The 144,179-nt window shown below is 35.0% G+C and overlaps 1 long non-coding RNA gene across 1 annotated transcript; it reads left to right on the top strand.

The window, feature by feature from the left end:
* Positions 1 to 76,427: 76,427 nt before the first annotated feature.
* LOC123282701 (uncharacterized) lies at positions 76,428 to 138,209 on the top strand. Its single transcript, XR_006522909.2, has 3 exons — positions 76,428 to 76,638; positions 137,106 to 137,251; positions 137,376 to 138,209. It is a non-coding gene; the product is annotated as an uncharacterized lncRNA (long non-coding RNA).
* Positions 138,210 to 144,179: the final 5,970 nt, after the last annotated feature.

The raw sequence follows: 144,179 nt of genomic DNA, 5'->3' as shown, positions 1-144,179 counted from the left end.
TAGAGGAAAAGTATTCAACATAATAAAGGCCATAGACGACAAACTCATAGCCAACATCATACTTAATGGTGAAAAACTGAAAGCCATCCCTCTGAGAACAGGAAAAAGACAAAGGTGCCCACTCTCACCACTCCTATTCAACATAGTACTGCAGATATTGGCCAGAGCAATTAGGCAAGCAGAATAAATAAAAGAAATACAAATTGGAAAGAATTAAGTGAAACTTTCACTATTTGCAGATGCCATGTATCTATATATAGAATATTCTCTCTATATAAAACTCTCTATATAGAAAACTCTATAGAATCCACCAGAAAAGTGTTAGAAATAATCAACAACTACAGGAAAGGTGCAGGGTACAAAATCAAATTACAAAAATCAGTTGCATTTCTTTACACTAACAGTGGACTAGCAGAAAGAGAAGTGAAGAATACAATCCCATTTACAATCACAACAAAAAGATTAAAATACCTAGGAATAAAGTTAACCAAAGAAGAGAAAGACATGTACACTGGAAACTATAAGACACTATTGAAAGAAATTGAAGATGTGAAGAAATGGAAAGATATTCCATGTTCATGGGTCAGAAGACTAAACATTGTTAAAATGTCCATACTACCTAAAGCAACCTACAGATTCAGTGCAATCCCAATCAGAATCCCAATGACATTCTTCACAGAAATAGAACAAAGAATCCAAAAATTTATATGGAACAAAAAAAGACCCTAAATAGCCAAAGAAATCCTGAGAAAAATGACCAAATCTGGAGGTATCACAATCCCTGACTTCAAAACATTCTACAAAGCTATATTAATCAAAACAGCATCGTACTGACACAAAAACAGAAAAACAGATCAATGGACCAGGATTGAAAGTCCAGACATAAAACCACACATCTATGGAGATTCAATCTTCAACATAGAGCCAAGAACAATGGAGAAGGGAAACTCTCTTCGATAAATTTGCTTGGCAAACTGGACAGCCACATGCAAGAGAATGAAAGTAGAACACTATCTTTTACCATATACAAAAATTAACTCAAAATGGATTAAAGTTTTGAATGTAAGACCTGAAACCATAAAACTCCTAGAAAAAAAATATAGGCAGTACAGTCATTGACATTACTCTTAGCAACATCTTTTCAAATACCATGTCTACTCAAGCATGAGAAACAAAAGAAAAAGTTAACAAATGGGACTACATCAGACTAAAAAGCTTCTACAAAGCAAAGGAAACCATGAATAAAATGAAAAGTCAATCCACCAACTGGGAGAAAATATTTGAAAATCATCTATCAGACAAGAGGTTGATCTCCAAAATACATAAAGAATCCATACAAGTCAACAAAAAAAGGAACAACCCGATTGAAAAATGGGCAGAGGATAAGAATAGATATTTTTCCAAGGAGGATATACAGATGGCCAACAGACACATGAAACAATGTTCAATATCACTAATTATTAGGGAAATGCCAACCAAAACTATGATGAGATATCGCCTTACTCTGGTCAGATTGGCTATAATTACCAAGACAAAAAACAACATATGTTGGAGAAGTTGTGGAGAAAAGGGAAAGCTCATACATTGCTGATCAGAATGCAAACTGGTGCAGCCACTATGGAAAACAGTATGGAGATTTCTCAAAAAATTAAAAATAGAAATGTCATACACTCCAGCTATCCCACTACTGGGTATTTATCCAAAGAACCTGAAATATTTGATCCATTGAGATTTATGCACGCCTATGTTCATTGCAGCATTATTCACAATAGTTAGAATGTGGAAGCAACCCAAGTGCCCTTCTACAAATCAATGAATAAAGAATACGTGTTATATATATATACAATGGAATACTACTCAGCCAAAAAAAGACAAAATAGTCCTATTTTCAACAACGTGGATGGACCTTGATGGTATTATGTTAAGCGAAACAAGCCAGACAGAGAAAGACAAATATTGCATGATTTCACTCATATGAGGAAGATAACGAATACATGGATACAGAGAACAGATTAGTCGTTACCAGAGGGGAAGGGGATTTGAGGGTGAGCAAAAAGGACAAAGGGGTACACATGTATGGTCATGGATAAAATTTACACTGTTGGGGGTGAGCATGGTGAAATTCATTCAGAAATTGACTAACAGTAATGTACACTCGAAATTACACAATGTTATAAACCATTATAATCCTGATAAAATTACTTGGAAAAAAAGAAATGCTTTTGCTAAAAAGACAAGAAATAAAAAGTGCTGATGAGGATGTAGAGAAAAAGGAATCTTTGTGTACTTTGGGAATGTAAATTGGTGCAGTCTCTAAGGAAAACAGTATGGAGTTTCCTCAAAAATTTAAAAATAGAAGTGCTATATTATCCAACACTCCCACTTCTGGGTATATATCTAAGAGAAATGAAATCTTTATGTTAAAGAGATATCTGCACCCTCATGTTCATTGTAGCACTATTCATAAGAGCCAAGAAATGGAAAAACCCTGTGTCTATTGAAGAATTAATTAAGATGTGATATCTATTTACAATGGAACATTATTCAACCACAAGATTAAAGGAAATCCTGACATTTGTGACAACATGGATAGACCTTGAGGAAATTATACTAAATGAAATAAGTCAGAAAGAGAGAGACAAATCTTGTATGAGCTCACTTATATGTGGAATCTAAAAGAGCCAATCTCATAGAAACAGAGAGTAAAATGGTGGTTGCTGGGGGCTGGTGGCAGGAGAAATAGGATATATTGGACAAGGGGTACTTACTTCAAGTTATAAGATAAATAAGTTCTGGGGATCTAATGTACAGCATGGTGACTATAGTTAGCAATGCTGTATTATATATTTGAAGATTGCTAAGAGAGTAAATCTTAAATGATCTCACCAGAAAAAATAGTAGGTAATTATATGAGATGACTTATATACTAACTATTCTTTTTTTTTTTTTTGAGGAAGATTAGCCCTGAGCTAACTGCTGCCAATCCTCCTCTTTTTCCTCAGGAAGACTGGCCCTGAGCTAACATCCATTCCCATCTTCCTCTACATTATATATGGGACGCCTACCACAGCATTGCATGACAAGTGGTGACTTGTCCGCACCTGGGATCTGCACCGACGAGCCCTGGGCTGCTGAAGTGGAACATGCCCACTTAACTGCCGTGCCACCGGGCCTGCCCTATATTACCTATTCTTATTGTGGTAATTATTTTGCAATATATGGATGCATCAAATCAACATGTTTTACATTGTAAACGTACACAATGTTATATGTCAATTAAATCTCAATAAACTGGAAAAAAGAAACTAGGTGAAGAACAAACTAAACTCAAAGTTTAAAGAAGGAAGAAAATAATAAAAATTATATCTGAAATAAATAAAATAGAGTATAGAATAAATTAACAAATCTGAGTCGAGTTTTGGAAAAAATCAATATTAAGAAATCTTCAGCTAGACTAACAAAGAGAGAAGATTCAAATAAATAAAATCAGAAACGGAAGAGGAGACATTACAACTGATGGCACAGAAATAAAACGGCTACAATGAACAATTGTGCACCAAGAAGTTGGATAAACTAGAATAAAAGGATAAACTCTTAGAAACATGTAATCTACCAGACTAAATCATGAAGAAATAAAAATTCCATTGAGACCGATAATCAGGAGGAAGTCGAATCCATAGTCAAAACCTCCCACTGACAAAAAGGCCAGGACCAGATGTTTTCACAGAAGTATACTATCATACATTTAAAAGAAGAATTAACACCAATCCTCTTCAAACTCTTCCAAAAAATTGAATAGGGGGAACACTCCCAAACATATTTTATGAGACCAACATTACCCTGATATCAAGGCCAGATAAAGATACAAGAAAATAAAACCACAAAGCAATATCCCTGATGATATTGATGAAAAAACTCTCAACAAAATACCAGCAAAACTAATTCAACAGCATATTAAAAGGATTACACACTAGGACCAATTGGGATTTATTCCTTGAATACAAGGGAAGTTCAATAGATGAAAATTTATCAACATAACACACCATATTAACAAAATAATTCAAAAACACACAACATATCAATTGATGCAGAAAAAGTATTTGAAAGAATTCAACACTCTCATGAAAAAACCATGACAAGGTCGTCATAGGAGACTACCTCAGTATCTTAAAGATCAAGTAGTAGTAACTCACAGTTAACGCCATACTCAGTGTTGAAAGACTGAAAACTTTTCCTCTAAGATCGGGAACAAGGCAAGATGCACACTTTTGCTACTCCTATTCATCATAGTACTGGAAGTACTTGCTATAGCAAATTGGAAAGAAAAATTAATGAAAAGCATCCAAATTAGAATGGAAGAGGTAAAATTATCTGTTTTTCAGTTGATACAGCCTTATGTGTAGAAAATTCTAAAGATTTCACAAAAAACTGTTAGAACTAATACATTAATTCAGCAATGTTACACATACAAAGTCAACATACAAAAATTAGGTTGTATACTCTAACAATAAACAATCTGAAAATGATATTAAGAAAAGTTTCATTTACAACAGTATCAAAAAGAATAAAACACTTGTTAATAAACTTAACCAAGGACACAATGACAGGTACACTGACAACTACAAACCAATGCTGAAAAAATTAAACAAATTACAAATAAATGGGAAGACATTCTATCTTCATGGATTGGAAAACATAATATTGTGCAAATATTCATAATACCCAAAGCAATCTGTAGATTTAATACAATCTCTATCAAACTTCTGATGGATTTTTTTTGCAGAAAAAGAAATATCCATCCCAAAGTTTATTTGGAACCACAAAAGACCCCGAATGGCCAAAGCAATACTAAGGAAAAAACCAAGACAAAGCCTGAGGAATCACACTCCCTGATTTCAAACTATACTACAAGGCTATAGTAACCAAACAGTATGGTATTGGCAGAAAAACAGACACACAGATCAATGGAACAGAATTGAGGGCCCAGAATTAAATCCACACATATATGGACAACTAATATACAAGTGCATAAGGATTCAAATTTCTCCACATAAGGATTGTTTGCTCTATTTCTGTGAAAAATGCTGTTGGGATTTTGATAGGGATTTCATTTGAGCTGTAGATTGCTTTAGGTCATGTGGACATTTTAGCAATGTTAATTCTTCCAATCCATGAGCTCAGAATATCCTATTTTTTTGTGTGTCTTCTTCAATTTCTTTCAATAATGCCTTATAGTTTTTGGTGTAGAGATCTTTTGCTTACTTGGGTAAATTTATTCCTAGGTATTTTATTCTTCTTGTTGCAGTTATAAATTGGATTTTCTTAATTTCTCTTTCTGATAGTTTTTTGTTAGTATATGGAAGCACAGTCAATTTTTGTCTATTGATGTTATACCCTGAAACTTTCCTGTATTTGTTTGTTATTTCTAATAGTGTCTTGGTGTAATCTGTAGGGTTTTCTATATATACAATCATGTCATTTGCAAATAGTGACAGCTTTACTTCTTCCTTTCTAATTTGGATGCCTTTTATCTATTTTTCTTATCTAATTGCGGTGGCTAGGATTGCCAGTAATGTATTGAATAAAAATGGCAAGAGTGAGTGTTCTTGTCTTTTTCCTGATCATAGAGAAAAAGCTTTCAGTTTTTCACTACTGAGTATGATGTTAGCTGTGGGTTTGTCATATGCGACTTTTACTATGTTGAAGTACTTTCCTTCTATCCATTTTATTGAGAGTGTTTACCATAAATGGATGTTGAATCTTGTCAAATGCTTTCTCTGCATCTATTGAAATGACCGTGTGATTTTTATTATTTAATTTTGTTATTGTGGTATGGCACATTGATCACTTATGAATGGTAAACCATCCTTGCATCCCTGGAATACATCCCACTTGATCATAGTATATGATCTTTTTAATGTATTGTTGTATTCAATTTGCTGATATTTTGTTGAGGATTTTTGCGTCTATATTCATGAGAGATATTGGACTGTAATGTTTTTGTATGTTGTCCTTGTCTGATTTTGGTATCAGGGTAATGTTGGCCTTGTAATATAAGTTAGGAAATATTCCCTCCTCTCTCATTTTTGGGAATATGTTGAGAAAAATAAGTATTAAATCTTTTTTTAGTGTTTGGTAAAGTCCACCAGTGAATCCGTCTAATCCTAGACTTTTGTTTGGGGGGAGGTTTTTCATTACTGTATCAATCTTCATACTAGTGATTGCTCTATTCAGATTTTCTATGTCTTCATGGTTCAGTGTTGTAAAGTTGTATGATTCTAAAAATGCATCCCTTCCGTTTAGATTTTCAATAATTTCTATAGCTATTTTTAGTAGTATCATGATATTTTGCAACTTCTCTTTCACTTCCGATTTGATTCTTTGAGACTTCACTCTATTTTTCTCCTTTGTTCATCAATTTTATTTATTTTTTCAAAGAACCAGCTGTTTCATTGTTCTTTTCTATTGTCATTTTAATCTCTATTTTATTTACTTCTGCTCTGATTTTTATTGTTTCCTTCCTTCTGCTGACTTTGGGCTTTATTTGTTCTTTTTCTCTATTTCCTTTTGGTGGAAGGTTAAATTGTTTGTTTGAGATTTTTCTTGTTTCTTGAGGTAGGCTGGTATTGCTTTAGACTTTCATCTTAGTATCACTTTTGCTGCATCTCGTAGATTTTGGTATGTCATATTTTAATTTCCATTAGTCTCCATTACTTTTGGATTTATTCTTTGACTTATTCATTGACTCAACTATTGTTCAGTAGCATGTTGTTTAATCTCCACATATTTGTGATTTTTCCAGTGTTCTTGTAGTTGATTTCTGGTTTCATACCATTGTGGTCAGAAAAGATGTTTGATATGATTTCAATCTTCCTAAATTTTCTGGGACTTGTTTTGTGTCCCAAAATATGGTCTTTCCTTGACAATGTTCTATACGTACTTGAGAAGGCTGTGTATTCTGCTGATTTTATATGGAATGTTCCACATATATCTATTAAGTCCATCTCATCTAATGTGTTGTTTAGGGGAATATTTCCTTGTTGATTTTCTATATGGATGACCTATCCATTTAGGTAACTGGGGCTTTAAAGTCACCTATTATTATTGTACGGCTCTCAATTTCTCCTTTTAGCTCTCTTAATAGTTGCTTTATATATTTTAGTCCTCTTATGTTTGGTACATATACATTAGTAAATAGTATGTCTTCTTGATAGAGTATCCTCATTATCATTATATAATTTTCAGCTTTGTCTCTTGTTATCTTTTATAGCTTGAAGTCAAATTTGGCTAATATATGTATGGCTACACCTCCTTTTATTTGGTTGCCATTTGCTTTGAGTGTCACCTTCCACCCCTTCACTTTGAGATTATGTTTGTCTTTGGAATTTATATGAGTCTCCTGAAAGCAGCATATAGTTGGGTCTGGTTTTTTAACCCATTTAGTCACTCTGTGTGTTTTTATTGGTAAATTAAAGTCATTTATATTTAGGATAACTATTGATATACGAGGACTTGATATTGCCATTTTACGTTTTGTTTTCTGGTTGCTCTATATTTCCATTGTTTCTTTTCCCTTGTGGTTCTGCCTGCCACTTCAGTTTGGTGGTTTTCTATGATGATTTTCTCTGGTATCTCTTTTTTTATGTTTCATGTCTCAGTTCTAGCTTTTTGCTTTGTGGTTACCATGAGGTTTGTATATGATGCCTCATAGATAAAATAACCGTTTTTCTTCTGATAGCATCTTATGTTCATTTGCCTATACAGGTTCTATCCTTTTCTTCCTCCTCTTTTATGTTTCTGTTGTCACAAACTATTCCTTTTCATGCTGTGAATTAATTACTATACCGGAGTAGCTTTATTTATTTTAATTAATTAATTATTTATTTATTTATTGCAGAGGAAGATTCACCCTGAACTAACATCTGCTGCCAATTTTTTTTTTTTTGCTTGAGGAAGATTAATGCTGAGCTGACATCTGTGCAAATCTTCCTCTATTTTATATGTGGGTCACCACCAAAGAATGGCTGATGAGTGGTGTAGGTCTGCACCTGGGATCTGAACCCATGGGCCCAGGCTGCTGAAGTGGAGCATTCCAAACATAGCCCCTATGCCATGGGGGCAGCCCCCAGCTTTAGTTATTTTTAATTTTTTTTCTGCTTTTAACCTTTACGCTATAATTAAGTGCTTTATACTCTATTCTATAATAGTTTTGTCATTTTCTGGCTCTGTCTCTTTATCATCTTACTCAAAGTTTTGTGTACTTTTTCCTTTTTCTTTTTGGTAGAAGGGCACCTTTCAAAATTTCTTGTGAGGCAAGTCTAGTTGTGGTGAACTCCTTCAGATTTTGTTTGTATAGGGAAGCCTTTATTATTCCTTCATATTTGAAGTATAACTTTGCTGGACAGGGTATTCTTGGCTGGCAGTTTTTATCTTTCAATATTTTGAATATATCATTCCACTATCTTCTGGCCTATAGAGTTTCTGCTGAAAAATCTGCTGAGCACCTACTGGGGGTTCGTTTTATGTCTGGCTGGTTTTAAAATTATTTATTTGTTGTTCACTTTTGACAGTTTTAATAGAATGTGTGTTGGAGAGTCTTTTTTCATTGAGATACTTAGGTGTTCTATTAGCTTCACAAACTTGTGTATCCAGTTCCTTCCCAAGAGTTGGAAAGTTTTCATCGATTATTTCTTTAAGTTCTCTGTTCCCTTCTCTCTCTCTTCTATTTCTGGGATACCCATTATCCTTATGTTGCTTTTTCTACTGAAGTCAGATATTTCTCATAGAATTTCTTTATTTTTTAAAAACCTTTGTTCTCTCTCCTCTTCCACCTGAATCATTTCTGTATTTCCATCTTTGAGCTCACTAATGCTCTCTTTCATACATTCTGCTCTATTTCCAATGCATTTTACTGTATTCTTTATCTCATTTATTGAGTTCTTGAACTCAAGAATTTCTCTTTGGTTCTTTTTTAGAGTTTCAATCTTTATGGTGAAGTCCTCTTTTTGTTGATTAATTTTATTCCTGAGATCACTGAACTGTCTTTCTGAGTTTTTTTGTGGTTCGTTAATTTTTTTTCACAACAGCTATTTTCAATTCTCTATCAGTTAGATTGTAATCTTCCATGACTTCAAGTTTGGTTTCTGGAGATTTCTCACTTCCTTTTGTGATATCATGTTAATGTAATTTTTAATGATGCTTGATGTGTTGTTCCTCTGCTGGTGCATTTTTTGTAGTCAACATCTTTCTTGTTTAGGTAAGGCTTTCTTTACTTTGGCATTGAGCTTCTTCTGATTGTATTTAAGACCCAGCACTTCCCCCTCCCCACTGCCTGTCCCAGAGATGTCACCAGTTTCCTCATTATGCTACTTGTGCCTCTGAGGTTGCTGGTGCCTTGCTGCTGCCAGTGTTTCTGTGATCATGGTTGTTCTCACTGGGGTCATTGAGGTGGTGAGTGCTTCTGCTGTTTCTGGGGTGGTCTGGGGCATGAGTTCTCCCACTGCAGTGGGCTGAGGAAGAGAATGGGGTGGAAGCCAAGGTCACAAGTGCCTATGCTACATCTGGGGTTGTTGGGTCCACAGGAACTGCTGCTGCAAATGTGAGGGACAGGGTTTCAAATGCCAGAGCAACTGGGGGTACTGGGTCATGGGCTCTGCTGCCACTGCAACCTGGGTCTCTGAAACCTCAGACACCACTACAGCTTGGGTGCTGGAGTCACACATGACACCTCTAATGCTGCTGTCAGATTTTCTGGGGGTACCAGCACTGCCACTGCTAGGAGCACTGGGTTCCCAGGCATTGACACTGCTGCTGGTGGGCCAGGGACAAGAGTGCCACGTTCGCTGCCATAAGGGAGATTCCTGGTTCACAGGAACTACTGTGATTCCTGGAGCCTCTGGTTTCAGGCACCACTGTGGTACCATGAGTCTCTAGTCTTGAGCATTGCCACAGTTCCTGGAGCCTGAGCTCAAGGTTGCTACCACCACTGCTGGTGGACGGCAAGGGACTGAGTCATTATCACTGCTGGGGATGCTAGACATCCGGTTGTGGGGATCGATGCAGTTACTGAAGCCTCTGGTCTGGGTTGCCACTGTGGTTCTTGGAACCTGAGGTCATGGGCACCACCACCACTGCTAGGATACTAGAGGTCTTGGATGCAGCCTTCAATGCAAGGAGATTCAGAGTCATGGATGCCATGAGTGCTGTCAGAGGAGGGGAAGGCAGCTGGCTTGTGGGCACCAACACAGATCCTGGAAAATCAAGTCATGAGTGCTGCCTCAATTCCTGGAGCTTCCATTTGCAGTTGTTGGCACAGTTCTTGTAGACTTCAGTCTTGGGACCCACCAACCCTGCTCCCCTGGTTCTGCTGCCTCCACAAGGTCCAGTCCACCCAGTTCTGGATGTATACATGTATTGATCTTTCGGGCATTCTGGTGTGCTGTGAAGAGAATCCTTTGTTGGTCTATGGATGTCCTATTGGTTGTAATTTAGAAGACAGACACAAAGGAAGCAACTTATACTGCCACGATAGTGATGTCACCTCCTCCTTGAAATTTCAAGTGGAATTGCTTTCTTAAATTTATTTTTGAATTGCTCATTGCTAGTGTACAGAAAAAAATGATTTTTCTAAGATCATCTTGTATTCTGCAGCATTGCTGAACTCATTTATTATCTCTAGTAGTTTTATTTGTGTGTTTGTGTGAGTATCTTAGGATTTTCTGTATACAAGAGCATGTCATCTGTGAATAGCAACAGTTTTACTTCTTTCTTTCTAATCTTGATGCCCTTTCTTTTTTATGCCTAAACACCCTGGAGGAACCTCCAGCAAAATGTTGAACACACACGGCAGGAATGAACATCTTTGTCTTCTTCCTGATCTTAAGGGGAAAGCTTTCAGTCTCTCACAATTAAGTAGTATATTAGCTGTTTTTTATATATATACTCTTTAAAATATTAAAGTGGTTCCTTTCTTTCCATGGTTCATTGAGTGTTTGTGTCATGGAAGAATATTAGATTTTTGTCAAATTTCATTTGTATATCTGTTGGGATTATGTATTTTTTGTCCTTTTTCTATTAATATTGTATAACACATTGTTTTTCATATGCTGAACCAATCTTGCATCCCCTTGATAAATTTTACTTGGTCTTTCTATATAATATTTTTAATGTATTGCTTAACTTAGTTTACTAAGATTTTCCTGAAGACCTTTTGTCACTGTTCATATGACATTATTCCTTAATTTTCTTATAGTGCCTTTGGTTTTGATATAAGGATAATACTGAACTTTTAGAATGAATTGGGAAGTGCTTTTTTGTCTTTTCATTTTTAGAAGAGTTTTGAAGAATTGGTGTTAACTTTTCTTTAAATGTGTGATAAAATTCACCAGTGAAGCTATCTGGGCCCAGGTTTTTTTGAAAAGTTTTAACAATACTAATTTGACCCCTTTACTTGTTATAAGGGTATTCAAATTTCTTGGGTCACTTTCAGCAGTTTGTTTCTTTATAGGAATTTGTCTAGATTATCTAGAGAAATTTAGGATCTTATCTAGGTTATCTAATTTGTCACAGAGTTTTTCATAGTTTTCATACTTCCTATTATTTCTGTAAAATTTATAGTGATGTCCCATCTTTCATCCTACGTTTTAGTAATTTGAATCTTCTCTCATTTTTTCTTGGTCCATCAAGCTAAATATTTATCAATTTGTTTATCTTGTCAAAGAACCAAAATTTGATTCATTGATTTCTCTGATTTATATTTTCTGTTTTATTTTTGTTCTGGTCTTTGTTCTTTTCTTATTTCTGCTTGCTTTGCATTCAGTTTGCTTTTTGATAATTTCTTTTTATTTTTGAGGAAGATTAGCCATGAGCTAACATCTGCTGCCAATCCTCCTCTTTTTTCTGAGGAAGACTGGCCCTGAGCTAACATCCGTGCCCATCTTCCTCTACTTTCTATGTGGGACACCTACCACAGCATAGCCTTGACAAGCAGTGCCATGTGGGCACCCTAGATCCAAATGGGTGAACCCCAGGCCGCCAAAGCGGAATGTGCACACTTAACCGCTGTGCCACAGGGCTGGCCCCTGATAGATTCTTAAACTGGAACATTACATCATTGTTTTAATGTAGGCATTTACAGCTATAAATTTCCCTCTGAACATTTCTTTAGCTTCATCCTATAAGTTTTCTATATTGTGTTTTTGGTTTAATTTAGCTCAAATTATTTTCCAACTGGTATTTCTAACTGGTTGCAAGTTGAACTTTAAAGTTCTGTGGAATCTTTGTGTCCTACAATTTGCTTGAAATTTAAAGTTGAAGAACCTCAGTGTATTTTCCATAGGGATATGGTGTACACATGTGGCATGCACATGCCATGTAATAACTTGAGAAGTATCCAACAGTTTATCTCCCTGAAAGAAGATACAATCGCTCTTATGGAACATGGTTTTTGTAGAATATATTTCTGAGGCTGAGTTGCTGGTAATTTTATCTGGTAGATGTGTGATATAACACATTGAAAAGTGTACATGGTGTATTGTGCTCAACAAGTAAAACTTCAGTATCAGTAAGTCTGTCTCACATATTGAATCAAAGTAAAGCCCTTCAGATTTCCTACTTCAAGAAATATGCTTGAGGAGCAAAGCCAATTCACTATCAACTGTACCTCTCATTGAGATGTAACATACTTCTCCATTGAGTATAATCTGTTTAAGGAGTAAAGGTGAGATATTGATAGTTGTTTCTTGCAAATAGAAAAGGAATTCAGCCCAAGGTAACGGGTGCTTTGTATAATTTGCTTCAAAATTAAAAGTGAGTAATGTGTTGCTCTTTGCATGAGAGTTATATTGTGTTATGGTTCAGTGTGCAGCCGCCGGTTGGAACCCTAGCTCCACAACTCAGTAGTTGTGTGCTATTGAGGAAGTTCCTTAATCTTTACTTGCCTCAAATTTTTTCATCTATTAAATGTATCATCCTCTCTTAAAGTTGTTACAAAGAATAAACGAATTAATATTTGTTATGAACTTAAAAGAATGCTTTAAGCATCCTAAGTGCTGTGGAAGTGTTTGTTAAATAAAAAATAAACAGAAGAACCACCATAAAAATGTATTGAGTATGTAGTTCATGTAAGATTCTTAAGGAATATTTTGTTTGGGGCATTTTCATTTTCCACAGAGAGGTAAGATATACCTTTGTTGAGTGTCTGCCAAGGAACAAATTCAATGAACCTGCAGTAGTATTTTTCAGAGAAAAAGTACACACTACACCATGGGATGTGTATTTCATGTAGCTTGCTTGAGGAATTTAGTTGAATTTTGAGTTTTGTTTCAATGAGGGAATGAATCCAAAACAATATGTTTATGATGTGGAATTGGCTTGAAGAGTAACAGTGAGTAACCAACATATTTGTCTCTCAAATAGAAAGAGCACACAGTTTCTTTTAGTATGGGCCTCACACATATTTTTAACTTGCACCACCTATCACACTATTGTTTAATAGTAGTTGTATCTCACAAAGGGAAGATGTTCTGTGCTCTGAAGAGCACTCACTATAATGACTCATTTTGAGACTAAAGTGAAGTAACAACTATATGTTAACATTTGTGTCTGTGATTTATAATCTTTGGATTATTAACTTGAGTAACTCTATACAGTGTCTACTTTATATTATCAGCTCCAGGAATTCTATTGAAATACCAAGTAGTTTTTGTTGCACAATAAATAAGAAGGACAACACAGAGGTATGTGTAGCGTGTACTTCTTGGCTTAATCTGCTTAAGTATCAAGTGGAATTGCAAGCAGTTCTAGACAGCAATGATAATTTCTAATCTGGTCTGCTGCAAGAACCTCCTTACTGGACTCCCTGTTTCCATGACTGCCCACTATAATCCCTGCTTTAACCATAGCCAGAGGGGCATTTTTTTTTTTAAGAAAACATAAATTGGACCTTGTTGCTCCCAGTTTAAAACTCTCCAATAACTTCCCAATGCACGCAGATAAAAATCTGAACTCATTAACCGAGGCTAGAAGATCCTAACTGGTCTGGCCCCTGCTACCCTCTCTGACTGATTCTTCCACACTATGTCTCATTCAATCCGCTTCAGCTACACTGATTTCTTAAATAAGCTGAACTTATTCTTGCCTTAGAGTCTGTGTCCTTTGCTTGGAATGCTTTTCTTCTAGTCTTTGCATGGATTCCTATCTGTCATTCAGGAATCCACTCAAAGTTCACCTACTCAGAGAGTTCTTCCATGAGGACCATCTCTAAAGAAGCCAGGAGTCCCAGCCCACCACCATTCTCCATCACAATGTCCTGTTATTTTGCCTTTTCAGTGCTTGTTAATATATGAAAATTATTTGTTAATTTGCATATTTTAACTTATTTACTTATTTTTTGTCTCTTCCTTATTACAGTGCAAATTAAAGGGGTTGACTTTTTCTTTCTTATTCATACTTATGTATTTCCAGAAGGTGGAACCTTGCCTGAAAAATAGTAGTGAATTAATAGAGTCATGCAGCGCATAACATTTCAATCAATGACAGACCACACATATGACGGTGGTTCCCTAAGATTAGTACAATGTAGCCTAAGTGTGTAGTAGGCTATATCATCTAGGTTTGTGTAAATACACTTTATGATGTTCACACAATGACAAAATCAACTAATGATGCATTTCGCAGAACATATCCCCATCCCTAAGCAATGCAAGACAATGCATATTTAAGTAAGCTAATGAACAACTGAATTAACAGGTAACATATATTTCAAATGATCTACTTTACAATAGAGAGTGCTTTACCTGAAATTTCATACTGTGCGTGGCTCTGTAGGGTGTGTACTTCATGTCATTCACTTCTTAAAGAAAGCATTAGGTATTAGCACACATTCCTTAAGAGTATTGTTTCAGAAAATCTGCTTGAAGAGTAAATATTTGTCACACTGTAGGTTTATATCATGTAGAGATGGAACACACAAGTCTTTAGAAAATGTATATTGTGTAATCAACTTTAACAGTCAGACTCAGTAACCCACAGTTATGTTTTGCATTGAGAATGAACATAGAGAACACTTGATGGAATTTGAACCTAAGGTAATGTGCTTGATGATGAAAGGTGTGGGGCACAAGCAATTTTATCTCACAAATAAACATAACACACAATTGTACCCTCCTTAGAGAAGCAACTTACCTTTCTGTGAGTGTGCAGCCATTAAATGTGATTTGTGAACAAAAGTTAATGGACATCTAGTATGTTTCATTTTCTAAAAGCAGCACAACTCCCTTTACTGTTTTATTGAGGGAACTCCAACATTGGAAGCTAGGCTGAGTTGCCAAGAGTTATATCTCACATAGAAAGGTAACATTCAATTCTGTGGAGTCTGTATTTCTTATAATCTGTTTTAGAAGTAAAACTGAGCTTTGGTCAATTGTTTCCTGTATAGAGAGGCAAAGTATAAGCCCACACATAGAGCAACTTCTGAAACTTGCTTATATTATATTGCCAACACCACCTGATTTTCCAGGTACTCTAGTTCCCATAGAGAAGCAAAATCCAGTCATTTGCAGTGCATAGCACACAACTGTATTGGCTGTACTTGCTTTCAATTTTTATTTTGCCTCTTGTATTTCTTTAAATGCTCCATAAGATGCATTTTATATTTTGCATTCAATACTTAAATACCTGAGTGTATACATCTATTTTTTTCTAAGTATTTTTCTTTATGAGTTAAGATGAATCTTTGATTGTGAGCTCAGTTCTTAATCTTATTTTGTGAGGATTTTAGTGACCTAAATATGAGGTGATTCAACCAGTAAGGATTTGTGACACATTTTTGCTGAATTCAAAGACATTACCATACAGTGGACAATTTAATTTCTTCCTAGGGTCACTAGCTATGAAGAACTCTCTAATTTATCTATCTAAATTTTGGCATGCTCAGGAATTACTGTCCAGATTGCATTAATGATATAAACATTTGTTCCCAGAGTAGCTCTATTCTCATATTTTCTTACTGTTATTCATCCCTCATTCCAAATAAAGCTCATAGTTTCATGTTTTGCTTGGGCTGGAGCATGTTTTACTTTTAAAATAGATGAAATAGAGTTATTAAGATATTATGAGGTAATAAGATAAAGAGAAGATATTGAAAAAATACATAGTTCAAATCATCAAACAAAGAAGGAGATGGTAAGTCATATTATGGAAAATTTTATTCCTCCCTTATAAAGGAGGTTTTAGAATTCCCTATTTACAATTAGGTAACTGAGAGAGAGCAAGAGGGTATTAATACTTAGTATCTGGAGATTCAAAGATTTGCACCAATTTTCATTAGACAACGGGCAATGTATGGATGAGCCTTAATAATTTACCTAACTACTATTTACATCAATTTCCACATCTGTACAATGGAGACAAGAAAGGTACATATCTCACCACACTGTTGTGAACTAAATGAGTTAATACAATTACAATAATTAGAAAGGTTCCAGAGAGTGGTGTCAGCCTCACAGTGGCACAAGACATTTTTCCTTTTTGTCTCCCTTTTCCAACAAAGAATTAGACATCCATCTGTAAACAAAAGAACCTTTATGCAACTGTGGGATCCAGCACCATATTCCAAGGGATCCAGGAGGAGGCTTTCCCACATGTGCACTTGATAATAGACAGACAGACCTCAGTACAGGCTGTGGAACCAGTCCAGCACTAATTATGCCCCAAACCCTCTCACTGCAGTTGAGAAAAAATCTGGAGAGTGCTCACAAGGGCAGATACCTACAGATAAGAGAGAAATTGCAAAAGTCCAACCTTCCCAAGTGGAGATTCTATCACATGATTGGATCAAAACAAAAAAATGAGTTTGGATGCAATGGGCACACTAATAACTTTCCCAGAGCTGCCACCCCTCAAAGGCAACACTGCATGGGGCTTATCTACCAGGCTATGGCAACCTCTGTCACAGGGAAAATGTAGAGCAGTCAGTGACTGCCTGGCTACACCAGTGGTGCAGGATTCAGTTGGTGAAAACTATTTCTTTCCAGAAACACCAGAGTACTGAGGTGGGACCTTTGTGACTGGGAGGAAGTAGTAGATCAGGGAAAGAATCAGATAAAAACATCAAAAGGCATTAAAGGACCATGTTCCCTGCTGACTGATCTCAGCAGGAAGTCCACTCATGACTCTCTGTGAGTATCACACATGGAGATCTCCCTACTGGGACTGCAAGCACCTCAACACCTTTAGTAACAAACACACACCTTCCTCCACTCTGTGGTCAGGTTTAGGTGTGCCCTCCTGAGTGCAGCACCAAGTGTGAGCTCCAGTAGACAGAGACTACACTCTGAAAACAGACCAGAATCTGTGGGCAAGGGAGAAACCAAAAACTTGAGGAATAGTGCCACTTTCTCAAAAGCAAAAGTGAGATTTCCAGTAGGCAGCTGATTTATTTCCAAGAATCAGAGAAGATTTAAAAGTTTAAGAATTCTGCCACAAGAGAGAGCAAGAAGAGTGGGACGGGTGTCTCCAAACAAAGATGGAGAAAACCCCAGATAATAATGGCACTACCAAACAGAATAACCCATCTGAAAGCAACTAGCAAAAACTGAAGGAGGTATCTATTACTTCCAATGTGAAAGCAGCAACACAAAACTACAATGAACATGAAAAATTAAGGAAATGTTTTATTAGCAAAAGAAAACATTATTCTCCAATAACTGAGCTCAGAATTTTATGATGTAGCTGATAAAGAATTCAAAATAGCTCTTTTAAAGAAACTCAATGAGCTACAAAACTCAGGAAGACAATGTAATTAAATCATGAAAAAATGCAGGTTCAAAATAAGATATTTGCCAAAGTGATAGAAATCACAGAAAATAACCAAGCAGAAATTCTTAAGTCAAATAACTCAAAAAATAAAATGAAAAGTACAACAGGGAGAATCTTCAGTAAAATGGAGCAATTGGAAGACAGAACAAGTGAGTTAAAAGATAGGAATTTTGAAATAACCCAGTTAGAGGAGAAAAAATAATGAAACAGAACACAGACAGCCTATATGACCTATGTAATCAATTTAAAAAATGCATTAGCATCATCGAGTGTCCAGAAGGAGAAGAGAAGTAGAAGAGGCCAGACAATTTATTTAAAGAAATAATAGCTGTGAACTTTCCAAACCTGGAGATATAGTTGGACATTCAAGTTCATGAAGCTAATAGATTATCCTACTATCACAATGGGAAAAGACCTTCCCCAAAAAACATTATGATAAAACTGTCAAATATCAAAAGTAGAGAAAGAATTCTAAAAGCAACCAGGATAAAAGTTTGTTAAATAAAAAGGAACCCTAATTAGGCTATTGGCTGATTTCTCAGCAGAAACTCTACAAGCCAAGATAGAGTTGAATGACAAATTAAAAAGTTGAAATAAAAAAAATTGTCAACCAAGAGTATTCTATTTGGCAAAGTTGTCCTTCACATATGAAGGACTAATAAGACTTTTCTATACAAACAAAGGCTGAGGGAAATCAACACCACAATACCTGTCTTGCAAGAAATGCTAAAAGGAGATCTTCAAGTTGACATAAAAAGAAGCTAAAAAGTGGCTTGAAAGCATAGAAAAATATACAACACATAGGTAAAGTAATTCTACAATCAGACTTCGAAAAACCTAATTCTGTAATAAGATCATGTTTTAGCCACTTAAGTAAAGTATAAACATTGCAGAAAAATGTATTAAACAAGTATTAAGTATAATCATAGATACTATAATTCCTTAACAAATACACAATATACAAAGAGGAAAATAATGGTATCAAAAATAAAAAAGGGGAAATAAGAGTGAAGCTTTTGTAGACAATCAAAGTTAGTTGATATCAGCTTAAAATGGACTGATTTACCTATGAGATATCTTATTTAAGTGTCATAGTGACCACAAAGTAAAGACCTAGGTCAGATGCACAAAAGATAAGGAAAGAGGAAACAGAGCATACCACCACAGAAAATAATCAATTTACAAAGGTAGGCAGAAACAGAGAGAAATAGATACAATAGAAATTCAAAACAATGAGAAAATATTAATGATATGGAATTAGTAAGTTCTCACATATCAATAATCACTCTAAATGTAAATAGATTGATCACCAATCAAAAGACTCAGCGTAGGAGGATGGAGAAAAAATGCTAGACCCAACTATATGCTGCCTACAAGAGACTCACTTCAGCTTTAATGACACACATAGGCTCAAAGTGAAGGGGTGGAAAAAGATATTCCACGCAAGGGAAAATCAAAAGAAAGCAAGGTTAGCTATCCTTATATCAGAGAAAACAGCCTTTAAGCAAAAAATAGTAATAAAAGAAGATCAATATATAACGTTAAAGGGGTCTATTTGTCAAGAAGATATAATAATCATAAATATATATGCATCAAAAATTGGAGAATCTAAATATATTAAGCAAATACTAACAGAACTGAAAGGAGAGATAGAGAAAAATACAATAACAGAAGTGGATTTCTATATCCCACTTTCAGCAATGGATAGATCATCCAGAAAGAAAATAAAGAAAACAATATAAGACCAGACAAATGCATTAAAACAAATGGGATTAGCATATATTTATAGAACATTCCATCCAAGAGAACCAGAATATACATTCTTCTCAAGTGCATATGGGGCATTCTCCATGTGAAAATCCTCAAAAAAGTCTTAGAAAATTTAAAATGATTGAAATAATACCAAGTATCTTTCCAATGTCAATGTTGTAAAACAAGAATCAACAAGAAGAAAGCTGAAAAATCTACAAAAATGGGGAATTAAACAACAAACTCCTGAACAACTAGTGAGTCAAAGAAAAAATCAAAAGGGAAATAAAAAAAATATATTGAAGCAAATTAAAGTGGAAAATAACAAAACATGGAATACCACAAAAGCAGTTCTGAGAGGGATGTTTATAATGATAAGTGCACATAATAAGAAAATAGAAGATCTCAAATAACTAACTTAACACCTCAAGAAATAGAGAAAGAACTAACTAAGCCATTGTTAGCAGAAAGAAGGAAATAACAGAGATCAGAGTCAATGGAACTAAGAACTGTTTTTTCAAAAAGATTTAAAAAATGGCAAAAATTGACTAAATAAGAAAAAAAGAGAAAAATAAAATCACGAATGAGAGAGTAGACATTACAACTAATATTGCAGAAATATAAAAGGATTATAAAATATTACTATGGAAAACTCTAAGCCAACAAACAGGATAACCTAGAAGAAATGGACATATTCCCAGAAACATACAACCTATAATTAATGAATTAGGAAAAATAGAAAATCTGAACAGACCAATGAAGTATAAAGAGATAGAATCAGTAATAAAAAAAACCTTCCCACACAGAAAACCCTAGGACTAGATGGCTTCACTGGCAAATTCTATCAAACATTTAAAAAAGAAATAACAGCAATCCTTCTCAAACTGTTAAAAAATTGAAGAAGAGGGAACACTTCCAAACTCATTTCATGAGGTCATCATAACCCTGTTAACAAAGCCAGAAAGGACACTACTGCAAAAAAAAACTATAGACCAATATCTCTGATGAATATAGATGCAGAAATTCATAACATAATATTAGCAAACCAAATTTAACAATACATTAAAATCATTACACTCCATGATCAAGTGTGATATACCTCTGGGATGCAAAGATGTTTCAACGTATGCAAGTGAATGAATGTGATATACCAGATAATAGAATTTCAAAAATCATGTAATTATCTCAGTAGATAAAGAAAAAGCATTTGACAAACTAAAATATCCGTTCATGATTCAAAAAAAACACCCTCAACATGTTGGGTATAGAACGAACATACCTCAACATAATAAAGTCCCTATACAACAAAACACAGCCAAAATTATTCTCGATCATGTAATGAAATACACCAAACACACCAATGGTGAATGAAAACTTTTCCTCTCAGATCAGGAACAAGACAAAAGTGTCAACTCTCAACACTCTTATTGATCATAATACTGGAAGTTCTAGCTAGAGCAGTTAGGCCAGATGAAGAAATAAATGGCATCCAAATTGAAAAGGAAAAAGTAGTATTGTCATTATTTGCAGAGGACATGATTTTATATATAGAAAATCCTATTTACTCAACCAAGACACTGTTGGAACATAGAAAATTCAGTAAAGTTACAGAATACAAAATCAACATACAGAAATCAGTGATGTTTCTATACACTAGTAATGACACAGATATAAAGAAAACCATTCCATTCACAATAGCATCAAACAAACAAACAGAAAGAAAGAAATTTAACCAAGGAAGCCAAGGAAGTGAAAAGTCTGTAGAACAAAAATTACAAGACTTTGTTGAAAGAAATCAACAAACGATTGATTGGAAACAATTGGAAAGACAATTGGAAACAGTTGGGAAGACAAACAATTGAAATGACATCCTGTATTCATTGATTGTAAAAAATAATATTGTTAAAATATCCATGCTCCCCAAAGCCATCTATAGATTCAATGCAATCCCAATAAGAATTGCAACGAAATTTTTCACAGAAATAGAAAACAGCTATCCTAAAATTTGTATGGAACCACCAAAGTCTCCAGATAGCCAAAGCAATCACTAGAACAAAGAAGAAAGCTGAAGGCATCACACTTCCTGATTTCAAACTATACTACAAAGCTATAGTAATCAAAACAGTATGGTAGTGACATAAAAATAAATACATAGATCAATGGAAAATAATACAGAACCCAGGAAAAAAAAACCACATTTATGGTCAATTAATATTTGACAAGGGATCCAAGAACACTTAATAGGGAAAGGATAGTCTCTTGAACAAATTGCTTTGGGAAAATTAGATATAATCTCATGCAGAAAATTAAAATTGGATCCCTATCTTACATTACTAACTAAAATTAACTTTAAATGGATTAAAGACTTAAACATAAGACCTGATACTGTAAAACTCCTCAAAGAAAACATACTAAAAAAGCTCCCTGAAATTAGTCTTGACAATGATTTCTCAAGATATAATACCAAAATCACAAGCAACAAAAGTAGAAATCAACAAGTGGAACTATATCAAACTAAGAAGCTTCTGCACAGCAAAAAAAAAAAAAAAAACAAGAAAGGAAAAGTGCAACATTTGAAATGGGAGAAAATATTTGCAAACCATCTATCTGATAAGGACTTAATATCCAAAATACAAGAAGAAGTTATAAAACTCAATTGCAAAAAACCAATTAGATTAAAAAATGGACAGAGGAACTGGAATAGACATTTTTCTAAAGATGATCTACACATGCCCAGCAGGTACATGAAAAGGTGCTCAACATCACTAATCATCAGTGAAATGCAAATCAAAACCACAATTTGATATCAACTCACACCTGTAAGAATGGTTTTCCTTAAGAAGACAGGAGATAACAAGCATTGGTGTGGATGTGGAGAAAAGGGAACCCTTTGGCACCACTGTGAGAATGCAGATTGGTTCAGCCACTATGGAAGACAATATAGAAGTTCCTAAAAAATTAAAAATAGAACAATGATATGATGCAGCATTTCCACTCCTGGGTATCTATTCAAAAGTATAAAAATAGGATATTGAAGAGCTATATACACTACCATATTTGTTGCAGAATTACTCACATTAGGTAAGATATTGAAACAACCTGTGTCTATCAATGGATGAATGGATAAATATGATTATGTATATATATATATGTGTGTGTGTTAGATATATATACACACACACAATGGCATGTTATTCAACAATGACAAAAAGGACATCCTGCCATTTGCTACAATATGGGTGGACCCTGTGCGTTATTATGCTAATTGAGATGTCAGACATAGAAAGCCATATACTGTATGATATCACTCATATAAGCAATCTAAAACAGCCAAACTCATAAAAATAGTAGAATGGTGGTTCCTAGGGGTTTGGAGATGGGGGAATTTGGGAGATGTTTAAGTATACAAACTTGCAACCTGTTGATAAATAAGTGCTGGAGATCTAATGCACAGCATAGTGATTACATATAGTGATATTGTATTATCAGCTTCAAAGCTGCTAGGAGATTAGATCTTAATTTTTCCCACCATGAAAAAGAAATGATTATGTGAAGTGATAGAGATATAGCTAACACTATGGTGGTAATCAAATTGCTATATATACATGTATCAAATCCATATTTTGTACACCTTAAACTAGCACAATGTTATATGTCAATTATACCTCAAAAAAAATAAACGTTAAAAAAACTCATGGAATAAAGACTGTTATGAGTTCTATGTGCATACTACTTTGAGAAGAGTGTTATTTATTTTTTTTGAGGAAGATTGTCCCTGAGCTAACATCTGCCACCAATCTTCCTCTTTTTGCTGAGGAATAGTGGTCCTGAGATAACATCTGTGCCCATTTTCCTTTATTTTTTATGTGATACACCTGCTACGACATGGCCTGATAAGCAGTGCATAGGTCTGCACCCAAGATCTTAATTGGTGAATCCCAGGCCACCAAAACAGACCACGTGAACTTAACTGCTACACCATGGAGCCAGCCCCAAGAAGAGTGTTATTTTAGGGAATAAATGTGATAGCTATTTTTCAAGAAGTGTTTAAAAACACATGAATAAAGATGGTAAAGACTGCTAAAAAAGAAGAAAAAAATGCTCCAGACACATTAAATATAACAAATGATTGCAATTAATGTTAAACTTTACCATAGAAGATTTATTTAAAATGACAGAGAATACTATGAAACATAGAGAATACTAAAGAAAACATTTCTGTAAGTTACAATTAAGTAATTTGAAATGTTAAAATATCACAATTCATGTCAACATAAAAACTAGATGTCACTCAATTTGGGATGCTATTAAAAAAAACATAGACTGAGTAGCTTAAACAAAAAATACATTTCTCAAAATTCTAGAGGCTAGGAAGCCAAGATCAAGGTGACAGCAAATTGTCTAGTGAGGTCCCACTTCCTGGTTCATAGACAGCTGTCTTCTCCCCATGTCCTCACATAGTAGAAGGATGACAGAGCTCTCTGTGGTTGCTTATATAGGTACAAATCTCATTAATGAGGGCTCCACCAAAGAATCACCTCCCAAAGGCCCCACCTCAAAATACAATCACATTAGGGATTCGGTTTCAATATACGAATTTTGGAGGAATACAAACATTCAGCCTGTAGCATGGGGGAATAGGCAAACCAAGGAAAATAGTGTGGGAGAAAATGGAATTGTATAAAAGATAATTGACTACCCTCTGAAAAGGGTGCAGAAAAATTGAACTGGGAAAAATATAGAATATATTAAAAATAAATTATTGAAAAATAAAGTTCAGAGCTTGCAGAATTTTCCAGGTCTCAACATTGATACATCTTGCTCAATGCCTTCAAGATTTAAAAGAATAAACAAAAAAACCATGATTCTCCATAGGAAGCATTACAAATTTCCCATCCACTTGGGTGGGATTAAAAGTGAGGTGTCAGGTATAGATAGAAAAAGAATGTCAAAGAAAGAAGAAATTACTTCAGAGAAGTGGGTTCACATAGTTGTGGTAGACAGAATAATGCCCCCTCCAAGATGTCCATGTCTTAATCCTCAGAATGCAAATATATTATGTTACTTGGTGTTTTAATATACTAGGGTTGCTGTAACATAATTCCACAGAGTGGGTGGATTAAATGGCAGAAATTTATTTCCTTACACTTTTGGAGGCTGGAAGTCCAATATACATGTGCTGGCAGGGTTGGTGTCTCTTGAGGCTTCTCTCCTTGGCTTGAAGACGGCCACTTTCTTGCTGTGTCCTCACATTGCCTTTTTTCTGTACATGGGCATCACTGTGTTCTTTACTCATCTTATAAGAATACTACCTGTATGGCTTCACTTAACCTTAATTGTCTCCTTAAAGGCCCTATCTCCAAATACAGTCATATTGGATATTAGGTCTTCAACATATAAATTTTGTGGGGAAACATATCAATGTATAACACAGAGCAAACTGAAATAAAGGATGCAAATGTAATTAGGGTTTCTAATAAACTGACCTTAAGACACAAAGACTACTCTGTATTATACAGGTTCACCCAATGTAATCACAAATTTACTTAAAATTGGAGAAGAAAGGCAGAAGTGGAAGAACCAGAAAGATGGTAGTATGAACATGACTTGGCTGATGTTGCTGACTTTGAAGATGGAGTCCATGATCCACAGAGTGTGGGCTGCCTCTAGAATCTGGAAAATACAAAGAAACAGATTCTCTTCTAAAGCCTCTAGAAGAAACGCCGCTCTTCCAAGCACCTTAATTTTAACCCTGTAAGATCTGTTTTTGACTTCTGACCTCCAGAACTATAAGATAATAAATTAGTGTGATTTTAACCCACAAATTTTGTGGCAATTTGTTAGAGCAGCAATAGGAAACTAATATAGGAGATATGAGAAAGACTAATCAGAAAAGGGTTCAGAGTCAAATGGCTATTGTAACCGAATCCTAAGAATTGGTAGATTTTAGATTATCAGAGGGTGAAGCCTGACAATCCAGGTAGAATATTTGTATAAGAAAAGGCTTAATGAATAACAATCATACCTCAATAAAGCAATTTAAAAAAAAGGAAAGGCTTGATGCAAAAGATCATGGTAAATGTATGGAAAATGATGAAATATGGGCTTGATAAGATCATATTAGGGCTCAACTAAAATTTACAACAGAGGTAAATTAACGCAGGGATTAATACACAGGTGATGAATATGCTCAGAAATCTACCAGGGGAGAGGTATGTAACCCATATATCAGTAACAACAGGAAATTACTTCCAACCTTCATCAGGAGAGCCAAAGGAGGAGATAACTCTTTACATAAGCCCATATTAAAATTGTTTGTTGACGGCTGGAGCTACCAAAGACACATAGCCACTACCAGAAAGTCAAACAAGGTTAGAGAAGGAGGGGTTAATCTACCCGGAATCCACATTTTCTCTCACTTTCCTATCTCCTTTTTTCTCCCATTGGTTGATCCCATTTGGAAGTAGACTGTAAGGGTCATTTGCCTGACATACAGACCAGATCAGAGGAAGGTCAGGTAATACAACTGCAAGAGAGAAAAAAAAAAAGATCAAAATATGTGAGTTCAAGGACAGTGGTTATGCAGGAAGATTTCCTACAAAAATATTATCTGTTACTCAGTGATGTCTGTGTTCTAATGTTCTCTGCAGCCCTGCGAGACCCGCCCTTCTCAGAATATGTTACTGCCTTAAACATTCAGCTTCACCAGATATTGTCTGGCATCCAGCAGTGATTATACTTTTGTGGGTATCTCTGATGTAGGTAAGTACTTTGAAACCACCCCTGCTGTATGTGTCTAAGGTTGGGGATATCAAAAAGGCACTTGTCTTGGAGTGAAAGAGATGAATCAAGGGCTAGCTAGGCCCTATGTCCTTAGAAGTTATATCTTTTAAGTCTAAATCTTGTTCACCATAGATTAAGCTCTGCCAGGATATTTTGAAAGAGAGAGGCAGTCCATGCTGCATATACATAGTGCCTATTTGGGGCACGGTTATTTGAGCTGTTGCCTTCTGTGAATGTACAAAGTGAGCTAGTAAAATTTGAGTTATTCTATTATGAGATTATTGTTATCCAGAACTTAGTGGACCTGATGAAATTGGGTTACTTTTCCTGCCACTATTTGCAAAAGTCATGGGCTTTTCTGTTCTCAGATCCATTTCCTAATTCTATTCTATTATATATCTTATAATAAGGCATTGACCAGGCTCTTTGGTAACCAATGCCAAATCTCAAAAATCCTAAATTACAAGTTGCCTATGCTCTTTTTTAATTCATTTTCTTGGTTGATTTTTGAAATTGTGTTAGAGACAAAACATGAAATCTACCTTCAACAATTTAAGTGCAGTTTAAGTACAGTAGTGTTAACAATATGCACATTGTTGCATAGCAGATCTCTAGAACTTATTCAACTTGTTTGATTGAAATATTATGCTTGATGAACAGCAAATCCCCATTTCTCTGTCTCTCCCGCTTTTGGCAACCACCATTCTACTCTCTGGTTCTGAGTTTCAATACTTTAGATATCTCATATGAGTGAAATAATGCAGTATTTGTCCTTCCATGACTGGCTTATTTCACTAAGGATAATGTCCTCAAGTTTCATTATATTGAAGAATATGACAGAATTTCTTTTTTTTTTTAAACTGAATACAGATTTCTGGGAAGATTGTGGCATAAGAGGACTCTGAACCCACCTCCTCCCATGGACGCAACAAATTTACAACTGCCTGTGGAACAATTACCTGAGAGAGAATTGGAAACTGGATGAAAAGAACCACTAGAACAAGATACAACACTGACAGAGATAGAAGAGGCAGAAATACCTCTCTGCTAAGGAAAAAATCATATTAAAGCCATGGTGCTTCACAGCCAGAAGCAATCTTAAGGTATGAAGATTTTCCTAGAGGAGAGGGGGATCTGAGCAGGAGAACTATGCCACAAGAAGCATCCCTTGAGTTCAGAACAACTGAGATGAGTGTCATAATACATGGACTTGCTGGCTATTAAAATCTATTGGGAATACCCCAGGAAAAGCTATCCAGCATAAGAGAGAGAAAATCCTGCTCTTTTGTTCTTGTTGTTCACTCAGGTTTTATTTGGTGCCTACTATGCACACATTCGGTTTCTTCTTGCCTCCATGCTTTTACACATGCTGGTCATTTTCTAGGTAATGTCCTTCACCCTTTTTGGAATATGGTGGATTCTTTCTCATCTTTGTCATGCAGATTATATGCCACCTCCTTAGCAAAGCCTCCCCCAATAACCTAGCATTTTCCCCCTTTCTTTTATTTTTTATTTTTAATATTTTTTAATTGAGATTCATAATAGTTTACATAATTGTGACATTTCAGTTGTACATTATTTCTTGTCTGTCACTACATAAGTGCTTTCCTTCACCCCTTGTGCCCACCCTCCACCCTGCTTCCCCTGGTAACTACTGGACTATTTTCTTTGTCCACGTGTGTTTTTATATTCTGCACATAAGTGAAATCATACCGTGTTTGTCTTTCTCAATCTGGCTTATTTTGCTTAGCATAATACCCTCCAGGTCCATACATGTTGCAAATGGGATGATTTTGTCTTTTTTATGGCTGAGTGGTATTCCATTGTACATATATACCACATCATCTTTATCCAATCATCAGTCCATGGGCACTTGGATTGTTTCCATGTCTTAGCTATTGTGAATAGTGCTGCAATGAACATAGGGTACATATATTACTTTGTATTGTTGGTTTCAAGTTGTCTGGGTAGATATCCAGTAGTCAGATAGCTGGGTCATATGGTATTTCTATTTTTAGTTTTTTGAGGAATCTCCATACTGTTTCCCATAGTGGCTGCACCAGTTTGCATTCCCACCAGCAGTGTATGAGTGTTCCCTTTTCTCCACATCCTCTCCAACATTTGTTGTTTTTGGTCTTTGTAATTACAGCCATTCTGACTGGTGTAAGGTGATATCTCATTGTAGTTTTGATTTGCATTTCCCTAATTATTAGTGATGTTGAGTATCTTTTCAGGTCCCTGTTGACCATCTGTATATCTTCCCTTAAAAAATGTCCGTTCATATCTGCTGCCAAGTTTTCGATTGGGTTGTTTGGGTTTTTTTGTGGAGTTGTGTGAGTTCTTTATATACTTTGGATATCAATGTCTTTTCTGATAAATGATTTGCAAATATTTTCTCCCAGTTGGTGGATTGTCTTTCCATTTTGTTGATGGTTTCCTTTGCTTTGGACTGAGACATGGGCACCAGCAATTACTGTGACCTAGTACAAGAGTGCTGGCACAGACACTGGCAGAAGCCATTTGATTTATTCCTCTGGCCTGTTACCACAGGAGTTTTTCCTGCCCAGTAGAACACCTATTTAATCCAGCTTAGCCAGGGAAGGCAGCCCACCCTAGAAATTGGCCCCATGCACCAGCAAGCCCACAGAGAACTTGTGGGCCCACATAGGCAAGGTATGTGAGACCTGTAAAGTGGGGCGAGAGGGCCCACTTTAGTAGGGCAAGACATGCATGTGAGGCAGGACTGCATCAGCAGGGTGTGTGGGTCCAGGGGTGGTGTGGCTTGTCAGCTGCAGCAGACTTATGCTATTGGCCTTCTCAAGAAAACCATGTAATGTATCTGCCACACCTTTTAACACGCAAAATGATTGTGTGCTTCCAGGCCGGGGGTCAGCCACACCCAGCTGCACTCCCTAGAAAGCTGAAAACAGCCTTGCAGTCCAGAGGTCTACAGCAATTGTGAACCCCTGAGCCTAGTAACAAGTCATATTGGGGACCCAACTCACTTAAAAGCAAAAGAGCAGCAGGTTTGTGTTACTAGACCTTGCAGCCAGCTATGATGGGGTTGTGCACAATGATAAAGTGACTAAAGTGACTGTAGCAGCCACAAGCAGTTGAGCCCTACAATCAGCTGGCCCCAATTGGAAAAATACAAAAAAGAACCAACCCGAACTGAAGAATACAATACTGAAAATGAAAATTTCACTAGAGGGAATCAATAGCAGAGTAGCTGACACAGAAGAATGGATCAGTGAGCTGAATGAAAGAGTAAATGAAATCAATCAAGCTGAACAGAAAAAAATGAAGAAGAATTAAAAAGGATGAGGGTAGTCTAAGAGACCTTTGGAACAACATTGATAATACTAACATCCATATCATAAGTGTCTGAGAAGGAGAAGAGGGAGACAAACGGGCATAGAAAATATTTGAAGAAATAATAGCTGAAAATTTTCATAACCTAAGGAAGGAAACAGACATCCAGGTAAAGGAAGCACAGAGAGCACCAAATAAGAAGAACCCAAAGAGACCCAGAGTAAGATACATTATAATTAGAGTGGCAAGGATTAAAGAGAAAGAGAGAATCCTAAAAGCTGTAAGAGAAAGGCAACTTATATACAAAAGAAACCTCATAAGTCTATCAACTGACTTCTCAGCAGAAACCTTACAGGATAGAAGGAAGTGATACAATATATTAAAACTGCTGAAAGGAAAAAACCTACAGCCAATAATACTCTACCTGGTATGGATACCGTTCAGAATAGAAGGAAAGATAAGAGTTTTCCAGACAAATAAAAACTAAAGAAGTTTATCACAAATAAACCAACCTTACAAAATGTTAAAGGAATTTCTTTAAGTGGAAAAGAAAAGAACACAAATACCGATAAGAAAATTATCAAAGAATAAATGGCTGGTAAAGGCAAATATACAGTAGAGGTAGCAGATCAACCACCTATAATGCAAATAAGAAGATGAAAAGACAAAAGTACTATAATTATCTATTTCCATTATAAAACGTTAAAGGATACACACACACACACACACACAGAGATCAAATACTATATCAAAAACATAAAATATGGAGGGGGTGAAGACAGTAAAAGTGTAGGGCTTTTAGTAGGAGAACAAACTTAAGAGACCATCAACAATATAGATGGCTATTTAAATAGGTTATTATATATGAACCTGATGGTAATCACAACCAGGAACATATAATAAATATAAAAATTACAAGAAAGGAACTCAAACATAACACTAAAGAAAGTCATGAAATCATAATGGAAAAGAGCAAGAGAAGAAGAAAAGAACAGGGAAGAACTACTAAAACCCCAAGAAAAATAGCAACAAAATGACAATAAGTAAATACTTATCAGTAACTAGTTTAAGAGTCAATGAATAAATGCTACAACCAAAACACATGAGGTAGTAGAATGGATTAAAAAACAAGACCCATATATATGTGGCAAACAAGAGACACATCTGACCTGAAGAAAATCATAAACTCAGACCTAAAGACACTCTCAAACTCAAAGAGATGGAAAAAGACACTCCATGCAAAGGCAAAGAAAAGAAGAGGGTAGCAATACTTATATCAGACAAAATAGATTTTAAGCAAAAACTGTAACAAGATACAAAGAAGGGCACTGCATAATGATAAAGAGACCAACACAACAAGAGACTATAACACTTGTAAACATCTATGTACCAAATATAGGGGCAGAGAAATATATAAAGCAATTATTAACAGACATAAAAGGAGAAGTAGAGAGTAACACAATAATAATAGAGGTCTTTAACACTCCAGTTACATCAAAAGATATATCATCCAAACAAAAGATCAATAAGGAAATTTTGGCCTTAAATGACACATTAGAACGTATATACTTAGTAGATATATACAGAACATTCCATCCCAAAACTGTAGAATACACATTCTTTCCAAATGCACATGGAAAATTCTCCAGGATTGATCACATAATAGGCCACAAAACAAGTCTCAATAAATGTAAGAAGATTGAAATAATACCAAGCATCTTTTCTGACCACAAGGGTATGAAACTAGAAATCAATTACAAGAAGAAAACTGGAAAAGAAACAAGTACATGGGGATTAAACAAAAAGCTACTGAACAACAACTGTGTCATTGAAGAAATCAAAAGACAAATAAAAAATATCTGGAGACAAATGAAAATGAAAATACGACATGCCAAAATTTATGGGACACAACAAAAATGGGACTAAGAGGGAAGTTTATAGAAATACAGGCATACCTCAAGAAACAAGAAAATTCTCAAATAAATAATCTAACAGTACACCTAAAGGAACTAGGAAAAGAACAATCAAAGCCCAAAATCAATAGAAGGAAGGAAATAAAAATCAGAGTGGAAATAAATGAAATAGAGACTAAAATAAAATAGAAAAAAATCAAAATGAAGAGCTACTTTGAAAAGATAAACAAAATTGAAAAACCTTTAGCTAGCCTCACCAAAAAAAAGAGTGAAGGTTCAAATAAGTAAAACCAGAAATTAAAGAGGAGAAATTACAATAGACACGACAGAAATACAAAAGATTCTAAGAGCATACTAAAAAGCTATAAGACAAGAAGAAATTAATTCTTAGGATCGTACAAACTTTCAAAAGTAAATCAAGAAGAAATAGACACTCTGAATAGACTGATCACTATTAAGGACATCAAAACAGTAATCAAAAACCTCCCAAAAACAAGAGTCCAGGACAACATGTCTCACCTGGTGAATTCTATCAAAAATTCAAAGAAGACTTAATAGCTATCCTTCTCAAAATATTCCAAAAAATTGAACGAGATATGATGCTTCCTAACACATTTTATGAGGCCGATATTCCTCTGTTACCAAAACCAGAAAAGGACAACACAAAAAAGGAAAATTATAAGCTGATATCACTGATGAACATAGATGGAAAAATTCTGAACAAAATACCAGCAAATTACAACCACAATGAAAATAATAAAATACCTAGGAGTAAATTCAACAAAAGAGATGAAAGACCCATACAATGAAAACTGTAAAACATTGTTTAAAGAAATCAAAGAAGGCACCTAGAAATGGAAAGATATCCCATACTCTTGGATTGGAAGAAATATCATGGTAAAATATCCATACTGCCTAAAGTAATCTACAGATTCAATGCAATCAAAGTTCCAGCAACGTTTTTCATAGAAACAGAAGAATCTTAAAATTTATACGCAACAACAAAAGATCCCAAAGAGACTACAGAATCCTAACAATAAAGACCAAAGTTGGAGGTATCACACTGTCTGATTTCAAAATATACTAGAAAGCTGAAGTAATCAAAACAGCATGACACTAGCAGAAAAAGAGACACACAGATCAATGGAACAGAATTCAGAGGCCAGAAATAAACCCACACATCTATGAACAGCTAATTTTTGACAAGCGAGCTAAGAACATACAATGGAGAAAGGGGAATCTCTTCAATAAATGGTGTTGGGAAAACTGGACAGCCATATGCAAAAGAATGAAAATAGGCCATTATCCTACACCATACACAAAACTTAACACAAAATGGTTTAAGACTTGAATGTAAGACCTGAAACTATAAAACATTTAGGAGAAAACATAGGCAGCGTGCTCTTTAACATCAGTTCTGGCAGCATCTTTTCAAATATCATGTCTCATCAGGCAAGGGAAACAAAAGAAAAAGTGAACAAATGGGGCTCCATCAAACTAGAAATCTTCTGCACTGCAAAGGAAAACATCAATGAAAGAAAAAGACAACCTAACAATTGAGAGAAGATATTTGCACGCTACATACCTGATAAGGGATTAATATCCAAAATATATAAAGAATTCATACACCTCAAGAAGAAAACAAACAACCCAATTAAAAAATGGACAAAAGATCTGGACAGACATTTTTTCCGAAGAGGGTATGCAGATTGCCAACAGGCACATTAAAAGATGCTTAACATGACTAATGATTTGGGAAATGCAGATCAAAACTACAATGAGATATCACCTCATGCCAATCAGAACGACCATAATTAACAAGACATACCAAGCGTTGCTAATAATGAACTGGCAGAAAGAGAAGTCAAGAATACAATCACAATTACAATAACAACAAAAATAATAAAATATCTAGGAATAAATTTAGCCAAAGAGGTGAAAGATGTATAAACTGAAAACTGTAAGACATTATTGAAAGAAATCAAAGAAGATATAAAGCAATGGAAAGACATTCCATGCTCATTGATTGGAAGAATAAACATAGTGAAAATGTCCATAATACATGAAGCAATCTATAGACTCAATGCAATCCCGTTCATATTCCCAACGACATTCTTCATGGAAATAGAATAAAGAATCCTAGAATTTATATGGAACAACAAAAAACCTCGAATAACCAAAGTAATCCTGAGAAAAAAGATCAAAGCTGAAAGTATCACAATCCCTGACTTCAAAATATACTACAATGCCATAGTAATGAAAACAGTATGGTACTGGAACAGAAACAGACACATAGATCAATGGAGCAGAAGTGAAAGCCCAGAAATAAAACCACGCATCTGTGGTGAGTGAATCTTCAACAAAGGAGACAAGAACACACAATAAAGGAAAGAATGGTGTTGGGAAACCTGGACAGCCACATGCAGATGAGTGAAAGTAGACCACTGTTTTGTACCATACACAAAAATTAACTCAAAATGGATTAAAGACTTTAATTCAAGACCTGAAACTATAAAACACTTAGAAGAATACATAGGCAGTACGCCCTTTGACATCAGTCTTAGCAGCTTTTTGAATACCACGTCTCCTCAGGCAAAGTAAACAAAAGAAAAAATTAATAAATGGGACTACATCAGACTAAAAAGCTTCTGCAAACCAAAGGAAACCATAATCGAAATGAAAATACAGTCCACCAACTGAGAGAAAATATTTGAAAATCATTTATCTGACAAGAGTTAGTCTCCAAAATATATAAAGAACTCATACAACTCAACAACAACAAAAACAAACAGCCTGATCAAAAAATAAGCAGAGGATATGAACACAGTTTTCCAAAGAAGATATACAGATGGCCAACAGGCACATATGTATGGTGACAGACAAAAATTAGATTGCTGGTGGTGAGCATGATGCAGTCTACACAGAAATTGATAAATAAAAATGTGTTGGAGAGGATGTGGAGAGAAGGGAATTCTCCTATACTGTTATGAGAATGTAAATTCATGCAGCCACTATGGAAAACAGTATGCAGATTCTTCAAAAAATTAATAATAGAACTACCATATGATCCAGCTATTCCACTTCTGGGTATTTATCCAAAGACTACAAAAACACGAAAGTGTAAAGCTGTGTGAACCCTTAGGTTCATTGTGCCATTATTTACAATAGCCAAGACATGGGAACAACCTAAGTGCCAATTGATGGATGAATGGATAAACAACATGTAGTACATATACACAATAGAATATTACTCAGCCATAAGAAATGAGGAAATCGGCCACTTTTGACAACATGGATGGACCTTGATCATACTATGCTAAGTGAAATAAGTCAGAGGGAGAAAGTCAAATACCGTATGATTTCACTCATAAGTAGAAGATAAAAACAACAACAACAAACAAACACATGGATACAGAGATTAGATTGGTGGTTACCAGAGGGGAAGAGGGAGGGAGGAGAGTGAAAGTGGTGACAGGGCACATGTGTATAGTGATGGATGGTAGTCTAATCAAAATATAATGATGCACACCTGAAATTTATATAATATTATAAACCAACATTACCTAAATAAAATTTAAAAAATAAAAATTAATTAATTAACTGTGATAACTATGTGGGAAAGAAGAAAAGTAAATGAATAAGAAAGACACACGCTGGGACAAACTAGTTGCAATATGTATATCTGACAAACAATTTTTCCCCCAGAATACAGAAAGAACACCTACAAATCGGTAGTCAAAAAACCAGTAATCCAAAACAACTGGGCAAAAGGTATGAACAGAACTTCACAAACGAAAATATAAAAATGATCAATAAGCACATGAGAAGGTGTTCAATGTCAATTATTAGGGAAATGCAAATTAAAATACCAATGTGATGTCATTTCACATTCACTAAAATGGCTAAAAGAGTGGCTAAAATTTAAAAGAATGACAATACAAATGTTAGCCAAGATGTGGAAATGTTGGGACTCACATATTTTTTGTGAAGTTTAAAATGATAACACTACTTTGGAAAATTATTTGGGAGTATCTTATAAACTTAAATATACAGCTACTCTATGAACTAGTAATTCCACTCTTAGGTACTTACTCATGAAAAATGACCAACATAAAGATTTGCTTAAAAATGTTTATGGCAATCTTAGTCATAAAACCCCAAAACTATAAGGAATCCAAATGCTCTTCAGTAGGAGAATTGTTAAACAAGGTATGATAGAGTCATAAAATGGAAAACTACTTTGAAACACAAAGGAACAAACAATACATATAAAAATATGAAAGAATCTCAAAAAGAAGTTGTATAAAGCACTAAAGAAGTTGGAAACAAAAGACTACAATCTAAATTATGCCATTGATAGACAAGACAATGTAAAAACGAATCTATGGTCACAGAAATAAGAAAATACTTGCCTCATTCAGATCATGGGAAAGATTGATTGGGAAAGGGGATGAGTGAACTTTTTTGGTTGATGGAAATCTTTTATACTTTATTTTGGATGTGTACAATTTTCAGATCTAATTGAATGGAACACTTACTATCTGTGAATTTTATTATATGTATGTTATTGCTAAATTAAAAAGTGTATGAGTGTGTTTGCAGAAAAAAAGACTGAATAATATTCCATTGTATGTACATACATTCTCTTTATCCATTCATCTATCAATGGACGTTTATTTTGTTTCCCTATCTTGGCTATTGTGAATAATGTTGCAATGAACATGGGAGTCCAAACATCTTTTTTGAGATATATTTTTAATTTTTTTGATAAATACCAATAAATTAGTTCGTTGGATGTATGGAAGCTCTATTTTTAATTTTTTGAGAAGTCTCCACACTATTTTTCATAGTGACTATGCCATTTCATATTCCCACCAACAGTGCACAAGGATTCCAATTTTTTCACATTATTATCAACATTGACTATTTTCTGTTTTGTTTGTTTTTGATAATGGCAATCCTAACGGGTGCAAGGTGATGTCTCATTGCTATTTTGATTTGCATTTCCTTGATGATAAGTGACATTGAGCATTATTTTCATATACCTGTTGGCCATTTGTATATCTCCTTTTGAGAAATGTCTGTTTAATCCCTCTGCTTATATTTTCATCAGGTTATTTCTTTCCTTACTATTAACATACAGGTATTCTTAAATATTTTGGATGTCAACTGCTTAGATACATGATTAGCAAATATTTTCTCTCATTTTCTCAGTTGCCTTTTCACTCTTATTTTCTTTGCTGTGTAGAAGCTTTTTAATTTAATGTAGATCCAATTGTCTATTTTTCTTTTATTTCCTGTACTTTGGTGTCATATCCATGAAATAATTGCCAAGACACATGTTTTGAAAAATTTCCCCTTTTCTTCTAGGAGTTTTCTAGTTTCAGGTCTTAGATTTAAGTCTTTAATCCATTTTGATTTGATTTTTGTGTATGGTGTAAATAAGGGTACAATTTTATTCTTTTGCATGTGGATATCCAGTGTTCCCCACATCATTTGTTGAAATAATTATCCTTTCCTCATTTTGAATGGGTCTTTGCACCCAGTTGATCATTTGACCATATATGCATGAGTTTATTTCTTGCCTCTTTATTCTATTCCATTGGTCAACAAGTCTGTCTTTATGCTAGTGCCATACTCTTGATTACTGTAACTTTGTAATATATTTTGATGTAGGGAAGTATGATGCCTCCACCTTGCTCAACATTATTTTGGCTACTCAGGGTCCTTTGTGATTCCATATGAATTTTCAAGTGGATTTTTCTTTTTCAGCAGAAAATGTCACTGGGATTTTCAAAAGGATTGAAATTAATATGCAGATCACATTGAGTAGTATGGGCATTTAAACAATGTTAATTCTTCCAATCTGTGAACACAGTATATCTTTGCATTTATTTGTACCTTCTTTAATTTCTTTCACCAATATTTCATAGTTTTCAGTGTATATGTCTTTCACCTCCTTGGTCATGTTTAATCCTAAGTATTTTTTAATTTTTGATGCTATTGTAAATGGAATTGTTTTATTTCTTTTCTACATAGTGTGTTGCTAGTGTATAGAAATGTAACTTATTTTCTTATGTTGGTTTTGTATCCTGAGCTATACTAAATTCGCTTATTAGTTCTAACAGGTTTTTAGTGGAATCTTTACAGTTTTCTGTGTATAAAATCATGCCTTCTACAAACGGAGACAATTTTCTTCTTTCTTTCCAACTTTGATGCCTTTTATTTGTCTTTCTTGCCTAATTTCTCTGGGTAGGACTTCCAGTACTGTGTCAAAAAGAAGTGATGTGAGTGGGCATCCTTACCATGTTACAGATCTTAGAGGAAAAACTTCCAGCTCTTCACCATTGTGCATAGTAGTCTCATGATCCTTTGTATTTCTGTCGTATCAGTTGTACTGTCTCCTCTTTCTTTTATAATTTTGGTTGTTCTGTGTCCTCATTTTTTCTTGGTTAGTCTAGCTAAAGTTTTGTTATTTTGTTTACATTTTCAAAGAACCAACTCTTAGTTTTGTTAGTCTTTCCTTTATTGTTTTCTTGTTCTCTATTTCATTTATTTCCAATCTAATCTTCATTATTTGCTTTCTTTTGCTAAATTTGGGCTTAGTTTGTTGCTCTTTTTCTAATTTCCTCAAGTATAAAGTTAGGTTGTTTATTTGTGATTTTTCTGCTTTCTTAAAGAAGATGTTTATCACTACAAACTTCCCCTTTAGAACTGATTTTGCTGCATCCCATAAATTTTGTTATGTTGTGTTTCCATTTTTGTTTGCTTTGAGATTTTTTTAATTTCCCTTTTGAATTATTCTTTGCTCCATCAGCTGTTCAGGAGTGTGGTTGATTTCCACACATTTTTAAATTTTCCAGTTTTATTCCTGTTATTGAATTCTAATTTCATACCATTTGTGATCAGAAAAGATAATAGACATGATTCCAAACTTCTTACATTTGCTAAGATTTGTTTAGTGACAACACATGATCTATCCTGGAGAATGTTCCATGTGCATCTGAAAAAAAATGTGTATTCTGCTCCTGTTGAGTGGAATGTTCTGTATATATCTGTTAGTACCATTTGGTCTGAGGAATAGTTCAAGTCTAGCATTTTCTTATTGATTTTCTGTCTGGATGATCTATCTATTGTTGAAAGTAAGATATTGAAGTCCTCTAATATTATTGAATTGTCTACTTTTCCCTTCAGATCTGTTAGTATTTGCTTAATATATTTAGGTTCTCCAGTGATGGGTGCATATATATTTACAATTGTTTAACCTTCTTTTGAATGCACCCCTTTAATGCTACATAATGACCTTCTTTGTATCTTGTTACAGTTTTTGACTTAGAGTCTATTTTGTCTAATATAGGTATAGCTACCCCTGCTCTCTTTTGTTTTCCATTTGTGTGGAATATCTTTTTCCATTCTTTCACTTTGAGCCTATGTGTGTCCTTCTAGCTGAAGTGAGTCTCTTGTAGACTACATATAGTAGACATACTTTTTTTAACTTGCTCAGTACTATACATTTTTTTTTTTGAGAGAGAGGTTAGCCAGGAACTAGCATCCACTGCCAATCCTCCTCAGTAGAAAGAGCTAACATCTGTGCCCATCTTCCTCTATTTTATATATGGGTCCCACCACAGCATGGCTTGATAAGTAGTGCACAGGTCTGTGCCTGGGATCTGAACCAGTGAATCCCAGGCCACTGAAGAGGAGTGCATGAACTTAACTGCTACACCACTGGGCTGGCACCAGCACTATATGCCTTTTGATTGGAGAATTTAATCCACTCATATTTCAAGTAATTGATAGGTAAAAACAATGTAATGCCATTTTGTTAATTGTTTTCTGGCTGTTTTGCAGTTTCATTTTTCTTTTCTTTTGCTGTCTTTTTGGGGGGGGTTGATGTTTTTCCATATTGGTATGCTTTGATGATATTTTCCTTATCCTTTTGTGTCTACTGTAGATTTTTGCCTTGTGGGTACCATGGGCCTTACATAAAACATCTTATAGATGTAAAAATCTGTTTTATGCTGATAAGAACTTAACTTCAATCACATACAGAAACTCTGCCCTTTTAATATGCCTCCCTAGTTTCTGTTTTTGATATCACAATTTATCTGTTTTTATACTGTGTATCCATTAAGTTATTATACCTGTAGTTACTTTTAATACTTTTCCCTTTAAATCTTTATACTAGGGTTAGTGATTAACACAGCACTGTATTACAGTATTGGAATATTCTGAAATCAGCAATTTATTAATTGCTTTTTACACTTAATGTGTTTAAGGGAAAACATATGTGTAAGTGAAATCACGTTGTTTCACTTAATACGTTTCAGACACTTTTAGATGTCAGTACATATTTGAGGGGTGAAAATGGGGTCTCATGGCTGTAGTTTGCATTTCCCTGATTATCAGGGAGGTTGAGCATGTTTTACTCTGGTTGTTGGACATTTGCCTTTAGTCGTCCTCTCTTTACTTTTTCACATTTTTCTACTGGAGAATTTGTCTCTTTTTATTTATTTATTGGTGTATATTTTTATGTGCATATATACATATGTGCGTTAATTTGTTTTTATAAAATTGGCATACTCTATGTGTTATGGAGTTTTATTTCTTTTTAGTATCTAAGATGGTTAACTCTCATGAACTGTGACCTAAGTGTTTAAAAAATCTGCAAAGTTCCTATTTTTAAGGAATATTCTCCATGAAAATTGTACTGTTTGATATATAATAAAGAGAATAAAGATTTAAATTTGTATGATTTTTTCCTAAAATTGCATAAATTAATAAAAATGCACAATTATTACAACTCTGATTTAGTCCATTACATTTACCTTCTTGAAACATAAAGATACCTTTTTTCTGTTACTTTTGAGATTACAACAAATATGATAGAAGGAATACCAAATATTACAAACAACCAAGAATGTATTAAGAACTTGTTTGATTTTATGGGAGTGTCCATATTACTTACTGTAACCTACATCTACAATAGATTTAAAGTAGTTTTTTAAAAAAATGTTTTAATGTGTTAAAACATTTAACAAAATTAGCCTTTTTAACCATTTTAAGTGTACAATTCAGTGGCATAAATTCAGAACACTGTGCAGCCATCATCACCACTATCTATCAAAGACTTTTCATCACCCCAAGCAGATTCCACAATCATTAAGAAATAACCCCCAATTTTCCCCATTACATCCCTTGGTAATTTCTAATCTACTTTCTGTCTCTTGGACTTGCTTATCTATATATTTCATATAAGTGGAATCATACATTTGTCCTTTTCTGTCTGGCTTATTTCACTTGTACCTGTTTTCAAGGTTTATCTATGTGGTATCATGTATCAGGACTTCATTCCTTCTTATGGCAGAATATTCCATTGTCTGTATATTTCATATGTTGTTTATATGTTCATTTGTTGGTGGGCACTTGTTGTTTTCAGCTTTTGTCTATTGTAAATACTCCTGCAATGAACACTGGTATAACTATCTATTTGAGTCTCTATTTTATTTTTATTTTACTTAAATACCTAGGATTGTAATTCCTGAGTCAGGTGGTAATTCTATGCTAGTTTTTGGAGACACCATCAACCTGTTTTCCACCATTTTATATTCCCACCAGCAATATGTGAGGGTTCCAATTTCTCCACATTCTCTCCAATGCTACTTCTTTAACCTCTTTTTGATTATAGCCATCCTAGTTGGAGTCACTAGTATCTCATTTTCATTTTGATTTGAATTTCTCTAATGACTACTGATATTGATCTTTTCATGTCCTTATTGGCCATTTTTATACCTTCTTTGGAGAAATGTCTTTTCAAGTTCTTTGCCTGTTTTTTAATTGGGTTAACTATCAGCTTGCGATTAAATGGTAGGAATTCTTTATATTTTCTGGATATAAAACCTTTATCAGATATACGATTTGAAGTTATTTTCCTCCATTCAACGTTGTCATAATTTTCTTGATAATGTCATTTGATGCACAGAAATTTTTAATATCGATGAAGTCCAATTTATCAACTTATTCTTTTGTTGCTTGTGCTGTTGGTTTCAAATGTAAGAATCCATTGCCAAATTCAAGGTATTATAGATTTACCTCTATGTTTTCTTCTAAGAATTTTATGGCTTTAGAACTTACATTTAGGTCATTGATTCATTTTGAATTAATTTTCGTATATGGTATGAGTTAAATATCCAACTTCATTCTTTTGCATGTGGATATCTAGTTGTCCAAGCATCATTTGTTGAAAAGATTGCTCTTTCCGTATTTGAATGAACTTGGCATCTTTGTGGAAAATCAATTGGTCATACACATATAGGTTTATTTCTGGACTCTCCATTCTGTTTCATTTGCCCATATGTCTATATTTATGAAAGTACCACACTCTTTTGATTACTGTAGCTTTGTAGTAAGTTTTGAAATAAAAATCTAGTCCTCAACTTTACTCTTCTTTTTCAAGATATTTTAGACTATTCAGGGCCCCTTGCAATTCTACATAAATTTTAGGATCAGCTTTTTCATTTTATCCATTGTAACAATTCTTTATCTATTTTGGATAGAATTCCCTATTAAAATATATATTGAAAATATTTTCTTCCAGTCTGTGGTATACCTTTTAATTGTTTTCAATAGTCTGTTGAAGAGGAAAAGTTTATGATTTTGATGAAGTATAACTGACTAATATTTCCCTTTATGGTTAAGTATTTTGTATTCAATCTAAAAATTCTATGCCTAAACCAAGGTTGCAAAGATTTTACCATATATCTCTTTCTATAATTTTGACAATTTTAGCACTTAGATCTAGGTCAGTGATTTATTTTGAGCCAATTTTTATGTATGGTGTCAATTAACAGCCCAGATTTATTCTCCTCCCTCCAGAGAATCATCAAATCTTTCAGGATCAATTATTTTTAAAAAACTATCTTTTTACTCTTGAATTACGTTGGCAACTGTGTAAAACATGAACTGGCCATGTATATTTAGGTGTATTTCTGGTCCTTCTAATGTGGTTTTCCTTATATCTATATTTATGCCAAAACTGTATTTTCCTGATTACTTCTTAATATATCTTTAAATATGTTAACATGTGACACCTTCAACTTTGATCTTTTATTCAAAATTGTTTGACTCTTCTAGATCCTTTGCTTTTCCATATATACCTTTTTGGATGTGTCAATTGCTACCAAAAAATGGCTACTGAGATTTTGATTGGTATTTTATTGAATACATAGATAAATTTGGGAAAAAATACACATCTCAACAATGTTGATTCTTCCAACTCATGAACATAGTATTCTCTCTGTTTATTTATGTTTTCTCTAATTTTTCTAAGCATTTTATTAAAATTATTTTATTGCGATCATAATGGTTTATAACATCATGTAACATTGGATATTATTATTTATCAATTTCTGTATAAACTGCATCTTGCTCACCAACAGTAATCTAATATTTATCCATCACCATACATATGTGCCCCTTTATCACTTTCGCTCACCCGTCAGCCACCTTCCCCTCTAGTAACCTTTAATATGCTCTCTTTATCCATCAGTTTTTCTGTATTCCACATATGAGTGAAATCATGCAGTATTTTTCTTTCTCTGTCTGGCTTATTTCAATTAACAGCATACACTCAAGGTCCATGTCCATACATGTTGTTGAAAAAGGGACAATTTTGTCCTTTACTATGACTGAGTAGTACTCCATTGTGTACACACACACACACGCATATATAAATATATATGTTTATCTATGTACCACATCTTCTTTATCTATTCATCCATAGCAGGGCTCTTGGGTTGCTTCCACATATTGGCTATTGTGAATAATGCTGCAATGAACATACAGGAGCATAATCTATTTGAATGATTGATTTCAAGTTCTTTGGATAAATGCACAATGGTGGGATAGCTGGATCATATGATATTTCTATTTTTAATTTTTTGAGACATCTCCATACTGTTTTCCACAGTGAGTGCACCAGTTTGCATTCCCACCAGCAGTGTATGAGGGTTCTCTTTTCTCCACATCCTTTCCAACATGTTTTTTATCTTTTGTCATAGTAATTATAGCCATTCTGACAGGTATAAGTAAGGTGATATTGTAGTTTGATTTGCATTTCCCTAATAATTAGTGTTGTTTAGCACCTTTTTGTGTGTCTGTTGGCCACCTGTATAACTTCTTTGGAAAAATGTATGTTCATATCCTCTGCTCATCTTTTGATCAAGTTGTCTGTTTTTTGTTCTTGATTTGCACGAGTTCTGTATATATTTTGGAAATGAACTCTTGTCAGATTATGATTTTCAAATATTTTCTCTCAGTTGGTGGGCTGTCTTTTCATTTTTCTCATAGTTTCCTTTGGCTTGCAGATGCTTTTCAGTCTGATGTAGTCTCATTTGTTAGTTTTTTCTCATGTTTCCTTTGCCTGAGGAGACATGGTATTTGAAAAGATGCTGCTAAGACTGATGTCAGAGAGTGTACTACCTACATTTTCCTCTAGGAATTTTATGGTTTCAGGTCTTAAATTCAAGTCTTTAATCCCTTTTGAGTTAATTTTTGTGTATGGTGAAAGATAATGGTCTAATTTCATTCTTTTTCATGTGGCTCTCCACTTTTCCCAACACCATTCATTGAAGGTCTTTCCTTTCTCCATTGTGTGTCCTTGGCTCCTTTGTCAAAAATTAACTCTCCATAGATGAGTGGTTTTATTTCTGGGCTTTCAATTCTGTTCCATTGATCCGTGTGTCTGTTTTTGTGCCAGTACCATGCTGTTTTGCTTACTATTGCTTTGTAGTATATTTTTAAGTCAGGGCTTGTGATGTCTACAGCTCTGTTCTTTTTTCTCAGGATTCCTTTGTCTATCTGGGGTCTTTTGTTGTTCCATATAAATTTTAGGATTCTTTGCTCTATTTCCATGAAGAATGTAATTGGGATTCTGAAAAAGATTGCATTGAATCTGCAGATTGCTTTAGGTAATATAGACATTTTTAACTATGTTTATTCTTCCCATACATGAGCTTGAAATATCTTTCCATTTCTTAATAACTTCTCAGTTTCTTTCAATAATGTTTAATAGTTATAAGTGTATAGGTCTTTCACCTCTTTGGATAAATTCGTTCCTATATATTTTATTCCTTTTGTTGTGGTTGTTAATAGGATCGTATTCTTGAGTTCTGTTTCTGCTAGCTCATTATTAGTGTATAGAAACGCAAAGGATTTTGTAAGTTGATTTTGTATGCTGAAACTTTGTTGTAGTTATTGATTATTTCTGATAGTTTTCTGATGGATTCTTTAGGATTTTCTATATATAGAGTCATATCATCTGCAAAGAGCAAGAGTTTCATTTCTTCCTTTCCAATTTAGAATCATTTTCTTTTTCTTGCCTAATTGCTTTGGCAAAACCCTCCAGAAATATGTTGAGTTACAGTGGCCAATGTGGGCACCCTTGTCTTGTTCCTGTTCTAAGAGGGATGGCTTTCAGTTTTTCCCAGTTAAGTATGATGTTGGCTGTGCGTTTCTCATATATGGCCTTTATTATGATGAGATACCGTCCTTCTATTCCCATTTTATTGAAAGCTTTTAATCATAAAAGGATGTTGGATCTTGTCAAGTGCTTCCTCTGCATATATTGGGAATATCATGTGATTTTTATTGCTAATTTTGTTAATGTGGTGTATGATAATGATGTATTTGCAGGTGTTGAAGTATCCCTGTGTCCCTTGTATAAATCCCACTTAATCATGGTGTATGAGCATTTTAATATATTACCGTACTCAGTTTGCCAACATTTTGTTGAGGATTTTTGCATCTATATTCATCAGCAATATTGGCCTGTAATTTTCCCTCTCTGTTCTGTCCTTCCCTGGTTTCGGTATCAAGATAATGTTAGCCTCACAGATTGACTTAGGAAATGTTCCATCTATTTCAATTTTTTGGAATATTTTGAGAAGGATAGGTATTAAATCTTCTTTTAATGCTTGCTAGAATTCTCCAGAGAAGTGATCTGGTCTGGAACATTTGTTTTTTGGGACGTTTTCGATTATTCTTTTGATCACTTTAATTGTGTTTGGTCTACTCATATTCTCTATTTCTTTTTGAGTAAGTGTTGGGAGGTTTATGAGTGTAAGAATTTATCTATTTCCTGTAGGTTTCCAATTTGTTATCATGTAGTTATCCATGGTATTCTCTTGTAATCCTTTCTGTTTCTGTGGTATCCATTGTAATTTCTCCTCTTCCATTTCTAATTGTACTTATTTAAGCCATCCCTCCTTTTTATTAGTGAGTCTGCCTAAGGATTTGTCACTTTTGTTTATCTTCTCAAAGAACCTGCTCTTAGTTTCATGGATCCTTTCTTCTGTTATTTTTTTTTAATTTCTATTTCATACACTTCTGCTCAAATTTCATTATTTCCCTCCTGCTGACTTTGGGCTTTGTGTGTTCTCTTTCTTGTTCTGTTCAGTGTAGTTTAAGATTACTTATTTGAGATTTTTCTTGTTTGTTGAGGAGGGCCTGTATTGCTATGAATTTCCCTCTTAGAACTGCTTTTCCTGTATCCCATAAGAGTTGGTATGTTGTATTTTCATTTGCGTCTGTCTCCAGGTATTTTCTAATGTGTCCTGTGATTTCCTCATTGATCCACTGGTTGTTCAGTAGCATGTTATTTAGTCTCCAAATATTTGTTATGTTCTCAGCTTTTTTCTTGTAGTTGACTTCTAGTCTCATAGCATTGTGGTTAGAAAAGATGCCTGATATGATTTCAATCTTCTTAAATTTATTGAAACTTAACTTCTTTCCAATATATGGTCCATCTTTGAGAATGTTCCATGTGCACTTGAGAAGAATGCATATTCTGTGGGTTTTTGATGGAATTCTCTCTATACGTCTGTTAAGTCCATCTGATCAAGTGTTTCATTTAAATCCACTATTTCTTTGTTGACTTTCTGTCTGGATGATCTATCCATTGATGTGAGTGGGATGTTAAAGTCCCCTTATATTATTGTGTTGCTGTTAATTTTTCCCTTTAGTTCTGTTAATTGTTGCTTTACATACTTTGGTGCTCCTGTGTTAGATGCACACATATTCATTATTATATCCTCTTGCTGGAAAGTCTGTTTTATCATTATATATTGCCCCTCTTTGTCTCTCATTGTTTTTTGTTTTATCTTGAAGTCTGCTTTGTCTGATATAAGTATGGTAACACCTGCTTTCTTTTGTTTTCCATTTGCTTGGAGTATCATCTTCCATCCCTTTACTCTGAGACGGTGTTTATCTTTAGAGGTAAGATGTGTTTCCAGGAGGCAGCATATTGTTGGGTCTTGTTTTATAATCCATCCAGCTACTCGAGTCTTTTGAAGAGAATTCAATCCAGTTAACTTTAGAGTGATTATTAATATATTAGGGCTTAATACTGTCATTTTGTCTCTTGTTTTCCAGCTCTCCAGTATTTCCATTATTTCTCTTCCTTTGTATTTCCCACTGCCATTTCATTTTGGTGATCTTCCTTGGAGCTTTTCTTAGTTTTCTCTTTTTTAAGGAATTTTGGCTCTGCTGTCATTTTTTGTTTGGTGGTTACTGTTAGGTTTTATAAAAGATCTTGAAGATGATATAGTCCATTTGCTGATAGCTTTTTATCTCCATTAGCCTAAGCAGGTTCCATCTCTTTACTCCTCCCCTTTTGATTTAAAGTTGTCACAAATTATTCTGTTTTGTTTTGTGAGTTGTGACTAAGTTGAAGTTTTTATAGTTATTTTTGCTGCTTTCCTTCCCTTTATCTTTTAAGTTATGATTAAGTATTTGCTACCCTGTTCTTAAAGATAGCTGCAGTTTTCTGATCTTGTCTGTCTATTTATCTTCTTGCTCAATGCTTTGTACTCCTTTGCCTTTTATTTCAGGTATGAGGGTATCCTTGATCATTTCTTATAGGGAAGTCTAGTGGCCATGAACTTCATCAGCTTTTGTTTATCTGGGAAAGCCTTTATTTCTCCATCATATCTGAAGGATAGTTTCACTGGATAGAGTATTCTTGGTTGAAAGTTTTCGTCTTTCATTATTTTGAATATGTCATTCCATTCTCTCATAGCCTGTAAGGTTTCTTCCAAGAAATCTGCTGAAAGCCTGACAGGGATTCCTTTGTATATTATTTTCTTCTGCCTTGAAGCACTTAATATCTTGTCTTTGTCCTTGACTTTTGCTAGTTTTACTATTATATGCCTTGGAGAAAGTCTTGTAGCATTGATGTAATCAGGAGTTCTATTGCCTTCATTCATTTGTAAGTGTGGTTCATTCTTCTGCTTTGGGAAGTTCTCAGCTATTATTTTTATGAACAAGCTCTTTGCTCCTTTCTCCCACTCTTCTCTTTCTGGAATATCTATTATCTTTATGTTGCTTTTCCTAATTGAGTCAGATATTTCTCAAGGAATTCCTCCAATTTCTAAAGTGTTTGTTCTCTCTCCTCCTGCACCTGAAGTATTTCTATATTTCTATCCTCTAAATTGCTATTTCTTTCCTGCATTATCTCAGCTCTATTTTTTAAGGATTCTAGATTTTTTATCTCATTAATTGGGTTCTTCGTACAAGAATTTCTGCCCTTTTTTGTGGTTTCAATCTCTTTGGTGAAGTATTCTTTCTCATTGATTTTATTCCCGAGCTGACTGAACTATCTGAGTTTTCTTGTAACTCATTGAGTACTTTATGACAGCTACTTTGAATTCTCTGTCATTTAGATTTTAAATTTCTGTGAATTCAGGGTTGGTTTCTGGAGACTTCTCATTTTCCTTCTTCTCTGAATTGTTGCTATAGTTTCTCAAGGTGTTTGATGGACTAATCCTTTGCCACAACTTTTGTGGTAGTATCAGGTCACAGATTACACCTGCTACTGTTGGGGGGATGTGGGAGCTGTGTTTCTGATCCCACCACAACTGCTGGAAGTTGTAAGGGTACAGTGGGCCCCGTCTCCAGCTGGGGAAGAATTTGCACGTGGCCTCAGTTTTACTGCTGCCTCTTCCTACATTCACGCTAAGTCACATTACCACTTCTGGGGCTGTAGCAGTACCTGTTGGCTGGGAAAGTGTTTGTGTGCACACATAGATCTGCTGCTGCCTCTTCTTATGGTTTCAATAGCCACTGAATTTGGTGGATGGGGCTTCTTTGTGAGGTCAAAGCCTGGGCCACTCTTTGGAACCACAATAGCACAGTGGGCTCTCCTACCAGCCCAGAAATTGTTCATGTGGCCTCAGGGCTCTTGTTGCCTCTTCTTACAATCATGCTTGTGCACATTTCCACTTGTGGGACTGCACTGGCACTATGGACTGGGAAAGCTTTTGCACATGCACATAGAGCTGCTGGGGAAGGGTAGTGTAGTGTTAACTTATCTCCACTACTACCTGGGGGACCCAGTCCATCCACCTTTAGATATATACTTGTGTGGGTCTCTCAGATATCTTGTTGTGCTCTGTGGGTATCCTCCATTAGTCAATTAATGCCCATTTAGTTATGGATCAAAGAGGGAGAAATTAAAGAAATGTCTCACTCCACCATGTTGCTGATGTCACCTCCCTAATTTTTATAGTTTTAAGTGTATCAGTTTAGGGCCTGTTTTGTTAACTTATTCCTAGGTATTTTATGTTTTCCAGTGCCAGCACAAGTAAAATTATTTTGTCCTTTTATTTTCCAATTGTTTTTGGTAGTATTTGAAAATACAACTAATTTTTGTGTATTGAATTTGTATTACACAGTCTTGTTAAATGCTATTACTTCTGCTGTTTGTTTCAAAGATTCACTATTTTCTTAGTAAATAGCTATAATACTTACAAAAATACAGTTATACTTCTTTTCTGACTTTGATTCCAATTCTTCCTTCCCTCCCTCCCTCCTTCCCTCTTTTGTCTTTCTTTCTTTCCTTCTCTTTAGTTCTTTCTTCCTCTCTTTCTTTCTTTCTTTTTCAGTAGCTTTTTCTCTTTCATTCTCTGATTGAATTCTGTAGAAATTACAGTAAAATGTTGAATAGAAGTGATGAGAAAGTTATCTTGGCCTCCACCCCAAACTTAAAGGAAAACATTGTCTTTCACATTAATTATTATGTTAGCTCTAGGATTTTGGCAAAAGCCCTATGTCAGAATTTGGAATTTTCTGTCTATTCCTTCTTTGGTGAGAGTTTTTTAATGCATAGGTGGTGAGTTTTACCAAATGAGTTTTCTGCATTTAGTGAGGTAATCATGTGCTTTTTCCTTTCTAGCCTGTTAATATGGTGAATTACGATGTCTGATTTTCAAATAATAAAACAATTTTGCATTCCTGGGAAAAACTTCATTACGTATTCTAATTTTTATATCTGTGGGATACAGTCTGCTAATATCTTTGTACTTTTAAAAATATTCATGTTCAACCCGTTAGAATGACAAAAATATCTAAAACTAATAGCAACAAATGTTGGAGAGGCTGTGGAGAAAAAGGAACCCTCATACACTGCTGGTGGGAATGCAAACTGGTGCAGCCACTATGGAAAACAGTATGGAGATTCCTCAAAAAATTAAAAATAGAACTACCATATGATCCAGCCATCCCACTACTGGGTATTTATCCAAAGAGCTTGAAGTCAGCAATCCCAAAAGTCCTATGCACCCCAATGTTTACTGCAGCACTGTTTACAATAGCCAAGACGTGGAAGCAACCTAAGTGTCCAGCAACAGACGAATGGATAAAGAAGATGTGGTACATATATACAATGGAATACTACTCAGCTGCAAAACAGAACAAAATCATTCCATTTACAATAACATGGATGGACCTTGAGAGAATTATGTTAAGTGAAATAAGCCAGCGAGAGAAAGATAATCTGTGTATGACTGCACTCATATGAGGAATTTAAAATTATGGACTAAGAACAGTTTAGTGGATACCAGGAGAAATGTGGGGTGGGGGGTGGGCACAAAGGGTGAAGTGGTGCACCTACAACATGACTGACAAACATTAATGTACAATTGAAATTTCACAAGATTGTAACCTATCAATAACTCAATAAAAAAAAAACGTGGGGGAAAAAAGTCATGTTCAGGGCCAGTCCCAGTGACCTAGTAGTTAAGCTCAGTGCACTCTGCTTTGGTGCCCCAGGTTTGGTTTCCAGGCATGAACCTACACCACTAGTCTGTCAGTGGCCATGCTGTTGTTGCAGCTCACATACAAAAACAGGAAGATTGGCAATGGGTGTTAGCTTATGTAAATATTACTCAGGGAAAAAAATTCATATTCATTTTATTATTAACTTTAAACTGTACATATGTTATATACATGATTTGTACTGATATGCTTTTGGAAGAAAATTTTTAAAATCTGGCATAAAATAGATATATCTTCTGTGTTGCAAATGATACTGTGTCTGGTAGATCTAGCAGGTGATTGCTACTTACAGAGAACATTCTTTCTAAAGAGCATGTTGCTTTCATTTTATAAAATTCCTTCAAATTTTTCAATATCCCTTGCAATTATTACTTTTTTTGGTAAACTCTTGTTTGAGAAATAAGTCAAATATTATGAATTCATCCATTTAAGGTGCACAGTACAGTTTTTAAAAACTATCTTCACAGGTCTGTGCAACTATCACTGCCAGCTAATTTTAGAACAATTTGATTCCCCCTAAAACAAATCCTACATACACTGTGTCACACCCCATTACTCCTTTTCCTAACCACTAGTTCTGCCTTAGGTGACCACTAATATAATTTTTCTATGTATAGATATGTCTTTTCTGGATATTTCATATAAGTAGAAACATAATATGTGGTCTTTTGTGATTTACTTCTTTCATTTGACATAATTTTTTTAGGGTTTATCCATGTTGTATCAGTACTAAGGTAATTTTTTTGCTGAATAATATTTCTTTGTATTGATCTACCACATTTATTTATGCACTCATTAGTTTATGGATTTTGGGTTGTTTGCTCCTCTTGGCTATTATTAGTAATACTGATATGACTACTTGTGTACAAGTTTTTCTGTGAACATATGATTTTGTTCCTTTTGAATATATATTTTGGAGTAGAGTTTCTGTGTGATACTGTAACTCTATGTTTATTTTTTCTTTTGTGAGATGTAATTTGCATATAACATTGTGTAAGTCTAAGGTGTAAACATGTTTATTTAATACATTTGTGTACTGCAATATTATTACCACCATAGCATTAGTTAACACCTCCATCATGTCACACAATTATCATTTCTTTCTTGTGTTGAGAACACTTAAGATCTAGTCTCTTATCAACTTTCAAGTATATAACACAGTATTGCTAAATATATGCTGTGCATTAGATCCCCAGTACTTGTTCATCTTCTAACTGCAAATTTGTACCCTTTAACCAACATCTCCCAATTCCCCCATCCCCGAGTCCCTGGTACCCACCATTCTACTCTGTTTCTATGAGTTAGGCATTTTTTAGGTTCCACATATCAGTGATATCACACATATTTGTCTTTCTCTGACTTATATCACTTACCATAATGCTCACAAGTTCCATCCTTATGTCACGTGGCAGGATTTCCTTCTTTCCCATGTCTGAATAATATTTTATTGTGTATATATCTATATCTCTATCTATAACTACATGTCCTGTATATCTGTCTATATCTATATCTGTATCTATAGCACATCTTCTTTATCCATTCATCCATTGATGAATGCTTACATTATTTCTATATCTTATCTTTTGCGAATAACACTGCAATAAACAAGGGATTGCATATATCTCTTCAATATCTTATTTTCACTTACTTTGGGTATATACCCAGAAGTAGGATTGCTAGATCATATGGTAATTCTATTTTTAATTTTTTGAGGAACCTCTATACTGCTTTTCATAGTGGATGAATCAATTTAAAGTCCCACCAAAAATGCACAAGGGTTCCCTTTTCTTGATATCCTCACTAACACTTTTTATCTCTTGTTTTGATGATAGCTCTTCTAACAGGTGCAAGGTGATATCTCATGCAGCATTTTACATTCTCATGAGGAGTGTAAGAGGGCTCCATGTTCTCCACGTTGTCACCACTTGGTATTATTTCTCTGATTACAGACATCCTAATTCGTTTAAAATGGTATCACACTGCAATTTTTATTTGTATTTCTCTGGTATCCAACAATTTTGAGATTATCTTCATGTGCTTTTCAAACATTTGTATATCTTTTTGGAGACATGTCTACTCTCTTCCTTTGTGCCTGTCAATATTTGGTTATTTACCATTTTATTGTTGACGTGTAGGCATTTTCAATATATTCTCAATTCAATTCATTATCATATATGTAATTTGAAAATATTTCTCCCAGCCTTTGGGTTGTCCTTTCACTTTTATCATGACGTCCATTGAAGTACACAAGTTATTTTCATGAAATTCAAGATATCTATTTGGTTTTTTTTTGTTATTTCTTTCTCTTTTGTTTTCTTTTGAGGCCCTATCTAATTATTCATTACCTAATCAAAAGTCAATAAGATTTATGACTTTATTTTCTTCTAAGAGGTTTATAGTTTTAGCCCTTGCATTTAGGTCTATGATTTATTTTTCTTGCAATGTTTTATATTTTATTTTTATTTATTTAATTTTTTTGGTGAGGAAGATCAGCCTGAGCTAACATCTGTTCCCAAAAGTCCTCTTTTTGCTTGTGGAAGGTTGTCCCTGAGATAACATCTGTGCCAAGCATCCTCTACTTTGTATGTGGGATGCCAGCACAGCATTGTTTATAGAGCAGTGTGTAGGTCCATGCCTAGGATCTGAACTGGTAAACCCCAGGCTGCTGAAGTGGAGTGCATGAAATTAAGCACTATGCGACTGGGCTGGTCCCATATGATTTATTTTAAATAATTTTTTTCACATACGTATTTTTTACTTTTTTTATTCAACATTTATTTTCTGAAGTAATATTGGATTATAACATTATATAGCTTTCAGATGTACAATGTAATATATTTCAAATTCCATGTAGATTACATCGTGTTCACCACCCAAAAACTAATTACTGTCCATCACCACACATGCGTGCCTAATCCCCCCTTTTGCCCTCTGCCCTCCCCCCTTCTCCTATGGTAACCACCAATCCAATATCTGTTGCTATGTGTTTGTTTATCATTGTTTTTATCTTCTACTTATGAGTGAGATCATATAGTATTTGAATTTCTCCCTCGGACTTATTGTACTTAGCATAATACCCTCAAGGTCCATCCATGTCAGCACAAATGGCCAAATTGCATCATTTCGTGTGGCTAAGTAGTATTCCACTGTGTATATATGCCACATCTTATTTATCCATTCATCCCTTGATGGGCACCTAGGTTGCTTCCAAGTCTTGGCTATTGTGAGTAATGCTGCAATGAACATAGAGGTGCATGTATCTTTATGCATTTGTGTTTTCAATTTCTGTGGATAAATACTCAGCAGTGGAATAGCTGGATCATATGGTAGGTCTATTCTTAATGTTCTGAGGATACTCCATACAGCTTTCCATAGTGGCTGCACCAGTTTGCACTCCCACCAGCAGTGTATGAGGGTTCCCTGCTCTCAACATCCTCTCTGACACTAGTTTCCTGTCTTGTTAATTTTAGCCATTCTGACTGGAGTGAGGTGATATCTCATTTTAGTTTTGATTTGTATTTCCCTGATAGTTAACGATGTTGAACATCTTTTCACGTGCCTGTTGGCCATCCGTATATCTTCTTTGGAGAAACGTCTGTTCAGATCTTTTGCCCATTTTTAAATTGGGTTGTTGGGTTTTTTGTTGTTGAGTTGTATGAGTTCTTTGTATATTTTGGATATTAACCCCATATCTGATATATGGTTTGCAAATATGTTCTCCAAATTGTTAGGTTGTCTTTTCGTTTTGTTGGTGGTTTCCTTTTTTGTGCAGAAGATTTTTAGCGTGATGTAGCCCCATTTGTTCATTTTTTTCTTTTGTTTCCCTTGCCTGGTCAGACATGGTACTTGAAAATATGCTGCTGAGACTAATGTCAAAGAGCATACTGCCTATGTTTTCTTCTAAAAGTTTCATGGTTTGGGGTCACACATTCAAGTTTTTAATCCATTTTGAGTTGTTTTTTCTGCATGGTGTAAGATAATGGTCTACTTTCATTCTTTTGCATGTGACTGTCCAGTTTTCTCAACACCATTTATTGAAAGGACTCTCCTTTCTTCATTGTAGGCTCTTGGCTCTCTTGTCAAATGTTAGCTGTCCATACATCTGTGGGTTTATTTTTGGGCTCTTGATGCTGTTCCATTGATTTGTGTATCTGTTTTTGCGCCAGTACGATGCTGTTTTGGTTACTATAACTTTGTAGTATACTTTGAAATCAGGGAGTGTGATACTTCCAGCTTTGTTCTTTTTCCTGAGGATTTCTTTGTCTATTTTGTGTCGTTTGTTGTTCCATATGTATTTTAGGATTCTTTGTTCTATTTCTGTGAAAAGTGTTCTTGGAACTTTGATAGGGATTGCAGTGAATCCATAGATTGCTTTAGGAAGTAGTGACATTTTATCTATGTTAATTCTTCCAATCTGAGAGCATGGAATATCTTTCCATTTGTTTGTGTCTTCTTCAATTTCTTTCAACAAGATTTTATAGTTTTGGGCTTACAGATCTTCCACTTCTTTGGTTAAGTTTATTCCTAGGTATTTTATTCTTTTTTTTGGAATTGTAAATGGGATTGCATTCTTAATTTCTCTCTCTGCTACTTTGTTGTTAGTGTATAGAAACTCAACGGGTTTTTGGATGTTGATTTTGAATCACGTGACTTCACTGTATTCATTTATTATTTTTATAAGCTTTTTAGCAGATTCTTTATGGTTTTCTCTATATAAAATCATGTCATCTGCAAAGAGTGGCAGTTTCACTTCTTCTTTTCCAATTTGGATCCCTTTTATTTCCTTCTCTTGCCTGATTGTTCTGGCTAGGACTTCCAATACTATGTTAAGCAAGATTGGCAAAAGTGGGCATCCTTGTCTGGTTCCTGTTCTTAGAGGGATAGAGTTCAGTTTTCCTCCAATGAGAATGATATTTGTTGTGGGTTTGTCATATATGGCCTTTATTATGTTGAGGCATTTTCCTTCTATACTCATTTTATTTAGAGTTTTTATTATAAGTGAATGCTATATCTTGTCAAAAATTTTCTCTGCATCTATTGAGATGATTACGTGATCTTTATTCTTCATTTTGTTAATGTGGTGTATCACATTGATAGATTTGAGGATGTTGAACCATCCCTCCATCCCTAGAATGAAACCCACTTGATCATGATGTATGATCTTTTTAATGTATTGTTGTATTCAATTTGCTAGTATTTTGTTGAGGATTTTTGCATCAATATTCATCAATGATATTTGCCTGTAATTTTCTTTGTTTGTGTTTTCCTTGTCTGGTTTGGTAACAGGATAATGTTGGCTTCATAGAATGAGTTAGGAAGCCTCCCCGCCTCTTCAATTTTTTGGAACAGTTTGAGAAGGGTAAGTATTAAGTTTTCTTTGAATGTTTGTTAGAATTCAGCAGGGGAGCCATCTGGCCCTGGACTTTCATTATTTGGGAGGTTTTTGATTGTTGTTTCAATCTCCTTACCGGTGATAGGTCTATTCAAAGTCTCTAGTTCTTCTTGGTCCAGTTTTGGAAGGTTTTACGTTTTTGAGCATTTATCCATTTCTTCTAGATTATTCAATTTGTTGGTGTATAGCATTTCATAGTATTCTATCTTTTGTATTTCTGAGGTGTCCTTGGTAATTTCTCCTCTTTCATTTCTCATTTCATTTATTTGAGCCTTCTCTCTTATTTCTTGGTGAGTCTAGCTAAAGGTTTGCCAATTTCATTCATCCTTTCAAAGAACCAGCTGTCGGTTTCATTATTTTTTTCTCTTTTTTTAAGTCTCTGTTTTGTTTATTTCTGCTCTGATTTTTATTATTTCCTTCCTTCTTCTGATTTTGGGATTGTTTTTATTATTCTTTTTCCAGTTCATTTAGATGCACTGTTAGATTGTTTATTTGGCATTTTTCTTCTGTGTCGAGGTAGGACTGAATTGCTATAAACTTTCCTCTTAGAACCACTTTTGCTGTATCCCATAGATTTCAGCATGTCGTATTTTCATTTTCGTTTGTTGCCAGGTACTTTTTGATTTCTCCTTTGATTTCTTCATTGACCCAATCGTTGCTCAGTAGCATTTTGTTGATTCTCCACATTTTTTTTGGTTTTCTGATTTTCTTCCTGTAGTTGATTTCTAGTTTCATACATTTGTGGTGAGAAATGATGCTAGGTATTATTTCGATCTTCTTAAATTTATTGAGACGTCTTGTGGCCTATTATGTGATCAATCCTGGAGATTGTTCCTTGTGCATTTGAAAAGAAGGTGTATTCCATGGTTTCTGGATGGAATGTTCTATATATATCAAGTATATCTGGTCAAATGTGTTTTTAAGGCCAGTGTTTCCTTATTGATGTTCTGTTTGGATGATCTATCCATTGGTATAAGTGGAGTGTTAAAATCCCCTACTATTAATGTGTTGCTGTCTATTTCTCCTTTTATGTATGTTAATAATTGATTTATATATTTAGGTGTTCCTATGTTGGGTGCATAGATAATTACATGTGTTGTATCTTCTTGTTGGATTGTTCTCTTTATCATTATGCATTTCCCTTCTTTGTCTCTTGTTGCAGTTTTTGTTTTAAATTCTATGTTGTTTGATATAAGTATTGCTACACCCGCTTTCCTTTCTTTGGCATTTGCATGGAGTATCCTTTTCCATCTTTTCACTCTCAGTTTGTGAGTGTCTTTAGGTCTGACGTGTGTCTTTTGTATGCAGCATTTATATGGCTTTTGCTTTTTTATCCTTTTGGCCACCATATGCCTTTTGATTGGAGCATATAGTCTATTTACATTTAAAGTAGCTATTGGTAAATATGTATTTATTGCAATTTTTTTACTTTTTTTTTTTTTACCAGTGCTTTAGTAGTTCTTCTCTGTTCCTTTCTTTTTCTGTTGCTCTCTTCCTTTGTGGTTTGATGGCTTTCTTTAGTAATGTGTTTGGTTTCTTTAATCCTATTTGCTTACTTCTTATAGGTTTGTGGTTTGTGGTTACCATGAGGTTCCTATATAACATTCTGTGTATATTGGAGTCTATACTGAGTTGATAGACTCTTTAGCTTGACCTGTTTCTAAAAGCTCTTCTTTTCTCAGTCCCCTCCTCCCACATTTTATGTTTTTGAAGTCATATCTAATCTCTTGTTTTATGTGTGTCTGTCTATTACCCTCTTATCATTGAAATAGGTAATTTTAGCGTTTTTGTCTTTTAACCTTCATGTTATTTTCATAGGTGGTTGATCTGGTACGTTTACTATATTTTTATCTTTACCAATGATTTTATTGCCTGGTTTTTGAGGGGTTTTTTGGATAATATTTTTATCCCTGTTTGTGCTTATCACTTTCCCACTTAAATAAGTCTCTTCAGCATTTCTTATAGAACTGTTTCTTGGTTATAAACTCCTTTAATTTTTGCCTGTCTGGGAAGTTCTTTATGTCTCCTTCCATTTTGAATGACAAGCTTGCTGGATAGAGTATTCTTGGCTATATGTTTTTTCCTTTCAGCACTTTAAATATGTCATGCCATTCTCTTCTCACCTGTAGGGTTTCAGCTGAGAAGTCCACTGATAGCCTCATGGGATTTCATTTGTATGTCAATTGTTGACATTCTCTTGCTACATTTAGGATTCCCTCTTTATCTTCAATTTTGGACATTTTAATTATAATATGTCTTGGTGTAGAAATCTTTGGATTTATCTTGTTTGGAGCTCTCTATGCTTCCTGTACTTGGATATCTGTTTCCTTCCTTAAGTTAGGGAAATTTTCATCTATTATTTCTTCAAATAGATTTTCTGCCCTTTTGTCTCTCTCTTCTCCTTCTGGGACACCTATAATATGAATGTTAGTGTGGTTATATTGTCCCAGATTTCCCTTAGACTGTTCTGATTCTGTCTAATTCTTTTTTTTTTCTGCTCAGCTTGGGTGATTTACCCTAGTCCTTCTTCCAGCTCGCTGATCCATCCTTCTGTATCATCTACTCTGTTATTGAGTTCCTCTAGTGAATTTTTCATTTCCAGTATTGTATTCTTCATTTATGATTGGTTCTTTTTATATTTTCCAGTTCTTTGTTGATGAGCTCACTGTGTTCATCCAGTCTTCTCCCAATATTTGTGAGCATCCCTATGACTGTTTGAACTCTTTCTCAGGTAGGTTGCTTCTTTGTCTTTCATTTAGTTCTTTCTCTGGGGTTTTCTCCTGTTCCCTTGCTTGGAATGTATTCCTTTGCCCACTCATTATGCCTCTTTCTCTGTGCTTATATCTATGTATTAGGTGAGTCAGTTATGTCTCCTGATCTTGGAGAAGTGGCCTTATGTAAGAAATGCCTTTTGAGGCCCAGCAATGTGCTTCCCTCTTTGCACCAGTCCGAAAGTTCCAGGAGTGACCCCTCTGTGGGCTACTTGTGTCCTTCTGCTGTGGCAGGGCTGCTCTTAATGCTGGTACCCAGGGAGTGTAGTCTTTCATTCCCTGGACAGCTGTTTGTAAATCTGGCCTGAGGAGCCTCAGCAGCATTGGCTACAAGGTCTAACAGCACACTCCTGTTGCAAATTTCCTGTTAATTTGGTAGGTATCCAGTGTAGCTTGTTCCTAGGCTCAGGGGCTCACAATAGCTATAGGTCTGAGGCCTACAAGACTGTTGTCAGTTTTCTTAGGAGTGCAGCTGGCACCAGGCATGGAAGCACTCAGTTGTTTCAGGCTTTCGAAGGTGGGGGTGACCCTTTCGATGGCTATTTGTGAAACGCAGGTCTTCTGGTGCTGCTAAGCCTCACCCTCCCAGACTGGTCCACATACCATCAACATAGTTCTGGTCAATGTACATTTCCCACCCCCCTAGGGCATAACCCAACACCACACTGCAGAGGCCCCCACCTCTCCACCAATGCCCCCCACAGTTCACCTGGTCCTCACATAAGCCCTGCCCCACAGAGGCAGACACAATCTCCTGCCTGTAGAGGATCAAGGCACCCAGTCAATGCAGGCTGACAAGTAGCTTGGGGGCTTGCTGTTTGGTGGGGCTGGTCCCTATGGAGGGCTGCCTGCCCTGCCAGAACTGGGTTAAATCTGCACTCTAGTGTGTGTGGCATACCCTTGTGCTAATAGGCCAGGGGAAGAACTTCAATGGCATCTGCCAGGGTCTCTCTCAGCATTTCTGGACTAGGTGACACAATGGCCACCACCAATGTCTCAGTCTCTGGAGAGGTCTCTCCTCTCACCTAGATGCACCCAGAGCCTACCACATGAGTCTGCTTTCACCAAAGAACTGTCAGCCTTCTTTCTGGTGATATTAGGTTGCTCTTTGAGATGACTGAGTTTGTGCATGGGCCCTTCAAGATCCAGGTTTTTTTGGCTTTTGTCTGATAGCTTTTCTGGGGGTATTCCCCACTGCACCTAATAGCCAGCAAAGCCAGATAGTAAGACCCTTATCACAGTTGTGCCAATTCTGAAGGATGCTTATAGCAGTATCAGGCCCCCACTCAGGACCTCACTCCACCAGTGAGGGCTGCATATTTTAGGGTGGCTCCCACCTGGCCAGCTCTGAATCTCCACTTCTCCTGAATGTGGCTTGTTTTTTCTCCAGAAGGAATTTCTGTCTCTTCCGCCTTAGTCAGGACTACACCTTTTTCTGGGGGTTCTTTTTATCCATTTTTCAGTTTTCTATCCAGGGTAATTTTTCCAAAAATAGTTGTAACCTGGTTGTGTTCATAGGAGGATATGAGTTCAGAGTCTGCTTATGCTGCCATCTTGATGAGGTCTCTCAAGAATTTATACTTTATTCCTTTTATAATATTTTAACTTTATTGATAGTCTCATTTTGTTCATGCATAATATCCCTGATTTCCTTTAGAGTTCTTTATTTTTCTTTAGCTCTTTGTGCATATTTAAGAGAAGTGTTTTATTCTAAGTATCCACTGTTGGATGAATGGATAAAGAAAATGTGGTATATATATAAAATGAAATATTATCCAGCCACAAAAAAAGAATGAAATCTTGATACTTTAAACAACATGGATGGACCCTGGGGACATTTGGCTAAATGAAAGGTCAGACAGAGAAAGATAAATACCATATGATTTCACTTATATGTGGAATCTAAAAAAATAAAAAGAAAAGCAATCCAAGCTCATGGATACACAGAACAGATTGCCAGTTGCCAGAGGCAGGGTATGAAGGGTGAATAAAATGAGAGAAGGGGGTCAAAAGGTACAAATTTCTAGGTATAAAGTAAATAAGCCATGAGGATGTAATGTATAGCATGGTGACTACAGTTAAGAATACTATCTTGTATATTTGAAAGTTGCTAAGACAGCAAAATTAAAACTCCTCATCAGAAGATTAAAAAAACACTGATAACTATGTATGGTGACAGATGTTAACTAGACTTATCATGGTGATCAGTTTGCAATATATACAAATATCAAAGTGACATCAGCAACATGGCAGAGTGAGCTCTTCCCTTTATCTCTCCCCCTTTGAACTAAAACTAAATGGACATTGATTGACCAATGGAAGATACCCACACAGCACAACAGGATGCCTGAGAGACCCATGAAGCTATAAATCTGAAGGGGATGGACTAGGCCCCAGGGAAGTAGTGAGCAGTACCCTACACTTCCTAAGGAACCCAGTACATGTGTCCAAATGATTTCCCAAAAGATGGGTGCACCCATAGCAGTCCTACAGTCCTGCAAATGGGAATGCACCTTCACATGAGTGCAAGAAGCTGTGGTGGCAACCCTGAGCCACAACACAAAAAATTTCCCAGCCTCTTGGAGTGACCACCATACCGCCACAACTTCCAGCAGACAGGGTGGGATCAGACACACAGCTCCTGCTTCCCCCTAGCAGTAGCAGGTGGAATCTGCCACCTAATACTACCAAAAATGCACTGGCAAAGATTAGTTCATCAAATACATGAGAAACTACAGCAAGCATTCAGAGCAGAAGAAAAATGGCATGTCTCCAGAAACCAATCCTGAAGTTGCAGAAATTTACAATCTAAATGACAGATAATTCAAAATAGCTATCATAAAGAAACTCAAGGAATGACAAGAAAACTCAGAAAGACAGTTCAGTGAGATCAGGAATAAAATTAATGAGAAGAAGGAATACTTCACCAAAGAGATTGAACTATAAAGAAAAATCAGAAATTCTGAATATGTAGAACACAATTAATGAGATAAGAAACCTAGAATCCTTAAACCCTAGACCTGACACAATGGAGGAAAGAATTAGTGATTTTGAGGATATAAATACAGAAAGGCTACAGGTGGAGGAGGAGAGAGATCTAAAATTTTTTAAAAGGAAGGAATTCATTGAAAAATATGTGATGCAATTAGGAAAAGCAATATAAATATTGTAGGTATTCATGAGGGAGAAGAAGGAGAAAGGAACAGAGAGGTTGTTCAAAGAAATAATAGCTGTGAACCTTTGAAATCTGCGAAATGAACTGGACTTACAAATACATGAAGTCAATAGAACTCTTAATCACACCAATGGCAAAAGACCTCCTCCAAGGCATGTAATAGTAAAATAGGCAAAAGTCAAAGACAAGAAAAAACAAGTGCAGCAAGGCAGAAGAGAATAATCTAGAAAGAAACCCCTATGAAATTTCAGCAGATTTCTTGGGAGAAACATTAAGAGCTTGGAAAGAATGGAATGACATATTCAAAATACTGAAAGACAAAAATTTTCAGCCAGGAATATTCTATCCACTGAAACTATCCTTCAGATATGATGGAGAAATAAAGGCTTTCCAAGATAAACTAAAGCTGAGGAAGTTCATGGCCACTAGACTTCCCTATAAGAAATGAGCAAGGATGCCCTCATACCTGAAACAAAAAGCCAAAAGACTACAAAGCTTTGAGCAAGGAGATAACTAGCAGACAAAATCAGAAAACTGCAGGTCTCTTTCAGAGCAAGGCAGCAAACACTTAATCATAACTTAAAAGATAAAGGGAAGGAAAACACCAAAAGTAACTATAAAAACTTCAACTTAGGGGCTGGCCCCGTGGCTGAGTGGTTAAGTTCGCGTGCTCCACTGCAAGCAGCCCAGTGTTTCGTTGGTTCGAATCCTGGGCGTGGACGTGGCACTGCTCATCAAACCACGCTGAGGCAGCGTCCCACATACCACAACTAGAAGGACCCACAACGAAGAATATACAACTATGTCCTGGGGGGCTTTGGGGAGAAAAAGGAAAAATAAAATCTTAAAAAAAAAACCAAAGGGGCTGGCCCCGTGGCCGAGTGGTTAAGTTCGCGCGCTCTGCAGCAGGCGGCCCAGTGTTTCGTTGGTTCGAATCCTGGGCGCGGACATGGCACTGCTCATCAGACCACGCTGAGGCAGCGTCCCACATGCCACAACTAGAAGAATCCACAACGAAGAATACACAACTATGTACCGGGGGGCTTTGGGGAGAAAAAGGAAAAAATAAAATCTTTAAAAAAAATAAAAAAAAAAAAAATTAAAAAAAAAAAAAAAAAAAAAAAACCAAAAAAACACTTCAACTTAGTCACAACTCACAAAACAAAACAGAATAATTTGTGACAACTTTAAATCAAAAGGGGAGGAGTAAAGGGATGGAACCTGCTTAGGCTAATGGAGATAAAAGGCTATCAGCAAATGGACTATCTCATCTACAAGATCTTTTATACAAACTTCATGGAAATCACTTAGCAAAAAAGCAGAACAGAGTCACAACTCACAAAAAAAGAGAAAACTGAGTAAACCACTACAGAAAACCACTAAATGAAATGGAAGTCAGAAATACAAAGGAAGAGAAAAAATGGAAATAAACAACAACCGGAAAACGAGATAAAATGGCACTATAAGCCTTCATATATAAATAGCCACCCTAACTGTAAATGGATTTAATTCTCCAATCAAAAGACACTTAGTAGCTGGATGGATTAGAAAACAAGACCCAACAATATGCTGCCTCCAGGAAACATGTCAGCTCTGAAGACAAACATAAGCTCAGAGTGAAACAATGGAAGACAATACTTCAAGCAAATGGCAAACAAAAATAAGCAGATGTTACCATACTTATGTCAGACAATGTAGACTTCAAGGTAAACAAAAAGTGAGAGACAAGCAGGGGCAGTATATAACAATAAAAGGGGCTTTCCACCAACAGGATATAATTATGAATATGTATTCACCTAACACAGGAGCACTAAAGTATACAAAGCAACTATTAACAGAACTAAAATGAGAAATTAACAGCAACACAATAACAGTGGGGGAGCTCAACACCCCACTTACATCAATGGATAGATCATCCAGACAGGAAGTCGACATGGAAATGAAACATTGATCAGATGGACTTAATAGATATATAAAGCATTCCATCCAAAAACCACAGAATACACGTCCTTCTCAAGTACACATGGAACATTCTCAGAGATAGACCATATGTTGGGAAACAAGTGAAGCTTCAATGAATTTAAGAAGCTTGATATCATATCAAGCATCTTTTCCAAACACAATGCTGTGAAACTAGAAATAAACTAGAAGAAAAAAGCTTGGAAAGTAATTATGTGGAGAGTAAACTACATGCTACTGAACAACCATTGAATCAATGAGGAAATCAAAGAACATATCAAAAATACCTGGAGAGAGACAAAAATGAAAATACAGCATGTCAACTCTTATGGGATGCAGCAAAAGCAGTTCTAAGAGGGAGTTTCATAGCAACACAGGCTACTCCCTCAATAAACAAGAAAAATCTCAAATAAGTAATCTTAAACTACACCTAACAGAACTATAAAAAGAAGAACACACAAAGCCCAAAGTCAGCAGAAGGAGGGAAATAATAAAAATTAGAGCAGAAATAAATGAAATAGAGACTAAAAAAACAGTAGATAGGTTCCAGGAAACTAAGAGCTGGTTCCTTGAGAAGGTAAACAAAATTGACAAACTCTTACGCAGATTCACTATGACAAAAAGAGAGAAGGTACAAATAATTACAATTGGAAATGAAAGAGGAAAAATTACAACAGATATTGCACAAAGGATTATGAGAGAATACTATGAAAAATTATATGATCACAAATAAGATAATCTGGAAGAAACGGATAAATTCTTACCCTCATACCACCTCCCAAAAATGAACCAAGAAGAAATACAGAATCTGAATAAACAAATCATATGTAAAGAGAGTGAAACATTAATCAAAAACTTTCCAAAAACAAAAGTCCAGGACCAGATGGCTTCTCCAGAAAGTTCTATCAAACTTTCAAAGAAGATTGAATACCTATCATTCTCAAACTATTCCAAAAATTTGAAGATGACAGAACACATCCTAAGTAATTCTGTGAAGCCAGCATTAATTACCCTGATACCAAAACCAAGACAGCACAAAGTAGGAAAATTACAGCCAATATTGCTGATGAATATAGATGCAAAAATCCTCAACAAAATATTGGCAAATCAAATATAGAAATATATTAAAAGGATCATACACAATGATCAAGTGGGATTTACATCAGGGACGAAGGGATGGTTCACCATTTGCAAAACAATGTGATATAACACATTCACCACATTAACAAAATGAGGAATAAAATTCACATGATCATCTCAATAGATGCAGAGAAAGCATTTGACAAGATACAACACCCACTTATCATAAAAACTCTCAATAAATTGTGTATAGAAGGAAAGTACTTTAACATAATAAAGGCCATATATGACAAACCCACAGCCAACATCATACTTAATGATAAAACACTGAAAGCCATCCTTCTGAGAACAGGAACAGGACAAGAGTACCCTCTCTCACCACTCTTATTCAACAGAGAATTGGAGTTTTCGGACAGAGCAATTAGGCAAGAAAAAGAAATAAATGTCCTCCAAACTGGAAAGGAAGAAATTAAGCTCTCACTGTTTTCATATGACATGTTTCTATACACAGAAAACCCTAAAGAATCCATAAGAAAACTATTAGAAATAATCAACAAGTATAGCAAATTTGCAGGGTACAAAATCGACTTATAAAAGTCAGTTGCATTTCTATATATAGTAATGATGAACTATCAGAAAGAGAAGTCAAGAATAAAATCCCATTTACAGGGGCTTGTCCCATGGAAGAATGGTTAAATTCATGTGTGCTGCTTCAGCAGCAGGGTTTGCCTGGTTTGGATTCTGGGCATGGATCTAGCACCACTCATCAAGCCACACTGGGGTGGCATTCCACATAGTAGAACTAGAAGGATCTACAACTAGAATATATAACTATGTACTGGGGGGCTTTGGTGAGAAGGACAAAAAAAATATCGGCAACAGATGTTAGCTCAGGGCCTATCTAAAAAAAAATCCCATTTACAATCACAACAAAAAGAATAAATTATCTGGGAATAAATTTAACCTAAGAAGTGAAAGACTACAAACGTAAAAATATGACACTATTGAAATGAATTGAAGAAGGTATTAAAAAATGGAGAGATATTCCATGTTCATGGATTTGAAGATTAAACATAGTTAAAATGTCCATATTACCTAAAGCAATCTACAGATTCAATGCAATCCCAATCAGAATCCCTATGATATTCTCCATGGAAATAGAACAAAGAATCCTAAAATTTATATGGAAAAACAAAAGACCTCAAATAGCCAAAGCAACCCTGAGAAAAAAGAACAAAGCTGAAGACATCAAAATCTCTAACTTCAAAGTACACTTACAAAGCCATAGTAATCAAAACAGCATGGTACTGACATGAAAACAGATACACAGATCAATGGAACAGAATTGAAAGCCCAGAAGTACCACCACACATCTATAGGCAGTTAATCTTCAACAAATGAGCCAAGAAATACAATGGAGAAAGGAAAGTGTCTTTAATGAATGATGTTTGGAGGACTGGACAGCCACATGCAAGGGAATGAAAGTAGATCATTATCTTTCACCATACACAATAATTAACTCAAAAGGGATTAAAGGCTTGAATGTAAGACCTGAAACCATAAAACTCCTAGAAGAAAATATAGTCAGTATGCTCTTTGATGTTGCTCTTAGAAGCATCTTTTCAAATACCACATCTACTCAGGCAAGGGAAACAAAAGAAAAAAATTAATAGGTGGGACTACATCAGACCAAAAAGCTTCTTCAAGGCAAAGGAAACCATGAACATAATGAAAAGACAACCCACCAACTGGGAGAGAATATTTGCAAATCATATATCTGAGAAGGGGTTAATTTCCAAAATATATAAAGAACTCATACAACTCAAAAACATGAAAACAACAACCTGATAAAGAAATGGGCAGAGGATACGAACAGATATTTTTCCAAAGATATACAGATGGCCAACAGACACATGAAAAGATGTTCAGCATCATTAATTATTAGGGATATGAAAATCAAAACTACAATGAGGTATCACCTTACACCTGTGAGAATGGGTATAATCACCAAGACAAAAAATAACAAATGTTGGAGAGGATGTGGAGTGGATGTGGAGAAAAGGGAACAATATTGCTGGTGGGAATGCAGTCTGGCACAGTCACCAAGGAAAACAGTATGGAGATTTCTCAAAAAATTTAAAATAGAAATACTGTACTATACAGCTATCCCTCTACTTTGTATTTATCCAAATTACTTGAAATCAACAATCTAAAGAGATGTATGCACCTGTATGTTCACCGCAGCATTATTCACAATAGTCAAGATGTGGGAGCAACCCAAGTGCCCTGCTATGGGTGAACGGACAAAGAAGATGTGGTATATATTTACACAATGGAATACTACTCAGTCATGTACAAAGAAAATCATCCCACTTGCAACAACATGGATGGACCTTGTGGGTATGAGGTTAAGCAAAATAAGCCAGACAAAGATAAGTACTGCATGATTTCACTCATATGTAGAAGATAAACAGACACATGGATAAAGAGAACAGGTTAGGGTTACCAGAGGGGAAGGGGGCTCATGGATGGGCTCAGTGGTTAAAGGGGCATATATATACGGTAGGTAAAAACTAGACTACTGGTGGTGAACATGATGCAGTTTATACAGAAATTGATAAATACTAATGTACACCCGTAATGTACACAATGTTATAACCATTATTATCTCAATAAGATAATTGAAAAACAAATATTGAATCATTATGTTGTACACCAAAAACTAATACAATGTTGTATGTCAATTATACCTCAATAAAAAAGAAAATTGTTTTTATGTCTTTTTATATCAGAAATGTTGTCTGTACTTCCTTAGGGATAGTTTCCATCAATTTATTTTGTTCCATTGAAGGAGCCATAGTTTACTGTTTCTTTATTTGCCTTGTTTTTTTTCCATTGGAATTTGAACAGTATAATGCGATATCTCTGCAAATCAAATTCTTCATCTTTCCCAGGGTTTGCTGTCTTTTTGTTGAAGGCTACAGCATTTTGTTTAGTGGATTTCTCACATTTTGGGGGGGGGTGGTAAAGGCTGTATTCTTTGTTGTATATACTCACTGCAGTCTCTGTTCCTGAGCTTGTAAGGTTCTTGAAAGTCAAGAGCTAAAATACAGACAAATAACATCACCTCTCCCTGTATTTATAGATTGACTCTGTGTGGGCAGACCTTCAACACTTAACTAGGCTTGCTCCTAACCTAGAAATCAGACTGATATGAGAGTTTAAGGTTTTCTCAGGTATTTTCTGAGAATTTCTCTTTCACTGGGCCTGGGCATAGCCTTTTAAATTTCTCCATATACTGTTGTTTTTAAATATCCTAATTTCCCAAAGACACTCTCTCCAACTACTGCCTCTGTGCCTTAGGTGGTCTAATACATGTTTCAACCATAATTTTTTGCCCTAGTCATCTGTGGGTTGTGAGTTTGGTTGCATTATTTCTGAGCGTTGCCCACTGCTTTTCAGGCCTGAGATCTAAGTTAGAAAATCAATAGAGAAACACCTTGTGTCAGTTCTTTAGGTAGCCTCCAGACAGGTGAGAACAGACAAGACAATAATTTGCAAATGAAGTCTGCTTTGCTCTCTCTGGGACCAGAGATCATGATATCAGTTTGAGAATGTGGGCCTCCCTCTTCAAGACTACTGCTGCACTACAGTTGGAGGTAGGCGATGGCCAGTAAAAACATCACAAAGTTTCCCACCATTTTGAATTTCTTTCTTTCTTGATTCAGCATTCACTTGGTTGCTGTAAACTTGTGAGTATTTTCCAGTGTTCTGATAAAGTTGGTTCTGACACTTCTGTGTATTTTTCAGTGTTTTGGGGGGATGGGTGTGTTTAGATCTGCCTACTTACTGTAGACTGTCCACCCCCCCCCAATTCATATGTTGAAACCTAATCCTTATTGTGATGGTATTTGGAGGTGGGACAGTTGGGAGGTGATTATATCACAAGGATAGAGCCCTCATAAATGAGATTTGTGCCCTTATTAAAAAAAGAGAGCTCCCTCACTCCTCCATCATACGTGGACACAGTGAGAAGATAGCCTTCTATGAACTAGGAAGTCGGCCCTCACAAGATACAAAATCTGCTGGCACCTTGATCTTGGACCTCCCAAAATCCAGAACTGTGAAAAATAAATATTTGTTATTTAAGCCACTCAATCTATGGTCTTTTTGTTATTGCAGTCCAAATAGACTATGACAGAAATTGGTACTGGGAAGATGGGGGGTGCTGCTGTAACAAATACCTACAGATGTGGAAGCATCTTTGGAATCGGGTAATGGATAGAGGCTAAACAGTTTTTGAAGGGTACTAGAAAAAGCCTATACTATGTAAATAGACCATTAAGGGCAATTCTGGTGAGGGCTCAGAAGGAGAAGAGGAGAGCTGTAGAGAAAGCCTCAATCTTCCAAGAGAATGCTTAAGTAATTCTGAGCAGAATGTTGTTTGAAATATGAATGGCAAAGGTCATTCTGATGAGGTCTTAGACAAAAATGAGAAACATGTTATATTAGACACTGTAGGAAAGGCTGTCATTGTTATAAAGTGCCAAAGAACTTGGCTGAATTCTGTTCATGTTCTAGTGTTTTGTGGGAGGCAGAATTTGTAAGTGATGAAATTGGATATTTGGCTGAAGCTGTTTGTAAGTAAGTTGTTGAAGGACAGCCTGGATCCTCTTGATCACTTGTAGAAAAATGCAAGAAGAGAAAAACACCTAATGACAAAATTTTTAAGCAAAAAGGAGGGAGAACTTAAAGATTTTTGAAAATTCTCAGTAAATATATTGCAAGAGATGAAAGTGTTAAGTGTGTGGCCAAGCAACTCATTGATAAGGAAATTAGTAGGATCAACCTTCTTAACAGAATTTAGGTGCTATTCTTCAATACAATGCAAGAATGACCCCAATGGCAATTCAGAGATTATCAGGGTTGCCACTCCTATCACAGGTCCAGAGTGCAAGTCCCCAGGGAAAAAGTTTGCTGCTTCCTCCTAGGTTTCAAAGGATGGAGCTGCCTGGTAGAACCTCAGGTGTGGAACATCAACCCAGGAGAGCTGTGAGTGTAGGCTGAGAAGAGCTACACGACTCTCTCACAGAGTCAATTCAGAGGCAAGGCCAACAGAGAACATCCCCAGTGGTGGGGCCCCAACAGAGAGCCACTGTGGGGCAGTTCCTCCTAGCCATGGGGGTGACATTGCCACTCCAGTGGGTCTGGAAGGCAAAGCATCCAGCCCAAGAGGACTATTTTTGAGCCTTAAGTTCTAATGGAGTTTGCCCCATTAGATGTTGGACTGACTTCTTAGAAACTGTCACTCCTTTCTTTTTTCCTATTTCTGTCTTTTGGAATGGCAATGTTTATCTTACGCCTATCTCACTCTTGTATTTTGGAAACACATAACATTTGGTTTCACAGGTTCACAGCTGCAGAGGAATTTGCCTCTGATAAATCATACCTTGAGTCTCATCTATATGTGATTTACATGATATTTAGATGAGACTTTGGACATAGGTTTCACAGTTGATACTGGAATGAATTAAGGCTTTTGAGGCTATTGGAATAGAATGAATGTATTTTGCCTATGAGAAAGACATGAATTTTGGGGAGGCAGGGGCAGAATGCCATATACTGAATATTTGTGTTCCCCACAAATCTGTTCAATATGTTGAAACTTAACTCCCAATGTGATGGTATTTGGAGGTGAGTCCTTTGGGAGGTAATTAGGTTATAAGAGCAAAGCTCTCATAAACAGAATTAGTGCCTTTATAAAACAGACCCAAGAGAACTCCTTCAGTTCTCCACCATGTGAAGACACAGTGAGAAGATAGATTTCTATGAACCAGGAAGCAGACCCTCACAAGACAATGGATCTTTTGACACTTCAACTTTGGACTTCTCAGCCTCCAGAACTGTGAGAAATAACTATTTGTTGTTTAAGCCACTCAGTCTATGGTATTTTCGTTATAGCAGCCCAAATGGACTAAGACACTACTGTTTTGCTGAGGTTACTGCCCTACAACAGGTTTTTAGGAATCACTTTTGTTTTAAATATTATATAGATACATGGATAACTTATTTCTTTTTGGTTTTAATTTTATCTGATATTTATCTGATTATTAGCTTAGTGATTTTCTTATGCCTCTTTTCAAGGGGGATATACAGAAAATTGGAGGAAGGAGGGAGTACAGAGAATGGGCAATGGATTCTCTGCCCTTGCCCACCTGGTTTAAGTCATCAATCATACATGGATAACTATGTGGGTAGAGTAAACCAACATTCCCCTCTGGCACTACCCCACTATAAACGGCACCTATTTATTGTAGATAGGATTACTTCCCTAGGCACTCAGGTCAATTACGTATTTAGTTAATGTGTACTATGTGTCTTGCTGATTCTCTTTGGGCTTTTCTCTGCCAAAACCAGTATAAGTTTAAGCAAACTTGGGATTGCTTTGCTCATTGTTAAAAATAACTATGGTAATTTTATCATTATTTTCAAGTTCAATTGGGTTTCTCAATGATAATTTTGATGCCTAACATTTTGCAAATTAGTTTTGTATAAAACAACATGAGGTGGAAAATAATTTATTAATGATTCAGGAATTTTAGGTGATCAGCGATTACTGTTATCATCTTTGAAACAAAGCTGCTCGTGACAATGATAAAAAGAGAACTAATTTGTACTTGCTGAATTTTGGCTAAATTTCATCTATCAGAAACTTGAAAACTTTTAAATCAATATTTTCTGAATGTGTTCATGTAGAAAGTTATCCAAACCAATTGTATAAATTTGCCTGTAAACTGTATAAGTCAGGATACAGATTAATTAGGCTGATAACAATGCCCAAAATAAAATATAACAGTCTGAATTTAGGTCATCCAAGGCCTGTGTGGTGACTCCACAGTAAGAGAGACCCAGGCTCTTTCTTGTTGCTTTAATATTTATATAAGTATTCAATCCTGAAGTTTTAGCATGAAAGAAGTTACAGAAAATGTGTAAATGAATAATTGTGGCTGTGTTTCAATAAAACTTTGTTTTTGGATACTGAAATTTTAATTGCATATAATTTTAACATGTCATGAAATATTATCCTCTTATTTCTTTCAACCATTTAAATATGTAAAAATTATTCTTAGCTCTCTTGCCATACACAAACAGATTGCAGACCAGATTCGGCCTTTGAGCTGTGGTTTACTGACACTTGCTTTACTAAGTCAGGTTAGCATTTCCCTACCTTAGCCAGGTTGGATTTCACTTTTTGTTGTGACCATCCTTGCTCCAGAGATCTGAAGGATCTGTCCTTGTTTTCTAAGGATGTTATAATCTGTTAGCTTCACAATTCAATCATTGCACAAGATTGTTCTTGATGAGGTTCCAGCAGTGTTTATGCATTTGATTCACTTTAGGCTGGGGATGTGGTTATGTGTTGGTTTACCTTCTAACTTTCCCAATATTTTTTTGTCTTATTTTTAATTTTAATCAATATTTATATAGTGCTATATTCCAGCCAGCCCTGGTGGTCTAGTGGTTAAGACTTGGTTCTCTCACCACCAGGGCCTGGGTTCCTTTCCTGGTCAGGGAACCACACCACCCATCTGTTAGTTGTCATAATGTGGTGGCTGCATATTACTGTGATGTTGAAAGCTATGCCACCAGTATTTTAAATACCTGAAATGAGACTCTGGTGGACAGGGTTCAGCAGAGCTCCCGATTAACACAGACTAGGAAGACGGATCTGGCCATCTATTCCGAAAAAAATTGGCTATGGAAACCGTATGCATAGCAGTGGAGCCTTGTCTGATATAGCACCAGAAAGGTGATAGGGTGATAAAACAAACAAACAAAAAAGGGGCAGGATTCTGCTCTGCTGTACACAGGGTTGCTAGGCATCGGATTCGACTTGATGGCACCAACAACAACAAACTTATGTGCCAGGCATTATTACAAGATTATTATGTATATTAATTCCTCACAAAAAAACCTATTAGATCGGTACAATTATGACCTCTATTTTAAAAAAGGGGAAATTATGGCTTAGCAAGGTTAAATAACTTGAGCTAATAACACAGCTAATAAGTGGCAGAGCTGTGATCCACATCTAGGCAGGCTGGATCCAGAGTTCACTCTGCCTTTTGATAGTTGGTATTTTTTTTAAAAAGGTTTTTGTTTTCTTTTGTTTTTTACTGGGCAAGACTCACCTTGAGCTAACATCTATTGCCAATCTTCCTCTCTTTTTTTAGTTTTTCCTCCCCAAAGCCCCAGTACATAGTTGTATATTCTAGTCTAATTCCTTCTAGCTCTTCTGTGTGAGCTATTCCCACAGCATGGCTACTGACAGACGAGTGATGTGGTTCTGTGCCCAGGAACTGAACCTGGGCCGCTGAAATGAAGCATGCCGAACTTTACTCACTTGGCCATTAGGGCTGGCTCGATACTTGGTATTTTTTTCACACCAGAAATGATGTAGGAAAAGCTTTATTCAAATTCCGAAGTCTAGTGCATGCCACATCCTTCCTGTGCAGCTAAATTAGCATCACCAGTGTTCTTAGAGGCCTAGGACTGATGAGTAAAGCACTCCTATGCTGCAATAGATAGCTCATTCAGGGACTTGGTTAAATTTCACTCTCAGAAGATTAAATTAAATGACAAATTCATGGTTCCAAATTCTTTTAATTTGAACTACACACTCTGGATCTGTCTGGCTCCACTTCCTGTGCCTTTCCTTCTAAAATGGTACTCAATGGAACAAAGGAGGAATGTTGGGAATGATTTCCAGTTTATATTTAAAAAATAAATTACCAAGAACATTTAAAGAGAAGCACCATTATAAAGAAAATAAACAGGGTAATGAGGGAATATGATAGAGAGTGACTAGAGTGATTGTATAGGGTTAAAAGATTAAAGAGAAGTCCTCACTAGGTGACATTTGGACCGAGACACCAATGTCAAAATGGAGTCAACTTTTCAAAGATCTAGAAACAGATGTTTCAGGCAGAGGAAATCGTAAGTGAAAAAGCCCTAAAGCAGGAAGGAGTTTTCCTAGTTGAGAAAGTTTCTTTCACCTTTGTCAAGAAAAAAATTGTAAATCTATAAAAAGTGTTATAAATGTATGTATACATATGGGTATATATATATATATATATATAAAACATGTCTTCATGTTCTCTTGTATCACTACATTATAAAACATATACAAACATTTAAAAAGATGAGCTTAAAAATAAATAAATGAAATAAATAAAAATTGATGTTCTAATATATTTTTCCATAGCCTATTGGATCATCTTGTATATCTCCCGGCATGTACACTCCCTACTTTTCCAATTGTAGATTTGATCTACAGCATTTGTAGTTAAATACACCTCATGTCCTAGAGCCATGCTATTCAATAAAAATATAATGTGAACCACACCTGTACTTTTAAATTTTCTAGTAGTCATATTTAAAAAATACAAAGAAATAGGTAAAATTAATTTTAATAATATATTTTACTCTACTATATCCAAAGTATTATCATTCCAACATTTAATCAATATAAAAAAGAAATTTATGAATGAAATATTCTACGTGTGTTTTTGTACTTAACCTATGAAATCTGGTATGTATTTTGCACTCATAGCCCATCTCAAGTCAAACTAGCCACACTTCAAGTACTCAGTAGTTGCCTCTGGCTAGTGGTCACTATATTGTACAGTGCAGACCTCAAGGGCTAACTTTCTTATGAAAGTCCCTGAGAAATTCTTGTACCTTTTCCCTATCATCTGATTAATAAACTTAGATCCTACTTCTTTTGGGCCAACGACTGGAAATTTTTTATCTTAGGAGTTCATTTTGTCTTTAACTGCCTTGATTTACTTTAACTAAAATGACTGTCACTATGCCTCAAAGGGGGTGATTTGGGAGTTGGAGACAGAAATTACTGTGTCTGAAAAAGTTTCGACCATTGAGCCCTAAAAGAAGGAATGTTCAGGGCATATCTGTTACTTCCTTATAGAGTATCATAAGCTTCTTGGAAGGGAAGTATGGGCTTTATCAACATCCCTAAGACTGTTCTAAAGATAGGACTTTTAAAAATATTTGTGATCTTATCATGCACCAGACATGCTGCATTTGCATCATATCTAAGAGTCTTCTTGTACTCTCTCCCTGCTTAGGAATGATTGGTGGCTGGGCATTTTGTGTTTGCTTAAGGTTTTAAGAGAGCAAAACAGAAAGGGACCTCATAAAAGCATACTTTTATAAGTGGGGCTGCTCACTTGGTTTTACCCACCCTCAGTACCAAACCTTGATTCCAATAGCCAGGTGGGGCCCATTGGGTGCTGGTGGAATTGGTCTAGTCCAGACTTTATGTGAATGACCAAAAGGCTTTGTTGAGTCCATAGCAATGAACTCAATGAACTCATGTGGTTCCTATTACAAAGTGTGGCTAACAGGTCTGTTCTGCCACATTTTGGCTCTTTGTCTATGTCTCACATTTTATTTATTTAACAAACATAGGATTTTCCACTTGCCAGACATTGTTTTAAATGCCATATAAATATTAATTTGCGAATTTAATCTTTACAGTAAGCAATTAACAGATGAGGAAACTGAGGCAGAGAGAAGTTAATTAATTTGCAAAAAGTGATATAACTTAGTAAAGAGCAGATCCAGATTGTAACCAAGGTAGCATGGCTTCAGAGTTCCTGCACTTAATCTTTTTGCAAAGTCTGAGTCTCCTAACTTCTAATCTGCAAGGCTTTCTCTATTTCTTGCTTCAGGGACTTGACTTTATGGCTGATCACAAGAGGTTCTTGGCTTTAGTTAACTCTGACACACCTGCAACATGCAGCAGCTGTCTTTCTGATAGGAATGTCAGAATATCAGGTTCTTCGAGGCCCCTTGACAATAACAAGTGTGTTTTTTTTAAATCCCTGATGTGAAGATTCTCCCTGATTGAAATCTGAACTGGCATTTGCACAATGCCATGACCCCTCTTACAAAACATCACATATTTCTAAAACTACATAGGTGCTGTAATCACAGGGTTTTCCTGTATACATAATCCGTTTTTATCTTTTTATTAATTTTCCTTTGTCGATTTAATTACAAAAATAACACAAGCTCATTATAAGAATCTTGACAATACAGAGCTGTGTGTAGTTGTTGGTAAACGTCTCCAATATCTTTCATTCCTTTCCTTTTAATTTCCAGCTTAATGTCATAGAAATATAGACAAAAGTTTCAACAGGCTATTCTACATGTCACTGGTCATGGCTGTTAGAGCTTTAGCTCAGAGTAGCAATCTCTCTATTCCTTGGGGCGGCTACATCCGGGAGTAAGGAACCATTGCCAGGGAAACGAAGTCACGTGGGACCCTCTAAACACAAACTAGGTCCAGGGAACCTGACCTGAACTGGGGTCTGAGCTTCCGGTGGGTGCTGTGAGTGCCAAAGTGCTGGTGGCGTGTCAGCGGAAGGATCCGATGAAGGACTAAGGGCACAAGACGGCCGCCTGGACGGTCTGGAGCCTACCGGAGGACTTGAATCCTTGGCCAAGGGCGAAAAGTGGAGCGGCAGGCTGCCAGATGAAGGCGACTGTGGAGTAAGTTGGATTTGAACACCTGGTGGGAGTCGGGGAGGGAAAATGAGCTCGGGCTCAGATCTTTATAATTCTGCTTTTTTTCCAGAGGGACGTTGATCTGACGAGCGAGCTTCTAGGGGTGGGGAAATGAGAATGGGTGCAAGGAACAGGCCAGCGGGGGGGGGGGGGGGGGGGGCGGGGGAGGGGGGCTGAAATTCGTGGGTCCTGCTTTGCAGGTACTCTCTCACTGGTTGTTTCCTCCCTATTTTTGTTTCTTTTCCTGGTTACACTTTTTTGTTGCTCCAGAACCTGAATTCGAATGTAAGAAGTTTGGCTCCTGAGCCAGTTCTCTATTAACCTTCCTGCCAGGTACAAAAAGCTTTTAAAAATAGGGAAAGGTGGGCAAAGAATCAGAAGAAGCTATTCACACAGGGCCAGTAAACATTTGAAAAGTCACTTAACTTCACTAATAAACACACATGAAAAAAACAGGCTAGCATATTAAGATTAAGAGGATGGAAGAAGATTGTTTATGCCCAGTGTTGTGCAGGATTTAAGAAAACTGACACTTGATTATAGTATTTTAAGATGTAAATTAGTAAAACAGTTTACTGTTATGCAATTTGGCTTATGTAATAAACTTGAAAATTTATTACTCTTTGGCCTAAAAATTATACCTGTAGGAAGCTATCCAACACAATTTCTAATAGAAGTGAAAACATATATGCATACATATAATGTGTTCATTGCAGCATTATCTATAATAGCAGTTGGGGATAACTGGACACTATTTGGTGATATTAAAAATTATTGCTAATTTATATGTCATATGATTATGTTTTAAAAGAATCTTTGTCTTTAGACAGGGCAGCCTGGTGGCATAGTGGTTAAATTTCTGTGCTCCACTTCAGTGGCCTGGGCTTGCGGGTTCAGATCCCAGGCGTGGACCCACACATTGCTCATCAAGCCATGCTGAGGGAGCATCCCTCATATAAAATAGAGGAAAATTCACAAAGATGTTACCTCAGGGCAGATCTTCCTCACTAAAAAAAGAAAGAAAAAGAATCTTTGTTTTTAGAGATTAATTCAGAAATATTTACATATAGAATAATATGATATATGTGATATACCTGAAAATAATCAGTGTTAGCTAATAGATCAGGGGATAGATCTATTGATAACTTTTGAAGCTGGGTGATGGGAACATGGGGGAGTTCCTTATGATCGTTCTCTCTACTTTTGTATGAGTTCAGGATTTTCCATAAAGTAAAAAAACTAATTTAAGGTAGAAAATTGAAAAACTATGGATGAGTATAAATTCATAAAATCGTCTCCTGGGGCTGGCCCGGTAGTGTAGTGGTTGTGTTTGCATGCTCCACTTTGATGGAGCACCCTGCCTGGGGGTTCATTGGTTTGGATCCTGGGCACAGACCTACATACTGCCCATCAAGCCATGCTGTGGCGGCATCCCACATACAAAATAGAGAAAGATTGGCACAGATGTTAGCTCAGGGACAATCTTCCTCAAGCAAGAAGAGGAAGATTGGCAACAATGTTATTAGCTCTTCCTCACCAAGAAAAAAAATCATCTCTAAATCCATTGGACAGTTGTAACCAGCATTAAATGTTGCATTGTGTGTGTGTGGTGGATTGGTGCTCAACATCTGTTCCACCTTCCTGCTGTACCTTCTTATATTTTAGGAAGAGCCTTCAAAATCACAGATTCAAGTCAGAGTGCCTAGGTAAGAATCCCATCTCTGCTGTTTACTAGCTGTCTGGTGTTGGACAGGTTACTTTAGTTGTTTGAGACTCAGTTTCCTCATCTATGATGTGAGAATGATACTGTACTGTATATTATCAAATCCAATCAATAGTCAGATACACTATTATTATTTGTGCCACTATGGAAGAAAAATCACTTCCAAATAAACTGACACACATCTTGATTTCACAGCTGTTAGAATATGTAAGGATAAGAATATTAGAATTAACGAAATATAGTGGCAGCTACCTCATTGGGTTTCTGTGGCGAGTAAATAAGTTTATAAATCTAAAGTACATGGCGCATGGGTACTCACTAAATATGAATTGTCATCATTATTCACATCACCATCATCATCATAGAGTGCTCATTAGGCATCCTCATGCATTTTTCTCCCATTTAAGCAAGGAGGCCAAACTGTCTGGATCTTGTTTGGTGTATAATAGCCTTTACTTGTGGGAAATGGATTTATTTTGGGTAGTATTCTAAAGTGATAATGTATGAGAATGTTCCTTGCAGGATGATTGGTGAAAGAAAAAATTACCTGTAGTAGCCTAAGCGCCCACCAACAGGAAATGATCAAATACATTATGCAGATATTCACACTACAATACTATGCACTTATGAGAAAGAATGAGGGAGGAGCTGGAAGTACTGACATGGCAAGATGTCTCTGTTATAATGATTAGTAAAGAAAGCATTAAATACAATGTATAGTTTAAGTAGGAAAAAGGTTATGTTATTTATACACGTGTGTATATTTATGTGTGTGTGTGTGTGTGTGTAGGCAGATAGGTGATAGATAGGTTCCACACTTTTGAAAGTGGTTGCCTCTGAGGGGTGAATTCAGATCAGAAGATGATGAAATGAGACTTTCATTTTTCCCCCTATATATTTGGTTTTGTTTGATTTTTATACAATCTATTACTTTTGTATTTAAAATATAATTTTGAAAAAGTCAAGCATGAAATTTTTTTGAGAGTATGCACATCTAATCACTAAGTTTTTCTGCTAAGTAAGATTTGTTCTTTTAACATCCTATAATAAGTTTGTACATGCAACTTTTAAGAATGAAGTTAGTGAAGTTTAAAACACTGTCTTTTGCAAACGCCACCCTTTATAAATTGTGAAGTTCTCATAGTCAGTACATTGTTGCCAGTCCTCACAGATGTTAAGCCTATTTATAATGGTCCAAGTATACCATTACTGTAGCAACATACTGCTATTACCATAACCTAATACTGTTAATTACATTTGTCCCCAAAGAGGATTTGATAAGGGATGTCATAAACATTACCTTTAGGGTTACTCACATTAAAATTTAAAATTAAAATTAAAATAAAAAAAGCGAACCCTGGGCTGCCGAGAAGCGGAACATGCGCACTTAACCGCTGCGCCACCAGGCCGGCCCCCAGAAATATCTTAATGAAACCAAATTTTTGCAATAACATGTTTTAGTCTTTAATGTGTGAAAATAATATCTCCTCATTATAGGAAATTTGAGTATATGTGTGATTGTGTAATAGAGAGAAAAAAAAGTAAAACCAGAGGGCCGGCCTGGTGGTGCAGCTGTTAAGTTCACATGTTCCACTTTGGCGGCCCAGGATTCACTGGTTCAGATCACGGGTGCAGACATGGCACCACTTGGCAAGCTATGCTGTGGTAGGCGTTCCACATAAGTAGAGGAAGATGGGCACGGATGTTAGCTCAGGGCCAGTCTTCCTCAGCAAAAAGAGGAGGATTGGCAGCAGTTAGCTCAGGGCTAATCTTCCTCAAAAAAAAAAAAAGTAAAACCAGAATGGACTATAGTTGCATTGCCTTCTATAGTGAGTGGTATGATTCATATCCACGTGGAAATAAATACCTTTATTGCTCCCTTCCTCTCTCAGAGACTAGTGGGAAAAGAGAGAAGCTTGCTATTAAAATTTCAAGGCCTTTGCTGATTCCTTTGTGCTTCTAAAGTGTGAGACTGAGATAGATGGTCTACTGTTTATCAGAAGCCATTAATCAGTCTTTGGATGTGTAAAAGAAAGTGCAGAGCCTAACTTAAGATGGATATGGGGTGGTGGTGGTGTGGGTGCATGTTGTGTGTTTGATGGGGGATACCTGAGGGAAAGGCACCTAGAGAGAGGGGAAGCAAAGCATCTAGAAGCAATAAATGAGGCCACGAAAGAAGGTGCAATATTGGAGCCTGAAGAGGAAGTAGACAAGTGAAAAATTGCCAGTTGTGGAGTTGCTGAAAGCCTTTTAGGTTGTAAATGTTCAGTGTTTGGTTATTTCCCAAGTCTTGTTGTGACCTAATCCCCACTTTGTTTCTCAGACCTTCAGTAATGTGTGGACTCTTACAAATATCTCGTGTGAATGATTCTTAAGTGGGAATATCATGGAACCTGCTGTTCATCTGCAAGTACCTTAAAGCAATGATGAGTTGGCACTTTAAATTTTATCATATTGTCATGGAATAAAAAGAATGATAGATGAGTGATGCTCGTGCATTAATTTCCAGTCCATGAACTGGTCCAATAAAGCCGTAGAAACTAGCTCTGGGTTCATTTCTCATTGCTCTGGGATCCCAGTATACAGAATACTGTATACTTTTGTGTCCAGCAAATATGTCTAATTTCATTTTAAAACTGTAGTCTTTGTGGGAGGAAGTGGGCTAGGGAAGTGAGGAGTAAGAGAAAACAAACCCTGATGAGAGTGCTAGATTATGTGATCTTGGTAAGGATTATTACCCAGGCATTACTCGAGGAGAGAAATGGAGAGGAGGTCAGAAGCAGGAACAGGGAGAAAGAAATTAAATTTTAGATCCTTTTTTCTAAATGAGAACTCACTGCAGAATGAAGAATATCCGATAGCTGGAATGATGCAGTTTTGGAGGGTCTAAAAATATTGATGATTTCTTTCCAACACAGAAAGGCAGTTTTGGGGCAGACCATGACCCTAAGCTTCCTTGATGAAATCACTGCCTATGTAATCAGGTGAGTAATAAAGATGAGCCAGCTTTTCATTTACGGTATTGTATTTGGATCTATAGAATATCTTTTGTGACATTTATGAAAGACCCAGAAAATATAAAAGCCAGTGTTATCTTAGCATAATCTCTTGTCTGGTGGGGTGACCAGCCTCCGGGTTTGTCCACACTTTCCTGATTTTAGCACTGAAAGACTTGCATTCCGGGAATTCCTTCAGTCCTGGACAAACCAGGGTTGGTTACTCTACTGCAAGCCTCCATCTCCTGCCCTCCCCACGTTATCCACCTCTTCCACTGACACAATTTCTGGAACCTTAGCACTGTCTTCTTCCTCTGCAAGGACCCTATTATCCAAACAACATGATGAAAATGAAGGTGCTCTGATGACATCATGAATAAGGAAGGCATAAGATTGTTTTTTATCTTTAACACAAATTTGGCAAAGAAGTGTGCCAGAATATTAACAAGTGACTGAGTGGGGTAATTGTGGATTTTTTACTTCTTTACACATCTCTCTATTTTCCAAACTTTACTCACAACAGATTATGACAGTTATAATTACCGGATTGAAACCATTAGAAAAACTAAAAATAAAAATACACTGGCTTTGGTTTCCATGTGAATGTTAAATTATCTTTCAGAATTGCCTTTAAACCTATTTTTTAAGAAGGAGAGTAGATAGCATGTCCTATATGGTCCAGGAAACAATATGAGCTTCTGGGAAGATGCTTTACAGAAGATTCCGTTTAATTCCTTTAACATTTATTGATTGTTTATTCTGTGCCAGTTATTGTAATAGATGATTACTCACTTACAGGATCTTTGTTATGGGAATGTTTCATCTTTCTTTAATTCATTAAAATAATAAGTGTGTGTTTAATGATAGACATGTGTTCTTGATAAATAAAATGTTAAATCAGGATACAAACAATATGTGTATATTTATATTAGCTCCTATTTTTCAGTTTTGTGTGAATTTTTCAATTTACACAGAACCCTGAATACAGTTTGATTCCATTTTCATAAAAAATTATATGTGTATATTTGTAGGTGTAAAACATTTAGGAAGAAAATGAAAGGAAATATCCCAAAATGGTAGCAATGGTCAACTTGGGATGGTTTGATTACTTGTTATTTCACTTGTTTTAGTCAATAATATTTTAAAATTTTAAATTAACTTTAAATTTTAGAATAGTTTTAAATTTACAGAATTATTGAAGAGATGGTACAGAGTCCCTATATACCTCATACCCGGTTTCCCCTCATATTAACATCTTACATATATAAATGATACATTTGTCCCACTTGATAACCAATACTGATACATTATTATTGACTAAAGTGCACTCTATTTAGATTTCCTCAGTTTTTCCCTAATATCTTCTCTGTCTTCTAGAATCCCATCTAGGACACCACATTACATTTAGCAGTCATGTATCCTTAGGCTTCTCTTGGCTGTGACAGTTTTCAGACTTTACTTTTTGATCTTGACAGTTTTCAGGAGTATTAGTCAGGCGTTTTGTAGAATTCCCTTCAACTGTGATTTGCCTGATGATTTTGTCATGATTGAACTGATGTAATTTTTTTTTGAATAAGAACACTTTATCACATCATATCAAGGTACATAACCATCAATATGCCTTATCATTAGTGATGTTCACCTTCATCACTGGGCTGTATAGTGTTTGTCAGGTCTATCTACTGTAAAGTTACTTTTTTTTTCCTTTGGAAGAAAGTCACCACGTATAGCCCACACTTAGAGAGTGGGGAGTTATGCTTCTACTCATTGAGGGTGGATTATTTTATAAATTATTTGAAATTCTTTTTTAAGGGAGAGTCATCTACTCTCCCTCATTTATTTTTTAGTCATTTATTCATATTAGTTTGGACTCATGGATATTTTATATTTGGGGTTATAATCTAATACTGAATTATTAATTAATTTATTTAAATTGTTCCAAGTTAGGCTATTCAGAGCTCTTTTAATTGGCTCCTGTGCCCCTTTGACATACTGCCATGAATGTGGAGTTTTATTGAGCACTCCCTTACTTTCTGGTACTTCAAGGAGGGGGAGCATAGCTGCACTTATCCAAAGAGCACAGTATGGGAAGGGAGAAAAAAAGAGGAACTGCACTGTGGGGAAACGTGACAAACACTACTTAGCCTGGTAACAAAGGTCAATATCAACAGTGATGTCATGTTAATACGGTGTACCTTTGATATGACGTAATGAAAATGGCATTTTACCTCTCTGGTCCTCCTCACCAAAACACATTACCCCAGTGTACTCATGAGAAAAAACATTAGACAAATTCCAATGGGGAATTATTCTACAATATTCTACAGTATGACTGACTAGTTAGTATTCCTTCAAACTATTAAAGTCACCAAAAACATGGAAAGTCTGAAAAACTGTGAAAACCAGGAGAAGCCTAAGGAAACACGACAACTAAATGTAATGTGGTATCCTATATGGGGTCTTGGAACGGAAAAAGGATATTAGGAAAAAATGAAGCAAATCTAAATAAAGTGTATGTTTCAGTTAATAACATTGTATCACTTTTGGTTCATTAAGTGTGACAAACGTGCCATAATAATAGAAAAACTTGATGTGGCGTATATGGGAACTTTTTTGCAACTTTTATGTAAATCTAAAAATAACATAAGATTCAAAAGTTTGTAAACCAATCAATTGGGCATATTTTTGGGGTCTGTTTTTGGGTTCTCTCTTCTGACCCATTGATTTATGTGTCTATCCTTCTAACAGAAACACTCAGTCTTGATTATTGCTGCAGTACAGTAAACTTTAATATCAAGGAAAAATATCTCCCGCTTTCTTTTCCTTTTTCAAAATTTGTTTACCTATTTCACTTCCTTTGCCTTTCCAACAAATTTTAGAATAAACTTGTCTATATCCACAGAGTTCTTGCTGATATTTTGACAGGAATTTCATTCAACCTGTATTGATATCTTTACTATGTTGAGTCTTTCAATCCATAAACATTGTATGTCTTTCCATTTATTTATATATTATCTTATTTCTTTCATCACTATTTTGTAGTTTTCAGCATACAAGTCCAGCACGTGTTTTATTATATTATACCTAAGTATTTCATTTTATTGTGTAGACAATTTTGTTATCTACAAATAGGGACGGTTCTATTTCTCTTTTCTTATCTGTATGACTTTGTTTACTTTACTTGTGTTTGTACTAAGTAGAACTTCCAGCACTACGTTGAGTAAGTGTTGCAAGAGTGGACATCCTTCTCTTGTTCACAATTTTAGGGGGAAAGGATTCAGTCTTTCACTATTAAGTATAATGCTAGTGTAGGTATTTTGTATGTGCTCTTAACTTGCAGAAGTTCTCCTCTATTCCTTTTTTTCTGAGAGTTTATTATACAACTGTGCTGATGTTTGTCAGAAGCTTTGTCTGCATTGATTGATGTGATTATGTAATTTTTAAAATTTAGCCAGTTAATATGGTAGGTTACATTGATTAATTTTCAAATATTGGATCATACTTGCACGCCTGAAATAAACCGAACTTCGTCCTGGTTTAGAATTATTTTTATGTACTTTTTAATTTTAGTTTCCAATATTTTGTTAACAATTTGTGTGTCTAAATTCATAAAAGATATTAGTCTGTCATATTCTATTTTTATATTTTTTATCTGGTTTTGTTATTAGAATAATACTAGCTTCAAAAGACGCATGGGAAGAGTTCTTTCTTCCTTTTTTTTCTGAAAGAGATTGCTTAGATTCCTTTTAGTTCTTTAAATATTTGGTAGAATTCTTCAGTGAAACTTTCTGGACCAGGACTTTACTTTTTTTGAGAATTTTTAAACTACAAAGTCAGTTTACTTAATAGTTAAAGGGATATTAAAATTGTATATTTCATGTTTGTGAGTTGTGGTGGCTTATGTTTTTTCTACAGATTGATCCCTTACATGTAAGTTGTCAAATTTATCTGTGCAGTATTTCATAGTATTATTTTATTATCCTGTTGTTTATAAGATCATTTTATTGATTTTTTTCAAAGTACCAGCTTTTTGTTTCATTGATTTGTTCCTGTTTCATTTTCATTAATTTTCTTTTCTTATCTTTATTTCTTTCCTTCTGCTTGCTTTGGCTTGTTTGCTCTTCTAGGTTCTCGAGGTGGAAACTTACATTATTCATTTTAAACTGTTTTTCTTTTCTTATGTATATAATTAGTACTCTAAATACCCCTCTTAGTACTGCTTTAACTGTGTCACACAAATTTTGGTATGTTGTATTTTCATTTTCATTCAGTTGAGTGTATTTTTTTATTTCCCTTGAGATTTAGTCTTTGATGTATTATTTAGAAGTGTGTTGTTTAGCGATAAGTATTAATTGTTATTTTTCTGTGTTTGATTTCTACTTTTGATAGCATTGTCATCAGAGAATACACTCTGTATGATTTCAGTTTTTTTAAAATTTTGAGAGTTATTCTATGGCATAGGATATGGCCTATCTAGATATAAGTTTCCTGGACATTTGTAAAGAATCTGTATTCTGATTGAGTTTAAATATCCTATAAACATTAATAAAATTGATTTCTTTGATGGTGGTGTTGAGTTCTTCTATATTCTTACTGATTTTCTATGTCTTTCTATGAATTGATGAGTTAGCAGTGTTGAAGTCTCCACTATAATTGTAGATTGTTTATTTCTCCCTTAAGTTTTGTAAGGTTTTTTTCCCACTTATTTTGTAGTTCTATTGATGAGTACACACACATTTAGGGGTATTATGTCTTTTTGGTGGATTGACCTTTTATTATTATATCATGTCCCTCTCAGTCTCTGGTAATTTTCTTCCTTTGAAATCTAGTATATCAGATACTAATATAGCGACTTCTGATTTATTTTGATTAAGGATTGCATGATGTATCTTTTACCATTCTTTTATTTTCTACCTGCCTATATGGTTACATTTGAGGTGAGTTTCTGAAGAGAGCATAGAGCTGGGTCATAGTTTTTAATCTACTTTGTCAATATCTGTCTTTTTTTTTTTTTAACTTTTTTTAAAAAAGATTTTATTTTTTCCCTTTTCTTTTTTCTCCCCAAAGCCCCCCGGTACATAGTTATATATTCTTCATTGTGGGTCCTTCTAGTTGTGCCGTGTGGGACGCTGCCTCAGTGTGGTTTGATGAGCAGTGCCATGTCTGTGCCCAGGATTTGAACCAACAAACACTGGGCCGCCTGCAGCAGAGCGCACGAACTTAACCACTCAGCCACGGGGCCAGCCCCAATATCTGTCTTTTAATTGATGTATTTAAACCATTTACATTTAGCACAATATTTGGTATGTTTGGGACTAAGTCTGTCATTTTATTTTTTGTTCTCTATTCATTCACTCTTATTTTCATTCTTCAGTTTTCTTTCATTCCTTCCTGTAGACTGCTTGAATATTTTTTAAAAATTCATATTTTTTCTAGATTTATTGAGGTATAATTGGCAAATACAAATTGTATATATGCAAGGTGTACAACATGATGTTTTGACGTATGTATATATAATGAAATTATTACCACAATCAAGCTGATTAACAGAACAATCATTTCACATAGTTACTCTTCTTTTGTGTGATGAAAACACAAGACCTACTCTTTTAGCAAATTTCAGGTATACAATACAATAACTCTTGTTACCATGCTGTAATTCAGATCTCCAGAACTTATTCATCCTGCATAACTGAATCTTTGTATCCTTTGACTAAAATCTCCCTATATCGCCCACCACTCAGTCCCTAACAACCATCATTATACTCTCTGATTTTATGAGTTTGACTTTGGTTTCCACATATAAGTGAGCTCATGCAGTATCTGTCTTTGTCTGGATTATTTCACTTAGCATAATGTCCTCCGGGTGAGCCTATGTTGTTCCATATGGCAAGATTTCCTTCTTTTTAATACTGAATAGTATTCCATATTATATACATATCACATCTTTATCCGTTTATCCATTGACAGACACTTAGATTGTCTCCATATTTTAGCTATTGTGACTAATGCTGCAATGAACATGGGAGTGAAGATGCCATTTTGAGATATCAGTATTATTTCCTTTGGATATATACTCAGAAGTGATTATGCTGGATCATATGGTAGTTCTAATTTTAACTTTTTGAGGAACATCAGTACTATTTCCATAATGGCTGTACCAGTTTACATTCAAACCAACAGTGCACAAGGGTTCCCTTTTCTCCACATCCTTGCCGACACTTAGCAATTTTTGTTTTATTGATGACAACCATTATAACAAGTGTGAGGTGATATCTTGTTGTATTTTGGATTTTAATTTCTCTAATGATTAGTGACACGAGTACCTTTTCATATACCTGTTGGCTGTTTGTATGTTTTTCTTTGAGAAATGGCTATTCAGATTCTTAGCCCATTTTTTGAATTTTTTTTTTCTATGGGGTTGTTTGGGTTCCTTATATATTTTGGCCATTAGCTCCTTATCAGATGTATAGTTGGCAAATATTTTCTCTCATTCCATAGGCTCTCTCTTCTTTCTGTTGATTATTTCCTTTGAGGTGCAGACACTTTGTAGATTGCTACAATTCCACTTTTCCATTTTTACTTTTATTGCCTGTGCTTTTGATGTCATATACAAAAAATGATTGCCCAGACCAATGTCAAGAAGCTATTTCTCTATGTTTTCTTCTAATAGTTTTAAAATTTCAGGTCTTAAGTTCTTAATCTATTTTGAGTTGATTTTTGTATATGGTGCGAGATAAAAGTCCAGTTTCATTCTAATGCATGTGGATATCCACTTTTCCAGCACCATTTATTGAAGAGATTATCATTTCCTCATTGTGTATTTTTGACACCTTTGTTGAAGATTAGTTGACCTTAAATCCATGGACTTATTTCTGGCTTCTGTATTCTGTTCCAAAGGTCTAAATCTCTGGTTTATGCCAGTACCATAGTGTTTTGAGTACTGTAGCTTTGTAACATATTATGAAATCAGGAATTGTGACGCCTCCAATTTCATTCTTCTTGCTCAAGATTGCTTTAGTTATTCATAATCTTTTGTGGTTCCATATGAATTTTAAGATTTTTTTATTTCAGTGAAAAATGCCATTGGAATTTTGAAAGGGCTTGCATCGAATCTCTAGATCACTTTGTGGAGTTTGGACATTTTAACAATATTAATTCTTCCAATCTGTGAACATGGCATATCATTCCATGATTTGTGTCTCCTTTAACTTATTTCATCAATGTTTTATACTTTTCAGTGTACACATCTTTCACCTCTTTCATTAAATTTATTCCCAAGCATTTTATTCTTTTTGATGCTACTGTGAAAGGATAGTTTTCTTAATTTCTTTTTCAGTTAGTTTGTTGTTAGTGTATAAACACACACAGATTTTTTTGTATGTTGATTTTGTATCATGCAACTGAATTCTTTACTAAATTCATAGATTAGTTATGAGAATTTTTGGTGGAGTCTTTAAAGTTTTCTATATATAAGTTTTTGTCATCTGCAAACAGAGACATTATTACTTCTTTTTTACTGATTTGGATGCTTTTTATTTATTTTACTTGCACAATTTCTCTGGCTTGGACTTCTAGCAATATATTGAATAGAAGTGGTGAAAGTGGGCATTCTTGTTTTGTTCCTGATATCAGAGGAAAAGCTTTCAACCTTTCACTGTATGATGTTAGCTGTGAGCTTGTCATACATTGCCTTTATTATGTTGAGTTACATTCCTTATATACCTATTTTGTTGAGCATTTTTATCATGAAGATATGTTGAATTTTGTTAAATGATTTTTCTGCATCTATTGAAATAATCATATTATTTTTATTCTTCGTTCTGTTAGTAAGTGTATCACATGTACTGATTTGAATATGGTGAATCATCCATGCAACTCATGGATAAATCCCACTTGATCAAGGTGTATGATTCTTTTATTGTGCTATGGAATTCAGTTTGTTAATATTTTGTTGAGGATTTCTGCATCTATATTCATCAGAGATATTGGCCTGTAATTTTCTTTTCTTGTGGTGTCCTTGTCTGGCTTTGGTAACCAAGTAATGCTGGCCTCATAAAATGAGTTTGGGAGTATTCCTTCCTCTTCAATTTTTTGTAAGGGTTTGTGCAGGATTGGCATTAATTCTTTAATGAATTCTTTAAATGTTTGATAGAATTAATCAGTGAAGCCATCTGGTCCTGGGGTTTTTGGGAGACTTTTGATTCATGATTCAATCTCCATAGTTGTTACTGGTCTTTTCAGATTTTCTACTTCTTCATGATTCAGTCATGGTATATGTATATTTCTTGGATGTGTGTGTTTCTTCTAGGTTATCCAATTTGTTGATGTATAATTATTTATAGTAGCCTTTCACGATCCTGTGTAATTCTTAGTGTCAGTTGTAACGACTCCTCTTTCATTTCTGAGTCTTTTTTTTTTTTTTGAGGAAGATTAGTCCTGAGCTAACATCTGCTGCCAATCCTCCTCTTTTTGCTGAGGAAGACAGGCCTTGAGCTAACATCTGTGCCCATCTTCCTCTACTTTATATGTGGGACTCCTGCCACAGCATGGCTTGCCAAACGGTGCCATGTCCACACCTGGGATCCAAAATGGCGAAACCCGGGCCGCTGAAGCGGAACATGCACACTTAACCGCTGAGCCACCGGGCTGGCCCCCACTTCTGATTCTTTTTGTTTTTCTCTGTTTTTTTCTTAGTCTATCTAATGTTTTGTCAATTTTATTTGTCTTCTCAAAAAACCAACTCATAGTTTTATCTTTTTATTATTTCTCAAGTCTCTATGACATTTATTTCTGCTCTGATCATTGTTATTTCCTTCTTTCTGCTAATGAGCTTAGTTTCTTTTTCTTTTTCTAGTTCCTTGAGGTGGGATGTTGGATTGTTTATTTGAGAACTTTCTTTTTTTTTTTAATATAGATATTTATTGCCATAAACCTCCATCTTAGAACTGCTTTTGCTGTATCCAATAAGTTTTCATATGTTGTGTTTCCATTTTCAACTGTCTCAAGATGGTTCTTGATTTCCCTTTTGATTTCTTCTTTGACCCATTGATTATTAAGGAGTGTGTTGTTTAATTTCCACATATTTGTGAATTTTCCAATTTTATCTATTTCTAGTTCCACACCGTTGTGTTCATAAAAGATACTTGATACGATTTCAATCTTCTTAAATTTATTAAGACTTGTTTTGTGACCTAACTTATAATCTATCCTGGAGAATGTTCTATGTGTGCTTGAGAAGAATATGTATTCTGCTGCTGTTGGATAGAGTGTTCTGAATGTCTGTTAGGTCCATTTGGTCTAAAGTATATTTCAGTTCCAATGTTTCATTGTTGATTTTCTGTCTGGATGATCTATCATTGTTGAAAGTGGAGTATTGAAGTCCCTTATTATTATATTTTTTGTCTATTTCTACCTTCAGATTTGTTCATGTTTGCTTAATATATGTAGGTGCCCGAGTGATGGGTGAGTATATACATGCAATTGTTATATCTTCTTGACAACCATCACTTTATCCTCCAAAATTTCTGTTTTGTTCTTATATAACTTGTATCTCTTTGTTGAACTTCTCATTTTGGTCATGTACTCTGTCCGTGATTTCTTTGAGTTGTCTATATGTGCTGTCTTGTAGCTCACTGAGCTTCCTTAGCACAATTATTTTCTATTGTTTGTCAGGCAATTCATATATCTCCATTTCTTTGGGGTTGGTTACTGGAAAGTTATGTGTTCCTTTGGTCATGTCATGTTTTCTTGCTTTTTCGTGTTCCTTGAAGTCTTGTGTTGTCTTTGCATTTGAAGAAGCAGTCACCTCTTTTTTACTGTCTTTGGGAGACATATTCCTTCATTAGTCAGTCCAGTTAATGATTCTGAGACTCTCTCAGATCTTTCCCTTTTTCTGTTTTTTCGTTTGTTTGTTTGTTTTTGAGGAAGATTAGCCCTGAGCTAACTACTGCCAATCCTCCTCTTTTTGCTGAGGAAGACTGGCCCTGCGCTAACATCTGTGCCCATCTTCCTCTACTTTATACGTGGGACGCCTACCACAACATGACTTTTGCCAAGTGGTGCCATGTCCGCACCCTGGATCCGAACCGGTGAACCCCAGGCCACCAAGAAGCGGAACTTGCGAACTTAACCGCTGCACCACCGGGCCGGCCCCTCAGATTTTTTCTATGAGTGTGTCCATTCCTCACCTCTTGTTATTTTTTATTGGGGGGAGGGGGTCTTAAGAATGTATACCTCTCTTGATTCTGCAAAGCCAGTCCTCTTGATGAGAGTATCTCATTTTTTCCCTTGGCCAGTGCCCTGAAATGCTCAAGATTGTATGCTTTCTTCCAGTCCTGCAGATTTTGGCCAGCTTGGCGTATGTGCTTGTGAACATCTGCAATGGTTCGCACTTACTGTCTGCAGGGCCTGTAGCTGGCCATGGTGGGGTGGATGGGGCACATAGAGTGTTGGGGGTGCTCTTGGGCTATTTTAGGAGGTTTAAAGGTGAGACCTCCCAAGCAGCTCATGGCAGGTCTTCCTAATGGAGTATGCAAAGTCCTTTAGTAGGATACGTGGCCTTTGATGAGTTCTGAGCTCTGGTTCCTCTAATTCCAGCTTCTCCAACCCCTCAACCATGCTGATAGCTTCAATATTTTGAGCGGGGCAAGAAAGCAATATGCCTTTTGAGCAGCTTTCCACACAGTTGGGGAAGCTGGATGCTCACTCAATATGCTCTCACTTTCCCCTATAAGAGAAATCACCAGATAAAGGAGTCTCTCCTGGTACTGAGCTTGGGAGGGGAGCGACATGAGTAAAGTCAATTGTTCTTCTTAACTTTTTAAATGTGTCTATTCTCAGATATTTTGGTACAGCAGTGTGTTGGAACTTCTTCACTGGACTCTCACACACTCACAAAGGTGCTCTTTTCTGTGAATGTTTGTCAAAATAGGTATTCTATGGCTGAATGACAGTAGAAAATTTCTATTCCACCACCATGCTGACCTCATCATCCTTGTTTAGGTTATTTTTAAAACAATTCGATAAGTACAACATTTGAGTTTAGCTCGAGTGATTTTTTTTTAAGATACTGTGTTTCAGCTTGCAGTGGAGAAGTAACAATCTAGGTTCCAAAACACAAGGCCATTTTTGACTCTTGTTGTGAAGTGATTACCACAAAGCAACCACACTACCTTCTTTCCTTTTCTCAGCATCTGGCAACTACTAATCTGCTTTCTGTGTCTATGAATTTGCCTATTCTGGACATTTCATGTAAATGTAATAATATAATATTCGGCTGTGTGTGTCTTTCACACACAAATGTTTAATGTTTTAGCATAATGTTTTTAAAGTTTACTGATGTTGTAGCATGTTCTTAATTCCTTTTTAAGGATGAATAATATTTCATTGTACAGATATACTACTTTTTGTTTATCCGTTCATCAGCTGATGGACATTTGGGTTTTTTCCATTTCTCTATTTATTATTTTTCTATTTAAATTGTGTTTAGAAATTGTACAACATTAAATTTAGGATCTTAGCCATTTATAATTGTATAGTTCAGAAGTATAACTATATTCACATTGTTGCAAAATGGATCTCCAGAACTTTTTCATCTCCCCAAACTGAAGTTCTATAACATTAAATGGCTCCCTTTTTCTCCCTTGCCCACCCCTGCAAACCACTATTCTACTTTCTTTTTCTATGAATTTGACTACTTTAGATACCTCATATAAGTGGAATCATATAGTATTTTTCTTTTTGTGGCTGGGTTATCTCAGTTAGTGTAATGTCCTCAAGGTTAATCCACATTGTAGCATTTGACAAGATTCCCTTCCTTTTAATGACTTCATAACACTCCATTGTATGTATATAACACATTTTTTTTTCATCCATTCACCCATTGACTGAAGTTTGGGTTGCTTCCACCTCTTGGCTATTGTGAATAATGCTGCTATGAATGAGGGCAAGCAAATATCTCCTTGAAATTCTGCTTTCAATCATTTGGATATATATCCAGAAGTGGGATTGTTTGACCATATGGTAATTCTATTTTTAATTTTTTGAGAAAGCACCATACTATATTCTATAGTGACTGCACCATTTTACATTCTCACCAACAGTACTCTTCAATCTCAATTTCTCCACATACTTGCTAACACTTATTTTTTGTTGTTTTGATAATAGCCATCCTAATGGATGTGGAATGGATATCTCATTGGGGTTTCTTTTAATAGACTTTACTTCTTAGAGAATTCTTTAGGTTCATAGCAAAATCGATTGGAAGTTATAATAATTTCCCATAGACCTCTGCCTCTACGTACACAGCCTCGTCCACTATCGAAGTTTGGTACCAGGGCAGTCACTTGTTACAATCTATGAACTTACATTGACACATCATTACTACTCAAAGTCCATAGTTTACGTTAAGCTTCACTCTTGGTATGGTACCTTCTATGGGTTTTGACAAATGTATTATGACGTGTATTTACCATGGTAGCATAATACAAAGCAATTTCACTGCCCTAAAAATCCTGTACTGGATGTATTGAATCCTACCTCAACTCCAACCCCTGAAATCCCTGATCTTTTTACTGTCTCCACAGTTTTGCCTTTTCCAGAATGTTATATAGTTGGAATCATATTGTATGTATTTTTTAATAGTATGTATGTTTTTCAGATTTTCCTATTTCACTTAGTCATATGCATTTAAGGTCCATACATGTCTTTTCTTGGCTTGACAGCTCATTTCTTTTTAGACTGAATAGTATTCCATTGTCTACATGTACCACAGTTTATTTATCCATTGACCTACTGAAGGACATCTTGGTTGATTTCAAGTTTTAGCAATTATGAATGAAGCTCCTATAAACATTTGTGTGCAGAATTTTGTATGGACGTGTTTTCAACTCATTTGGGTAAATACCAAGGAGTGCAACTGCTGGGTCATATGGTAAGACTATGTTTGGTTTAGTAAGAAGTCACCAAACTGTCTTCCGAATTGGCCATACTATTTTGAATTCCCATCAGCAATAAATAAGAATTCCTGGTGCTTACCAGCATTTGGTGGTGGCAGTGTTTTGGATTTTGGCCATTCTAGCATGTGTGTAGTGGTATCCCATCCTTGTTTTAATTTGCAACTCCCTAATGAAATATGATGTCAAACATGTTTTCATATACTTATTTTCAATCTATATATCTTCTTTGGAACAGTGTTTGTTAAAGACTTTTGCTCATTTTTTAATCGAGTTGTTCATTTTCTTATTGTTGAGTTTTAAGTGTTCTTTGGATATTTTGATTGTCGTTCATCAGATATGTCTTTTGCAGATATTTTTCCACTTGTACCTTATCTTCTCATTCTCTTGACAGTGTGTTTTGTAGAACAGTAGTTTTAATTTTAACAAAGTCAATTTTATCACTACTTTCACAGATTATGCCACTGATGTATCTAAAAACTCATTGCCGTACCCAAAGTCATGTAGATTTCCTCCTGTGTTATCACATTATGGTTTTGATTTGCACTTCTCTAATTATTAGTGATGATTAGAATCTTTTCGTATGCTTATTGGCTATTCATGTCTCAACATTGAAGAAATGTTTATGAAAGTACATTTTTTTCATTTTTAAATCAGGTTACTTGATTTTTGTTGTTGAGTTGTAGGAGTTCTTCGTATATTCTGGTTATTAACCTTTTATCAGATACACAATTTGCAAATATTTTCTCCCATTCTATAGGTTGCCTTTTCATTCTCTTGATTGTATTCTTTGATGCAGGTAAGTTTTTAAGTTTGATGTAGTGTATAGTTCTATTTTTTTATTATATTACTTTTGCTCTTGGTGTCATAATCAAGATACAATTGTCAATTACTACGTCATGAAGCTTTTCTCCTAGGAGTTTTTAGTTTTAGTCTTACATTTGTGTCTTTAACCCATTTTGAAATAATTTTTGTATATGGCTCAAGTTAAGGGTCAAACATACATTATTTTACATGTGCGTATCTAGTTTCCCCAAAACTATTTGTTGAAGAGACTGTAATTTCCCCATTGAGTGGTTGTGGCACCCTTGTTGAGGATCGTGTTAACTATATACATAAGGCTTTATTTTTGAGATCTCTGTTCCATCCCAGTTTTCCATATGATTGCCTTTATGACAGTACCACACTATTTTGATTACTATAGCCTTAAAATAGATTTTGATATCAGGGAGTTTGAGACCTCTAACTTTGTTCTTTTTAAGGATTGTTTTGGCTATTTGGGATCCTTTGAGATGCCATATGAATTTTAAGATGGCTATTTCTTTTTCTGCAAAAACTACTGTTGAGATTTTGTTAGAGACTGCATTAAAGCTGTAGATCACTTTGGGTGGTATTGAAATGTTAACAATATTACATTTTTCATCTGTTAACAAGGGATGTCTTTCCATTTATTTCTGTCTTTTTCAGTTTCTTTCAGCAATGTTTTGCAATTTTCAGGGTACTGGTTTTTTTGCCTTCTTGGATGAGTTTATCCTTAAGTATTTTATTCTTTTTAATGCTATTGTAATGGAATACTTTCTTTTCTTAATTGAGATATAATTGACATATACATTGTGTTAGTTTAAGTTCAAGTTAGTTCGTTAAAGTTAGTACAACATAATGACTTGATATATATGTATATTGTGAAATGATTACCACAGTAAGTTTAACATCCTTCAGCACATAGTTATATTTTTTTGTGATGAAAACTTTTAAGGTCTACTCTCTTACCAACTTTGAAATATGCAGTACAGTACTGTTAACTATAGTCACCATGCTGTAATTACCTGGAACTTACTTATCTTATAACTGGAATTTGGTACCTTTGGCCACATTCACCCATTTTACACACTTCCCACTCCCCTCTTCTGTCAACCACTAGTGTGTTCTCTGTAGTTATGAATTTTTTTTGCATTCCACATATAAATGAGATTGTCCAGTATTGGTCTTTCTCTGCCTGATTTATTTCACTTAGCATAATGCCCTCAAGTTCCATCTATGTTGTTGCCAATGGCAGTGTTTCCTCTTTTTAATGGCTAAATAATGTTCCAACAATCTATTCTGTTAATAATACATTCCGTTACGCATTTTCTTTCTCCATCCATCTGTGGACACTTCAGTTATTTCCATGTCTTGACTATTGTAAATGTTGCATTGAACATGGAGGATGCAGATGTCTATTCAAGATAGTGATTTCATTTCCTTCAGATAAATACCCAGAAGTGGAGTTGCTGGATCATATGGTAGCTCCATTTTAAATTTTTGAGGAAACGCCATACTGTTTTCCATAGTAGCTGCACCAGTTTACGTTGCCACCAATAGTGCACAAGGCTTCCCTTTTCTCCACAGGCTTGCAAGCACTTGTTATTTCTTGTCTTTTTGATGATAGCTATTCTAACAGCTGTGTGATGATATCTCATTGTGGTTTTGATGTGCCTTTCCCTGATGATTAGTAATGCTTAGCACCTTTTCAGGTACCTGTTGGCCATTTGTATGTCTCCTTTGGAAAAATATCTATTCAGAGCCTCTGCTCATTTTTTAATTAGATTTCTTACTTTTTAGAAAAAAGGTATGAGTTGTGTGAGTTCTTGATATATTTTAGATATTAACCCCTTATCAGATACATGATTTGTAAATATTTTCTCCCATTCTATAGGTTGCCTTTTTGGTTCTGGATAGTTTCCTTTACTGTACAAAAGCTTTTTAGTTTAATGTGTCCCACTTCTTTATGTTTGTTTTTGTTGCTTTTGCTTTGGTGTCAAATCCAAAAAAATCATTGCCAAGACCAGCATCAAGGAGCTTACCCACTGTTTTCTTCTAGGAGTTTTATGGTTTCGGATCTTTTATGTTCAAGTCTTTAATCTATTCTAAGTTGATTTTTACCTATGGTGTATGATGGTGATCCAGTTTCATTCTTTTGCATGTGGCTTCCAGTTTTCCTAATACCATTTATTGAAGAAACTATCCTTTCCCTATTAGATATATTTGTCTTGTTCTAAGTTAATTGACCGTATAAGTGTAGATTTATTTCTGGGCTCTCTATTGTTTTCCATTGACCTATGTGTCTGTTTGTATGCCAGTACCATACTGTTTTGATTACTGTAGCTTTGTAATATAGTTTTAAATCAGGAAGTGTGATGCGTCAAGCTTTGTACTTCTTTTCTCCAGATCGTTTTGTCCGTTGAGGGTCTTTTGGGGTTTCACACAATTTTTTTTTTTTTTGGTGAGGAAGATTGGCCCTGAGCTAACACTGTTGCCAATCTTCCTCTTTTTGCTTGAGGAAGATTGTCCCTGAGATAACATCTGTGCCAATCTTCCTCTATTTTGTATGTGGGACACTGCCACAGCATGGCTTAATGAGTGGTGTGTAGGTCCATGCCCAGGATCCAGACCTGTGAACCCAGGGCCACTGAAGCAGAGCATGTGATCTTAACCACCACACCACTGGGCCAGCCCCAAATTTCATGCAAATTTTTGGATTGTTTTAGGAATAATTTTCTTAATTTGTTTTTTGGATTGTTTATTTTTAATGTATAGAAATGCAACTGATTTTTATTGGTTTTGTGTCCTGCAACATTGCTGAATTTATTAATTCTAATATTTTTTGGAAAAATCTATAGGTTTTCCTACATATAAGATCACTTAATCTACAAGTGGAAATGATTTTAGACCTTCATTTCCCCCTTCGTATCCCTTTTATTTCTTTTTCTTGCCTAATTGCTCTGGCTACAAATTCCAGTACTAAGTTGAATAGAATTGGCAAGAGCATTCATGTTTTCCTGTTCTTTAAATTAGAGGAAAAGCTTTTGATCCCTCTTTGTTGAGTATGATGTCAGCTGTGGGCTTTCTATACATGGCCTTTCTGTGTTGAGGTAGTTTCCTTCTAGTCTTAGTTTTTTAACCTTTTTGTCATGAAAGTGTGTTGAAGTTTTTCACATGCATTTTCTGCATTAATTAAGATGGTCATGTGATTTTTCTTTCCTTCTGTTAATGTGGTCTATTTCAATGATTGATCTTATATGTTGAACCATCCTTGAAGTTTAGGAATTAATCCTACTTAGTCCTGTTGTGTAATCCTTTTAGTGTGCTATTGAATTTGATTTGCCAGTTTTTGTTGAGGACTTTTTAATCAATATTTTACAGGGATATTGTCCTTTAGCTCTTTTTTATTATATTGTCTTTATCTGGTTTTAGTATCAGGATAATGCTGGCCTCATTGAATGAGTTGGGTTTTTTCTCTCCTCTTCAAGAGTTTGATAAGATTGGTGTGAATTCTTATTTAAATGTTGTTTAAAATTCACCAGTGAAGCCTTTGGTCCTGGGCTTTTCTTTCTTGGGTGGTTTTTGATTACTGATTCAATCTGTTGGTCTGTTCACATTTTCTATTTATTTATGATTCAGTCTTGGTAGGTTCTGTGTTTTGATGGATTTATCCATTTCTTCTAAGTTATCCAACTTGTTGCCCTACAATTGTTCATGGTATTCTCTTATAATCCTTTTATTTCTCCCTTATGACATCAGTAGTAATAACCCCTTTCTTATTTCTGATTTTAGTTTTGGGGTCGTTTTTTCTTACTTAATCCAGCTAATGTCAGTTTTGGTGATCTTTTCAAAAAGACTACTCAGTTTCATTGTTGTTTTTCTATTGTTTTTCTTTTCTCTATTTTGTTGGTTCTACTCTAATATTTATTTCCTTTTTTCTCTAATTTTGTTTTAGTTGTTTTTCTTTATTTTTTTTAAAGATTGGCACCTGAGCTAACAACTGTTGCCAATCTTTTTTTTCTCTCTGCTATTTCTCCCAAAATCTCCCTGGTACATAGTTGTTTATTTTAGTTGTGCGTCCTTCTAGTTGTGGCATATGGGACACTGCCCCAGCATGGCCTGATAAGTGGTGCCATGTCCGCGCCCAGGATCTGAACTGGTGAAACCCTGGGCCACCAAAGTGGAGCACGCATACTTAACCTCTTGCTCACGGGGCCAGCCCCTTGTTTAGTTGTTTTTCTACTTCTATGAGGTATAAAGTTATATTATTGATTTGAGATGGCTCTTTTTTAATATAAGTGCTTACAGCTATCAACTTCTCTCTTAGCACTGCTTTTGGTGCATCCCATAAGTTTTGGTGTGTTTTTTTTTTTTCTTAAGATGTTTTCTAATTTTATTTTTAATTCTTGTTTGACCCATTGGTTATTTAATACTGTGTTGTTTAGTTTCCACATAGGTATGGATTTTTCAGTTTTCTTTCTGTTATTGGTTTCTATTTCTTTTCATTGTGATCAGAAAAGGCATTTTGTGATTTCAATCTTGTTAAATTTGTTTTGTGATCTAGCATGAGGTCTGTACTGGAGATAGTACATATGCACTTGAGAAGAATATGCATTCTGCTTTTATTCTGTGGATTTTTCTCAATATCTTTGTTAAGTTCAGCTGTTTTATAGTGTTATTTAAGGCTTCACTTTCCTTATTGATCTTCTGTCTGGTTGTTCTATCCATTATTCAACATGATTATTGAAGTCTCCTTTTGTTGTTGTGCACTTGTCTGTCATCCCTTAAATTCTGCTAATGTTTGCTTCAGTTCTGTAGGAGCTCTGTATTTGCTGCACATACATTTATTATTGTTATATCTTCCTAGTGAATTGATTCTTTTATTATTCTTTGTCTCTTTTGACAGCGTTTGACTTAAAGTCCATTTGTCTGATATTAGTGTGCACCCCTTGCTTGCTTCTGGTTACCATTTTCATAGGATATCTTTTCCATCTTTTCACTCTCAGTCTGTGTTTCTTGAGATCGAAAGTGACTCTCTTGTAGACAAGGTATTTTTGGATTCTTTTTTTAAAATTCATCATCCAATCTATATCTTTTATTGGGGAGCTTCATTCATTTACATTTAATGTAATTATTGAAAGGGAAGGAGTTACTGTTGCCATTTAAAATATCATTTTCTATGTACCTTGTATCTTTTTTGTCCCTCTTACTGCCTTCTTTTATATTTTATTGATTTTTTTCTATTGATGTGCTTTGATTCCCTTATCACTTCCTTTTGTTTATGTTCTATAGATATTTTCTTTAGGGTCACCATGAGAATTACATAAAGCACCTTAACGATAAAACAACCTATTTTAAACTGATAAGAACTTAATTTAAATCTCGTATATAAACTCTATTCCTTTACAGTACCACCCCACCCACTTTGTTATTAAGGTCACAAATAATAGCTTTATATATTATGTACTCATTAAGATATATTTATAGTTATTTTTGTATTTTAAGTTGTGTACCAGAATTAAAAGTGGATTTACACACCAAAATTACTATATATAAGATTATATATTTGTCTATATTTGTCCATATACTTACCTTTACGTGAAAAATTTATATTTTAATATCACTTCATGTGTCTATCTTGTTTCCATTCATTTTAATTTGAAGTAGGTCCTTTGTCATTTTCTGTAGGGGAAGTGTAGTGTTAATGAATTCCCTCACTTTTTATCTGGGAAGGTCTTAATTTCTTCATATTTGAAGGACAGTTTTGCCAGATATAGTATTCTTGGCTGAAAATTTTTTCTTTCATCTCTTCGAACATATCATCTCACTGCCTCTGGCCTGCAAAGTTTCTGCTGAAAAATCCCCTAATTTCATAAAAGCTCCTTTGAACATGATAAGTCTCTTTTCTCTTGCTGCTTTCAAGATTCTTTGACTTTTGACTCTTTGATCAAGTATCTCAGTGTGAGTTTCTTTGAGTTTAGCCTAGCTGGAGTTATTTTAGCTTTTTGAATTGGTTTATCTATTTCTTTCCTAAAATGTGTGAAGTTTTCAGCCATTATTTCTTCAACTAAGTGCTCTCTCTCTTTTTCTCTCATCTTCTTCTAGGAATCCCACAATGTGTTCGCTTGATGGTGAAACAATTCTTTTAGGATTTTGCACTTTTGTTCATTGCTTTTCTTTCTGCTCCTCTGACTTGATAATTCCAAATGACCTATCTTCAAGTTTGCTGATTATTTCTTCTGATTGGCAAAGTCTGCTATTTAACATCTCTAGTGAGTTTTTGAATTTACTTATTCTGTTTTTTAAGCTGTATAAATACAATTTTTTAAAAAATATAGTTTCTATCTCTTTGTTAATATTCTCTTTTTGTTCATGTGTCATTTTGCTGATTTTGTCTAGTTGTGCATCCATTCACTTTTAGCTCATTCAACAGCTTTAAGACTGGTGTTTTAAATTCTTTTTCAGGTAATTCAGAATTCTGCAGCCACATGTGTTGGTTTCCGGAGATTATTTCTTTTCATTGGGCTGTATTTCTCTGTCTTTGAATACTTTGGGTTTTTTGTTTGGGGGGGGGGAATTTGTTCCTTGAGAAAAAATAGCCACCTCTCCCAGTGGCTTCGTACAGGAGAGACGTTCACCAGTGAGACTGTATAGTGGTTCTGTGTTCTCTCAAATCTTTGCTGGATATATAGCTTCTCTGGTCTTGTGTATATGCTTTTGTTCTAGTATATGTGGCTACTTTTAATGATCTTAAATTTCCTTAAGCAGCTCACCCCTGTTTCTTCTCAGGAGCATTTAATTTCTGTTTCTGTTGTATTCCTCTGCCCATAATCTCTTGATTTCCCCAGTGCCTGCCTGTGAAATGGCCTTAGTGCTCTAATGTTTTGTGGTGCTGACCTTTGTTTTCATTAGCCTCACACTTGTATCCAACCTATGCCACTATTTCCCTCAGTTACCTATGCTAGATGAGACATAAACTAGTACTTCAGGCAGCCACAGGCAGCCTCAGACAGCCCATATTGGATGGAAGTTCCATTCTTTTTTTTCCATCCCATGGAAATTGCCTGGAACCGGAAGATTTACTGCTGACTGCACCATATTATGCTGGGTTGGGAAAGGGGCCAGTGGCAAACAAATGCCCCAAATTCTTCTACCTTTCTTGGTGCAGTTTCTTCTCTTGGTTATACATTCATCTGGGTGTTGCAGTCTTATAACTCGTTTCTGGAGGTCTCACAAAGGTGTTTTGATCTGTATATTCCTGTTATCTTGGCATTTCTGTGGAGGAAGGAGGCTGTGGAGCTTCCTGAAGTCTGTAATCTTGGTGGTGTTAACATTTCTTCTTGACTCAGTGTCAGTAGTTCATGGAAACTTGTCCAGTTCCTAGGTTATCTAGTTTATAGACATGCAAATTTTCAAATATATATATATATTATATATAAAATTTCTGTAAGGTTGGAGGTAATGTCTCCTCTTTTATTCATGATTTAGTCATTAGAATGTTCCTTTTTTTCCCCCTTATCTGCCCAACTAAAGTTCTGTCAATTTTGTTGTAATTTTAGAGGAATCAACTTTTGTTGAATTTCCTTATTGCCTTTCTGTTTTCTATTTTGTTTATTTCTATTATATACTTTATTATTTCCTTTCCTCTGCTTTCATTGAGTTTAGTTTTTCCTTTTTTCTAGGTTTTTAGTGTGGATTTTAAGGTTATTGATTTGAGATCTTTATTATTTTTTAATCTAGGAAATTAGAGATATAAATCTTCTGAGAACTACTTTCAGTGCATTTCTTAAGTTTCAATTTGTTGTATTTTCATTTTTATTCATCTCAAAATATTTTCTAATTTACCTTGTTTTCTTTCATCTATTGGTTATTTAGAAATGTTTTTGATTTTCACATATTTTGGACTTTCCAAATTTCTTTGGATGATTTCTCTCTAATTTCATTCCAGGTGGTCAGAGCACACTGTGTAATTTCAATAATTGATAATTGTTTTTGCATCTTAACATATGTTCTGACCTCAAGTGTTACTGTGCACGTGAGAAGCATATGTTTATTTTAACTTTTGTTCTTTTAGTTTGGCTTCATGTATTTTGGAGTTCTGTTGTTAGGTGCTTATATGTTTATAATTGTGATATTTTCTTGAGGGGTTCCTTTTTATTATTATAGAATTCTATTCTTTGTCCCTTTTAACAATTTGATCTTAAAGTCTACTTTCTTTTTGTACCAGTGTAGCTAGTTCAGCTCTCTTTTGTTTACTGTTAGCATGGAATACCTTTTTCCACTCTTATACCTTCAACCTATTTGTGTCTTTTAATGTAAAGTGAGTTTCTTTGTTGAACCATATTTTTTAAAAAAATTATTCCATCAATGTCTGCTTTTTATTTGGAGATATTAAACCTATTTACATTTTACGTTCTTACTGATAAGGGGGAATTTACTGCCATTTTACTGTTTGTTTTCTATATGTTGTATATCTTTTTTGTTCTAAGTCTCTCTATTATTCTTTTCTTTTGGTAAGTAGACATTTTCTCATGTATCATTTTAATTCCCTTGTTCTCTCTTTTACTCCTTATTTTTTGAGTTATTTTCTTTTTGGTTGCCCTGGGAAATACTACTACTATCTTTCTTTATAACAATGTAGTTTAGATTAATACCAACTTAATTTCAGTAGATACAAAACTTTGCTCCTATATTGCTTCATCTTCCTGCTTATGTTGTTATTGTCACAAATTACATTTTTATACATTCTGTACCCATTAATATAGATTTATATTTATTGTTTTGTTCATTTGTCTTTTTATTCACATTGGAATAAAGGGGAGTTATAAGTGAAAGAGATATTAATACCAACCTTTATATTTACCTATGTAATTGTCTTTTCTGGTCTTTATTTCCTCATGTAGATTCAAGTCACTATTGTCCTTTCATTTCATCTGGAAGGATTGCTTTTATCATATCCTGTAGGGCAGGTTTACTAGTGACAAACACTATGTTTTGTTTATCTGAGATTTTCTTGATTCTTCCTTCTTCCTCATCACAAGAGTAGTTATACCTAGCAGGAAAAATAGAAAGAAGTACTTCTTCTTATCAGCAACACAGCAGAGTCCAGTAGGCAGAGCTGATCATCTGCCGAGCAAAGCCAGTGGCCTCATTTGGCCAGGGAACTTGGGGAGCAGGTCACCTTGAGTCAGGACCACAAACAAAGATCCTTGTCAGCTTTAGAGCCAGCTCTCCCCCTCTGCCTGGCCAGGGAAGCTAATTCATAGCTCCACCACTGCTGGGTATAGCTCCTGGCCCCACCCAAACAGGAAGCCTGACCCGAGCACCTGGAAAACTCATAGCTTTCAATAATCAAAAATCTCCCAACAAAGAAAAGCATAGGACCAGATAGCTTCACTGGTACATTTTATCAAACATTTAAAGAAAAATTAATGCCAACCTGTCTGAAACTCTTCAAAAAAGATCAGATTTGTGATGCGGGGAGGGTGAGCCAAAGAGCCGAAAGAAACATTTCTTGGACTCTCAAGGTCTGGCAGTAGTGCTGTTGTATTTAGAGAATAGTGTGGAATAGTGTCCCATGGGGACAGGACCCATCGGCAGTAAAGAGCTGCTACTGCTGCTGCATGGAGACAGGACCCATGGGCAGTCAGAGCTGCTGCTGCTGCCGCATGGGGACAGGACTCATGGGCAGTCAGAGCTGCTGCTGCAATGGGTTGAAGGTTAGGGCTAAATTTATAAGGCATGGGTACGTGACTTATTTTTACTGAAAAAAGAAAAGATGATGTAAAAAGTCATTAAATGATTTCAGTGCAGTTGGGGTCTGGTTATTGTGTGGTCGTATAACTTTAGATATGAATCTGGTCATATAGATTGGCATGTAGGCGAGGATGCCCTGGGCTTCTCTCCCTGGGGCAGCCTTAATCCACACCATAGAATCCATTGGGTCGTATAGATCGGCATGTAGGCCAGGTCACCTTGGGCTTCTCTACCTGGAGCAGCCTTGATCCACATCAGTTTGCAGTTTACAGAGGTGGGAGATGGGGGTTTGGAGGATTTGATGAAAGTAGTCAAAAGGTACAAACTTCTAAGTTATAAGATAAATAAGTACTGGGGGTGTGGTGTACAATATGATGACTATAGTTAACATAGCTGTATGGTATATTTGAAAGTTACTAAGACAGTAAATCCTAAAAGGTTCTCATTACAAGGAAAAAACGTTTTTGTATCTATATGAGATGACAGATGTTAACTAAAGTTATTGTGGCAATCATTTCACAAATGTGTAAGTCAAATCAATAATGTTCTACATCTTAAACTTATGTAGTGCTGTACAGGCATACCTTGTTTTATTGCGCTTTACAGATACTGCATTTTTATTTTTGGAGGAAGATTAGGCCTGAGCTAACATCTGCTGCCAATCCTCCTCTTTTTGCTGAGGAAGACTGACCCTGAGCTAACATCCATGCCCATCTTCCTCTACTTTATATGTGGGATGCCTACCACAACATAGTTTGCCAAGCGGTGCCATGTCCGCACCCGGGATCTGAGCCTAGGCCGCCAAAGTGGAACGTGCGCACTTAACCACTGCGCCACGGGGCTGGCCCCCCAGATATTGCATTTTTTACAAGATGCTCCAACAGCAAAAAGAGTACAACTTGCTGAAGGTTCGGATGATTGTTAGCATTTTTTAGCAATAAGGTAAATTTTAATTAAAGTATGTACAGTTTTTTAGACATAATGGTATTGCACACTTAATAGGCTACAGTATAGTGGAAACATAACTTTTACATGTAATGGGAAACCAAAAAATTTGTGTGACTTACTTTATTGCAATATTCACTTTATTGTGGTGGTCTGGAACCAAACCCACAATATGTCCAAGCTACGCTTGTATGTCAATTATATCTCAAAAAAACTGAATGAAAAAAGAATTCGTTTATGAAGAACAGTTTTCGTGATTTATACAATCTCATATTCATTCTTTCTACATTGGGAAATGTCAGTTATCCTATGAGTTTATAATGGTGAGTTTAATGATACCAGAAATGGAGAATATTTTGATCTTGGTTCCTAAACAAAACTTCTTTCCAACACACCAAGAGAAGTCAAAGAAATCTTCCATAAATCAGCAAGTCTATTCAAGTCACCTCGGTAGTAGTGTATAGAGATATAATCTACATACCTGTTTTTCAGTTTTTATTAAGCATACGAATACAGTCATGCATCACTTAATGACAGGAATACATTCTGAGAAATACATTGTTAGGCAATTTTGTTGTTGTGTTTCATAGAGTGTATTGAAGGGGAACAAAATTTGACACCCCATAATGTGTCTGTTTACCATGAAGATTATTTTAGGCTGATCATTTTTAAAAAATACAAGATTCAGGAAGTTTTCCATGTTACCACCCCTTAACTGCCTAAAATAATTCAGATAAAAAAGTCATCTTAGGAAGCAAGCTATCACCTTAGCATAAAAAGAACTAGGTGGTAGACAAAGAGGAACCCAGAAAAGCCTGTTTGTTGGGATCCCCTCATCGTTCTTCTGTTTTTGTGTGGCCAAACACTTGTTTTCCAAATGTTTGCTCTTCACATACCTGTGAATTGCCTTCCTTCCCTTTGAAGTCCCTGATCCCCACCCCCAACATCTTCTTTTGTCTGCAGCTAAGGATGGTATTTCAGGTGAGGGCTTAGCCATTTTGGTGTGTTACTCGATTTACCTAGGTTTCTCCCATATATCCAGGTTATTAAACTTTTGTTTGTTTTTCTCCTGTTAATCTGTGTCATATCAATTTAATTCTTAGACCAGCCAGAAGAACCTAGAAGTGCAGAGGAAAATACTTCCTCCCCTATGGTACTTAACATAAACCTAGATGGTGTAGCCTCCTACATACCTAGGCTATATGTTACTAATCTTATGGGACCACTGTTGTATATGTGGTCCATTGTTGACCAAAACGTCATTATGTGGCACATGACTGTATGCTTAATATTCCTATTAATAAATGGAATCATCATTATATAGTTATGGATGAAACTTACAGGTTGAGAGACATCGACTCTTTCTCTGTGACTTCATAAATAAGCTATACATTTTTAATTTTGTTTTTATTAGTTTCCCTTTGATTATAGTAAGGGGTCCAGTGTGACTCTGGAAAATTAATTATCCTGAGATATTAAAAATATGCTAGGATAAATACATATAGAATTAGGATAAAAATAGATAGTTAGATGTGGTAAGATATATAACAAAATGTTGCTGACTGGAAATTGTCATTGTCATTTCCTTTTTAATACTTTTTTATTTTATCTAATGTCTATAATGAACATATATACACTGAGAATATGTAACAAAAAATAGTATGTAGTCTGCACCAAATAAGTATGCATACTCTAGTTTTTTTTTCCAAAATCATTTTTTGGGGCCAGTACTAGTAATCTGGCTTGGGGAACTCTGTGCAATTTGAAAAATGGCATAGAAATCTTAAAATAATCAACTTAGAAAAGGTGGTGTGTTGTTATCCTTCAGCATTTCTCAACTGTCCTGAGATAAAATACTTACTTTGTTTTCTTTCAGTGAAAATTATGCCTAGATACTGTTAGCATATTTGTGCCTAGGATGTAGTAATTGAAATATTATGTTTGACACTTTTGTGAAGGACTAAGTCATAGCTTAATATTGACCATAAGGGAAAACGAGCACATTCCCAATATTGAGTCTTGGTTTCACGCCAGTTGCCAAAACTCTTTGTTTAAAGAATATGTTCTTACATTACTATAGCCATTAATTCTAGGAATAACTGAAAATGTTAAAAAAGTCACTACACTTTAAAGTTTCATAAAGGGATGCAAACTAAGCCAGTACTTTCCTTTACCGGCAATTTTAATCAAGGTATAACGATGCCTTATTACCAAATGAATATTTTTCACATTGGAAGTACATATGAGCTGAACTGTGATTCATAACTTACTAATCTTTTTCTCCACAATGGATGTTAATTTCTTACTGTTTGGCTTTATCATTGTCTATCCACTTATCTGAGTTCAGTTCTTCACATTTTACCTTTCTGATTTTATTCTTACTTGTTTTTCTAACCTCACTGTATTATTTGTTCTTCATTTTTTTCCTGCTAAGAAAAGCCTCCTATGCTCTTTTCTTGGTTAGGCATTTTTTAATTTCTTTCATTTTCTGGCCCATACGTTATGCAAAACAGTTTATGACTATGGTTCTACCAAGTGATTTTGAAAACATCAAGTGCCTTTGGTATTTAAATTTCAAAATGTGTTTACATAAAAATAGCAAAAGAATTACTTTTTTGTAATACCAGTTTATTTGTTTAAGAAGAATAAGATAAAATGAATTTACAATCACTGAATTTTTTGCAAACAACCCCTTTTGTTTAAAATCAAAACAAAATTTCAATCTTAGGCAATTTTATTCCTTTGCTTTCCTCTGTATGCCTTGTCTTTGGAACTGAATGATATGCCAACTCTTCCACCCATTTAAACAATTTTACATGACCAGCTAGATTATGTAACTTTTAATTTTTTAATATTTATAATTTGCATTCTTTTTTGTCCAATTTGATGTACATTATTGCCATATATGTTATGCTTTCCCAATACATTTAGCTGTGTCCCTATTCAATATCAACCAATATTAGTTACATAATCTAGCTGAAATACCATCCTTAGCTGCAGACAAAAGAAGATGTTGGGGGTGGGGATCAGGGACTTCAAAGGGAAGGAAGGCAATTCACAGGTATGTGAAGAGCAAACATTTGGAAAACAAGTGTTTGGCCACACAAAAACAGAAGAACGATGAGGGGATCCCAACAAACAGGCTTTTCTGGGTTCCTCTTTGTCTACCACCTAGTTCTTTTTATGCTAAGGTGATAGCTTGCTTCCTAAGATGACTTTTTTATCTGAATTATTTTAGGCAGTTAAGGGGTGGTAACATGGAAAACTTCCTGAATCTTGTATTTTTTAAAAATGATCAGCCTAAAATAATCTTCATGGTAAACAGACACATTATGGGGTGTCAAATTTTGTTCCCCTTCAATACACTCTATGAAACACAACAACAAAATTGCCTAACAATGTATTTCTCAGAATGTATTCCTGTCATTAAGTGATGCATGACTGTATTCGTATGCTTAATAAAAACTGAAAAACAGGTATGTAGATTATATCTCTATACACTACTACCGAGGTGACTTGAATAGACTTGCTGATTTATGGAAGATTTCTTTGACTTCTCTTGGTGTGTTGGAAAGAAGTTTTGTTTAGGAACCAAGATCAAAATATTCTCCATTTCTGGTATCATTAAACTCACCATTATAAACTCATAGGATAACTGACATTTCCCAATGTAGAAAGAATGAATATGAGATTGTATAAATCACGAAAACTGTTCTTCATAAACGAATTCTTTTTTCATTCAGTTTTTTTGAGATATAATTGACATACAAGCGTAGCTTGGACATATTGTGGGTTTGGTTCCAGACCACCACAATAAAGTGAATATTGCAATAAAGTAAGTCACACAAATTTTTTGGTTTCCCATTACATGTAAAAGTTATGTTTCCACTATACTGTAGCCTATTAAGTGTGCAATACCATTATGTCTAAAAAACTGTACATACTTTAATTAAAATTTACCTTATTGCTAAAAAATGCTAACAATCATCCGAACCTTCAGCAAGTTGTACTCTTTTTGCTGTTGGAGCATCTTGTAAAAAATGCAATATCTGGGGGGCCAGCCCCGTGGCGCAGTGGTTAAGTGCGCACGTTCCACTTTGGCGGCCTAGGCTCAGATCCCGGGTGCGGACATGGCACCGCTTGGCAAACTATGTTGTGGTAGGCATCCCACATATAAAGTAGAGGAAGATGGGCATGGATGTTAGCTCAGGGTCAGTCTTCCTCAGCAAAAAGAGGAGGATTGGCAGCAGATGTTAGCTCAGGCCTAATCTTCCTCCAAAAATAAAAATGCAGTATCTGTAAAGCGCAATAAAACAAGGTATGCCTGTACAGCACTACATAAGTTTAAGATGTAGAACATTATTGATTTGACTTACACATTTGTGAAATGATTGCCACAATAACTTTAGTTAACATCTGTCATCTCATATAGATACAAAAACGTTTTTTCCTTGTAATGAGAACCTTTTAGGATTTACTGTCTTAGTAACTTTCAAATATACCATACAGCTATGTTAACTATAGTCATCATATTGTACACCACACCCCCAGTACTTATTTATCTTATAACTTAGAAGTTTGTACCTTTTGACTACTTTCATCAAATCCTCCAAACCCCCATCTCCCACCTCTGTAAACTGCAAACTGATGTGGATCAAGGCTGCTCCAGGTAGAGAAGCCCAAGGTGACCTGGCCTACATGCCGATCTATACGACCCAATGGATTCTATGGTGTGGATTAAGGCTGCCCCAGGGAGAGAAGCCCAGGGCATCCTCGCCTACATGCCAATCTATATGACCAGATTCATATCTAAAGTTATACGACCACACAATAACCAGACCCCAACTGCACTGAAATCATTTAATGACTTTTTACATCATCTTTTCTTTTTTCAGTAAAAATAAGTCACGTACCCATGCCTTATAAATTTAGCCCTAACCTTCAACCCATTGCAGCAGCAGCTCTGACTGCCCATGAGTCCTGTCCCCATGCGGCAGCAGCAGCAGCTCTGACTGCCCATGGGTCCTGTCTCCATGCAGCAGCAGTAGCAGCTCTTTACTGCCGATGGGTCCTGTCCCCATGGGACACTATTCCACACTATTCTCTAAATACAACAGCACTACTGCCAGACCTTGAGAGTCCAAGAAATGTTTCTTTCGGCTCTTTGGCTCACCCTCCCCGCATCACAAATCTGATCTTTTTTGAAGAGTTTCAGACAGGTTGGCATTAATTTTTCTTTAAATGTTTGATAAAATGTACCAGTGAAGCTATCTGGTCCTATGCTTTTCTTTGTTGGGAGATTTTTGATTATTGAAAGCTATGAGTTTTCCAGGTGCTCGGGTCAGGCTTCCTGTTTGGGTGGGGCCAGGAGCTATACCCAGCAGTGGTGGAGCTATGAATTAGCTTCCCTGGCCAGGCAGAGGGGGAGAGCTGGCTCTAAAGCTGACAAGGATCTTTGTTTGTGGTCCTGACTCAAGGTGACCTGCTCCCCAAGTTCCCTGGCCAAATGAGGCCACTGGCTTTGCTCGGCAGATGATCAGCTCTGCCTACTGGACTCTGCTGTGTTGCTGATAAGAAGAAGTACTTCTTTCTATTTTTCCTGCTAGGTATAACTACTCTTGTGATGAGGAAGAAGGAAGAATCAAGAAAATCTCAGATAAACAAAACATAGTGTTTGTCACTAGTAAACCTGCCCTACAGGATATGATAAAAGCAATCCTTCCAGATGAAATGAAAGGACAATAGTGACTTGAATCTACATGAGGAAATAAAGACCAGAAAAGACAATTACATAGGTAAATATAAAGGTTGGTATTAATATCTCTTTCACTTATAACTCCCCTTTATTCCAATGTGAATAAAAAGACAAATGAACAAAACAATAAATATAAATCTATATTAATGGGTACAGAATGTATAAAAATGTAATTTGTGACAATAACAACATAAGCAGGAAGATGAAGCAATATAGGAGCAAAGTTTTGTATCTACTGAAATTAAGTTGGTATTAATCTAAACTACATTGTTATAAAGAAAGATAGTAGTAGTATTTCCCAGGGCAACCAAAAAGAAAATAACTCAAAAAATAAGGAGTAAAAGAGAGAACAAGGGAATTAAAATGATACATGAGAAAATGTCTACTTACCAAAAGAAAAGAATAATAGAGAGACTTAGAACAAAAAAGATATACAACATATAGAAAACAAACAGTAAAATGGCAGTAAATTCCCCCTTATCAGTAAGAACGTAAAATGTAAATAGGTTTAATATCTCCAAATAAAAAGCAGACATTGATGGAATAATTTTTTTAAAAAATATGGTTCAACAAAGAAACTCACTTTACATTAAAAGACACAAATAGGTTGAAGGTATAAGAGTGGAAAAAGGTATTCCATGCTAACAGTAAACAAAAGAGAGCTGAACTAGCTACACTGGTACAAAAAGAAAGTAGACTTTAAGATCAAATTGTTAAAAGGGACAAAGAATAGAATTCTATAATAATAAAAAGGAACCCCTCAAGAAAATATCACAATTATAAACATATAAGCACCTAACAACAGAACTCCAAAATACATGAAGCCAAACTAAAAGAACAAAAGTTAAAATAAACATATGCTTCTCACGTGCACAGTAACACTTGAGGTCAGAACATATGTTAAGATGCAAAAACAATTATCAATTATTGAAATTACACAGTGTGCTCTGACCACCTGGAATGAAATTAGAGAGAAATCATCCAAAGAAATTTGGAAAGTCCAAAATATGTGAAAATCAAAAACATTTCTAAATAACCAATAGATGAAAGAAAACAAGGTAAATTAGAAAATATTTTGAGATGAATAAAAATGAAAATACAACAAATTGAAACTTAAGAAATGCACTGAAAGTAGTTCTCAGAAGATTTATATCTCTAATTTCCTAGATTAAAAAATAATAAAGATCTCAAATCAATAACCTTAAAATCCACACTAAAAACCTAGAAAAAAGGAAAAACTAAACTCAATGAAAGCAGAGGAAAGGAAATAATAAAGTATATAATAGAAATAAACAAAATAGAAAACAGAAAGGCAATAAGGAAATTCAACAAAAGTTGATTCCTCTAAAATTACAACAAAATTGACAGAACTTTAGTTGGGCAGATAAGGGGGAAAAAAAGGAACATTCTAATGACTAAATCATGAATAAAAGAGGAGACATTACCTCCAACCTTACAGAAATTTTATATATAATATATATATATATTTGAAAATTTGCATGTCTATAAACTAGATAACCTAGGAACTGGACAAGTTTCCATGAACTACTGACACTGAGTCAAGAAGAAATGTTAACACCACCAAGATTACAGACTTCAGGAAGCTCCACAGCCTCCTTCCTCCACAGAAATGCCAAGATAACAGGAATATACAGATCAAAACACCTTTGTGAGACCTCCAGAAACGAGTTATAAGACTGCAACACCCAGATGAATGTATAACCAAGAGAAGAAACTGCACCAAGAAAGGTAGAAGAATTTGGGGCATTTGTTTGCCACTGGCCCCTTTCCCAACCCAGCATAATATGGTGCAGTCAGCAGTAAATCTTCCGGTTCCAGGCAATTTCCATGGGATGGAAAAAAAAGAATGGAACTTCCATCCAATATGGGCTGTCTGAGGCTGCCTGTGGCTGCCTGAAGTACTAGTTTATGTCTCATCTAGCATAGGTAACTGAGGGAAATAGTGGCATAGGTTGGATACAAGTGTGAGGCTAATGAAAACAAAGGTCAGCACCACAAAACATTAGAGCACTAAGGCCATTTCACAGGCAGGCACTGGGGAAATCAAGAGATTATGGGCAGAGGAATACAACAGAAACAGAAATTAAATGCTCCTGAGAAGAAACAGGGGTGAGCTGCTTAAGGAAATTTAAGATCATTAAAAGTAGCCACATATACTAGAACAAAAGCATATACACAAGACCAGAGAAGCTATATATCCAGCAAAGATTTGAGAGAACACAGAACCACTATACAGTCTCACTGGTGAACGTCTCTCCTGTACGAAGCCACTGGGAGAGGTGGCTATTTTTTCTCAAGGAACAAATTCCCCCCCCCCAAACAAAAAACCCAAAGTATTCAAAGACAGAGAAATACAGCCCAATGAAAAGAAATAATCTCCGGAAACCAACACATGTGGCTGCAGAATTCTGAATTACCTGAAAAAGAATTTAAAACACCAGTCTTAAAGCTGTTGAATGAGCTAAAAGTGAATGGATGCACAACTAGACAAAATCAGCAAAATGACACATGAACAAAAAGAGAATATTAACAAAGAGATAGAAACTATATTTTTTAAAAAATTGTATTTATACAGCTTAAAAAACAGAATAAGTAAATTCAAAAACTCACTAGAGATGTTAAATAGCAGACTTTGCCAATCAGAAGAAATAATCAGCAAACTTGAAGATAGGTCATTTGGAATTATCAAGTCAGAGGAGCAGAAAGAAAAGCAATGAACAAAAGTGCAAAATCCTAAAAGAATTGTTTCACCATCAAGCGAACACATTGTGGGATTCCTAGAAGAAGATGAGAGAAAAAGAGAGAGAGCACTTAGTTGAAGAAATAATGGCTGAAAACTTCACACATTTTAGGAAAGAAATAGATAAACCAATTCAAAAAGCTAAAATAACTCCAGCTAGGCTAAACTCAAAGAAACTCACACTGAGATACTTGATCAAAGAGTCAAAAGTCAAAGAATCTTGAAAGCAGCAAGAGAAAAGAGACTTATCATGTTCAAAGGAGCTTTTATGAAATTAGGGGATTTTTCAGCAGAAACTTTGCAGGCCAGAGGCAGTGAGATGATATGTTCGAAGAGATGAAAGAAAAAATTTTCAGCCAAGAATACTATATCTGGCAAAACTGTCCTTCAAATATGAAGAAATTAAGACCTTCCCAGATAAAAAGTGAGGGAATTCATTAACACTACACTTCCCCTACAGAAAATGACAAAGGACCTACTTCAAATTAAAATGAATGGAAACAAGATAGACACATGAAGTGATATTAAAATATAAATTTTTCACGTAAAGGTAAGTATATGGACAAATATAGACAAATATATAATCTTATATATAGTAATTTTGGTGTGTAAATCCACTTTTAATTCTGGTACACAACTTAAAATACAAAAATAACTATAAATATATCTTAATGAGTACATAATATATAAAGCTATTATTTGTGACCTTAATAACAAAGTGGGTGGGGTGGTACTGTAAAGGAATAGAGTTTATATACGAGATTTAAATTAAGTTCTTATCAGTTTAAAATAGGTTGTTTTATCGTTAAGGTGCTTTATGTAATTCTCATGGTGACCCTAAAGAAAATATCTATAGAACATAAACAAAAGGAAGTGATAAGGGAATCAAAGCACATCAATAGAAAAAAATCAATAAAATATAAAAGAAGGCAGTAAGAGGGACAAAAAAGATACAAGGTACATAGAAAATGATATTTTAAATGGCAACAGTAACTCCTTCCCTTTCAATAATTACATTAAATGTAAATGAATGAAGCTCCCCAATAAAAGATATAGATTGGATGATGAATTTTAAAAAAAGAATCCAAAAATACCTTGTCTACAAGAGAGTCACTTTCGATCTCAAGAAACACAGACTGAGAGTGAAAAGATGGAAAAGATATCCTATGAAAATGGTAACCAGAAGCAAGCAAGGGGTGCACACTAATATCAGACAAATGGACTTTAAGTCAAACGCTGTCAAAAGAGACAAAGAATAATAAAAGAATCAATTCACTAGGAAGATATAACAATAATAAATGTATGTGCAGCAAATACAGAGCTCCTACAGAACTGAAGCAAACATTAGCAGAATTTAAGGGATGACAGACAAGTGCACAACAACAAAAGGAGACTTCAATAATCATGTTGAATAATGGATAGAACAACCAGACAGAAGATCAATAAGGAAAGTGAAGCCTTAAATAACACTATAAAACAGCTGAACTTAACAAAGATATTGAGAAAAATCCACAGAATAAAAGCAGAATGCATATTCTTCTCAAGTGCATATGTACTATCTCCAGTACAGACCTCATGCTAGATCACAAAACAAATTTAACAAGATTGAAATCACAAAATGCCTTTTCTGATCACAATGAAAAGAAATAGAAACCAATAACAGAAAGAAAACTGAAAAATCCATACCTATGTGGAAACTAAACAACACAGTATTAAATAACCAATGGGTCAAACAAGAATTAAAAATAAAATTAGAAAACATCTTAAGAAAAAAAAAAAACACACCAAAACTTATGGGATGCACCAAAAGCAGTGCTAAGAGAGAAGTTGATAGCTGTAAGCACTTATATTAAAAAAGAGCCATCTCAAATCAATAATATAACTTTATACCTCATAGAAGTAGAAAAACAACTAAACAAGGGGCTGGCCCCGTGAGCAAGAGGTTAAGTATGCGTGCTCCACTTTGGTGGCCCAGGGTTTCACCAGTTCAGATCCTGGGCGCGGACATGGCACCACTTATCAGGCCATGCTGGGGCAGTGTCCCATATGCCACAACTAGAAGGACGCACAACTAAAATAAACAACTATGTACCAGGGAGATTTTGGGAGAAATAGCAGAGAGAAAAAACAGATTGGCAACAGTTGTTAGCTCAGGTGCCAATCTTTAAAAAAAATAAAGAAAAACAACTAAAACAAAATTAGAGAAAAAAGGAAATAAATATTAGAGTAGAACCAACAAAATAGAGAAAAGAAAAACAATAGAAAAACAACAATGAAACTGAGTAGTCTTTTTGAAAAGATCACCAAAACTGACATTAGCTGGATTAAGTAAGAAAAAACGACCCCAAAACTAAAATCAGAAATAAGAAAGGGGTTATTACTACTGATGTCATAAGGGAGAAATAAAAGGATTATAAGAGAATACCATGAACAATTGTAGGGCAACAAGTTGGATAACTTAGAAGAAATGGATAAATCCATCAAAACACAGAACCTACCAAGACTGAATCATAAATAAATAGAAAATGTGAACAGACCAACAGATTGAATCAGTAATCAAAAACCACCCAAGAAAGAAAAGCCCAGGACCAAAGGCTTCACTGGTGAATTTTAAACAACATTTAAATAAGAATTCACACCAATCTTATCAAACTCTTGAAGAGGAGAGAAAAAACCCAACTCATTCAATGAGGCCAGCATTATCCTGATACTAAAACCAGATAAAGACAATATAATAAAAAAGAGCTAAAGGACAATATCCCTGTAAAATATTGATTAAAAAGTCCTCAACAAAAACTGGCAAATCAAATTCAATAGCACACTAAAAGGATTACACAACAGGACTAAGTAGGATTAATTCCTAAACTTCAAGGATGGTTCAACATATAAGATCAATCATTGAAATAGACCACATTAACAGAAGGAAAGAAAAATCACATGACCATCTTAATTAATGCAGAAAATGCATGTGAAAAACTTCAACACACTTTCATGACAAAAAGGTTAAAAAACTAAGACTAGAAGGAAACTACCTCAACACAGAAAGGCCATGTATAGAAAGCCCACAGCTGACATCATACTCAACAAAGAGGGATCAAAAGCTTTTCCTCTAATTTAAAGAACAGGAAAACATGAATGCTCTTGCCAATTCTATTCAACTTAGTACTGGAATTTGTAGCCAGAGCAATTAGGCAAGAAAAAGAAATAAAAGGGATACGAAGGGGGAAATGAAGGTCTAAAATCATTTCCACTTGTAGATTAAGTGATCTTATATGTAGGAAAACCTATAGATTTTTCCAAAAAATATTAGAATTAATAAATTCAGCAATGTTGCAGGACACAAAACCAATAAAAATCAGTTGCATTTCTATACATTAAAAATAAACAATCCAAAAAACAAATTAAGAAAATTATTCCTAAAACAATCCAAAAATTTGCATGAAATTTGGGGCTGGCCCAGTGGTGTGGTGGTTAAGATCACATGCTCTGCTTCAGTGGCCCTGGGTTCACAGGTCTGGATCCTGGGCATGGACCTACACACCACTCATTAAGCCATGCTGTGGCAGTGTCCCACATACAAAATAGAGGAAGATTGGCACAGATGTTATCTCAGGGACAATCTTCCTCAAGCAAAAAGAGGAAGATTGGCAACAGTGTTAGCTCAGGGCCAATCTTCCTCACCAAAAAAAAAAAAAATTGTGTGAAACCCCAAAAGACCCTCAACGGACAAAACGATCTGGAGAAAAGAAGTACAAAGCTTGACGCATCACACTTCCTGATTTAAAACTATATTACAAAGCTACAGTAATCAAAACAGTATGGTACTGGCATACAAACAGACACATAGGTCAATGGAAAACAATAGAGAGCCCAGAAATAAATCTACACTTATACGGTCAATTAACTTAGAACAAGACAAATATATCTAATAGGGAAAGGATAGTTTCTTCAATAAATGGTATTAGGAAAACTGGAAGCCACATGCAAAAGAATGAAACTGGATCACCATCATACACCATAGGTAAAAATCAACTTAGAATAGATTAAAGACTTGAACATAAAAGATCCGAAACCATAAAACTCCTAGAAGAAAACAGTGGGTAAGCTCCTTGATGCTGGTCTTGGCAATGATTTTTTTGGATTTGACACCAAAGCAAAAGCAACAAAAACAAACATAAAGAAGTGGGACACATTAAACTAAAAAGCTTTTGTACAGTAAAGGAAACTATCCAGAACCAAAAAGGCAACCTATAGAATGGGAGAAAATATTTACAAATCATGTATCTGATAAGGGGTTAATATCTAAAATATATCAAGAACTCACACAACTCATACCTTTTTTCTAAAAAGTAAGAAATCTAATTAAAAAATGAGCAGAGGCTCTGAATAGATATTTTTCCAAAGGAGACATACAAATGGCCAACAGGTACCTGAAAAGGTGCTAAGCATTACTAATCATCAGGGAAAGGCACATCAAAACCACAATGAGATATCATCACACAGCTGTTAGAATAGCTATCATCAAAAAGACAAGAAATAACAAGTGCTTGCAAGCCTGTGGAGAAAAGGGAAGCCTTGTGCACTATTGGTGGCAACGTAAACTGGTGCAGCTACTATGGAAAACAGTATGGCGTTTCCTCAAAAATTTAAAATGGAGCTACCATATGATCCAGCAACTCCACTTCTGGGTATTTATCTGAAGGAAATGAAATCACTATCTTGAATAGACATCTGCATCCTCCATGTTCAATGCAACATTTACAATAGTCAAGACATGGAAATAACTGAAGTGTCCACAGATGGATGGAGAAAGAAAATGCGTAACGGAATGTATTATTAACAGAATAGATTGTTGGAACATTATTTAGCCATTAAAAAGAGGAAACACTGCCATTGGCAACAACATAGATGGAACTTGAGGGCATTATGCTAAGTGAAATAAATCAGGCAGAGAAAGACCAATACTGGACAATCTCATTTATATGTGGAATGCAAAAAAAATTCATAACTACAGAGAACACACTAGTGGTTGACAGAAGAGGGGAGTGGGAAGTGTGTAAAATGGGTGAATGTGGCCAAAGGTACCAAATTCCAGTTATAAGATAAGTAAGTTCCAGGTAATTACAGCATGGTGACTATAGTTAACAGTACTGTACTGCATATTTCAAAGTTGGTAAGAGAGTAGACCTTAAAAGTTTTCATCACAAAAAAATATAACTATGTGCTGAAGGATGTTAAACTTACTGTGGTAATCATTTCACAATATACATATATATCAAGTCATTATGTTGTACTAACTTTAACGAACTAACTTGAACTTAAACTAACACAATGTATATGTCAATTATATCTCAATTAAGAAAAGAAAGTATTCCATTACAATAGCATTAAAAAGAATAAAATACTTAAGGATAAACTCATCCAAGAAGGCAAAAAAACCAGTACCCTGAAAATTGCAAAACATTGCTGAAAGAAACTGAAAAAGACAGAAATAAATGGAAAGACATCCCTTGTTAACAGATGAAAAATGTAATATTGTTAACATTTCAATACCACCCAAAGTGATCTACAGCTTTAATGCAGTCTCTAACAAAATCTCAACAGTAGTTTTTGCAGAAAAAGAAATAGCCATCTTAAAATTCATATGGCATCTCAAAGGATCCCAAATAGCCAAAACAATCCTTAAAAAGAACAAAGTTAGAGGTCTCAAACTCCCTGATATCAAAATCTATTTTAAGGCTATAGTAATCAAAATAGTGTGGTACTGTCATAAAGGCAATCATATGGAAAACTGGGATGGAACAGAGATCTCAAAAATAAAGCCTTATGTATATAGTTAACACGATCCTCAACAAGGGTGCCACAACCACTCAATGGGGAAATTACAGTCTCTTCAACAAATAGTTTTGGGGAAACTAGATACGCACATGTAAAATAATGTATGTTTGACCCTTAACTTGAGCCATATACAAAAATTATTTCAAAATGGGTTAAAGACACAAATGTAAGACTAAAACTAAAAACTCCTAGGAGAAAAGCTTCATGACGTAGTAATTGACAATTGTATCTTGATTATGACACCAAGAGCAAAAGTAATATAATAAAAAAATAGAACTATACACTACATCAAACTTAAAAACTTACCTGCATCAAAGAATACAATCAAGAGAATGAAAAGGCAACCTATAGAATGGGAGAAAATATTTGCAAATTGTGTATCTGATAAAAGGTTAATAACCAGAATATACGAAGAACTCCTACAACTCAACAACAAAAATCAAGTAACCTGATTTAAAAATGAAAAAAATGTACTTTCATAAACATTTCTTCAATGTTGAGACATGAATAGCCAATAAGCATACGAAAAGATTCTAATCATCACTAATAATTAGAGAAGTGCAAATCAAAACCATAATGTGATAACACAGGAGGAAATCTACATGACTTTGGGTACGGCAATGAGTTTTTAGATACATCAGTGGCATAATCTGTGAAAGTAGTGATAAAATTGACTTTGTTAAAATTAAAACTACTGTTCTACAAAACACACTGTCAAGAGAATGAGAAGATAAGGTACAAGTGGAAAAATATCTGCAAAAGACATATCTGATGAACGACAATCAAAATATCCAAAGAACACTTAAAACTCAACAATAAGAAAATGAACAACTCGATTAAAAAATGAGCAAAAGTCTTTAACAAACACTGTTCCAAAGAAGATATATAGATTGAAAATAAGTATATGAAAACATGTTTGACATCATATTTCATTAGGGAGTTGCAAATTAAAACAAGGATGGGATACCACTACACACATGCTAGAATGGCCAAAATCCAAAACACTGCCACCACCAAATGCTGGTAAGCACCAGGAATTCTTATTTATTGCTGATGGGAATTCAAAATAGTATGGCCAATTCGGAAGACAGTTTGGTGACTTCTTACTAAACCAAACATAGTCTTACCATATGACCCAGCAGTTGCACTCCTTGGTATTTACCCAAATGAGTTGAAAACACGTCCATACAAAATTCTGCACACAAATGTTTATAGGAGCTTCATTCATAATTGCTAAAACTTGAAATCAACCAAGATGTCCTTCAGTAGGTCAATGGATAAATAAACTGTGGTACATGTAGACAATGGAATACTATTCAGTCTAAAAAGAAATGAGCTGTCAAGCCAAGAAAAGACATGTATGGACCTTAAATGCATATGACTAAGTGAAATAGGAAAATCTGAAAAACATACATACTATTAAAAAATACATACAATATGATTCCAACTATATAACATTCTGGAAAAGGCAAAACTGTGGAGACAGTAAAAAGATCAGGGATTTCAGGGGTTGGAGTTGAGGTAGGATTCAATACATCCAGTACAGGATTTTTAGGGCAGTGAAATTGCTTTGTATTATGCTACCATGGTAAATACACGTCATAATACATTTGTCAAAACCCATAGAAGGTACCATACCAAGAGTGAAGCTTAACGTAAACTATGGACTTTGAGTAGTAATGATGTGTCAATGTAAGTTCATAGATTGTAACAAGTGACTGCCCTGGTACCAAACTTCGATAGTGGACGAGGCTGTGTACGTAGAGGCAGAGGTCTATGGGAAATTATTATAACTTCCAATCGATTTTGCTATGAACCTAAAGAATTCTCTAAGAAGTAAAGTCTATTAAAAGAAACCCCAATGAGATATCCATTCCACATCCATTAGGATGGCTATTATCAAAACAACAAAAAATAAGTGTTAGCAAGTATGTGGAGAAATTGAGATTGAAGAGTACTGTTGGTGAGAATGTAAAATGGTGCAGTCACTATAGAATATAGTATGGTGCTTTCTCAAAAAATTAAAAATAGAATTACCATATGGTCAAACAATCCCACTTCTGGATATATATCCAAATGATTGAAAGCAGAATTTCAAGGAGATATTTGCTTGCCCTCATTCATAGCAGCATTATTCACAATAGCCAAGAGGTGGAAGCAACCCAAACTTCAGTCAATGGGTGAATGGATGAAAAAAAAATGTGTTATATACATACAATGGAGTGTTATGAAGTCATTAAAAGGAAGGGAATCTTGTCAAATGCTACAATGTGGATTAACCTTGAGGACATTACACTAACTGAGATAACCCAGCCACAAAAAGAAAAATACTATATGATTCCACTTATATGAGGTATCTAAAGTAGTCAAATTCATAGAAAAAGAAAGTAGAATAGTGGTTTGCAGGGGTGGGCAAGGGAGAAAAAGGGAGCCATTTAATGTTATAGAACTTCAGTTTGGGGAGATGAAAAAGTTCTGGAGATCCATTTTGCAACAATGTGAATATAGTTATACTTCTGAACTATACAATTATAAATGGCTAAGATCCTAAATTTAATGTTGTACAATTTCTAAACACAATTTAAATAGAAAAATAATAAATAGAGAAATGGAAAAAACCCAAATGTCCATCAGCTGATGAACGGATAAACAAAAAGTAGTATATCTGTACAATGAAATATTATTCATCCTTAAAAAGGAATTAAGAACATGCTACAACATCAGTAAACTTTAAAAACATTATGCTAAAACATTAAACATTTGTGTGTGAAAGACACACACAGCCGAATATTATATTATTACATTTACATGAAATGTCCAGAATAGGCAAATTCATAGACACAGAAAGCAGATTAGTAGTTGCCAGATGCTGAGAAAAGGAAAGAAGGTAGTGTGGTTGCTTTGTGGTAATCACTTCACAACAAGAGTCAAAAATGGCCTTGTGTTTTGGAACCTAGATTGTTACTTCTCCACTGCAAGCTGAAACACAGTATCTTAAAAAAAAATCACTCGAGCTAAACTCAAATGTTGTACTTATCGAATTGTTTTAAAAATAACCTAAACAAGGATGATGAGGTCAGCATGGTGGTGGAATAGAAATTTTCTACTGTCATTCAGCCATAGAATACCTATTTTGACAAACATTCACAGAAAAGAGCACCTTTGTGAGTGTGTGAGAGTCCAGTGAAGAAGTTCCAACACACTGCTGTACCAAAATATCTGAGAATAGACACATTTAAAAAGTTAAGAAGAACAATTGACTTTACTCATGTCGCTCCCCTCCCAAGCTCAGTACCAGGAGAGACTCCTTTATCTGGTGATTTCTCTTATAGGGGAAAGTGAGAGCATATTGAGTGAGCATCCAGCTTCCCCAACTGTGTGGAAAGCTGCTCAAAAGGCATATTGCTTTCTTGCCCCGCTCAAAATATTGAAGCTATCAGCATGGTTGAGGGGTTGGAGAAGCTGGAATTAGAGGAACCAGAGCTCAGAACTCATCAAAGGCCACGTATCCTACTAAAGGACTTTGCATACTCCATTAGGAAGACCTGCCATGAGCTGCTTGGGAGGTCTCACCTTTAAACCTCCTAAAATAGCCCAAGAGCACCCCCAACACTCTATGTGCCCCATCCACCCCACCATGGCCAGCTACAGGCCCTGCAGACAGTAAGTGCGAACCATTGCAGATGTTCACAAGCACATACGCCAAGCTGGCCAAAATCTGCAGGACTGGAAGAAAGCATACAATCTTGAGCATTTCAGGGCACTGGCCAAGGGAAAAAATGAGATACTCTCATCAAGAGGACTGGCTTTGCAGAATCAAGAGAGGTATACATTCTTAAGACCCCCTCCCCCCAATAAAAAATAACAAGAGGTGAGGAATGGACACACTCATAGAAAAAATCTGAGGGGCCGGCCCGGTGGTGCAGCGGTTAAGTTCGCAAGTTCCGCTTCTTGGTGGCCTGGGGTTCACCGGTTCGGATCCAGGGTGCGGACATGGCACCACTTGGCAAAAGTCATGTTGTGGTAGGCGTCCCACGTATAAAGTAGAGGAAGATGGGCACAGATGTTAGCGCAGGGCCAGTCTTCCTCAGCAAAAAGAGGAGGATTGGCAGTAGTTAGCTCAGGGCTAATCTTCCTCAAAAACAAACAAACAAACGAAAAAACAGAAAAAGGGAAAGATCTGAGAGAGTCTCAGAATCATTAACTGGACTGACTAATGAAGGAATATGTCTCCCAAAGACAGTAAAAAAGAGGTGACTGCTTCTTCAAATGCAAAGACAACACAAGACTTCAAGGAACACGAAAAAGCAAGAAAACATGACATGACCAAAGGAACACATAACTTTCCAGTAACCAACCCCAAAGAAATGGAGATATATGAATTGCCTGACAAACAATAGAAAATAATTGTGCTAAGGAAGCTCAGTGAGCTACAAGACAGCACATATAGACAACTCAAAGAAATCACGGACAGAGTACATGACCAAAATGAGAAGTTCAACAAAGAGATACAAGTTATATAAGAACAAAACAGAAATTTTGGAGGATAAAGTGATGGTTGTCAAGAAGATATAACAATTGCATGTATATACTCACCCATCACTCGGGCACCTACATATATTAAGCAAACATGAACAAATCTGAAGGTAGAAATAGACAAAAAATATAATAATAAGGGACTTCAATACTCCACTTTCAACAATGATAGATCATCCAGACAGAAAATCAACAATGAAACATTGGAACTGAAATATACTTTAGACCAAATGGACCTAACAGACATTCAGAACACTCTATCCAACAGCAGCAGAATACATATTCTTCTCAAGCACACATAGAACATTCTCCAGGATAGATTATAAGTTAGGTCACAAAACAAGTCTTAATAAATTTAAGAAGATTGAAATCGTATCAAGTATCTTTTATGAACACAACGGTGTGGAACTAGAAATAGATAAAATTGGAAAATTCACAAATATGTGGAAATTAAACAACACACTCCTTAATAATCAATGGGTCAAAGAAGAAATCAAAAGGGAAATCAAGAACCATCTTGAGACAGTTGAAAATGGAAACACAACATATGAAAACTTATTGGATACAGCAAAAGCAGTTCTAAGATGGAGGTTTATGGCAATAAATATTTATATTAAAAAAAAAAAAGAAAGTTCTCAAATAAACAATCCAACATCCCACCTCAAGGAACTAGAAAAAGAAAAAGAAACTAAGCTCATTAGCAGAAAGAAGGAAATAACAATGATCAGAGCAGAAATAAATGTCATAGAGACTTGAGAAATAATAAAAAGATAAAACTATGAGTTGGTTTTTTGAGAAGACAAATAAAATTGACAAAACATTAGATAGACTAAGAAAAAAACAGAGAAAAACAAAAAGAATCAGAAGTGGGGGCCAGCCCGGTGGCTCAGCGGTTAAGTGTGCATGTTCCGCTTCAGCGGCCCGGGTTTCGCCATTTTGGATCCCAGGTGTGGACATGGCACCGTTTGGCAAGCCATGCTGTGGCAGGAGTCCCACATATAAAGTAGAGGAAGATGGGCACAGATGTTAGCTCAAGGCCTGTCTTCCTCAGCAAAAAGAGGAGGATTGGCAGCAGATGTTAGCTCAGGACTAATCTTCCTCAAAAAAAAAAAAAAGACTCAGAAATGAAAGAGGAGTCGTTACAACTGACACTAAGAATTACACAGGATCGTGAAAGGCTACTATAAATAATTATACATCAACAAATTGGATAACCTAGAAGAAACACACACATCCAAGAAATATACATATACCATGACTGAATCATGAAGAAGTAGAAAATCTGAAAAGACCAGTAACAACTATGGAGATTGAATCATGAATCAAAAGTCTCCCAAAAACCCCAGGACCAGATGGCTTCACTGATTAATTCTATCAAACATTTAAAGAATTCATTAAAGAATTAATGCCAATCCTGCACAAACCCTTACAAAAAATTGAAGAGGAAGGAATACTCCCAAACTCATTTTATGAGGCCAGCATTACTTGGTTACCAAAGCCAGACAAGGACACCACAAGAAAAGAAAATTACAGGCCAATATCTCTGATGAATATAGATGCAGAAATCCTCAACAAAATATTAACAAACTGAATTCCATAGCACAATAAAAGAATCATACACCTTGATCAAGTGGGATTTATCCATGAGTTGCATGGATGATTCACCATATTCAAATCAGTACATGTGATACACTTACTAACAGAACGAAGAATAAAAATAATATGATTATTTCAATAGATGCAGAAAAATCATTTAACAAAATTCAACATATCTTCATGATAAAAATGCTCAACAAAATAGGTATATAAGGAATGTAACTCAACATAATAAAGGCAATGTATGACAAGCTCACAGCTAACATCATACAGTGAAAGGTTGAAAGCTTTTCCTCTGATATCAGGAACAAAACAAGAATGCCCACTTTCACCACTTCTATTCAATATATTGCTAGAAGTCCAAGCCAGAGAAATTGTGCAAGTAAAATAAATAAAAAGCATCCAAATCAGTAAAAAAGAAGTAATAATGTCTCTGTTTGCAGATGACAAAAACTTATATATAGAAAACTTTAAAGACTCCACCAAAAATTCTCATAACTAATCTATGAATTTAGTAAAGAATTCAGTTGCATGATACAAAATCAACATACAAAAAAATCTGTGTGTGTTTATACACTAACAACAAACTAACTGAAAAAGAAATTAAGAAAACTATCCTTTCACAGTAGCATCAAAAAGAATAAAATGCTTGGGAATAAATTTAATGAAAGAGGTGAAAGATGTGTACACTGAAAAGTATAAAACATTGATGAAATAAGTTAAAGGAGACACAAATCATGGAATGATATGCCATGTTCACAGATTGGAAGAATTAATATTGTTAAAATGTCCAAACTCCACAAAGTGATCTAGAGATTCGATGCAAGCCCTTTCAAAATTCCAATGGCATTTTTCACTGAAATAAAAAAATCTTAAAATTCATATGGAACCACAAAAGATTATGAATAACTAAAGCAATCTTGAGCAAGAAGAATGAAATTGGAGGCGTCACAATTCCTGATTTCATAATATGTTACAAAGCTACAGTACTCAAAACACTATGGTACTGGCATAAACCAGAGATTTAGACCTTTGGAACAGAATACAGAAGCCAGAAATAAGTCCATGGATTTAAGGTCAACTAATCTTCAACAAAGGTGTCAAAAATACACAATGAGGAAATGATAATCTCTTCAATAAATGGTGCTGGAAAAGTGGATATCCACATGCATTAGAATGAAACTGGACTTTTATCTCGCACCATATACAAAAATCAACTCAAAATAGATTAAGAACTTAAGACCTGAAATTTTAAAACTATTAGAAGAAAACATAGAGAAATAGCTTCTTGACATTGGTCTGGGCAATCATTTTTTGTATATGACATCAAAAGCACAGGCAATAAAAGTAAAAATGGAAAAGTGGAATTGTAGCAATCTACAAAGTGTCTGCACCTCAAAGGAAATAATCAACAGAAAGAAGAGAGAGCCTATGGAATGAGAGAAAATATTTGCCAACTATACATCTGATAAGGAGCTAATGGCCAAAATATATAAGGAACCCAAACAACCCCATAGAAAAAAAAAATTCAAAAAATGGGCTAAGAATCTGAATAGCCATTTCTCAAAGAAAAACATACAAACAGCCAACAGGTATATGAAAAGGTACTCGTGTCACTAATCATTAGAGAAATTAAAATCCAAAATACAACAAGATATCACCTCACACTTGTTATAATGGTTGTCATCAATAAAACAAAAATTGCTAAGTGTCGGCAAGGATGTGGAGAAAAGGGAACCCTTGTGCACTGTTGGTTTGAATGTAAACTGGTACAGCCATTATGGAAATAGTACTGATGTTCCTCAAAAAGTTAAAATTAGAACTACCATATGATCCAGCATAATCACTTCTGAGTATATATCCAAAGGAAATAATACTGATATCTCAAAATGGCATCTTCACTCCCATGTTCATTGCAGCATTAGTCACAATAGCTAAAATATGGAGACAATCTAAGTGTCTGTCAATGGATAAACGGATAAAGATGTGATATGTATATAATATGGAATACTATTCAGTATTAAAAAGAAGGAAATCTTGCCATATGGAACAACATAGGCTCACCCGGAGGACATTATGCTAAGTGAAATAATCCAGACAAAGACAGATACTGCATGAGCTCACTTATATGTGGAAACCAAAGTCAAACTCATAAAATCAGAGAGTATAATGATGGTTGTTAGCGACTGAGTGGTGGGCGATATAGGGAGATTTTAGTCAAAGGATACAAAGATTCAGTTATGCAGGATGAATAAGTTCTGGAGATCTGAATTACAGCATGGTAACAAGAGTTATTGTATTGTATACCTGAAATTTGCTAAAAGAGTAGGTCTTGTGTTTTCATCACACAAAAGAAGAGTAACTATGTGAAATGATTGTTCTGTTAATCAGCTTGATTGTGGTAATAATTTCATTATATATACATACGTCAAAACATCATGTTGTACACCTTGCATATATACAATTTGTATTTGCCAATTATACCTCAATAAATCTAGAAAAAATATGAATTTTTAAAAAATATTCAAGCAGTCTACAGGAAGGAATGAAAGAAAACTGAAGAATGAAAATAAGAGTGAATGAATAGAGAACAAAAAATAAAATGACAGACTTAGTCCCAAACATACCAAATATTGTGCTAAATGTAAATGGTTTAAATACATCAATTAAAAGACAGATATTGGGGCTGGCCCCGTGGCTGAGTGGTTAAGTTCGTGCGCTCTGCTGCAGGCGGCCCAGTGTTTGTTGGTTCAAATCCTGGGCACAGACATGGCACTGCTCATCAAACCACACTGAGGCAGCGTCCCACACGGCACAACTAGAAGGACCCACAATGAAGAATATATAACTATGTACCGGGGGGCTTTGGGGAGAAAAAAGAAAAGGGAAAAAATAAAATCTTTTTTAAAAAAAGTTAAAAAAAAAAAAGACAGATATTGACAAAGTAGATTAAAAACTATGACCCAGCTCTATGCTCTCTTCAGAAACTCACCTCAAATGTAACCATATAGGCAGGTAGAAAATAAAAGAATGGTAAAAGATACATCATGCAATCCTTAATCAAAATAAATCAGAAGTCGCTATATTAGTATCTGATATACTAGATTTCAAAGGAAGAAAATTACCAGAGACTGAGAGGGACATGATATAATAATAAAAGGTCAATCCACCAAAAAGACATAATACCCCTAAATGTGTGTGTACTCATCAATAGAACTACAAAATAAGTGGGAAAAAAACCTTACAAAACTTAAGGGAGAAATAAACAATCTACAATTATAGTGGAGACTTCAACACTGCTAACTCATCAATTCATAGAAAGACATAGAAAATCAGTAAGAATATAGAAGAACTCAACACCACCATCAAAGAAATCAATTTTATTAATGTTTATAGGATATTTAAACTCAATCAGAATACAGATTCTTTACAAATGTCCAGGAAACTTATATCTAGATAGGCCATATCCTATGCCATAGAATAACTCTCAAAATTTTAAAAAAACTGAAATCATACAGAGTGTATTCTCTGATGACAATGCTATCAAAAGTAGAAATCAAACACAGAAAAATAACAATTAATACTTATCGCTAAACAACACACTTCTAAATAATACATCAAAGACTAAATCTCAAGGGAAATAAAAAAATACACTCAACTGAATGAAAATGAAAATACAACATACCAAAATTTGTGTGACACAGTTAAAGCAGTACTAAGAGGGGTATTTAGAGTACTAATTATATACATAAGAAAAGAAAAACAGTTTAAAATGAATAATGTAAGTTTCCACCTCGAGAACCTAGAAGAGCAAACAAGCCAAAGCAAGCAGAAGGAAAGAAATAAAGATAAGAAAAGAAAATTAATGAAAATGAAACAGGAACAAATCAATGAAACAAAAAGCTGGTACTTTGAAAAAAATCAATAAAATGATCTTATAAACAACAGGATAATAAAATAATACTATGAAATACTGCACAGATAAATTTGACAACTTACATGTAAGGGATCAATCTGTAGAAAAAACATAAGCCACCACAACTCACAAACATGAAATATACAATTTTAATATCCCTTTAACTATTAAGTAAACTGACTTTGTAGTTTAAAAATTCTCAAAAAAAGTAAAGTCCTGGTCCAGAAAGTTTCACTGAAGAATTCTACCAAATATTTAAAGAACTAAAAGGAATCTAAGCAATCTCTTTCAGAAAAAAAAGGAAGAAAGAACTCTTCCCATGCGTCTTTTGAAGCTAGTATTATTCTAATAACAAAACCAGATAAAAAATATAAAAATAGAATATGACAGACTAATATCTTTTATGAATTTAGACACACAAATTGTTAACAAAATATTGGAAACTAAAATTAAAAAGTACATAAAAATAATTCTAAACCAGGACGAAGTTCGGTTTATTTCAGGCGTGCAAGTATGATCCAATATTTGAAAATTAATCAATGTAACCTACCATATTAACTGGCTAAATTTTAAAAATTACATAATCACATCAATCAATGCAGACAAAGCTTCTGACAAACATCAGCACAGTTGTATAATAAACTCTCAGAAAAAAAGGAATAGAGGAGAACTTCTGCAAGTTAAGAGCACATACAAAATACCTACACTAGCATTATACTTAATAGTGAAAGACTGAATCCTTTCCCCCTAAAATTGTGAACAAGAGAAGGATGTCCACTCTTGCAACACTTACTCAACGTAGTGCTGGAAGTTCTACTTAGTACAAACACAAGTAAAGTAAACAAAGTCATACAGATAAGAAAAGAGAAATAGAACCGTCCCTATTTGTAGATAACAAAATTGTCTACACAATAAAATGAAATACTTAGGTATAATATAATAAAACACGTGCTGGACTTGTATGCTGAAAACTACAAAATAGTGATGAAAGAAATAAGATAATATATAAATAAATGGAAAGACATACAATGTTTATGGATTGAAAGACTCAACATAGTAAAGATATCAATACAGGTTGAATGAAATTCCTGTCAAAATATCAGCAAGAACTCTGTGGATATAGACAAGTTTATTCTAAAATTTGTTGGAAAGGCAAAGGAAGTGAAATAGGTAAACAAATTTTGAAAAAGGAAAAGAAAGCGGGAGATATTTTTCCTTGATATTAAAGTTTACTGTACTGCAGCAATAATCAAGACTGAGTGTTTCTGTTAGAAGGATAGACACATAAATCAATGGGTCAGAAGAGAGAACCCAAAAACAGACCCCAAAAATATGCCCAATTGATTGGTTTACAAACTTTTGAATCTTATGTTATTTTTAGATTTACATAAAAGTTGCAAAAAAGTTCCCATATACGCCACATCAAGTTTTTCTATTATTATGGCACGTTTGTCACACTTAATGAACCAAAAGTGATACAATGTTATTAACTGAAACATACACTTTATTTAGATTTGCTTCATTTTTTCCTAATATCCTTTTTCCGTTCCAAGACCCCATATAGGATACCACATTACATTTAGTTGTCGTGTTTCCTTAGGCTTCTCCTGGTTTTCACAGTTTTTCAGACTTTCCATGTTTTTGGTGACTTTAATAGTTTGAAGGAATACTAACTAGTCAGTCATACTGTAGAATATTGTAGAATAATTCCCCATTGGAATTTGTCTAATGTTTTTTCTCATGAGTACACTGGGGTAATGTGTTTTGGTGAGGAGGACCAGAGAGGTAAAATGCCATTTTCATTACGTCATATCAAAGGTACACCGTATTAACATGACATCACTGTTGATATTGACCTTTGTTACCAGGCTAAGTAGTGTTTGTCACGTTTCCCCACAGTGCAGTTCCTCTTTTTTTCTCCCTTCCCATACTGTGCTCTTTGGATAAGTGCAGCTATGCTCCCCCTCCTTGAAGTACCAGAAAGTAAGGGAGTGCTCAATAAAACTCCACATTCATGGCAGTATGTCAAAGGGGCACAGGAGCCAATTAAAAGAGCTCTGAATAGCCTAACTTGGAACAATTTAAATAAATTAATTAATAATTCAGTATTAGATTATAACCCCAAATATAAAATATCCATGAGTCCAAACTAATATGAATAAATGACTAAAAAATAAATGAGGGAGAGTAGATGACTCTCCCTTAAAAAAGAATTTCAAATAATTTATAAAATAATCCACCCTCAATGAGTAGAAGCATAACTCCCCACTCTCTAAGTGTGGGCTATACGTGGTGACTTTCTTCCAAAGGAAAAAAAAAGTAACTTTACAGTAGATAGACCTGACAAACACTATACAGCCCAGTGATGAAGGTGAACATCACTAATGATAAGGCATATTGATGGTTATGTACCTTGATATGATGTGATAAAGTGTTCTTATTCAAAAAAAAATTACATCAGTTCAATCATGACAAAATCATCAGGCAAATCACAGTTGAAGGGAATTCTACAAAACGCCTGACTAATACTCCTGAAAACTGTCAAGATCAAAAAGTAAAGTCTGAAAACTGTCACAGCCAAGAGAAGCCTAAGGATACATGACTGCTAAATGTAATGTGGTGTCCTAGATGGGATTCTAGAAGACAGAGAAGATATTAGGGAAAAACTGAGGAAATCTAAATAGAGTGCACTTTAGTCAATAATAATGTATCAGTATTGGTTATCAAGTGGGACAAATGTATCATTTATATATGTAAGATGTTAATATGAGGGGAAACCGGGTATGAGGTATATAGGGACTCTGTACCATCTCTTCAATAATTCTGTAAATTTAAAACTATTCTAAAATTTAAAGTTAATTTAAAATTTTAAAATATTATTGACTAAAACAAGTGAAATAACAAGTAATCAAACCATCCCAAGTTGACCATTGCTACCATTTTGGGATATTTCCTTTCATTTTCTTCCTAAATGTTTTACACCTACAAATATACACATATAATTTTTTATGAAAATGGAATCAAACTGTATTCAGGGTTCTGTGTAAATTGAAAAATTCACACAAAACTGAAAAATAGGAGCTAATATAAATATACACATATTGTTTGTATCCTGATTTAACATTTTATTTATCAAGAACACATGTCTATCATTAAACACACACTTATTATTTTAATGAATTAAAGAAAGATGAAACATTCCCATAACAAAGATCCTGTAAGTGAGTAATCATCTATTACAATAACTGGCACAGAATAAACAATCAATAAATGTTAAAGGAATTAAACGGAATCTTCTGTAAAGCATCTTCCCAGAAGCTCATATTGTTTCCTGGACCATATAGGACATGCTATCTACTCTCCTTCTTAAAAAATAGGTTTAAAGGCAATTCTGAAAGATAATTTAACATTCACATGGAAACCAAAGCCAGTGTATTTTTATTTTTAGTTTTTCTAATGGTTTCAATCCGGTAATTATAACTGTCATAATCTGTTGTGAGTAAAGTTTGGAAAATAGAGAGATGTGTAAAGAAGTAAAAAATCCACAATTACCCCACTCAGTCACTTGTTAATATTCTGGCACACTTCTTTGCCAAATTTGTGTTAAAGATAAAAAACAATCTTATGCCTTCCTTATTCATGATGTCATCAGAGCACCTTCATTTTCATCATGTTGTTTGGATAATAGGGTCCTTGCAGAGGAAGAAGACAGTGCTAAGGTTCCAGAAATTGTGTCAGTGGAAGAGGTGGATAACGTGGGGAGGGCAGGAGATGGAGGCTTGCAGTAGAGTAACCAACCCTGGTTTGTCCAGGACTGAAGGAATTCCCGGAATGCAAGTCTTTCAGTGCTAAAATCAGGAAAGTGTGGACAAACCCGGAGGCTGGTCACCCCACCAGACAAGAGATTATGCTAAGATAACACTGGCTTTTATATTTTCTGGGTCTTTCATAAATGTCACAAAAGATATTCTATAGATCCAAATACAATACCGTAAATGAAAAGCTGGCTCATCTTTATTACTCACCTGATTACATAGGCAGTGATTTCATCAAGGAAGCTTAGGGTCATGGTCTGCCCCAAAACTGCCTTTCTGTGTTGGAAAGAAATCATCAATATTTTTAGACCCTCCAAAACTGCATCATTCCAGCTATCGGATATTCTTCATTCTGCAGTGAGTTCTCATTTAGAAAAAAGGATCTAAAATTTAATTTCTTTCTCCCTGTTCCTGCTTCTGACCTCCTCTCCATTTCTCTCCTCGAGTAATGCCTGGGTAATAATCCTTACCAAGATCACATAATCTAGCACTCTCATCAGGGTTTGTTTTCTCTTACTCCTCACTTCCCTAGCCCACTTCCTCCCACAAAGACTACAGTTTTAAAATGAAATTAGACATATTTGCTGGACACAAAAGTATACAGTATTCTGTATACTGGGATCCCAGAGCAATGAGAAATGAACCCAGAGCTAGTTTCTACGGCTTTATTGGACCAGTTCATGGACTGGAAATTAATGCACGAGCATCACTCATCTATCATTCTTTTTATTCCATGACAATATGATAAAATTTAAAGTGCCAACTCATCATTGCTTTAAGGTACTTGCAGATGAACAGCAGGTTCCATGATATTCCCAATACATTTAGCTGTGTTCCTATTCAATATCAACCAATATTATTTTGTTATTTCACAGACTGGAGTTAGATGTTTTAGCCTTTTTGTTACTTCACATTCCTGTCTTAGGGAAGCTTATTGCCTCACCGCAATGTTTTTTATTCTTACTTGTCGTTCAATTTGCAGCAAAATGGATACCATGAAACTTTTATTTTTTATGCCTTTTGTATCATGTAATATTTTTTTAATTGAGGGGAAAAGTATGTAACATAAAATTCACCATTTTAACCATTTTTAAAGTATACAATTCAGTGGTATTTAGTACATTTACATTGTTGTGAAATCATTTCAACTATCTCATTCCAGAACATTTTTGTCATTACTAAGGGAAATCCCATACCCATTAAACAATCACTCCGCATTCTTCTCCCCAAGCTCCTGGCAACCACTAATCTGATTTCTGTCTCTATGTATTTTCCTATTCTGGACATTTCATATAAATGGCATCATACACTATGTGGCCTTTTCTTTCACTTATAGTATTTTCAAAATTCATCAATATTGTAGCATATATCAGTACCTCATTACTTTTCATGGGTGAGTAATTTTCCATTTTATGAATATGCTGCATTTTGTTTATCCATTCATCACTTGTTGGACATTTGGGTTGTTTCCACCCCCAGCTATTGTTAATAGTGTTGCTGTGAACATTTGTGTACAAGTTTTTGTTTGAATACCTCTTTTCATTTCTTTCAGTTGCTGCAAACTTTTAACCATTTCCCAGAGTTGTGACAAATTTGTCTCTCACAGTTTCTGCTTGTTTTTCAGTGCTTTTGTTGGGAAGCAAGAGCTTGGAGCTGCTACTGTGCCATTTTGCTGATGCTGTTCAGCAATAACTATTGTATTAATAGAGTTTTAAATCATTTTAACTATCTTTGCTTTCCTAGAAAAAAATCTCAGTTGGCCAGAAAGTAGTAATTTTTGCGCTCTACTGAATACTATTTTCTAACATTTTATTTTGAAAATTTGCATTGATACTTATAAATGAAATTGATCTGTAGGATTTTTTTTCTGGTTTTTTACTGTCTTTATTAGTTTCTGATATCAATGTTATACTGAGCTTATAAAAAAATTGAGAAAGTATTATTCCTGCATCCAGAAATGTTTACATAGTATAAAAGTTATTGGTTTACTGAAGTTTAAATAATTCTCACTTAACAGTATTTTCACCTGGTACCTTTGTGGGAATAGCTCTTTGACAGCTTTCTCTTTTTCTTTCATGCTTCTTGGTTTATTTTGGTTTTCTAACCTGTTTTAAGCCAATTTCATTAATGTATATTTTCTGGGAAAAATTTTCATTTGACTTAATTTTTAATTTGCAAAGAATTATAAAATTTGTACTCATATTTTTGTAAGTTCCTCTGTTTCTGTGGTTAATGTCCTGCTTTCATAACAATTTGTAAATACTAATATTTTCCCCATTTGATATCGAACTTGAAGTGAGTTTGCTCACCCGTCATGCAGCAAGCCAATCTCTGACACCAGGTATAATAGAAGTAGGAATTTTATTACTGCACAGTGCTGAGAAAGGAGAAAGGACAGCTAATGCTGAAATCCCAAACTCCCCAAAAAGCTAACAGGAAGGGTTTTTATTTGGGGTTTTAGGTAAGGGCGGGGGAGCATATGGCCTTGCTGGTTGGAGCTTTCCCACAATCCTGTGTTTCACCTTGAGACTACTTGCAGAGAGGAGGGAGCCAATGACTTTGCTGGTCAGCAGCTTTCCCACAAGCCTGTAGCTCCTTGGTGGGGAGGAGGAGGAGGAGATAAGAAATCCAGGTGGTTATCCTTGGCTGTGTCTGTCTCCATGCAGGATAGTGGATTTTGGAGCTTGGAATCCAGGGAGTAAGCAGAGAATGACTGCTTTGGTTTTAATCCCATACATGCTGGGTTTAATGTAGGGAAACCAATATCAGGGCCAGTATCACATTCATCTAGCATATTACATTTTTTTTTCCAGATATCAACCCTTGGCTTTAGTTATCAATCCAAATGCATTTTCTATTTAACTAATTTATGTTTTTTCCTAATTAATTATTAATCCTTATGTTTTCCTTAGGGTTACTTGTTATTTTCCTAACTTTTTTAGTTGTATCTTAATTTATTTTAATTCACTTCTAGTAACAAAACTGTTTATTATTATGAATTTTCTAAGTATTGCTTGATACATAGTGTTCTCACTTTATTTTTATTTTTTTAATCCAGAAATGGAAAATAGGTTTTATCTCTCATCACCATGGACTGATTGATAATGGTTGACCAAATCATTATGTTGATGAAAGTCTGGGATGATCATCTACATGCTGTGCAATAAATTCCTTGATCAATTAACTCTGCCAAGTGTGTGGAAGGTAAGAATGGACGTTTTAAAAATCCTTTGCCTTTCTAAACTATAATTCATCAATTTTAACTTTTTAAAATTTGATCCAAAGTTGTTTAAGAGTTTTTATTTGTTTGTTTTGCTAAAACTTCAAGAATGTGTATTGTGGAAGATGCTGTGATGAGCCACCAATATCCCCCTTCAGGAGTGAAGGAATTCTTTTCCCAGTTGCTGGGAGTGCAGCAGGCAGACAGCTGTCAGCACCCTCTCAGGGATTGCTTCAGCTGAAGAGAGTTACGTTACCCAAGATCATGCCCTATTCTGAGTTCAACTCATATCCAGTGACTGATTGAAGCAAGGGTATAAACATCCAACCTTTTTGCTCCTTTTTTTGTAAATAAAGGTTTATTAGAACACAGCCGTGCTCATTTGCTTATGTATTGTTGATGACTACATTCATATTATAATGGCAGAGTAGATCAGTTGTGACAGAGGCTGTAATGGTTAAGAAAGCCTAAAGTATTTACTATCTGGCCCTTCATATAAAAAGTTTACAGACTCCTGCTCTAAAGGGTTGTTTTAGCTCTCGTATTTCCTTGTAGGGTTGTGCTAGGTTGTCATTGGGACTGAATTACACCTAGACTTCTTCTGCCTTCTCCTGCATTCTTTCCCTTCCTTCCACAAGTGTTGATCCCAGTGGCACTCTTTAATAAACATTCTTCACAGTAAATTCTGTCCTAGAGTAGGCTTCCTGGGAACCCAAACTACAATATATATTCTCTCCTTCTAGGTTATAAGTATATCTTTCTATTTGTAATCACCCTTATTACTTATAGTCTTTATAATTGTAATATCCTAATTTACTTTTTGTTTTTATTTGATCTTTAAATGATTGAAAAAAGTAGTTCATTGTCTTTTACCACTGTTGGATTTTTGTATATATTTCCTGTAACAGTTGCTGTACATATTTCAAAACTATGTCTTTGTAATAAAACTTTTCATGATAGTTATTATTTGTATGTTGTATCCTTCATTGTTATAAAATACTGCAAGTTTACTGCATGCCTTTTGCCATAAATTCAATTGGTCTTAACATCAGCTTGCTTCCTTTTTTTTTTTTTTGGTAAGTTCTTACTTTCCAAATTTGAATTACTTTATTTTTACTATGCCTTTTACAAGCAATGTATTTGTGTGTATGTGTAACATTCAAATGCTAATGTACCTAGACTAATTCTAGCAATGGAGGTGGTGGAGAAATGAAGCTAGTGGTTTTAGATGATGTCTAGCATCTTGAATTTCTTGCATAGCCTCCTGTCTGTTCTGACATCAATGAGACTGATAGGCCTATCCTATAATTACGGCGTTTGGCATGGTCCTGATGGAATATCACTCCCTATACAGAACCTAAGTCATGATATTTTTCTTTAACCTCTTGGCTCAAAAATAAATGTGAAACTCCACTTGAATATGCTACAGTGGATTTGGTAACATATTCTTTGTTTAATTAAAAGTATGAATGGAAATATATACCATTATATGAGGAGCAAGATTTGCCATCAGGTTTTTAATAATGTGGACTAATAGAAAAACTGGACAATGTGTTTTTTAATCATCCTTTGTTTCATTGGTTACGTGTCTCTCTTGTTTTGATCTACATTGAATTTAAAATATCTTTCATGTTTAATTTGAGTGAGGTGCTATAAGATGTAAATATTTCTAAAACCCATTTAGTACACATTTAGAATCTTCATAAAATAACTTTTGAACTTATAATTTTTGTAGTCATTATGGTCTACTGCCATACATTTTATAATATTTACTATAAACTGTTGAAGCATAATATTATAGGACAGTTTTTTAGGTAAGCAATAGCACAATATTTTTTTTTTTATGAAGCAGAACACTTTCTCTTAAGGTGATTTGTATTTGCCTCAATATAATTCCTCAGTTAGCTATCGTAGTTCTTCCTTAATTATTCTTTGCATGCTTCCATGGTTATAAAAAAATGTTTACTATTTCTCAAGCTACTAGGAAAAATGCAAAGTCATGGCATATAAATGACTTTGAAGTATATTTTTTGATAAATTGTTCGTGACAAGTAGAATGAGTGTGTGTTCATGATTAAAAAGTATGCAACTGGAGCTTGAAGGAACTGTAGTTTGTGTTCTTCAGCTAATATATAATTTATTTCTTACTGGAACACTGTTACTCTACACTTTGCTGATAATCAATATGGATTTTGAATATGTGTCATAACTTCGAAAGATTATTTGGCTAATTTAGTTACCCATTTGAAGTGGGATATTTTAAATATTATTATTAAAATAGTTATAAAATAACTGACACAGGTCAAATAAATGTCATGATTTAGAGTGGATTGTAGGCTTTATTAAAGAAAAAATTTGAATGTCTTGCTATATTTTAAATTTATATTTATTTTATTCAATCACCATATATTTATTGATACTCAACTATAAGCCTGCTGCTCCTGGTAATAGTTTCTAAATTAAAAGTAGATAAACATATAAAATAAAGCATTTAGCTGGAAAAAGGGCATATTTTGGCTATAATCTCATAGCATGTGATATAGCATATGTCCTTATATATAAACATATTTGTGTTTTTTCTACAGAAAATACACCCTCTTTCTAAGTACATATAAATATGTACATATGTACAAACACACATTCACATATGCATATTTTAGGTGAAATCATATAGTGCATGCAATAATTTTTATCACTTTAGGGCTATGATACAGTAGCAAAGTAGCATTTTAGAATAACTATAGAAAGATGGAATAAATGCATTCACATAAAATTATATGTCAAAGAGAATTTAAATGAAAAAGTTTTTGCATGATCCACTCTAAGTAATTTTTGTACTTATTTTCTAGTGAACTAATTGAAATTATTTATAAAGCAATTGGCTTTTGAAAACTAAATTGGATTCAGAGTTTCAAATTACTTTACATAAATTCACCCTGAAAAGAAAATACATTAGAAGAACATTTTGATAGTTATGTTCAAGAAGTTTTAGTTTCAGTTTAACATATGCAAAAGGAAATGTATTAACACCTTCTATCTTGGCTTTTCAAAAAAAAGCTTTATTGAAATGTAATTCACATACTATAAAAGTCACCACTGAAAGTGTGTAAATTATTATTTCTTTGTAAATTTATAGAGTTGTGCAACCTTCACCACTATATAATTTTAAAACATTTCTCACCACAAAAATAAATCCAGTACCAATTAGCAGTCACTTTCCAAACTGCCGTTTCCAAAGCCCCTGGCAACCACTGTTCTATTTTCTGTTTCTATTGATTTGCATATTCTGGAATACCATATAGATGGAATCATACAATATACGGCCTTTTGTGTCTGGCTCCTTTCACTCAGATAATGTTTTTAAGATTCATTGTGTTGTAATAGGTATCAGTACTTCATTCCTTTCTATGGCTGAAATTAATTGTGCATGTATATACACTGTATTTTGTTTATCCATTCATCAATTGATAAACACTTCGGTTGCATTCGCATTTGGATGTTATTTTATAAGCTTCTATGGATATTCATTTACAACAGTCTGTCTGGACATATGTTTTCGGTTCTTTTGAGTATATACCTATGAGATAAATTGTTGGGTCATATGGTAATTCTAGGTTTACCATTTTGAGGAACTGCCAGACTGTATTTCAAAGCAGGTGCATCATTTTACATTCATTATAGTAATATATGTGGGTTACAATTGTTGCACATTTTTGCCAATTGTTGTTATCCATTATTATGATGATAGGCATCCCAGTATGTGTGAAGTGGTATCCCATTGTGGTTTTGATTTGCTTTTCCTTAATAACTAATAATGTTGAGCTTCTTTTCATGTGCTTTATCACCATTTCTATATATTCTGTGGAGAAATGCCTTTTCAAATAATTTGCCCATTTTTAATTGGCTTGTTTAAGTTTTTGCTGTTGAGTTGTATGAGTTCTGTTATACACACTGGATACAAGTCCTTTATCAGGTATATGATTTGCAAATATTTTCTCCCATCTACTTATATGTATTTACCTTTTCATTTTCTTGATGGTGTCCTTTGAAGCACAAAAGTTTTTAATTTTGATGAGATCCAATTTATCTATTCTTTCTTTTGTCAATTTTTGTTTTTGATGTAATGTCTAAGAAACTATTGCCTGACTCAGGGTTGTTAATATTTACTTCTATGTTTTCTTCTAATAGTTTTATAGTTTTAACTTTTATATTCAGGTCTATTATCTATTTTGAATTAGCTTTTGTATATGATGTGAGGTGGAGCTCAACTTCATTCTTTTGTATATGGATATCCATTTTATGAGCACCATTTATTGAAAAAGACTATTCTTTCTTCATTGAATTATCTTGGTATCATTGTCAAAAATCACCATAAATTTAAGGTTTTATTTATGGACTCCCATTTGTATTCCATTGATCTCTACATCCATTTTTATTCCAGTTCAATGCTGTCTTGATTGCTGTAGCTGTGTAGTAAATTTTGAAATGAGACTGTATAATTCCTCAAAATGTGTTTTCTCTTCACTAGTTATTTTGCTTAAAAATATCTTAACTAGTAAATAATGCTCATTTTTTAATGAGTGCTTTCAAGTTGAAAGTAAAGTAACATTTGTTATTGTTATATTTTACAAGTAAGAATTATGTATATTAAAAGTATTCAATTTGATGGTTTGATACACATATACATTGTGAAATAATCATAACCTTCAAGATAACATATCCAGTTACCACGTTAATTTTTTTTGTGTGGTGGGGAGGATCTACCCTCTTAATAAATTTCAACTATAAAAAAGAGTATTGTTAATTATAGTCACATTGTTGTGAATTACATCTCTAATACTTATTCATCTTGCATAACTGAAACTTTGTACCCTTTGACCAACATTGTCTAATTTTCCCCACTGCTCCACCCTTGGTAACCACCATTCTTCTCTCTGCTTTTTTGAATTTGACTTTTTTGGTTTGCACACATAGAATTGAGATCACGCAGTATTTTTCTTTCTATCTTGGCTTATTTCACTGAGCATAATGTCCCCAAGGTTTATTCATGTTCTTCCAAATTGCAGGAGTTTCTTCATTTTAAATCTGATGTATGTAATGTATTACATACATGTAATATATAAATAAATTTTTATCATCTATTGATAGACATTTAGGTTGTTTCCATAACTTGGCTATTGTGAATAATGCTGAAAAGAACATGAGACTGCAGATATCACTTTGAGATCCTGATTTCATTTCCTTTGATATATACCCAGAAGTGGGATTGCTGGATCATAAGGGAGTTCTATTTTTAATTTTTCAAGGAACCTCTATATTGTTTTCCATAATATGTGAACCAGTTTATATACCCATGAGTAGTGTACCAAAATTCCCTTTTCTCCACATCCTGGTCAACACTTATCTTTTAACTTTTTGATAATAGCCATCCTAATGTGTAATGATACCTCATTATGGTATTTATTTGCATCTCTCATGATTAGTAAAGTTGATCATCTTTTCATGTACCTGTTGGCCATTTGTATATCTTCCTTTGAGAAATATCTATTCAGCTCCTTTGCCCGTTTTTAACTCAGGTTATTTGTTTTATTGCTGTTGAGTTGTTTGAGTCCCTTATACATTTTAGATATTAACCCCTTACCAGATAAATAGTTTCTCCTATTCTGAAGGTTGCCTTTTTATTTTGTTTATTGTTTCTTTTGCTGTATAGAAGCTTTTTTGTTTGATGCAGTCCCACTTACTTATTTGTACTTTTGTTGCTTTTGCTTTTGGTGTCATATCCAAAAAATCATTGCCAAGACCAATGTCAAGGAGCTTCTTGCCTATATAGTCTTCTAGAAATTTTATGATTTCAGGTCTTATGTTTATGTCTTTAATCCACTTCAAGCTAATTTTTTGAATGATGTAAGATAGGGATTCGATTTCATTCTTCTGTATGTGATTATCCAGTTTTCCTAACACTATTTATTGATGAGACTATCCTTTTCCCATTGCTTGTTCTTGACAAGGGTCAAACATGAGTTGACCATATATTCGGGGGTTTGTTTCTAGGCTGTTCCATTGGTTTATAAGTCTGTTTTTATGCCAGTGCCATACTGCTTTGATCATTATAGTTATGTGGTATATTTTTAAATCAGGAAACATGATGCCTCCAGCTTTGCTTTTCTGTCTCAAGGTTGCTTTGGTTTATTGGAGTCTTTAGGGTTGTATATGAATTTTAGAGTTTTTGGTTTCTGTAAAGAATGCCATTGGTTTTTTTTGATACAGATCACATTGAATCTGTAGAGCACTTTTGGTATTATGGACATTTTAACAATATTAAGTCTTCCACCTATGAACATGGAATGTCTTTGCATTTATCTGTGATTTCTTTAATTCCTTTCATCAATGTCTTATAATTTTTATTGGACAGGCCTTTAACTTCTATGGTTAAGTTGATTCCTATTTTAATCTTTTTGCTATTTTAAATGGGATTGTTAATTTTCTTTCAGATAGTTTGTGTATAGAAACAATTGATTTTTGTACATTGATTTCATATTTTGCAAGTTTACTGAATTTCTTTATTAGTTTTAAGAGGTTTTTTTGTTTGTTTGTTTTTTGAGAGAGATTAACCCTGAGCTAACATCTGTCGCAATTTTCCTCTATTTTATAATTGGATCACCATCACAGCATGGCTGTTGAGTGGTGTAGGTCCACACCCAGGATCTGAACCTGCTAACCCAGGCCACCAAAGTGGAGTGCACCAAACTTAACCACTATGCCATGGGGCTGGCCCCATCTTCCTCTTCTTTTTGCTTGAGGAAGATTAGCCCTGAGCTAACATCTTTGCCAATATTCCTCCACTTTTCATACGTGGGTTACCACCACACCATGGCTGATGTGTAGTGTCGGTCTGCACCCGGATTCAAACCC

The sequence above is a fragment of the Equus asinus genome, chromosome X (assembly GCF_041296235.1).
Source record: "Equus asinus isolate D_3611 breed Donkey chromosome X, EquAss-T2T_v2, whole genome shotgun sequence".
In the NCBI taxonomy this organism is placed as follows: domain Eukaryota; kingdom Metazoa; phylum Chordata; class Mammalia; order Perissodactyla; family Equidae; genus Equus; species Equus asinus.
Note: the sequence above shows the minus strand (reverse complement) of the source record. Positions and strands in the feature narration are given on the sequence as shown.